The 138,465-nt window shown below is 25.2% G+C and overlaps 27 protein-coding genes and 1 long non-coding RNA gene across 94 annotated transcripts in view; 12 read left to right on the top strand and 16 right to left on the bottom strand.

Moving 5' to 3' along the window:
• The window catches only part of para (sodium voltage-gated channel paralytic), a 55,385-nt gene extending 30,270 nt beyond the window's left edge, over positions 1-25,115 (bottom strand). For 15 of the 23 annotated variants that reach the window (XM_086903111.1, XM_086903107.1, XM_086903116.1 and 12 more), the window contains exons 1-6: positions 23,311-25,115; positions 15,139-15,216; positions 13,880-14,451; positions 10,446-10,623; positions 6,474-6,506; positions 1-9 (exon numbers count right to left, since the gene is read on the bottom strand). The exon at positions 1-9 is cut by the window's left edge and continues 147 nt beyond it. In XM_086903111.1, the coding sequence (XP_086759237.1) occupies positions 1-9; positions 6,474-6,506; positions 10,446-10,592 (189 nt within the window). In that variant the 5' untranslated portion in view covers positions 10,593-10,623; positions 13,880-14,451; positions 15,139-15,216; positions 23,311-25,115. The remainder of the gene's footprint in view (positions 10-6,473; positions 6,507-10,445; positions 10,624-13,879; positions 14,452-15,138; positions 15,217-23,310) is intronic. The other 8 variants (XM_086903146.1, XM_086903172.1, XM_086903216.1 and 5 more) reach the window with 1 other exon arrangement.
• Positions 25,116-25,524: 409 nt separating this feature from the next.
• Positions 25,525-28,120, bottom strand: LOC100867379 (glycosylated lysosomal membrane protein A). Its single transcript, XM_012492234.3, has 7 exons — positions 28,099-28,120; positions 27,850-28,033; positions 27,037-27,294; positions 26,763-26,966; positions 26,448-26,678; positions 26,064-26,356; positions 25,525-25,961 (listed from the first exon to the last, which is right to left on the bottom strand). Exons 2-7 carry the CDS (start codon positions 27,919-27,921, stop codon positions 25,790-25,792), a joined length of 1,230 nt encoding a protein of 409 aa, XP_012347688.3. The 5' UTR covers positions 27,922-28,033; positions 28,099-28,120; the 3' UTR covers positions 25,525-25,789.
• A 7,256-nt stretch (positions 28,121-35,376) lies between these two features.
• Positions 35,377-42,334, top strand: LOC100867498 (uncharacterized). The gene is made up of 4 exons (XM_086903001.1): positions 35,377-35,668; positions 39,330-39,502; positions 39,803-40,328; positions 41,011-42,334. Exons 1-4 carry the CDS (start codon positions 35,651-35,653, stop codon positions 41,332-41,334), a joined length of 1,041 nt encoding a protein of 346 aa, XP_086759127.1. The 5' UTR covers positions 35,377-35,650; the 3' UTR covers positions 41,335-42,334.
• LOC100872790 (proteolipid protein 2) lies at positions 41,549-45,748 on the bottom strand. 2 transcript variants are annotated; one of them, XM_086903063.1, is made up of 5 exons: positions 45,344-45,748; positions 43,871-44,012; positions 43,281-43,451; positions 42,818-42,916; positions 41,549-42,649 (listed from the first exon to the last, which is right to left on the bottom strand). In XM_086903063.1, exons 2-5 carry the CDS (start codon positions 44,003-44,005, stop codon positions 42,515-42,517), a joined length of 540 nt encoding a protein of 179 aa, XP_086759189.1. In that variant the 5' UTR covers positions 44,006-44,012; positions 45,344-45,748; the 3' UTR covers positions 41,549-42,514. The 2 variants fall into 2 exon arrangements, with proteins under 2 accessions (XP_086759189.1, XP_086759196.1); XM_086903070.1 differs by having other exon boundaries at positions 45,120-45,565.
• Positions 45,571-49,147, top strand: msl-3 (male-specific lethal 3). 10 transcript variants are annotated; one of them, XM_086902894.1, is made up of 11 exons: positions 45,571-45,660; positions 46,412-46,519; positions 46,601-46,669; positions 46,732-46,841; positions 46,919-47,102; positions 47,196-47,381; positions 47,489-47,793; positions 47,988-48,197; positions 48,275-48,468; positions 48,561-48,645; positions 48,720-49,147. In XM_086902894.1, the coding sequence occupies exons 2-11, from the start codon at positions 46,418-46,420 to the stop codon at positions 48,808-48,810; spliced, it is 1,536 nt and encodes a 511-aa protein (XP_086759020.1). In that variant the 5' UTR covers positions 45,571-45,660; positions 46,412-46,417; the 3' UTR covers positions 48,811-49,147. The 10 variants fall into 10 exon arrangements, with proteins under 10 accessions (XP_086759020.1, XP_086759039.1, XP_086759028.1 ...); XM_086902913.1 differs by having other exon boundaries at positions 45,591-45,660; positions 48,305-48,468; XM_086902902.1 differs by lacking the exon at positions 45,571-45,660 and adding an exon at positions 45,860-46,109.
• A 443-nt stretch (positions 49,148-49,590) lies between these two features.
• On the top strand, positions 49,591-53,835 carry Fbw5 (F-box and WD repeat domain containing 5). Its single transcript, XM_012492258.2, has 9 exons — positions 49,591-50,194; positions 50,365-50,522; positions 50,613-50,790; positions 50,905-51,097; positions 51,202-51,423; positions 51,528-51,694; positions 51,770-52,097; positions 52,190-52,402; positions 52,475-53,835. The coding sequence occupies exons 1-9, from the start codon at positions 49,906-49,908 to the stop codon at positions 52,740-52,742; spliced, it is 2,016 nt and encodes a 671-aa protein (XP_012347712.2). The 5' UTR covers positions 49,591-49,905; the 3' UTR covers positions 52,743-53,835.
• Positions 53,023-57,551, bottom strand: LOC105736662 (E3 ubiquitin-protein ligase PPP1R11). Of its 2 annotated transcripts, XR_015290685.1 has the most exons (5): positions 56,846-57,551; positions 54,805-54,913; positions 54,547-54,702; positions 54,337-54,443; positions 53,023-54,269 (listed from the first exon to the last, which is right to left on the bottom strand). XR_015290685.1 is itself a non-coding variant. In XM_086903086.1 (4 exons), exons 1-4 carry the CDS (start codon positions 56,921-56,923, stop codon positions 54,418-54,420), a joined length of 369 nt encoding a protein of 122 aa, XP_086759212.1. In that variant the 5' UTR covers positions 56,924-57,527; the 3' UTR covers positions 53,023-54,417. The 2 variants fall into 2 exon arrangements, 1 of the variants encoding a protein (XP_086759212.1); XM_086903086.1 differs by having other exon boundaries at positions 53,023-54,443; positions 56,846-57,527.
• LOC100872669 (succinyl-CoA:glutarate CoA-transferase) lies at positions 54,302-57,381 on the bottom strand. The gene is made up of 4 exons (XM_012492259.3): positions 55,552-57,381; positions 54,805-55,486; positions 54,547-54,702; positions 54,302-54,443 (listed from the first exon to the last, which is right to left on the bottom strand). The coding sequence occupies exons 1-2, from the start codon at positions 56,611-56,613 to the stop codon at positions 55,256-55,258; spliced, it is 1,293 nt and encodes a 430-aa protein (XP_012347713.1). The 5' UTR covers positions 56,614-57,381; the 3' UTR covers positions 54,302-54,443; positions 54,547-54,702; positions 54,805-55,255.
• LOC100867864 (putative RNA-binding protein 18) lies at positions 57,410-59,056 on the top strand. Its single transcript, XM_086903056.1, has 5 exons — positions 57,410-57,551; positions 57,654-57,754; positions 57,878-58,088; positions 58,216-58,292; positions 58,378-59,056. Exons 1-5 carry the CDS (start codon positions 57,546-57,548, stop codon positions 58,592-58,594), a joined length of 612 nt encoding a protein of 203 aa, XP_086759182.1. The 5' UTR covers positions 57,410-57,545; the 3' UTR covers positions 58,595-59,056.
• On the bottom strand, positions 59,045-60,531 carry mRpS25 (mitochondrial ribosomal protein S25). The gene is made up of 4 exons (XM_031919315.2): positions 60,247-60,531; positions 59,914-60,128; positions 59,655-59,761; positions 59,045-59,366 (listed from the first exon to the last, which is right to left on the bottom strand). The coding sequence occupies exons 2-4, from the start codon at positions 60,048-60,050 to the stop codon at positions 59,101-59,103; spliced, it is 510 nt and encodes a 169-aa protein (XP_031775175.2). The 5' UTR covers positions 60,051-60,128; positions 60,247-60,531; the 3' UTR covers positions 59,045-59,100.
• AlaRS (alanine--tRNA ligase, cytoplasmic) lies at positions 60,427-65,643 on the top strand. Of its 3 annotated transcripts, XM_086902871.1 has the most exons (16): positions 60,427-60,562; positions 60,771-60,953; positions 61,026-61,214; positions 61,309-61,454; positions 61,540-61,731; positions 61,794-62,084; positions 62,240-62,349; positions 62,426-62,700; positions 62,779-63,102; positions 63,170-63,206; positions 63,282-63,428; positions 63,502-63,754; positions 63,828-64,092; positions 64,158-64,442; positions 64,560-64,737; positions 64,831-65,643. In XM_086902871.1, the coding sequence occupies exons 2-16, from the start codon at positions 60,810-60,812 to the stop codon at positions 65,496-65,498; spliced, it is 3,504 nt and encodes a 1,167-aa protein (XP_086758997.1). In that variant the 5' UTR covers positions 60,427-60,562; positions 60,771-60,809; the 3' UTR covers positions 65,499-65,643. The 3 variants fall into 3 exon arrangements, with proteins under 3 accessions (XP_086758997.1, XP_003697700.2, XP_086758994.1); XM_003697652.4 differs by having other exon boundaries at positions 63,170-63,428; XM_086902868.1 differs by having other exon boundaries at positions 60,447-60,562; positions 60,766-60,953; positions 63,170-63,428.
• LOC100867982 (mitochondrial ribosome-associated GTPase 2) lies at positions 65,549-73,826 on the bottom strand. Of its 12 annotated transcripts, none has more exons than XM_086902955.1 (7): positions 73,610-73,826; positions 67,047-67,271; positions 66,856-66,975; positions 66,403-66,741; positions 66,165-66,303; positions 65,863-66,095; positions 65,549-65,792 (listed from the first exon to the last, which is right to left on the bottom strand). In XM_086902955.1, the coding sequence occupies exons 2-7, from the start codon at positions 67,269-67,271 to the stop codon at positions 65,628-65,630; spliced, it is 1,221 nt and encodes a 406-aa protein (XP_086759081.1). In that variant the 5' UTR covers positions 73,610-73,826; the 3' UTR covers positions 65,549-65,627. The 12 variants fall into 12 exon arrangements, with proteins under 12 accessions (XP_086759081.1, XP_086759108.1, XP_086759121.1 ...); XM_086902982.1 differs by having other exon boundaries at positions 65,863-65,891; positions 73,610-73,727; XM_086902995.1 differs by lacking the exon at positions 73,610-73,826 and adding an exon at positions 72,755-72,815.
• On the top strand, positions 71,050-78,564 carry Kua (Plasmanylethanolamine desaturase Kua). 6 transcript variants are annotated; one of them, XM_086903039.1, is made up of 6 exons: positions 71,050-71,188; positions 76,034-76,106; positions 76,463-76,685; positions 77,100-77,311; positions 77,509-77,727; positions 77,949-78,564. In XM_086903039.1, exons 3-6 carry the CDS (start codon positions 76,508-76,510, stop codon positions 78,207-78,209), a joined length of 870 nt encoding a protein of 289 aa, XP_086759165.1. In that variant the 5' UTR covers positions 71,050-71,188; positions 76,034-76,106; positions 76,463-76,507; the 3' UTR covers positions 78,210-78,564. The 6 variants fall into 6 exon arrangements, with proteins under 6 accessions (XP_086759165.1, XP_086759154.1, XP_086759145.1 ...); XM_086903028.1 differs by having other exon boundaries at positions 76,034-76,107; positions 76,457-76,685; XM_086903019.1 differs by lacking the exon at positions 71,050-71,188 and adding an exon at positions 73,734-73,850.
• A 4,268-nt stretch (positions 78,565-82,832) lies between these two features.
• On the top strand, positions 82,833-84,635 carry Wdr82 (WD repeat domain 82). The gene has a single exon (XM_012492255.3). The coding sequence runs from the start codon at positions 83,189-83,191 to the stop codon at positions 84,134-84,136; it is 948 nt and encodes a 315-aa protein (XP_012347709.1). The 5' UTR covers positions 82,833-83,188; the 3' UTR covers positions 84,137-84,635.
• A 364-nt stretch (positions 84,636-84,999) lies between these two features.
• LOC100863944 (U6 snRNA-associated Sm-like protein LSm4) lies at positions 85,000-93,064 on the top strand. 2 transcript variants are annotated; one of them, XM_086902838.1, is made up of 6 exons: positions 85,000-85,315; positions 85,382-85,459; positions 92,101-92,142; positions 92,269-92,367; positions 92,450-92,627; positions 92,687-93,064. In XM_086902838.1, exons 2-6 carry the CDS (start codon positions 85,442-85,444, stop codon positions 92,782-92,784), a joined length of 435 nt encoding a protein of 144 aa, XP_086758964.1. In that variant the 5' UTR covers positions 85,000-85,315; positions 85,382-85,441; the 3' UTR covers positions 92,785-93,064. The 2 variants fall into 2 exon arrangements, with proteins under 2 accessions (XP_086758964.1, XP_003697713.1); XM_003697665.4 differs by lacking the exons at positions 85,000-85,315; positions 85,382-85,459 and adding an exon at positions 91,584-92,019.
• On the bottom strand, positions 88,576-91,907 carry AspRS-m (aspartyl-tRNA synthetase, mitochondrial). Of its 3 annotated transcripts, XM_086902766.1 has the most exons (12): positions 91,682-91,874; positions 91,477-91,612; positions 91,110-91,361; positions 90,668-91,036; positions 90,425-90,601; positions 90,143-90,322; positions 89,965-90,072; positions 89,691-89,888; positions 89,553-89,607; positions 89,395-89,465; positions 89,140-89,323; positions 88,576-89,011 (listed from the first exon to the last, which is right to left on the bottom strand). In XM_086902766.1, exons 2-12 carry the CDS (start codon positions 91,546-91,548, stop codon positions 88,851-88,853), a joined length of 1,827 nt encoding a protein of 608 aa, XP_086758892.1. In that variant the 5' UTR covers positions 91,549-91,612; positions 91,682-91,874; the 3' UTR covers positions 88,576-88,850. The 3 variants fall into 3 exon arrangements, with proteins under 3 accessions (XP_086758892.1, XP_086758880.1, XP_031775178.2); XM_086902754.1 differs by having other exon boundaries at positions 89,395-89,607; positions 91,682-91,907; XM_031919318.2 differs by lacking the exon at positions 91,682-91,874 and having other exon boundaries at positions 89,395-89,607; positions 91,477-91,626.
• Positions 92,782-98,423, bottom strand: Hel25E (ATP-dependent RNA helicase 25E). Of its 4 annotated transcripts, none has more exons than XM_086902778.1 (12): positions 98,098-98,352; positions 97,905-98,004; positions 97,259-97,487; positions 96,622-96,842; positions 96,223-96,406; positions 96,028-96,146; positions 94,308-94,439; positions 94,053-94,199; positions 93,738-93,875; positions 93,534-93,651; positions 93,396-93,450; positions 92,782-93,324 (listed from the first exon to the last, which is right to left on the bottom strand). In XM_086902778.1, the coding sequence occupies exons 3-11, from the start codon at positions 97,458-97,460 to the stop codon at positions 93,437-93,439; spliced, it is 1,275 nt and encodes a 424-aa protein (XP_086758904.1). In that variant the 5' UTR covers positions 97,461-97,487; positions 97,905-98,004; positions 98,098-98,352; the 3' UTR covers positions 92,782-93,324; positions 93,396-93,436. The 4 variants fall into 4 exon arrangements, with proteins under 4 accessions (XP_086758904.1, XP_086758914.1, XP_003697706.1 ...); XM_086902788.1 differs by having other exon boundaries at positions 97,967-98,004; XM_003697658.4 differs by lacking the exon at positions 97,905-98,004 and having other exon boundaries at positions 98,329-98,423.
• A 186-nt stretch (positions 98,424-98,609) lies between these two features.
• LOC147658852 (uncharacterized) lies at positions 98,610-100,331 on the top strand. The gene is made up of 2 exons (XR_015290632.1): positions 98,610-99,848; positions 100,112-100,331. It is a non-coding gene; the product is annotated as an uncharacterized LOC147658852 (long non-coding RNA).
• LOC100863354 (E3 ubiquitin-protein ligase MARCHF8) lies at positions 99,021-103,521 on the bottom strand. 3 transcript variants are annotated; one of them, XM_086902820.1, is made up of 7 exons: positions 103,361-103,521; positions 103,234-103,284; positions 100,752-101,050; positions 100,450-100,538; positions 100,089-100,269; positions 99,686-99,951; positions 99,021-99,614 (listed from the first exon to the last, which is right to left on the bottom strand). In XM_086902820.1, exons 3-7 carry the CDS (start codon positions 100,866-100,868, stop codon positions 99,353-99,355), a joined length of 915 nt encoding a protein of 304 aa, XP_086758946.1. In that variant the 5' UTR covers positions 100,869-101,050; positions 103,234-103,284; positions 103,361-103,521; the 3' UTR covers positions 99,021-99,352. The 3 variants fall into 3 exon arrangements, with proteins under 3 accessions (XP_086758946.1, XP_012347710.1, XP_086758943.1); XM_012492256.3 differs by lacking the exons at positions 103,234-103,284; positions 103,361-103,521 and adding an exon at positions 101,528-102,010; XM_086902817.1 differs by lacking the exons at positions 103,234-103,284; positions 103,361-103,521 and adding an exon at positions 101,484-102,001.
• Positions 103,522-103,556: 35 nt separating this feature from the next.
• On the bottom strand, positions 103,557-105,367 carry LOC100864567 (uncharacterized). Its single transcript, XM_003697671.4, has 3 exons — positions 104,721-105,367; positions 104,330-104,556; positions 103,557-104,257 (listed from the first exon to the last, which is right to left on the bottom strand). Exons 2-3 carry the CDS (start codon positions 104,494-104,496, stop codon positions 103,951-103,953), a joined length of 474 nt encoding a protein of 157 aa, XP_003697719.3. The 5' UTR covers positions 104,497-104,556; positions 104,721-105,367; the 3' UTR covers positions 103,557-103,950.
• Positions 105,368-105,513: 146 nt separating this feature from the next.
• cnk (connector enhancer of ksr) lies at positions 105,514-114,106 on the bottom strand. 4 transcript variants are annotated; one of them, XR_015290613.1, is made up of 13 exons: positions 113,697-114,106; positions 112,597-113,186; positions 112,186-112,296; positions 111,856-112,106; positions 109,552-111,767; positions 109,323-109,452; positions 108,753-109,250; positions 108,538-108,681; positions 107,619-108,177; positions 107,456-107,541; positions 106,979-107,380; positions 106,698-106,918; positions 105,942-106,627 (listed from the first exon to the last, which is right to left on the bottom strand). XR_015290613.1 is itself a non-coding variant. In XM_086902741.1 (12 exons), exons 1-12 carry the CDS (start codon positions 113,752-113,754, stop codon positions 106,421-106,423), a joined length of 5,550 nt encoding a protein of 1,849 aa, XP_086758867.1. In that variant the 5' UTR covers positions 113,755-114,106; the 3' UTR covers positions 105,514-106,420. The 4 variants fall into 4 exon arrangements, 2 of the variants coding, with proteins under 2 accessions (XP_086758867.1, XP_086758873.1); XR_015290615.1 differs by having other exon boundaries at positions 106,128-106,603; XM_086902741.1 differs by having other exon boundaries at positions 105,514-106,627; positions 107,456-108,177.
• Positions 114,107-114,262: 156 nt separating this feature from the next.
• Positions 114,263-116,367, bottom strand: Vti1b (Vesicle transport through interaction with t-SNAREs 1b). Of its 2 annotated transcripts, none has more exons than XM_086902849.1 (2): positions 116,117-116,367; positions 114,263-114,868 (listed from the first exon to the last, which is right to left on the bottom strand). In XM_086902849.1, exon 2 carries the CDS (start codon positions 114,771-114,773, stop codon positions 114,426-114,428), a length of 348 nt encoding a protein of 115 aa, XP_086758975.1. In that variant the 5' UTR covers positions 114,774-114,868; positions 116,117-116,367; the 3' UTR covers positions 114,263-114,425. The 2 variants fall into 2 exon arrangements, with proteins under 2 accessions (XP_086758975.1, XP_031775167.1); XM_031919307.2 differs by having other exon boundaries at positions 115,751-116,168.
• Positions 114,822-115,606, bottom strand: LOC147658851 (uncharacterized). The gene is made up of 3 exons (XM_086904976.1): positions 115,341-115,606; positions 114,996-115,202; positions 114,822-114,868 (listed from the first exon to the last, which is right to left on the bottom strand). The coding sequence occupies exons 1-3, from the start codon at positions 115,567-115,569 to the stop codon at positions 114,822-114,824; spliced, it is 483 nt and encodes a 160-aa protein (XP_086761102.1). The 5' UTR covers positions 115,570-115,606.
• Alg2 (alpha-1,3/1,6-mannosyltransferase Alg2) lies at positions 116,095-118,028 on the top strand. Its single transcript, XM_003697663.3, has 2 exons — positions 116,095-116,468; positions 116,546-118,028. Exons 1-2 carry the CDS (start codon positions 116,226-116,228, stop codon positions 117,524-117,526), a joined length of 1,224 nt encoding a protein of 407 aa, XP_003697711.2. The 5' UTR covers positions 116,095-116,225; the 3' UTR covers positions 117,527-118,028.
• On the bottom strand, positions 117,929-120,682 carry Spf45 (splicing factor 45). The gene is made up of 4 exons (XM_003697659.3): positions 119,821-120,682; positions 119,444-119,755; positions 118,903-119,331; positions 117,929-118,571 (listed from the first exon to the last, which is right to left on the bottom strand). The coding sequence occupies exons 1-4, from the start codon at positions 119,935-119,937 to the stop codon at positions 118,284-118,286; spliced, it is 1,146 nt and encodes a 381-aa protein (XP_003697707.1). The 5' UTR covers positions 119,938-120,682; the 3' UTR covers positions 117,929-118,283.
• Positions 120,683-121,613: 931 nt separating this feature from the next.
• On the bottom strand, positions 121,614-122,229 carry LOC105736666 (uncharacterized). Its single transcript, XM_086902739.1, is given in 3 exon segments — positions 121,614-121,960; positions 121,963-121,989; positions 122,064-122,229. Coding segments are annotated over 3 exon segments (540 nt in total).
• Positions 121,701-126,862, top strand: CNBP (CCHC-type zinc finger nucleic acid binding protein). Of its 3 annotated transcripts, none has more exons than XM_003697666.4 (3): positions 121,701-121,847; positions 123,183-123,436; positions 123,626-126,862. In XM_003697666.4, the coding sequence occupies exons 2-3, from the start codon at positions 123,194-123,196 to the stop codon at positions 123,848-123,850; spliced, it is 468 nt and encodes a 155-aa protein (XP_003697714.1). In that variant the 5' UTR covers positions 121,701-121,847; positions 123,183-123,193; the 3' UTR covers positions 123,851-126,862. The 3 variants fall into 3 exon arrangements, with proteins under 3 accessions (XP_003697714.1, XP_012347736.1, XP_003697715.1); XM_012492282.2 differs by lacking the exon at positions 121,701-121,847 and adding an exon at positions 122,095-122,223; XM_003697667.4 differs by lacking the exon at positions 121,701-121,847 and adding an exon at positions 122,116-122,218.
• A 751-nt stretch (positions 126,863-127,613) lies between these two features.
• Positions 127,614-134,762, top strand: BicD (Microtubule-associated protein Bicaudal D). Of its 2 annotated transcripts, XM_086902710.1 has the most exons (8): positions 127,614-128,077; positions 128,383-128,523; positions 128,610-129,446; positions 129,549-129,695; positions 129,999-130,031; positions 131,690-132,119; positions 132,205-132,459; positions 132,997-134,762. In XM_086902710.1, exons 1-8 carry the CDS (start codon positions 127,868-127,870, stop codon positions 133,275-133,277), a joined length of 2,334 nt encoding a protein of 777 aa, XP_086758836.1. In that variant the 5' UTR covers positions 127,614-127,867; the 3' UTR covers positions 133,278-134,762. The 2 variants fall into 2 exon arrangements, with proteins under 2 accessions (XP_086758836.1, XP_086758838.1); XM_086902712.1 differs by lacking the exon at positions 129,999-130,031.
• Positions 134,763-138,465: the final 3,703 nt, after the last annotated feature.

Genomic DNA, 138,465 nt, shown 5'->3' with positions numbered 1-138,465 from the left:
ATATCGAACCTGCGAACGAAACACTTCTAAACACCACTGTCCATCCAATAAATCCCACTCTATCGATCATTACCATAATCTCTCTTTCTTTTTCTTTTTTTCGTGCTAGAAATTATTTACAGCTAAAAAAAAAAAAAAAAAAAAAAGGAACAATCACAATTACCCTCGTCATTTTGCGCGAGGTTAATGTAAAAGTTTGAATTGGAAAAAAAAAAATGGCAAAAAAAAAAAAAAAGAACCAATCAAGAGAAATCAATCAATCGAGAGTGATCGGTGAAACAAATATTTCCAAAATATAATGTTCGATGTATATAACATTTCACAGAGTTATATATAGTGTTGTATTATAAGATTATTATTAAGATTGAAAAACAAAGAGAAAACGTGTGTTTGTACATATTCATTGGAAATATTCATTTTGTATTATTTATACTTGTCCGCTATGAGTGCACCGGTGTTATTCATAACCCGCTTCTAGATCAGCTCTACGCGTTCCTAATCGTTCCACGGCTCGTTGTGCACCGCAAAAAAGAATGTCCCGAGCTTCGTTCGGCAGGCAGTGTTCAGAGATAGTGATTTTCTGATTCGAATTCTTGGGGAACCGCCACCGCGAGATTCGTCGCAAGTTATTATCTCATCATCGATACGAGCAGAATTCTTGATATCTTGATTAAATTAATTTTTGCCATTATTCGTAAAAGTGTCAATCCATCAAAATATTAAATAAATATAATATAATTACGGTATAATTCCAAATTTCCAATCTGTTAAATAATTCAACGAATAAAATATTTATTTATAAAAGAAATATTCAATTCATGTTTAATCGTAGCAAACAATTTATTTTAAACTAACACGCTATTACACGCTATACGAAAAGTTTTTGCCGTGCAATTTCGATCTTTATATTAAAATTTAACAGATAATTGTCATAGTTCGTGTAGTTCGAAAAATATATAAAGTATTTACACTACTGGCGACGAATATTACGGAGATGGTTACGTTTCCAGTTTTATCTTTACACTTATTACGTGTACTTTACCGATAGTACGACTTCGGCCCACATTTCTCTTTCTTTTTTCTTTTTTCTTTTCCTTTTTTTTTTTTTTTTTTTCCCTCCTACTTTGGAAGCATCGGGAACATCTATTCCGTGTCTAGTTCTGAAAAGCAGCTATGGCGACTACCAGTCGTAATAGAAGGCGCTGTATGTACATGTTATATATATATATATATATATATATATATAAATACATATACGAAATTGGTGCTAAAAGCGGGTCGTGAACATACGAACCTGGATAAGGTCCATGTGATCTGCTCGTTTCCGCTCCCTCTCCGCGGAATTTTCTGCCGAGTGATTATTAGAAATTCGAGGTATGCCCACCTGCTTTTCCTTACTCTTTCCTTTCCTTTTTACTCTGCCCTGCCACTTAACCCTATTGTCATTTGGATTTCCTAAAGGATCTCGAGGAAAATGCGAATTTCTTTCTTCTTTTTTGAAATTGGAATAAAAGATGATGACAGACGATTAATTAACGACACGATCGATAAATTCTCTATAATTTGTATACAACATTTTTCCCAGGTGTTAAAAGTTAGCCAGAAATCTTTTGATACCATTACGAGTTATTGTTATCTCTAACTACTTTTTAGAAGAATGTTTCGAAATTAATTGGATCGCGACCTATATCTGGATTATCTGGAAAGGATTTCGTAAAATTCCAATAGATAATAACCGTCCTCTGAAGCTATTATAGATGCACATACATGAACCTACTCCTAATAATCAACTATACACTAAGTTCGTAACTAAAGATCTACTCAAATCTAATTTATACAAACGAGAAGTATCTGTCGATGAATATTCAGGCTGTATCTCACGGGCAGAGAGTAGAACACACGGTGCAAGCAAGACACCGTTCCTCGTCTTTTCTTCCTTTTTTTTTTTTTTATTGCTTGAAAAGTTGAATAGATCTGGAGAAAGCCTCGATGATTTCACGTGATTTATTTGCAATTAAAAATTACTCTGACATATTTATCCGCATTTCTTTAAAGAAAAGATGCTAAGTTATTGGCTACACGGAAGATTGTTTGAAATTCCATGCTATCGATATTTTATATTAATTAATAGAAGAAAATATTCATATACGTATGCATTGTTGTCTTCCTCTTCGAAAAGGAAAGTTTGTTTCAACGAATGGGATTTATCTTAAGCATTCTCGCTTCGAAATCGAGATACAGATTTTGCTTTTTCTTATATCGAAATATTGTGTTCTGAAACGAAATTAGTTTAATCCTTGTTTAATTTGTTTGTTAATTTGTTCGACTTCTCGTTGCAAAAGGATTTCCTTTCGAAGAAAGAACAAAGTGGAAAATAATCATGAGATTTATTTATCTCGAAGGTTGTCACGTTAAAAGCTTCAATCGTTAAAAGCTTGATGATCTTGTTATTCGGCTTTCTTTTTTATCGAAATACCAAATCATTCGAATTTATTTCAATTTTTCGACTTCTCGCGTCTTTATTTAGAAAAAGAATGGAATATCCGTAAAGCGCATTTATCTTTCTTTAAAAAACGAAAAAGAAAAAAAGAAAAGCCTACCATGACAAATTTTATTCAATAAATTGATTCACAAAACGTAACGTAAATTTTAATTTGTCTCGAGATCGAAGAATTGAAAGATCTTTTATTCTATTTTCAAAACACGAGGCCATACGAATTTATCCAAAAATTTATCCAAATATTCTAATTGCTGCAATTTATTCATTCACTTTTAAACGAGATTAAAAAAAAAGATAAATTTTACCATCTATCTATTCTAAATTTCTTTCTCCATAATTTTTCCATTTTCCAAAACAAAAAATTTGATTCAAAAAAATATTCATGCGCTTCAATTATCCTTCTTTCAAAAAAAAAAAAAAAAAATAAAATGAAAAACCGTTAAAAAAACTTTCGACCAATAAATAACCATCGAGTTCATCTCGCAAAAATGTTCAATCTCCGAAATTTCGATCAATTCGTCAAAAAAAAATCTATCCAATATAACAATCACGACAGTCTCTTTCAAGCAATTTCGAATCTCCATTCCCTGAAGCGATAATCCACCTTCTCTAGCGAAGAAGAATTGAGAAAAGTTTTCTCGCGGATGAAATTTCCACGCGATCGATGTTCTTCGATGGAAGAAGAGAGATGATATAGAGAGAGAGAGAGAGAGAGAGAGCATCGCCTCGCCTGAACACTGTATTGCGACGCACCGACGATAAATCAATACGATCCCAGGAGAGCGGCCACGCCATTTGCGATCATGTGCGATTCGCTTTGCGCGCTCGCTTATGCTGCTGCTGCGCGATTTAATGAATTAAAGAAAGAAAAAAAAAAAAGAGGAGTTGAAAAAAAAGAGAGGAAAAAAAAAAAAAGGGTTGTATGTACAAAGAATCTCAGCTCCAAGCATGATGCGGATACGGCATACGATCTATAGAAGCGTTTCCAGGCAGCTGCGAGCTCTATAAACCAGACGTACAGTACTTGACGAAAAACAAGTTGGATCCCTTCTCGCGTTTCATTATTCGAATCTCGTCTCCGAGACGGATTTCCTTGGATTTATCCCGCCTTTAATAATGCATCGAGTTTTGTTTCATTAACGAGTGTATTGAAAACGACGGTGGTTGTATTTTCTAACAATTGCGAATCGGTTTTTTTTTTAACCTTTTTTTAATCATTTAAACGCAGGGATTGAATCTTTTTTTTTTTTTTGGTGTTAATAATGCGTTAATAAAGTGTGTTACGTTGTTATGTTTAATCGATGGGATAATTAAGTTTTTTTAAACAAATTATAAGTAAATATGTTGAAGTTGAATTCTGAATTATCGATTTCCTTGAAAATCTGAAATTCGATAATAAATTCTACTTTATCTAAATCTGTATCGAAATTTTGAATTTGAAAATCTCGTTGAATGTAATTCGATTTTTAATTATCCAATTTTGTTAGATTTTTTATTTAGTAATAGAAATATAAATATAAAATATAAAGTGGCTAGAAATAATCGAATGAATCAATCTCTTTCTTTTATTGGATTATTTTTAGCGTGGAATAATGTTTCGATAAATATCCTTATGTAAAAATTGTTCACGAGGAAATAATTTCTCGATAAGGAGAAACGATTTCGCGGATGTGATCTTGAAAACAGGCCAAAAACTCATGTTGGAATATTCAATCAGTTATCCAGAATTCATTTCATTTTTTCCCATTCTTTTTCTTTCCTTCGTTCCTCGCGATAAAAACTACTCAGTGATTTATACAACACGAAATATATCACCCAAATATCTTATATCTTAATTCGTTCGAAATGTTATTTTACTCAAAAAAAAAAATTCTAAATTGTACGAAAAAATATAACGTAAAGATTGTTAAACAAATCAATTTATCAAAAACGTATCATAACCTAAATTTTTTTAATTTTTCAAGTTAATTAAGAATTTCGATTCCCTAAAAATCCAGTTTTAAATTTCTTATAAACGAAGAAACTTTGATATACCATAATCCTCATCCAACTTGTTTCATCAAGCACCGTGCATATTTATGCACAATTTTTAGCAAAAAGAAGCCTGTTCGAAATAATGCGTGTGTAATATTTCCACCGAACGAACGACTCGTTTCGATCTCGTTCGATCGGTGGTGTTTTTTTCTTTTGTCGAAATATCATCGAAATTTATACATATTTACCTGAACGAAACTTTCATTTTTATCGCGACGCGTTGTAATATTTTTTTTTTATCTCTCTCTCTTTTTTTTTCTCTCCAATAAAATATCGAAATCGGAATTCGAGCAGATTTTTAGCAATATTTGTGTGGAAAATCGAAGCACAGGCAAGGCTCGTTTCGTCTTTGTTGCAAAATCCTTGTTGGCAAGAACAAACTAGCGAAACTAGCGTGTTCTCAATGGCGGTATAATATATATATATATATACATATGTAGAATGGAACAATAAGCGCGTTTTGTTTCATTGATATTTGATGTTGTTGCACAGCACAGTGACACAATTATGATACTTTGTATATATATATATATATATACGTGTGAACGTGACCACGATGTGAACCTCGATAGAGATCTTCTTTTTTTTCCTTTTTTTCGATCGATAGCATTTTTTGTAGCGTGAGTTCAAAACAATGACGTTGTCTTCACTTGTACACAACAATGCAATAAGCGGTTACAAGTATCTACAACTCGATACAACGGTTTGGCCAGATAAAATTCTTGTTATTGAGTGTAGTAAATACGTACGATGAAAGTGATTTTTTTGTCCCCCCACAATTTTTTTTTTTTTAATTTGTCGATTTATTAAAATTGAAAGAAGGATAAATTTAAGATAAGATGAAATTAAAATACGACCGTGATGTATTTTTTCAACTGTGTAAATTTCACAAAAAGGAACAATAGGATAAGAAAAATTCCTCCTGTTGTCAGTGTCTTTTGGTCTGCCAGAAAATTGATACGCACTACTTAACCCTTTGCAATCCGAACGGTATCCGACATTTTATCTCAACCGGTCTCGGTAACCTACTTTCCAAAGATGCTCGTAATTTTAAATACATTTTCATATTTTCGTCTCAATTTTGATAATAACTAAATATATCCTTCACTTGATTTTATTTTATTTCTATTACACATTCTCACTAAAATATTACTTTATAAAAAGGAAATTTTTTAATGATCTTATCTTAAATCTCTGTAATTGTTGATTTTTCAATCGACAATAAATCACTTTCAACGAGTAACTTGTACCAGCGTAAAAAAAAAAAAAAAAAAAAAAAACGCGAAATAACACGCAAAAGCCCTTCCCCCCAAAAAAAAGAATTACATTCCAACAAGTAACATCATCCCCCGTGTTATTAATTAATAAAATTTCAGTCGACGGTTCGTCGCGTAATTAATAATCTTATTGCGGATTTATCGACACGTGGAAACGAGGCAAGCGCAAGGGAATCGATGTGTACACCGTGGTGGCGGCATTGGTGAAAATTAAGTGTCTGTCGGTGGTGGGTGGACGTCGGGTTGCGCATCATCGGGCAAATATGAGTGACAGAGGTGTGTACGATCGATCCGGATGTAACCGATTGCACTTACGAATGTAAGATGGAAATCGCGGTATATACGACGGTCTATTGGTGATGAATATAGGATGCATTTTATGGGCCACGTGTATATGTGTGTGTGTGTGTGTGTGTGTGCGTATATATATATATACATAATATTCGTGTATATGTACAATAACCAATGATCGTAAAATAATTTGGATGACAGAGAGATAGATAGATAGAGAGAGAAAGAGAGAGAGAGAGAGAGAGAGAAGAAAGTAAAGAAAGAGAACAATTGTGTATGCGTGCATTTAGTTGTTCCGTGTGTGTATGTGTTGTGCGTGTGTGAGTACGTGTATGTGTGCGCTTATTACTTAGCGTGACGTAACGTCTTACTTCTTTTTTCTTTTTCTTCCGTCCAAAACCTCCCTGAAATTGGAGAAACGGAGAAACAGTCGTTACACACAGAGAAAAAACACAGAATATACATAGGGTATAAAACAGAGATACAGGTAGAGAAGGGGGGAGGCGGAGGGGCGGGGAGGGGGGGGAGGGAGAACTAAGGGGGAGGAGAGGGTGAAGAATAGAAGAAGAGACAGAAAATTTGCAAAATTCATTAAAAAAAAAACATATACGTATATAGATCTAACTAAAGTATGAGATTAAATTGGTTATCTAATGAATGGTTAATTATGTAAATAGTACATGTATATATATATATATATGTTGGGATTATGTGGATTGATCATTTGTTAAAGCTGGAGATGATTGAGAAGAAGTAGAGAATGAAAGGAACAGAGACAGATAGAGACAAGAGTGGAGTTACAGAGATTGTCAGGAAATAAATTGCGGTTTTTTTCATTATTTAACACAGAATTAAAGATTGATTGTACGTGATAAATTTTGAATTTTGAATTGTGATATATTATTATTTTAAAAACCGTAATATGCTTTGCTGTAACAAATTATTTCTTTCTTAATCACGTTATAAAAAAATATACATATATATATATATATAAATAATTTTTCTATAAAAATAAACGATATCGTATGAATCATGAAAATTATCAGAATTTAAAATTTACCAAAATTAAATTGAAAAATATTATATTATGGGAAAGAAATTATTACAGTTTGTTTTATTTCAATTGAATAAATTAATATTAAGTTACACAATATTTCAAATAATATCATATAAAAAAAAACCACAATTAATTTCTCGACATTCGTACATATTCATATAGAGATAGACAGATAGATAGATAAATAGATATATACATATATTTCACGTTATATAGAATTATATCGATATATATATATATATATGTATATGTATGTATATCACGTTGGCTTTTATATATATATATACGAAACGAAGGATGTTCAAGCGAGAGGATCGCGGGATTAGGCAAGCCAGGAGAGAAAGAAGGATATATAGAGATCGAAGCGTACCAATTGATACCATCTCGCCTCTCTCTTTCCCTCCCTAATATTACTTTACGGGATCAGTTGATATAAAAGAGACAGTGAAAAGAGATTTCGTTAATTAATCGGGAAGACCGAATTTCGTGATCTCGTAAGTAGGTCTCGAACCAGAGATCAATATTATATACTCGCACGAAACATTCATAATTAATTGGAAACAAATATTTTTATCAATTACACGAACGTGAAACGTTTGTTGACATTTTTAAGGTTTTTCCGTTTTTTTTTTCTTTTTTTTTTTTATTATTGATGGAAGAAACTAAGATCTTTTTCTATGATACGCGACAATCGATCATTTTTTCTTTTTTTTTTTGGAATTTCTAATTGCAGTTACTATAACACTGAGCAAACATGAAGGATGTTTCATTAATTTTTTCGTGAAGTATTCTTTTCAAACGATATTGATGATATCGATGTTATGTTTTTGTCTTTTGAATATAAAAAAAAAAAAAAAAAAAAAAGTAGAAGAATAGAAGATAATAAAACGTAGGAGTATATTGAGTGAATGTTTTGGTAATAATTTTTTTTTTAAAAAGAAAATTCACGTTTAAGAAGATAGGCGAGATATAGGTAGATATTATTGACCCATACTACTAGAGCGCGGCGGAGTGAACAGTATAAGGGGAATAAGACGCGCTGAAGAACGGTCATATCCACAAATACATCTCCCTGTACTTTCTTACGCGTGCAGATTTATTTCTAAAACAAAAAAGATCTGTTACATTTACATTTTTACCAAAAAAAAAAAAAAACAAGCAACAAATCTTCGAATTGAAAAGTAAATTTAATTTAATTAATGATTCGTGATATTCATCATTCAACAATGTTATTTCCAATTAACGAATAAAATTGCTAAAGAAAAGAAAAGGAAAAAGAAAAAAGAATAAACAAATCTTCAAATTAAGGAATACATTCACTCAACAATCCCTCAAACAATTAAAATATCGCGGGAAGACAAGAAAAAATTATATATATATATCGAATCGTTGAAAAGAAAAGAACTTCGAAACAAACAAAATCTCTCGAAAGAGAAAAGACAATTAACACCGATATCACAAGTACATCGATGAAAGGATCCATCCTTTTCATAATGAACTTACCAGTGAAAGACTCAGCACAATTAATATTATATATATGTTTTGCGAGGCTACGTAAGTTAAAAGGAAATGTTACAATATAACAGAGGGAGAGAGAGAGAGAACTACGACACAGCAATATTTATGTACGTATATATAGAAAACAGGCACAGATAGTGACACTGCAGACATCGAGCTCGTACGCGAAACATATCTTTGGTAACACAGAAACAATACATTATTCGACGACAATCGTGTTATACATATAATACATATATATATATAATATATATATATATTATATATATATATATATGTATGTAAACAGATATAGACAAAAGTCGTCGAATATGGGAATATAGGCATGTATTTTCAACTACGTTCAGCAATAAATCAAGCAAACAATGAACGCGACGGGTAGCGACAATCGGTTGTTTACAAGAGGGGTTAAGGTAGAAACACCGCAGCTTGACGTATAATCGTATATATATAGTATTATAGTATATAGATAGATAGATATATAGGTAATGATATTGTGAACATGAGGAAACAGATCTCGCAAAATACGGCACTGCAGCTACGCAAAAAAAATGTACGATCAAAAAATATAAAAAAAAAAAAAAAAAGATAAAAAAATATCTCAAAAATACGAACAGTAAATACTGTATAAAACGTCCATTTAGCGTCAGGGATAAAACATCAGTTATATCAGTGTATCTTAAGATCGATTAATATTTATTCGTTGAAAAAAATAACTGTGAATAACTGTTAATTTTATTATTATTTTAATAATTAATCTTCTCGATATCAATTTTTCAATCGAGTTAATTTGATCCGTTTTTCTTTTTCTTTTTCGTTTTTTGGATGAATATCAATCGATTCTTAAGTAAAAAAAAAAAAAAAAAAAAAAATGTAATTACTGGTGTAAAAAAAGTCTATAACGCACTTAATAGCGATGCATGTACGTTTCGAGGTCTCGCTATAGAGATCTGCAAAGTAGAACAACCTGTGTATCGATGTTAATAAGCACGTTACGTAGAACGATCGTGGGTGTCTTCTTGGAACTTGTCTAACTGGAAACGCGAATCACCGGATAACGCGATTCTTTCTTTCTCATTTCTCTTTTTAAATCGACTTTTTAACGATTATCCTACAGGGTATATCGAGGGGTACAGAGATATTTCGTTTACAGTGTCAATGATCGCGTATTTCTTTTTTTTCTTTCTTTCTTTCTTTTCTCAGCTATGTACGTGGAGTAAAACACGTAAAAAAGGACATGTGGTTTTATGGGAGATTTGAGTTGGATCGATTTGCGCGAATAATCGACAAGAACGATTCACGTGGCTCCCAGAGACTTCTCTTCTGACGAATCGTGCCGATCCCTCAGTTGGACATTGTAAATCAAGATTAAACAGTGGCACGAAATTTCCACGAAGTGACATCATCGAAATTGCATTTCTTCGAAATTTATAATCGAAAGGTGTAATCCAATTCGAATGAATCACACGTTGTTGAACAATTGAACAAACTTTTGAAGAAGAACAGAAGAATTGGACGGAACGCATCGTGAAAATCGTTCGTCGATTATATAAATATAATGTAAATAATAAAATATGGAAAATTTATGAATTTTTAATAGATCGTTTCGTCGAATCGAAAATGAAGATTAGAAAAAAAAAAAAAAAAAGAAAAGAAAAGAAAAGAAAAGAAAACGAAACCCGATGGTCAGCCAACAAAGATCCTTTCGAATCGATGATGGCGATCGTTTTCTTTGAACAGGATGGAGGAAACAAGGCCGCGTTCCTACCTCGCCTTCCGCTCTCTTCTTCTCGAGCTCCTTCTGCTTGGCATGTTCCTCGGCGATGCGAGCCTCGATCGCTGCCAGGGACTCCCGCGTGAACGGACGGAACAAACTTCTTTCTTCCTCTGATACAGAGTCAGAATCTTCGGACATTGTCTAAGCTGCACACAGCTGAGCCACCTTCCTGGACAATGATAACCGATCCTATTTTAGTTAATACAAACATATATAAATGTTATTTCGATATTAATAATCCTGATATTAATATATCCTTGAACTCGATTCCTTGAACGTCGAAGGATATGATTCGATATTAATCTTAACTTTGACATTTAAAAGTTGGTATTAAGGATAGCAATGGTTGTTCGATATTCAATTAGTCAGGTAGTAATAATTCTGATGGTTAGTGTTGTAAATGTTCTTAATTTGTGATATTTGATGGTGGTTGGAAGTTTTGAAAAGTGATTTGGTGAAAAGGAAAAATGACAAATAACACGATTACTAATAAAAATGGATGGTACGCTTGTGAATATTTCTTTTTTATCGCGAAGCCAAGAAAATCTCCTAACTTTTAATCAATAATGAAAAATGTATCAAGGTATTTCTTTAAAGTAGTTATATATATATATATATATTCGTGAAACTATAAGCTTATACCCCGAGTCTAAGGAAATTGTAGGCCGAACTTATTTCTATAATGGGATGGCACACTTCGAGACCCCTCTTTCCCAACTCTATGTCTCAGACCACTTAGTAATAAACTTCACGATGTTACGATATCGTAGAATTTCGTGTTAGGATGTCTCAAACGCGAGGAATTGGAAGAAAGTACGTGTAAGCATACCCCTTTATATCTTAAAACGTTTCTTAAAATTTTTTTTTGACTCATCTCCAATGCTTGTCTCCATTTATAAAACTAAATTTTTATTTTCGAGTGTAAAAATCGATTATAAAGTATAATTAATCGATCGCTCGTTACGATTTCGAAAAATTTTTTTTTTGCACGAAATTTTCTCTTGAAAAATTCGTACTCCTCTCTCGCATTTCTTTTTTTCTTTTTAACTTTTGAAATTAAAATTTTTTTAAGAATATTAATCCACTCTCGAGACATATACAGAGAACAATAATTTATCAGTATTAAAGAATCCTGTAAACCGTACTCGACAGATTGAAATATTGCAATATCGATGCACGACAAAGAACTTTAACTTTTTCCAATCTGTCGCGACATCCCGATTTGTCTGGTGCACTTAAAAATTGGAGCACTGCCAACACGAGCTTTATCGTATTGAAACGAGAAGCCCCGATGTAGGATCAGCTCCAACTTAATTATTAAACATTGTGTTATTGAAAAGCCATGAACAATGTAAGGGATAAAACCGCGTTTAAGTCGCAGGAAAGAAGACACTAGTTGAATCTTGATGAACTTTTTTGTGAAATGTGAATTAAGTCGGAAATATGAAGGGTGTAAATCTGTATTCTATCTCTGTAGTTAAAGAATGATTCGTTTCAATGATACATTCGAAAAGATTATAATGATATATATATATGTATTACAAAATTTTATAATTTCATTGTTTGATATTATTTAGATTTTATATTTTTTTTATATTAAATTTGCAAATATAAAAATTATTAAAAAAAAAAAACTAGAAAAGTCATGAAGATATCGTTTCTTTTATATTATGTAAGAGAAGTTTCATTAATTTGTAAGATATTTAAAATTTCTTTGTTGATGTTGATCGAAATTTTCCATAAATAGATACACTAATGCCTAGTTCCTGAGAATGCTTGTAAGCAGAAATAGAAAGTTCATTAAATATGCATGAGATTTATCGAACTTTCAAGCTCATTCAATGTCCTCAAAATCGTGTTAGGACAGATAGTAAAACTAATTATTTATTTTTCTTTTTTTTTATATGTATTTTATATGTATAATACCTTCGTTTAAAGAAATATATATTTATATAAAATATTTTATTATAAAGAAATAAAACAGAATTATATCTTCAAAAAGCTAATTTTTCAAATAATTTTAAATTTTAAATTATAATTTTTATAAATTTTCAATTACACTCTAATAGAAATATTTCTTCTATTATAGTTTCTTTCCATATATATGATATATAGATACTATAGATTGTAGTACTATACCGTTAATGCATAATTATTTTTGGCTGCTATCATGCTGTCCTGTTTTCATTTCTTCCACTCTATCGCTATATTTTTACAGCCAGAGCCAAAGATTTCAGTAACAAGGACTGAATTAATCTATTTCTCCGATTATATCTTTTTCTTATAAAAGAGATGATTCTAAAAGAATAAAAATCTATAAAATTCACCAAAATTCACAAAAATAATAAATTATAAATTTATATATTCACGATTGATTAAATTTTCATATAAAATTGTGAATGATTTATCTACAGAATAAACAGAATAAACAAAAAATCAGAATAAAATTATTGAAACCATTGAGAATTATTGCTTGTTTAAAATTAAATTTTAAAAGAATTCATATGTATAAAAATAAAGTGAGACAAAATGAGTGAAGTATCCTCTTTTCTTTGTGCCATCCTTCTCTCAAAATGATATATAGTTTATGTCGATTCGAAACTGAGAGCACGTACTAAGTATAGCCCTTTGCGATCTACATCAAGTTATAGTCGACATTTTATTCCATTCTATTCCCTTCGCTTGTAATAAATAAAAATGAAATATGATATAATTCCATTTATACTATAAATATAATCTAATTAATTTTTGATTGATTTTTTTTAAATAATAAATTGTATTTTGCATTGTATTTTTTCATTTGAAAAAATAAAGATGACCTTAAAATCTTTAAAATAATTCTACTTCAACATCAAAACATAATTTTACTTTATGAAGTTTTTTTCATCCCATCTTTTAACATTTTAAATTAACGATTAAATCCACCATGAAATACAGTTAAATAATAGCAAACGAGAATAATTTCCTAAAAACAATATTTCAAAGATTACATTCAAATTACAAACAATTTTTAAAAACAATTGTTGGAACGAAAATTTCAAAAAGCTTTTTGTCGAACCTCTCTAAAAGCAAAATTTCAAATCTATTCAAATCGCAAAGTTAGTTTTCGAATCTATCTATCTCTTTGAAATCAAGATTTCAAACACGCATCCTTTGAAAATGTAAATCGACCGGAATGAAACGCCAAACGTAATTTATCCTCAGGCCAGAAAGGGATTAATCGCTTTACAACGAACCACGAACGAGATATCCCGTGACACAACTGTTGTTCGTACAACAGTTCCACAAAGTATCCTGCGAAATTGAATATCAATCATCGAAGAGCTAACACTCTCGTCCATTGCATCTCGTATAAACCATGCTACATTCTTCGAAACATCTTGGTGATCGCGACCTCTCTTACCCTCCTCCGTTCGAATACTCACTTTTGATCGGTGCTAACAGTTCCTGAAGTGTAATGTGCGCGTGTCCCACGATGCGGGGGGGTAATAGAGTGGCTGCTGCGGTGGCTGCGGCTGCGGCTGACGAGGACGAGACCGGTGCTGAGAACCGCGCGACTTGCCGGCTAGTGGCCGGTACCTGGTCGTCGATTCGGGACGCGTCGTGCCGTCGAACCGATTTGACGACGCCGTTACGTACGATCGGACGGATAAATTCGACTCGTGCAGCACGTCGACTGCCGATCTACCGTTTCCCCTCGTTCCCCTCTTATACTTTTCGATCGCCGTGACTCTGCCTCTACCGTTGATACTTTCCCTGTTGATTCCACTACCGCTACTTTTAACGTTGCTCCTTTTCACTTTCACGCTAATACTTCTGCTTCTGATGCTGCTGCTGCTATCGTTGATGATGATGCTGTTGCTGTTGCTGCTGCTGCTGCTGCTGCTGACCTGAATCTCGTTCCGACGAAATGGCGACGAGAAATGACGAACGCGCTGCGGCAGTGCGTGCTATGTCGGGGACCGTCCAACGCGAACCAAGATTTTTCATGTCCGACCTGCGATTCAACAATGATTTCAAGTGTGAAGGTTTCTTATCGAGTTTCAAGGATAGTATTGGTAGGTAAATATGTCATGTTTAGACTAGATTACAATTGATCTTGTAGTTTTCTGGGAAAATCATTGTAAAATGTAATGGAGGTAATTTTTTTTTTTATATATATATTACAAGAATTTTATCGGACAGAGAATTAATATGATCTAATCTTAATTATGATTCGAACGTGGATTTGAATTAAGTTTTTATGTTTTATAATTCTGAGAATTATTAAATTAAAGATATCTGTTGAAATGTTTAAAATATTTTGTAAGATTTTGTAGGGATTTTCGATTTATGGAGATTATGGAGATGTTATAAAAGATATTATGATGCGATGATATACAAAATTTAGGATTTTGTAATATGAAAGAATTATAATTTTAATCGGCGAATGAAAATTATCATAATGTTATAAATTAGTATAAACTACATAATATATTATTCACTGTTGAGTGCAAATAGATTTGTACTACCAGTGAACAATTCAAAAATAAAATCTATAGTTTAATCATTAGAAAATACTCGAATCATAAATTTTTATATACTTTCTTAAAAAATATATATAGAAAATAGTTAATTTTAATAAAATCAGACATTAATTCATTAGTTAAAATTAATCAGATAAATTCACTTATATAATACTCACGTGTGAATGAAGCGACGGGTGCGATCAATCCGTTATTCGATATAACATAGTCTGATCTTCGAGTCGATCGATATTTATCTATAACAAAAATAAAAATCTACATTAGAAACGGTGATCTATCTTTAAAATCCATAAAAAATCAATATATATGTATATACATCTTCAAGAAATCTATATAAATTTACATTTAAAACATATTTTCTCTATGCAACGTATTTAAAAAATATCAAATACTTCCAAAAAAAAAAAATATAACAATATAATATAAATTACTAATAACGCATCTTAAAACGATAATGTGAAAATGAAAATTTTCAAATACAAAACAAATATAATAAATAACAAAAATTCTCAAATATGTTTTTCATCCGTGATAATCCTCTTGTCAAACTAAATAGCATATACTAGAAATAAAATAAAAAAAAAAAATATCGGAAGAGAACACAGCTCGAGGAAATCAGCCTCAAGAATCGTGTATATGAATATATACATATATATATATATGTATACGCGACGTTTTCGGGCGGAATATCTTTTGGCAGCGAGCAGCTCGAGAGTTTTGTCGTTCGTAAAAAAGTGCGGCGTGTTCACGCATATTCACGACAACAAAAATTTATACACGGAGCATGCGATATAGAGGCGACTCGAGGAAGGGTGTCGGTGGTCTTTGACCGAGTTTCGTGCGGTCGATCATATTCCGCCGGAACTCGGTCACGCGCTTATGCATCGGTGTCGTCGCCGCGGCGCCAACGGGCAAACCCGCGCGCTCCCATACGCAAAGCAGGAAAAGTAAGAGTGAACGGTTGATTGCCAGTGTGGTACGGGTATACGCAGGATCAAACCGCGCCGAGTGGCCGGCCGAAGAAGGACGAAGATGCCCGAACCAATTTAAGGACGGCCACGAACTAACGATGTACCAGAAGATCGACTGTGATTCGATTACGCTAATTGCGTCCAATCTTCTTCGTCTAGAAATTAATGAATCTATGGATTATGCGATAATATTAAATTTTTATTTCGAAATGATTAAAATATGTTAAATTCGTCAATTTTTATTCTCACTTCTTACTTCTTTTTGTTCATTATATCGATAATATTTGAACAATATTTTTACAATTTTTAAAATGCAAATATCGAGCACATGGCATTATTTTCTTCATCTAGAGATTATTTATTAATATTTGTTATCAAGTTTATGAATTACGAACAAAGTATTTTCTTTAAGATCGAATTTAATTATTTATATTTAAAAAAAAATAAATAAATTGCAATTTATTACTGATATTTTATAAATGGTACTTTATAAGTAAAAGAAAGTGAATGATGTATGTGCAAAAATTTCATTTTTTTATTTCACACAAAAGTTTGCAATTTCGACTATTTATCTTTTTATCATATTGATTTTTACGATTGTATCAGTTTGACGCCAAGAAATAAATTAAGAGCTTGGAAAAATAAGAGCTGAATGAGGATTGATCTCTTGAGAGATACTAGAATGTACACTCTCATTCAAAAATCATAAGATATTTATTATATTTACGAGAATATAAAATAAGTTATGAAGCAAATATATACTGTTATTTTTTTATAATTAAAATTTACTCTTACATATCAAAAATAATCTAAAATTTAATTAAAAATGAAAATTTTTTAGCAATTTTTTTAATATGAAAAATATGAATATCATTAAGAATGAATATTTCTAGGTTTAATATCAATTTTATTTTAAATGTAAATTATTTTTCACTTTTTCTAATGATAAATAATTATCTTTCTCTTTTCTAATATTTGGCATTGAGAAAGTGACAGTATTTTGAAATAATACGAAAATATCGTGAAAGGTACAATAAATATTATGGAAAAAGATACATAATCCGGCGACATGGAATGCGATGAAGCTCAATTTAATTGCCTATTGCAGCTTTTATTCTGCGGATATATGACTACAATAAAAACGGCAGTCTGCCAACACGCAGGCTAGGAGAGAAACGGGGTCAGGTATGTCTACGGTAAATCAGCCTTCATCGAGGAATCAACAAAAGCATTCGACGTTACAAGAGCTCCCTGTTAAAGAGTCTAAACACTCCGATTTTTTTTTTTTTTTTTTTTTTTGTATGTACGGAGTATGAATTTGCAAGGACGCTTTAGAAATAGCAATTTATAAGAATACCATTGGAAATATTCGGATTACATCGAAACGCCTCTACCTATGAACTGAAAATTACAAAAATCATACCATGATGTATAAAAATCCTTACATCATCTTATAAATTCATTAAAAATAATAACGATAAATATCTTAACTAGTAGAAAATTTTTTATTCTACGAAATTTGTACCTTTAATGTTACTCTCTACATAAGACAATCGAATATTATACAAACATCGTGAGAAAACCGTTCCAGACGGTCTTTTCGAAAGCTCGAATCGTGGATCAATAAGCAGTACCAATGCATATAGCGAAACGAATGCACGATCTACTTCGATGTTGGCATAATTCGAATAAAGGATAGACCTCGCTATAAAATCTCAATCCATACTCTAAAAAACTCGATATGGAAAACTTTTTCATCTCCTATATTTAATCACGGGCGGATTAATTCGCGGTATCCGATAAGTAACGCAGAGGAAGATAATCTGGCAAAAGTTCCGCACGTGAAAAACGTGATACATATCGTGGCAAACACTGCATTCTCTGTAATTGCACGGCTGCCATCTTGATGGAGAGTACGGCGGAGGGTACAGTGGCGCTACCGGAGGAGGAACAACGTAGGAAAACCGTTTTCTCCACGTTGTGGTGTGGCACAGTAGCGACCCAACACCAATGCCGACATTGCGTGACGTCACGAACCAGGCCGGGTACGTTGCGGAAAAACGTTGTCATGACGACGAGTGCTGACGCTACCATCGCCGCACCGCCGTCGTTACCACCACCATCCGGCGATCCCACATCCACACCAATGCCAAGGATTGAAAATAGAGAAGGATAAAGAACTGTTTTTATCCTACGATCTTTTCTTAATCCCTTAATTCAACCGTGTATATCGGTCTCCGATCCGGAAACTGCCGGACATTCGGATGAATCACGAATGTAGGTCGTTTGGTATGGATTGAAAACGATACTGAAGGGAATTGAAAGAAATTGATATAGGGAATATAAAAAGGATCAAAGAGTATAGATGTAAATAAGAAATAAAAATATTTTGATGATTTAAAAATGAAAAATTGAAATTAAAAGTTCGTGTATCAAATGTGAATATGTATGTCGTGAATATGTATATTCGAAAATAGAAATGGGAATAGAAATTAGTTGGTGAAAGAGATATAGTAAGATCGTGATTATTAAGATCTTGAAGAAAATAAAATCTGAGAAAAATAAAGATAGATAAAAACAATAACATGTTCAGAATTGTAAATTAAACTTAAAATTGGATTAAAATTATTTCATTTTTATATGTTTTTATTCCTTATTTACAAGAATATATATAATGCATATATTGTATAGAATATTTATATCAGTATATAGAATATATATTCTATAAAAATTTTATGTATCAATTCAAATAACATTTTATATTTTTAAATTTCGAGATTCTTGAATACGACTATATCAATTGATATCTTTCTTAATTATTTTAATTTATAATTCCACTATATCGATTTTATCTGCTAATTACATAACCATAATTTTTGAAATTTTAAAATTATAAAAATAAAAAATTGTGTGTTATATATTTGCAATATTAAAAAATTGGAAAATTTTAAATATAGAATTTCAACTGGAGATCATTCATGCTAAAATGAAATTTGTTATAATTTTTAAATATGATAAAATATTAAAAAATTACTTGCAATTGAAAAATGTAAAACTATTGAAAGAATAAAAACGTTATTGCAAACGATATATAGAATAAGTTGCAAGAATAGAAGAAAATATAAGTATGATTGCAGTAGTAGAAAATTACTTTGCATCACCAATGGAGAACGACTAATAGATTATTATTGGGTGTGCCTGTTATTTTAGCGTGACATCCAAAAGATTGCTATCGTTTAGATATCACCAAAAGCCAGAATCGATAATCATTAACGCACATGAACAACTAACTTTTTAATCGAAATTAAATTTTTTATATACTTCGAAATTATGAAAATCAAAGAAAAAATTTAATTAATACAGAACTGAAAAAAATAACAAAAATCTAAATATTAATATCTCTAAAAATTTACAAAATTAAAAAATCTATTTAAGAAATATTAATATATAATGTATATAAATATACACATGTATTAATATATTATCGATGATGTTACTTTAGTTTATATTTTTTCAAATAATATATCCAAGAAAATAATATCTGGAGAATTCATGTTTTCATATTTTAATATATGAACTAAACTATTTAAAAAGTAAATAAATCATATCATGATGTTAACTAAAATATTAAGTATATAATGCAAATTGTTGCTCACGGCATCAGCTGCACTGACACGACCCACAAAAGACAAAGTATATCTGAAACTAAAGTATAGTGCAGAACAGGGCCATGCGTTCTTGCGAGGACAATCGATCGATTGCCCCTTTGCCTGCCTGCATGTCTGTCTGACTTTTCTTACGGATTTTCACTTGTCATTACACTTCAGAAACACTAGTCTACAGAGCAAGATGCGATCTTGATCAAGTATTCTTCATTAATCGATAGAACCTTGAACCCTATCATTTTCTCTATATATTTCAACATCTTCCTTCTCTAAAGGAAGTTTGCGAATCCCTTTCTTGTGTTCTTTATCATCTAATATTAGATTGGAAAAAGCAAATCAAATTATTTTTTATTATAGAATCAACGAAAGATAAAATATTCTAAATTTTCATTAACAATATATGTTATATATGATATTATATGTGATATATATTTCTTTAAAAATAATAAATTTCTTTGTAATAGAGAAATAAAGATATTAGGTATTATTCTCGATCGAAATGAAAAGTTCAATAATCGCATTAAGAAGTTATATATTCAGAAGATACATTATTCAATTATCTGTCTGTTTGAAGTTTTAATATGCTATGACTTGAATGCTGTACTATTTTATAGGTTTCATTTTTTAGAATGATTTAACATTAGAATTGTTAAAATTTTCTATTTGTCAATTGAGAATGATATTTATAGTATATCAAATAATTTAAAATATTTAAAAAGTACTTTTTTTAAAATTAATATTTTAAAAAAATATATTTAACAAATAACTAATAATAAAAAATATTAAAATATTATTTGAAAATTATTAAAAGAATGAATGAAAATATGGAAATTCTAAAAATGTTACTAAAAAATATTCAAAATAATGAAAAAATTAGAATATTAAAATCACTATTTATTACATCATTAATTCATATATCATTATATATTATATCATTAATCATTAATATTATATCGTATCACAATTAATTCATATTTAACTCCGTGACATTGAATAATTGCTTTTAATTATATCAAACTTATTAATCCTAAGATTAGTTATAAAAGAATTAGGAAAGAATTAGGATTCCCAGAGATATCCTATATTAATATCATAAATTTCAGAGTGACAGAACATATCAACGTTTTGAGTACAGTTTTGCTTAGAACATTGTGCGAAGCATATCGCACCTGTTGCGTTTGCTCGTTCAACGTTTGCCCTGCAAAATCTCCCTCCTTCTTTTACCGTCACCTTTGTTAATGCGCACGCGCCTAGTTTTATAACGCCGTTGCTTATCATGGCGCATTCGGAATCAAAGAGATAAAAATCATCATCGAAAGAGATTATTTCTGAACCCTCTATTCTAAATTACCCCTACTACGAACAAATTGTAACAAAGATTGCTTTGTATTAAAATATTTTTTATGCAAACATTCTAGTTATAATTCCTACAAATGCAATATCGTAGTTAAGAAAAATCAAGAATTCTTTGATTACAGGATAATAAATTGATTGAAAATAAGAATATTCAACGGATATTTATTAATTCGGACTAATAATTTATTAATTAGGATGATTTAATAGGATTACTAATAATACTACTTTAACAGGATTACTATAATAATACTACTAGGAATAATACTAATTTCATGGTTAGATTTAATTATTAAATCACTAGTAATTTAATGGTTAGATATTGGTAATTTTAGGAGGATTAATTGTTAATTCAATTATCAATTTGTTAGTGGATTAATTAGTTTAATTAATTATAGATTATTAGAAATCTAAGACAAAATAATTTTCTTAGTTAAATATTACATTTAAAAAATTTTAAAATAATAAATTTCTGAAATTTATTATGTTTCCAATATTTGAAATTAAAATCAAAAATCACTAAATCGAAACTTACAACTCTCAAATTCGATTACAATTTCAGAATATTGAATGCTTTGAAATCGCAATTATAAAAAATTACATGCTTTGAAATTGTAATCTTAGGAAAATGTAAACTTGATATATCAAATAGAAATTTTATTCTAGAATTGTTAGTTACAGATCTTATATGGAATCTTATAATCAAAAACTATGAATTACAAGTTATTTTTAATTTTATTTAAAAATAAATGATTTTCCTATATGATTCTATCATGCAAAATAAACAAATGAATAGATTGAAATGGATAGAAAACTGTTGCATGCCAAATGCCAAGTAACGCTTTTACAGGAATTGTATTTAATGAATCGAAATATCAAGGATAAGAGAGGGGACAGAAGGTTTCGAGAGCGCAAGAGAACGTTTAAGTCGAAGAAATCGACTTTGACGTCATGCTTTTCTCGCGCGACGAACGGATGGGAAAATACGCTTCCTTTTAGCCACAGACAATGTAGCTTTGATACGACCTTTGACATTACACGGTTATACTATCGATCTTTTATTTATTAAGCTAAATAGTTCATCAAATTTTAAACGATATAAATATATCATTATCCAAGACACATGTACAGACCATTTGATTTTACATAATATGTATATTCATAACCTAACAAGTAAAAAGTGAACATAAAAATAACCTAAAACTTTTATTTTCGATTTTATCCTTTCATATATTTTCTAATGAAATACAAATGAAAAAATATAGTGGCATTTTGATATACACAACATTTTCAATTCTTGTCAACTGAGAGGTTATGTTCATCGATTGAGAATTCGCGGAAAGTTGGTCATTCTCAAAAGATCGAAGTGAACATGATTCACGCGTTTCTTTCACATCAAGGAAAGTCTCGGTGAGTCTGATGCTCGTGCATGAGGCGGTGATCGATACCATCGCACGACTCTTAAGCGGATCGTGCACGTCGTATTGACCGGCAATTTTCGCGCGGAGGAAGGTCATCACGAGACATACAAGAACACAGAGTGAGCATACAAGGAATACGATATACGATATGTAGTGTGTGCGCCAGGGAATACGACCTTCATCGCCACGAACACAAAGGCAGCTGAAGCTATTTCACGTGCGACTAATCTCAAGAAGAGAGAGCAAAGAAGAAGAGCAAGCGCTTATCGTCATCGCGAGAGTGAACCCCTGACTGATCCCTGACCGAGGCAGTTATCGATCGATATATCGAGAATGGAACAGCAGTCGCGCGTCATGCTATACGTAGATATATGTCATTCGTGTATGCGTGTGTCTTTCTATTGCGTGTGTGTGTATATGTGTGTACCACTATATACGTATATGTCACTTTACAATTCGATTCGTACTATCGTGTCCAACATAATCGAAACTGTATAGTAGCATGGTAATTGATTATATATGTATATGTAGTGAAAGAGAGGAAGAAGATTCACACGTTAAATAAAATATATTTTTCATATCATGACATAAACTGTCCTGATATAAAAAATTTCGTTAGCAATTAAAACACAAAGAAACAATAGATATATAAAAAAAAAACGTTGCAACAAAGATAATTTATGTGATAGACTTGTACGGTAGCGCTGTTAGCGCCTCCTTCAAGAAGCACACGCGGTTTCCAAGTGGTAAAATCAACGAAATATCTTACACGCTGTTTACTCTAATCAACTCATCAACTCACGTGAATCATTCTGATAAATGATTACTATCGAATGAAAATAATTCAATTCGATTCAAATTCACATAAAAATGTATCCAAATAAAATGCATAAACAGTTTAAAATTTTTTTTTCACTTACAGTCGAGGAGTTTCTCCGGTAATGTAGAGATAGTCGTAGCTTGAACGAAAAAAAGCACGACGTAGCGAATTGGAGAAGAGGCACTGCGACGTCGAGGAGGGGCGGGTTCTGAGATACCTCCGCGGGCCTTACTTGTTCAACTTCGGCAAGGGTAGAGCACACTACCAAGCAACGACACTGTAAACTGAACACACACCGTACATCGACAAACTTTTCTGTCTTTTCCGTATACGTGCGTGTGTGTTTATATGTGTCTTTTTCTCTTATTCTCTTCTTTTTCTCTCTTTTTTCCTCCGTTCTTTCCTTTTTTCTGTTTCTTTACGCAACGATTATAGACGATAGACGATGAAACGTATCCTAGTTTCTCGGATATCTTTTTAGACTTTTCAGGAATTCTAACGAATTTCTTCGTTCCTTTCCTAATTTTCGTTCTTCCGCTTCTTCTTCTTCTTCTTTCTTCTTCGTCTCCTTTGTTCTCCTCGCGCCTCCACCTCCTCTTCCGACACCTCTGTTCTTCACCGCAGCGGCAAGGACCCGCCCCGTGTCGCGCTACACAAATGTGTAGTGGATAAAGAGAGCGTAAAACTTGCTCTGCGACAACATTATCTGGCCGGTTATCGGTATCTCGCTGCAGTCGTCATTTCTTCCTTTCCTCCAGTCTCACCGCCCGCGTCGCAACGAAAATTGATCGCGTTGCGCGCGACGGTCCCTTCCTGGGGGACAGACCCGACGCGTTCTACTACTCGCACCGCTGTCACCCCGTAATACAGCTTCGTCTGACTACGATCCTTCCGTCTTTCCTGCCTTCCTGCCGTCCTTCGTACCCTTAGCTTTCCTTACCGAAGGACCGACCAGGTCCTTTCCACTTCCTTTATCTGTCAGTTCCTTCTGGCACATAGACGCGCGCGCGCGCCTTCTCTCTCTTTCTAACACCCGTCCGTCTCTATCGTTACCCCTCCCTCTCTTTCTTTCTTATTCCCCTTCTGTTTCCCTCTATCACTTATACCTCCTACCTAGCACTTTCTCACTCTTTCTTCATCCCTATATATCCCTCCTACTCGTTTATATCTCTTTCTCTCTCTTTCTTTCCGTAGACTCTATCTCGCTCACTTAGTCGCCACTAGCACTGTCTCCCGTTTTGTCGACGTTTTCCTCGTTCGCGTTCTTTCGTTTCGATCTTTGCTTTTTATCCAGCTAATCTGGCCACGGGAATTCACCACCATCCACCAGTTCCCCGTTAACACTGAGTCTGAGTCTCTTAAAACACTCCGTGTCTGACGCACACTTTTATCGGCTGAAAAGCTTCTCTCGAGGACTGTGTCACGATTAGACAAACCCGACGCGGACGTTATTGCACCGCCACGCGCCAATCTCGCGCAGCGGACTCGACAGGAACTAGTTTCGAGGCGCCCCACTATATACCCGCACCATTCGCGACTTGCTACGCGAACCACCCCTCTGTCTGACCACCCACCACGTTCAACTAACCTGCGCGAGAGACTATCGCAACTACAAATCCGTACTCACCCAATGACAATTGCGGTATACGCTTCTTCTGTATGAACCTTTGATTGAGCCCATTTCTCAGCTTCCCTCTCACTTCTCCACCATAACGTTTTCAAACGATCCATGGTAAGAATTATTCAGAAGGGAAATTTGTTTAATCGTAACTTTGATTTGAAATACAGTGAATACGAAGTTAATATCACGATTAGAATTCGTAAATTCGTACGTTCCTTGCTTCCGTACCACGAATGGATCAATGAAAATGTACTCTTCCACTAACAGCACCTTACCCGCCACCCCCGTGATAGCGAGAAACACGGTACCACACCGCACCACCCTTACTATCTTCACCTAAAAACATTCGCCTACCGCCTTTCGGAATAACCGACCGTCTCTGCAAGCTCGCCCGTAAAGCTTTCCTTAAGAAACTATTGGCTAGCGATTGTGCTGCGATCTTACTGTCATCCTGTCATCTGCCGCCATTGAGGTATTGTGTAGATTTCCACCCTTCTACAGCGATGATATATATTGACAAGTTTATTTTTTGATATTCTTTTACATTTTCTTTGTATATTTATATATTTTATATTCTATATATTTTTTGCAAAAATATTGATTTTGAATTCATTAAAATTTTAAATATTAAAGAAAAATCGAAAAATTGTATCATATAAATATGTTTTTGGTTTAAAAAATAATTTTTGAAAATTGTTTTTTTAAAGTTTATTACTTATATATAAATTTGTACAGAATAATTTGTATACATTGCATTAATATATACTTCAAATTGATTTTCATGTATCAATTTGGAAATACGTGTAAAAAATATATGTGCTATATATAAATATAGGAAAATCTTTTTGTAAAATTTATCGGTGGTCTGTCAATAATACAACTAAATGTGCATAGATTTCTAAAACATTTCTTAAACATTGTTCAGTTAGAAACTATGTACGATTTATAAATTATATTTTTACTGACTTAAATACATCTCACCATTTCGTTTCGGTAATTTGGAAATACAAAGATATAAGCCAATTACTAGTAAAATAATTAGCGGAAGGCCAAGACCAATTGAAATAATCATAATTACTAAATAAGAAAATTGTTCATCAGGTGGTGTACCATATCCAATCAAGAATGTCCTGAAAAAAATATTAATTTTAAAAATTATATTGTATATTAAAAAATGAAATGAAATGAAACTATATATTATGAAATGAAAATATGTATTAAAATAAAATTACCATGTAGAATAATACGTTTTTTTATAAAACCCATCTCCTTTTGTGCCTAATGATACAATAATTCTTTGAGTGAGCAAATTGTCAATCTTATCTCCATAATAACAATATAACATGGAATTCATAATAGCACTTGTATGATTAGATACTTTCAATGGTGAATATTGCATTGTTTCTGTAGAATTTGTTGTATCTCGAGATATAGTTGTGTAAGAAACTGGTCTCCATTGCAAATAAGCTCCTTCTGTCTGGTAATTATCCATACTTTTATAAGGTGGTGTTCTGACTTCAACAACCTAAAATAATATTAAAACAATATTAAATTTGTTATTTATTTGTTTTTAATTCACTTATTTCTAATAAAGAATATAAATTATAATACATTACTTCAAATATTCCAGGTGTATGTTCATCATCTAAACTTTTTTTTGGATTAATAAACATAGGAATATCAGGATTGCCTTCACCTGCCACCAATAATTCAATTGCAAATCTACTATTAGTAAAAGTTTTGTTAGTTTCTATATTTTGAAGGATAATATCAATTTGAGTAGAATTCTCAGTATGTAACATATGAGGCATAACTTCTGAATGATCAAGAGAACAAAATCCTATCAACTAAAAAATAAATAAAACAAATTTTAATAATATATATATTCTATATATATTCTATATATATTTATATACAGTACAATATCTTACCGAAAGTTTTACAGTTCCATATCTACTGATATTCATAATACTATCATTGTAATAGTTACCCTCCATATTTAATGTAACAAATTCAGTATTTTGTATTAAAGCTTTTCGATCCCATTGAAAAAACATAGGATGTATAACATTTGTATCTACAATATCAGTAATATTCATCATTGCTGTATCATTTTTATCATTGAATTCTATAATCTGAAAATATTATTCAATGTATTAATAATTGTTATTTAATTATTTATGAAAAGATTTAATATATACTAACCTTATTAAAAATTACTCCAAAAGTATAAATAGGTTCTTCTGTAAATTTTATGGAATTTTTTCTTTTAATAAAAAAATCTTCCCAGTTTATATTTAGTGAAGCTGAAGGTAAAGTAAGGGCTAAGAATACTGATGGATTGCCATCAAAATCCCACAAATAATGTAAAGTATCATTAGGGCCATCAGCTCTTAGATAAACTGTTGTTAAATTTTTGTCTTTACATTTCGTGTCACAGTCATAATTCAGCCATGATCGTAACTAGTGCCAGGCAAATTCTTTTATATAAAAAAATGTAAATATATTGTTTGCAACTCAATAATTAAATAATACATAATTATAATTAATAAATTCTATGAATCATACTTTACATCAATTATAATAGAATCAAATGATATTAATAAAATATTTTTTCACATTATTTCTATGAAAAATATAAAAAATGAAATTGAATCAATTTTTATTATATATATGAATGTCATTATATAAAGAAATTTATTTTTAAATTTCCGTACATTATATCATTACTAATCACTTGATTATTAGAGTTCTCACGTTAATTAATAAGTGGGTTATGGGAACTCGTGTTCCTCATTAAGTAACGTACTGCTCCCAATTACCATCGAATTGTTATTCAACGACCTGAGATATAACAATAATTTCTAAATCGACTCTGCCCGCAAGATAGAACAATCAGTTGATGAATCATATTACGCGCGACCTTTGTTTTACTATTCGAAAAAGATGCTGATTCAAATAAATCAATCAAATCGAATTATTTGTAATAATAATTAATAATAAAAATATATTACTTACAGTTCTTTGTGTACTACATCCAATTTCTATTAATGTAATAAATAAAAACAGTAACACAAAAACATTATTCATACTGTAAGATATATATACGTGTATATATATATATATAACAAATCAGAACATTTACTGACAACCCAACAGCAACTCTACTTATGACGCTACTGACTGTACTGAGGCACGATCGCTGGAATCAAAATGGATCTAAATGTACACTGCTTGCAGCGCCACGTTTGAGTTTGGAGAACTTACAATTTAATTTTCCAGATAATTGAACTGCTGCAAATTTTACAATATATGTATATACAAATTAATTTAAAATCCATGATAAATATTACATAAATATATTAATATATTTCGATAAATTTTCATTTATAAATAATTATATATCTATATAGATATTTTATCACATTTATTTATTACATTCTAGCGGAAAAGAAAATATATTATTTTTATTTTATGCTACACAATGAATATATATAAATATATATGTATATATATATATATATATATATATATATATATATATATATGTAACCTAAATATCTTAATCAATAAAACTTAAATAAGGAAGACAATAAGACTATCTCTTAAATGAAAATCAATGCTATCTCTTAAACACAAAATAAGAAAAACAAACATAGAAATAGATAGATACCTATATAAATCAAAAATAACTATCTAAAATAAAATAAAGTAGATTAAGAATTAAAGACTAGCGTCATTTTTTAAATATTTTGAAAAGATATTTCTCAGTAGCAGTTAAGAGATGGCGCTAAAGGTTAATTCTTATTTACTCTCTATCTTTTTCTTATTATTTTCTTTCTTTGTTTATATAGTTTCATTTATGGCACTCTAGAGATGGCGCTGGTTTGACAATTTTTACTTTATTTCTGTCCTTTTTTTCTATTGTTTATTCTCTTTGTTTACTACACAAAATTTATGCATTCCAAAAAGAACTCCAATTTTAGCATTTTCTTCGTTTAAGCTATTGATTAAAAATTTTAACAGAATTTATTCGATTCAAATTACTACATATCGTAAGTATATACAGTCTTGATCCAATTAAGCAATTGTTTTCAGATTTGAAATTAATTATTTATTGTTTCCTCTTTATTTAAAATCATTTGCAAAATGAAAGATTCGAATGAAATGAGAGATTCATGAGAGCAAGAAATTATAAATATTTATATACATTCAGAATCAAAATAAGAAAATATATCATATTCTATTTTTTTTTTCAAAAAATAATCGCTGTTATTGTAAGTTATTTTATTTTCTATTTTGAGTCTTTTGCTTGAACAAAATTAAGCCGAATAATATATTTGATTTTTGACAATAAGCTTAAGCGAATTTTATGCTTATTTCGGAGCAAAATTGTACTTACTTGAATACTTACGTAAATATATTAACGTATTTCCAGTGAAACATTAAACTGTAATAAAATTTAAATATTCTATGGCTGCATTTCGCGCCGAGAGAAGGAAACTCGTACCCCATTGGCTATTAGATTCCGCCAACGGTGGTGGAGTTACCAATCCTCGACACAGTATTTTGTTTAAAAAATTTAATATTCAAATTAAATAAATATTTCAACAAAAAAATCATTATAAAAATATTAATTATAATATTAATTATAATAATATTTTAAATATTTCAGATCAAATCTGTATGAAATGTATTAACAATTATATATAATGCTAAAAATTAAAAAATATTTTATTATTTCAATCGTAACATATTTAATATTTATTCATAAATAATTATATTAAAATGTTTCGCATTGGCAAACAATAATTGACTTCTTTTCGGGACGCTGTGTACAGTGGAGAAAAGAGAACGTGTAAAAAGAGCATTAACTTGCAGACTACGACCTTGACCGAAGCAGTGTCCGCGCCTGAAGCACATACATATGTACTTACATACGAATGTTCGCATGTACGTCTAGCGTTTCAAGGAACTTTATTCCTTCAGATTCTCACTGGTTACCTCCCTTTGTATGACATTTTTATATAAATATTAAAAATTAAGATACGTTAAGAATTTTATGAATACGATCAAATATAAAAAATTATTTATTTTTAATGTCTATATAATATATCTTTTTAATATATTTTTCAAGTTATTCAATAAAATATTGTTCTAAAAATTCAATTATTCATATTATTTGCAACAGTTGCAGCCAATGCTCTTCAACGATACCATGTTGAAAGTTGTTGGAAGAAATCAGAATTCAGAATATAACCATTCTATATATTGAATAGATAAAAGAGAGGAAAAGCAAAAAGTCCAAACTAGTTTTTTCTCCATATATTTTTTTTCAAAAATATGTAAAAAAGATAAAATTATGTAGAATTATAAAAATATCTATATTCCATTACATCGATGTTATTATAGATTCTTTGGTTATTTCACACAAAATCTATGATCATTAAACCATAAAATATAAAAAACATAGATAGTACAATTACTAGATACGCTTACGATACTATGAAAATGTCAATATTTCAAAAAAAAAAATAAGATTTTGTTCTTCGATTATCTTTATCGGCAAATAACTACGAATTAAAAAATTAATATCCTTTCCAAGAAGAAAACCTTACCTTCAATCAATCAAATCATCGTTGACATTTCTGCGATATCCTCATTATTTATGATCGCCGACAAAACTTTAAATGCACATCACCCGATCAGTTTGTCGGCACGTTCCGTGGCTGTTTCATGGCCGGCGCGTATTTCGATAGCTAAGCCGATGGAAGAATCGCAACGTATATACGAATGAGTTGAGATCGAATTCGAAGGCGAGCGTAATAATTGCAGCCGGCGCGACGGCTGAAGGACCTCCGACTGCACGTATAACTTGCGCTCCGCCGGTTACCGGCTAGTCGACCGAACGAAAAACAGACAAAGAGTCTTCTTGCACCGTGAGTAACGCCGGCTCGCTCGGCCAATCAGAGGAATCGGCTCGATCGCGGCCCGCGTTCAATCGGTCGACGAGGAGCTTGATGACGCTGCTATCGTCGTGTTTGCGAAGCTGGTGCGATGTTAGGTCGAAATCGAGGATGGCAATTTTCTTTGTATCAAAAAAATCTATTTCTATATAGACAAATTAAAAAAATTAAAATTTGTTTTAAATAAATTTGATATGTTTTTAGATACTCGTGAAAATTTGTATATATATTTTAAACAGTTACTTTAATTGAAAAGTTTTATTTCAAATCTTGATGCATTGAATTTCAAAAATACCAAAAACTGAGATATGCATTTATTTTTTTATCTATTAAAATTATCTATTATCTATTTAAATATTTATATGAAATAATATATTTTATTATAAAAATTTTAATTTTAAACCTTATATGGAAAATTAACATCATAATTGATTACGATTAAGTTGAAAAATTTAATTCATTCGAGCTAAAATAATGAATTTTTTTAAATTATTAAATGAAGTATAGATAGAAAAAATATATTTGCTTCTGTTGAATTTTAAACTTTCAAATCAATAAACAAAATACATCATACTTCTATAGTGATTAAACTTTTCTAAATCATTGAACCACCATCTATAATTACTGGTGGTATCCATTTTGTTAGTATGTATACATTTATTGTAGAAATTATAGACAATTAATTGTGAGATGTATGGTATAGTAAAATTGTTCTTTATTTGTATCATATAATCAATCCAACGATATTTCAAATATAAGAATCAATTCAATAGAATTAATAAAATTTATGTAAATATTAGAAGTCAAGGAAAAAAAATGGTAACATATTTAAAGACAATTTGTTGTAATATTATTTGTTTTGTAATTTTGAAAACTCGACAATTAATTTATTCAAAAAAAAGGTAAGATTTTTTTCATCTCTGTTATTATTTTAGACATTCTTCAAACATTCAATTCTAAAATGCAAAAATTGATTATAATCTCTTTCTATGATATTTAAATGGAATAAAAAATCAACCAAATCAATTAATTTGCAAATTTTCATCGAATTATCAAATTATACGTTTTTAAAATAATTTCAATATAATACTTAGAAATAATATCTAGAAATATCTAGAAAATAGTTCAAGATCATCGATATCGAAATAATGTTACGTGTCCTTCGCGCGTACTACATATTTCGAAGATCATGCGTGTCCGTGAGCATACTCGTGTAACACGCGAGTATGCATCGCAGTAGTACCAGCCGATGGTTACACGGCGACTACGTCGCCATGGAAAAAAGGAATAAAGAAGAAAAGAGAAGCGCGCGCAAGGAAGAACCGGTTTCATGGGGGTTTCAGCCTCCATAAAATGATCCGTCTGGCTTGCCGGTTCGACTCCGCTTGCTTCCACTGTGTTCACTTCCCGCGAAAGCGCTTGCTCCGGTGCACCACCTACCTACCTACCTACCTACCCATCTACCTACCTACCTACCTACCTACCTACCTACCTACCTACCTACCTACCTACCTACCTACCTACCTACCTACCTACCTACCTACCTACCTACCTACCTACCTACCTACCTACCTACCTACCTACCTACCTACCTATCTACCTACCTACCTATCTACCTATCTACCCACCTATCTACCTACCTACCTATCTACCTACCTACCTACCTACCTACCTACCTACCTACCTACCTACCTACCTACCTACCTACCTACCTACCTACCTATCTACTTGTTTCACTCTCTCATCCCTTCTTCTTTCTCTTACTCTGTCCAGACCTGCTGACCAATGTAAATAAGTACCTGATTCGACTTGAGGGGTTCGACTCGCGGCATTTCTGACCGAATGGCAACTGGACATTCCTCATGGGGTAAATCGATAGTAAAAAGCAAAATATGACTATTCTTTTTTGACAAATATGTATTATAATTAATTAATAATTATCGAATCTGTGATGAAAGGACATTTATTTTCTTCTTTTTTTATGTTTCTTCATTTATATATATTATTCTTTTATGTTTCTTTTTTTAGGATTTGAAAATAATACATTAAAATTATCTTTTAAGATTTCCTTTTTTTCTTTATTATAAAACGTAATATCGATTTACAGAAATTATTATATGTTTTAATTATTATATTAAATTATATGTTCAAGAATTTTTATAAAAAGAAATTTTTTATAAAAGTTGGATAGAAATGATCATAGAATTACCATTGATCATTTTCTTATTTATTTTCTTAAACAAAAAAATATTCTTTTTTTAAGTCTAATATTAGATAATATTAGACTTGAAAGAATATTATACTTGACCTCTTTCAATTCACATAAACATTATATGTTAGTCTGTTAAGCAATTCAGATTAACTGAAGAATGCAAGATCGGATCTTTAATCTGATGCAAGCAGAACAATTGTAGGCGAATAATATGATGTTCTGTACAAATAGAATTGAAGACGCTTTGAGACGTTTAAAGACGATATATGGGAAAAATATGGGAAATATAATATATATGACCAATTATAATAGAATTATAATTGGAATTCTTTAAATTTAAAATTAATGATAAATTGTATCGTTTGGCCTTGGGAATTGCAAAGAAAAGAATTATGAAGATAAAATATGCTTTATATTATGAAGTACGAAGAAGACACGATAAGAAAACTGGTTTCAGATGGTGGAGAATGTTCTGGTAACATTTGCATTTGGTGCATATTCATATAATTCATAAGTCCATCAATGTTTTAAGAGTCATTATTTTAATGATGTGCAATGGAAAAATATCAAAATGATATTTTGAATCTTTCATAAAATCGAATAATAGTTAATCATCACATTAATCGCACTTTATATTACAATCTTTTTCAATGTTAGAGATATATAAAAATATGTATTATTATTTGTCATAGATTTATCATCATTTATTTTTCAATTAAAATTTTTCTATATTTATAAATATAGAAATAAATAATAAAAAATGATAAAAGAATAAAATAATAAAAGAATAATCATAAAAGATTATTTTATATTTTATATTTCACATTAAATTTTTAAATGGATAAATATTGATCGTGTAAACTACATTTATAAATTACCAAAGAATATAATTATAATTAATATAATATGTTAATTTTATATTTGGTATAATGAAATAGTGAATAAATAAATTAAATATAAGAAATTGGATATAAGTATATAAGTAAAAAAAAATAAATTTCATTTTTAACATTTTTCGAATAAAATAAGTTTTTAATTTTTAAGTTGTTTCTGCCGTAAAAATTCAGATGTACGTTTTTGTTCTGAAGTTACACCCTGCATAGTACTCACGTGCATACACATGAAAATATAATATATAGTAAATTATACCCGGCTACATAATGTCTCAAGGTATTGTACATAGATATATATATATATATATACACCTACATTGCCATCGTATTACGAGGATTAGTGCAATGGCTTTAGCCCCGACATTGACCTTGAATCCGAGCCTCAAGCACTATCTCCCCGTAGAAATTCTTCTAGGTAACGATGGTACCAACTATTCTCCTTCGACATTAACGAAAGAAAACACGGTCAAAGAGTTTCTGTACTATTCTGAACATCAACTGAGTTCATCAACTTTTTTCCTTCGAATTAATGTTAATTGTTATGTATCGTATAAATGATTCGGATAATATTAAAAACATTGAAATGAAAATCGAAAAAGTTTCCACAATGTGAAAATTTGATTTCACTGAGCAATATCATTAATAATGAAATACTTGATATATTTATGTTATGTTACATTAAACATTCTCTGTTCTAGAAAAATTTCAGATTTAATATTTATGTAAGAAATTCGAAATATTGATAAAATCAAATATTAAAAAGATCGATCCGAAAATTATCTGATTATTATTATGGAAATATTATTAATTTGAAAAAAAATAATTTAATTTCATGATTAAAAAAAAAAGATACATGTAATATTTAGATAACTTGTAGCATTAATATGTAACACTAGTATCTATTTTTAATATCGTATTTACTAGAAATTTAGCTGTATCTGCAATATATATTAGAACCACTCTCACTGAACACATGTAATTCCTTTTGCGAATAGTTAAGTTTGTTATTTGCGCCGATTTGCTGAATATAATTTCTGAATTAATGAAAACTTAAATGAATTACGAATATGATACATATTTAATTGTTTTATACTAATCTAAATATGATACATAATTCGATCAACTTTCAAAGAAACTTAATTATACATTATAAAGCAGAAATATTGTCAATATTTATAATAACAATGATAATCGTAATAACTACTAAGAGTAAAAGTGTTAAATTCATCAATATTATTATTATATAATATTTAATATTTAATATTATATTATAATATATATATATATGATATTATATTAATAATATATGATAAATCAATCGATATAGCACAATAACGCAATATTATCCAATTATGTCAATATGATACAATAACAATTATTAATATTACGCGGTAGCAGAGTCATAACAATACCAATAAAATCTTACAAAACTACTGATTAATAAATCAATGATTCAAATTTGTGAATCGAGAAGATGATTGTCCATAACATCGAAGCACTAATTTTTATATTACTGGTGAGACAAATTAAAGAACTGTGTTTATCGATGCCGAAACGTTTCACGATCTCGTATTCCTTCTGACCGATGGAAAGTTGGCCTGCATGTTGCTCGTACCACAGGAATTTAAACGGGGATATAAGTATAAGAACAGGGAGACGGGGAGTCGTTCGCGGTAGTGTGAGGCATAAACGCGCCGGCACCACACCCAGCGTGACCACCATTGCGACACAAGACACGGGACATTGCCATGCGCGTCGCGGTGATCGTGAGTAGCCAAATTCACTTTTTTTCTTCTTTGTTCCTTTTTTATATCCATTAAAAATTCAACTTTTTATCTTCCGCCCTCTGGATTGTCCGCCATTTTGTCGATTCAATCTGTAATTTCTTTTTCACTATCAATTATAATGATAATCTTTTTCTGTTGTGTTAAAAATGAGAAATATATTATTATTAAATATTATTCAATCAATATAAGGTTATGATAAAAAGATTCGAATCATTTCTTTATATTTTGTTTCTGTTACCGTTTATTGCTTATTTTGAATAAGTTTTTTATCATTTTAGTTACAAGTAAGAGAAAAGTATGATTAGTTCTATAATAAAATTGAAACAAGTATGGTGAAACCGTCGAAAGTTTTATTTTTTAATATATAGATATGTATTTAGTTTGAAGAGATAATTCATAATAACTTGAGATATGATATTCAATGGACCGTAATGAAATTAAAATATTTGTATCCTTTCACTAATGATAGAGGATTGGAAATAGAGGTTTGAATTTGAACACGGTCCAATTCCATCCTGTTTCCTGTTCCATTAGAACTGACGCTCACGAAGCGCGAACTTTAAAAATGTTTCGAATGAATTTGAATTAGAAAGTGATTTATTAAATCGATAAATTAATTGCTATATTTTACAAGTGTATTGTAAATGTAAAATCTTTAGATAAGTAAAATATTTATTATTTTTTAAATATAATAATAATTTTAAATAAATATTTAAGTTATTTTTAATTTTTAATTATTTAAAAAAATGAAGATATAAAAATTAAATAAAATTATTTTCGATATATAGACAAGAATTTAAAAAAATATAGCAAAAATTTTGAGATGAAAGAAAAAAAATTAAAAAATGAAAATTTACAAAAATTAAAATAATGAAGATTCTTCATGCAACAAAATATTTTGTATAGTTACTATATGACTTACTGACATTTTATCTTATTATTTCATCATTATATTTACATCAAAATCATCAGGAGAAGGACAAAAAGTAAGGAAGAAATAGTGCGTAGCATGAAAGTCGAAGTAGACAGACAGGTTCTTAGACAATGTGTAAAAAATATATCAACTTACATATAAAGTTTCCTTTATACTTGACATTCCTTTCGTTTAGCTCTGCCAATCCACGTTCTTTGTACATTTGAGCCAGAAAGCTTTCTGTTTCGACCGGTTATGCTTTATAATCATCAAATATTATGTAAGGAGCTCAAGTCAATATATTCTCTATAATTTTACTATTTTTGCTTTTTTCTTCTAATAATTTTTATTATCATTTTCATTAACATAAATTAAAAAACTTTGTTGTTTATACAATCGAAGGAAAATATGTTTTTTTATATTTTATCTTATTTTTTTTTTTATTTAACCAATTTATCTTGTACAAAATTATTTTTCATTTTATATTAAAATTTCTAGACATTCAATTATCAAAACAAAACAATTACCAAGAAAATGCCCAGATTTAAAAATAAAAAAATGTAAAATAAAAAATATTTAATCCTTCGATCAATACATTCATGAGTTCAATTTCAATCGAATAATTTGAAGAATCTCACGCGTGCCTTTCCAAAACGTGATATCCATTGTAAAATCAAAAACAAAAGTCGATCGAAAACAACGAATAAGGAATGAGATGGGTAACTGTTCAAAGAAAGAAAGTGAAAGTAACTGTATGGGGGAGTGAATGAACGAACAAGCTATAGATCTGTATAAGAAAACGAGAATTGGGGGAAGAGAAATTATAGCAAAATCTTGAACGCATTTCTTAACAATGTTCGGCCACGAGGGACGAAAATTAACGGGCTTCCCGCGCAACCAAGCCGAGTGAAAGTGTCTGACAAGAAAGTTGAATAGATTTTTCGCAGTATATTCCCTAGAAATATCTAGTAGGTGCGTGGTCACCAGTTTGGAACGAAGTATAATCCCGTAAGAAACAAATTCGCGTCCACTCGATTCGCCTGTCTCTCCCTTCTCCCTTCTCTCCATCATCTCTTTCTTTCTCTTTCTCTCTCTCTTTTTTTCTCTCTTTCTCTGGCAATACCAGTGCATTCCTGCGAACTAAAAGAACTACAGAGGAGGATATGGCGATCCAGCTCGATGCCTCAACTTCTCCAACACGATTGTCGCAACGTGTATACTTCCTTTTTTCTTTTATACCATTTTTATAAAGCATTGTAATATTTACGCGAATTTTTCATGGAATTTACTGTTTTGAACCTTTAATATGGAGAATCATTTCAATTACATAAATGATTTGATTTTTGCAAAATTTTAATAAGCTTATGATAAAAAGATTGATCATTGAATTTTTTTGAAATTTTATTGATTTATTTTTAGATCTTTAATAAATTCATTTAATTCATTAAATTTATACTTAGATAACAAATTTTTTTTAAATATTTAATTTTTCTTTTTTCGGTATTTCATCAATTTATAATATTTATAATATTATGCAATTGAAAATTTAATAATACGATATTTCAAATTTTATAAAAAAGATTTCTAGAAGCAAATTTATAAATACATAAAAATTACCGAAATCTTAATTCCTATTGATCTATCAAAAATCTAACCAATTGCAATTCTCCAACATAATTTGCTCTTACTATATCACTTTTACTTCCTGTAATTATTGACACGCTATCAACAGATTATTAAGAATTCCATTACTTATAATTATATTTCTCTCTTTCATATACCAGATATATTTATCAATTCTCTTGTCCTAATTATATTTATTATTATATAATACAATATTATTCTTTCTTACAAAATCAAAATTTTCTAAAACCTTAAAACCTTAGTTTTAAATAATTCTTATGGAATCGAGAGTTACGATAACATGAGATGGTATTTCATATTCTTATATAAGAGAAATTATACGAAGGAATAAGTCTGTTAATATAAGTTCTCGCGACATAGCTGGAAGGGAGTTGCGATCAAACTATCGAATCACTGCATTTATTGGTATGATCGTAATTCGATTGTTCTTACTTTTCCATTTGCATTCATTCGATATAACAGGTTTCCATCGAAGGATTCGTTTGAAACCGGTCCTGCATTTCTAGTTTACACGTTTTCTGAAAGCATTTCTATATATGTTTAATAATTAAGAGCATTATTAATCACAAAATTCATACGATACCAGAGAGAAAAGAGAAAGCGTTTCGATTTCGAGAAGTCGCGACGCATAATACTTGCATATATGTAATGCATCTTGTGTGGTACACACGTAACTTGTTGCTTGACATTTAAGTCATCAAAGCAACGAAGAAAAAGAAGCGAAGAAAAAATATATAGAAGATTCGTATATGAAACGTATAATTCAAATTATATTTATCAAGAAGGCTTCTGCAATATTTTAGATTGAAAAATGCATAGATTAGTTCATCATTTATCGATCTCATATATTGATTATTGTGATTGCTGTTGCACTGATTTCATTCGCCTTTCTTCAGATTTATGTATAATTTTTGATAATTTTATCTTTTACATTTATTATTACAATTCAGTTTTAAAAGCCCTTGATGTAGATAAATTTTTTTCTACATAAAAATTTGTATTAATCAATATTTTTATGAATATAATTAATATTTTTGTTTTAAATTTCGAATATATATAATAAAAAATATATTTATTTTGCAGTTGTTGGCATGCGTCACTGCGCTTGTTTCAGCTCAATTTAACCAAGATGATAATGTATCACAAAAAGGAGGGTCATCTTTACGATCAACTCGTTTTCAGAGATTGCCATCTGTTCGACCAGCAGTTCCAACTGCACTTGCAAATCAACGAATTCGTCGACCAATTACATTTAGGTAAAATTAATAATGAGATTAATATATATATATATATATATATATATATATATATATATATATATATATATATAAATTTCAAGGAATTTTGGTTAAATTCTTGAAAAAATATCAATCAATATTAATTTTTATAACAGCCAAGTAGATATTAACACTATGAATGATACAATTTATTTTATTAAAAATATAAATGTAAAAATAAATGCATAAATTTAGATTTATGAACATTCAATATTTTCCAAATCTTAATTTGTTTAACATTGCAGTAACTAATAATAACTATTTTTTATCTATCTATAGATCTAGAATCGAAGATTCAATTGGAACAGGACCAGGCTCCTTTACTCCAATTAAGTCATTGAAACCAAATTTACCCACTGGATCAGCATCACTTCCTCCACAAATTAAACCAGTGAACGAAGAACCAGATGAAGGAATTCGAATTCACGAATCACCGCGAGAACATGATAATCAGGATGATGATGTCAATATAAGTGACGAGCCGTTGGATAGTCAAGAAGAAAGTGAAGAAAACATACCACGTACCGTTACAAATCTTGGTTCTATATCAAAAACTTCCGCTAATGTTGTCCCAACAGCTCAATCGGGACAATATCGTCCTCTTCCGGGAACAGGAAGTCCAACCACCAGAGGAAGCGCATTTCCAACAGCGCCATCAGCACCAGTTCAATATCGATCGACATCAAAACCAAACAAATCAAGAAAACCGATAGAAGAACCATTTAAGCAACAAGTTAAACCGCCTACAAAACCAGTGAAATCATCTCAATCTTATGACACTCGTGGAAAGAAGCCTGTTGCACAGGTTAGTGTGCAAACCTGATAACATTGTTTAAGTTTCAATATTTAAAGGATTTTCTTTATTTTAATGGGATTAATTTAATTAAAGAAAAATAATTTATAAAAAAGTAATTGAAATCTTCTATCATTTACAATCTTATATACATATAAATCTTATATTAATATCATGAAATATTTAAAGCTTTTTTTCATTCTTATTATATAAAAAACCATATATGTATATTGTTCATTTATATGTATATATTTCATTTTAATAATCGTCTATCATTAGCATTTAATTTGAATAATTAAAAAGTTTAAAAGAATGAAAAATTATTAGAAATAATTATAATTAAATATGAAATTATAAAAACATAAATAAAAATACATTGAGTACAATAAAAAGATATTATTTTTATGTAGTAAAAACAATTTAAACTTTCAACAATCATATTTCTCTATATAGTTTTTAGTAATTTCTCTATATAGTTTTCTAATATAATCTCTCTAATATAATTTTCTAAAAGGAGAGAATGATCCTTATCATTCTTTTATAATCTTCTTTTATAATTTATCATTCTTTTATATCAAAATAAAATGAAATTGATTTAAAATGATTGATTATTATTTATGAAAATAAAAAATTCATCAATTAATTTAATTAAGTTAAAATTTATATTTAAAAATATTTTAATATTTTGTAATAGATTATAAGACGATATCGTAACGATAATTCGGATGGCTCTATCACATGGGGTTTTGAAAACGACGATGGATCATATAAAGAAGAAATAATCGGTATTGATTGTATCACCAGAGGTAAATACGGTTATATTGATCCAGATGGCATTCGTCGAGAATATACGTATGAAACTGGAATCAAATGCGATGAAGAACAACGAGAAGAAGAAGAAAATGGATTTGTGGATTATCAAGAAAATAAATTAGTACTTCCTGATGGTAAAACTATAGATCTATCGAGCATGGGTAAGAAACAAGCTCGTAGACCTCGTTTTCTTCAAAGAAATTAATAATATTTCAATAATTTTTTTTTGTCTTCATTTAAAATATTGAATTACATAAAAATCGATAAAAAATTTTCTTGTGATTATACATTTGTTGAAAAAAAAAGTAGAGTTTTATTAAATAAAACATATAATATAAAATAATAAGTTAAGCTATTAAGTTAGCAATATTATATATTATAATTAACAATTATATTTTATGAAAATAATGACGGTCTAATTTTCAGAAGATATTAAATAATTTATTTTTTTAAATATCAAGTTAATACACATTTTATCATTATCATCAATTACTTTTATTCTGAAATTTATAATTAGAATTATTTAGTATATAATTATATCATGTACATATAATATATACGTTTAGGTACTTGTATTGAACTTGTCGAATAAAAATGACAAAAATATTTTTAACATACTGCGTAATATCATGAACAAATTTACAAATGTTATAAACAATCTTACTCATATTTAATAATATATAATTTTGTATAAAACATACATATATATAATAAGTAAAAATGGCAAAATTAACTTGATTTGTTATATAATACATTCTATTATGATCTTTATATGAATAATTACAAATAAATTAAGAGAACTATCTGTCCATGTCTCATTCTAATCAGGAATGCAATAAAATTGCCATTGTATAAAATGAAAAAATTAAATACAAAATGAATACAAATATATTAATTGATTTTGCATATAGTGTGAACACAATACTTAAATATATATTTCTTGTATATGTATACAAATATATGTATATACTATCTGTTAAAAATATTATTTTAATATTAACAGATTTTAAAAATTAAATACATATATAATATATTATCATTATTAATATTATTAATATGAAAAATTCCGAAATACGCATTATATTATAATTGTATATATATAATTTTTTTTATAGTACAAAGATATAAAATTATAGAATATTGCTTCTCTTTCATGAAATTACATAATATGTGTATACACAAATATATAAGTTTTATAGATAAAAGATAATGAAATTTTCAAATCTATTGTATCCTGTTCTTGTTTGATAATCTTTTGCATTAAAGCATTAAAATGAGAAAAATTTGAAAGTAAATTTATCAAATTTTCTCTATAAAAGCAATGATATGTTTTACAACTGGTCTTTGTGTAGTTCATCAAAAAAATCATATATTTTATGATAAAATTAGTACGCAGGACTTGTCACTGTAGACACTTGTTTCGGTGTGTGCTGTCCCTGTGCTAATGCACCATTTTTTATTGCTTGGAACTTAAGCCAGGCATCATAACCATAAACTACCATAGCACAATATCCGAAAAACTATAAAAATATATAAAAATGTTAAAAATATAAAAAAACATTAAACAATTTAAACAAACAATTCATTAAATTATAATTTATCTAAACTTAATTAATCGTTCAAGGTCACTTCAATTACAAACTATTTAATTTAATTTTTAATTTTCAATATTGATTGAAAAGACTTACTGCTGCTACTCCGTAAGCTTCTATATATTTGGCATAATCAACTGCAAGAGAAGCAGCCAGCAAATAGAAAGCAGTCCAAATTATACAAAATAAAAATTCCTATAAATAAAAATGTAATATGACGTTATTTTATAAATATTATATGATATTATTTTTAAAACATTCTTAATTAATATTATTTTATACAATACAACAAATAAAATTTCATACAAAAATTAATAAATAAAAAACAAAAAATAAACAAAATTATAACATTAAAATGATTAAAATAATTGATATATCATATAGTATATTAAAATATAAAGTATCCTAATTATTTATTATAATATCAATTTTTTTTTCCTCGGGTAAAAACCACTATTAACTTTTTAAGAGATATCAGTTCAAAAATTATTACTATTTGCCAAAAATCTTATATTATTATAATTATATATAAAAAATTATTTTTATTTTTTTAACTTACAATTTTTAACCAAGGAATTTTCGAGAATTTTTCTACAATATGAAACAAATAAAAAACAAGTAATATTCCTGTGAACCAAAAACCTCCCATAGCCACAGTATTAAACCATTCTCCGCGGCTAGCATGATAAGACGATACCGTAATACATATAAATCCCAAAAGATTTAGAACCTATAAAAAAAAGCATATAATTAATAATTAATAATAATATAATTAATAATTATATTTTTTTATTTTTAATGAAATTAAATTAGATATTGTTAAAAAATTAAAAATTAGACTACATACTGTAGAAATTTTATTTTATATTTTCACTGTATTAACATCTGTAATATAATTTCATAATACTAATTTCATATATATAATATAGATAATTCATATAGATATATATATTATTTTATAATAATGATAAACATACATGTGATATATAAAATCAAGACGAGTGTCAAAAAAACAAATGTTCGTCTTTTTAATGTCCATCATAGCATTATATTATAAGCAAAAGCAGCCTATAAGCTTTATAAGTCTTATACATTTTCTTAGAAAGTAATTCTAGATCTTACAATATAATGCTACAACCGTTAACTTACTACTTGAACGATTTTAAGAATTCCAGGCAATGTTCTTATATAAGACGAATCGAATCGAATATTTGGTTGTGTTGTAGTCGTACTCGTCGTTACAGTGGTAGTTGTAGTGTGTTGTGCTGGAAATCCTTGATCCATCGTAATTCTGAAAAAAATTACATAATATTATTAAAAATTTTGCAAATACAAATCTTTTATTAATTAATAAAAATTAAGTCATGTGAATTCTAAATGTAAAATAATAAATTTCAAAAATTAAAATATATTTTTAAATTATATAAATATAAATATATCAATATATATATATATATATATTGCTAAATATAGTATATATACATATATACATTTATTTTTTATCACATTTTTTATAAAATAAATGCCATACAAAAAATATAAATATATTTAATCACATCTATTATATTTTGTGGTATTAACATAGAACCCAATAATTATATAAATTTCTATTATTTTTTCTTATAAAAGAAATTCAATTTGTAATATTGTAATAAATATTGTTTTTTATGTATAAAATTTATTAATTTATTAATTTAATTTAATTTAATTTTTAATTTAAAAAAAAATAAATAAAAACACAAAAATAAATGAGGGAAGCCTGATGGATAAATTATAAATTATCATGCAGTTGAAAAAGGCGTAAACTTCCATCGTAAATAAAGATAAACATTGTATTAGATTTGATTCTGAATTGAAACTATTTAATAAAATTATCACATTTCAATAACATACTAAAACAATTATTCAATATCAGCATGAAGTCATCTCAACTGAAAATAGCAAATGACAAGATTTCTATGTTATGAACAATATACGAGAAATATATCAGAAAATGAATCTGTCTCTATTCATAAATAAATTGACTATAAGTACAATTTATATACATTTGTGGGCGGTGGATTTGATTTAGCACGATATCGGTCAAATCTAGTAAAGAATGCGATAATTAAAAAACATAATAATTAAAAAACATATAACATATAATAAAATTAAAAAAAATTGAAAAAAATAAAATATGTAATATATTTACATATTTTAATAAATATTTAAAAATATTTTTTTTCATAAAAAAAACAATATTTTAAATATTACAACAATAATAATGTTTATTTCAATCTGAATTATTAAATTAGCAAACAAAAATGTATAATTTTTTTTTCATAATAATAAATTTCATTAATTCTATGTATTTCTGTCAATAATAAATAATCTTCGCTAATTCCTCACGCTCTCTTACATTAATATAAAATAGCGGGAAGAAAATCATTTAGTATTTTTAATTATATTTTTATAAATATAATTAAAACACTATTATTGTAACACTATTGTTTCACTGTTATGATTTTCTTATTTTACTTATTTTTCTATTTTTGGTTATTTATTCTTAGGAGATCATAAAATGAATTTCCAGATATTATTTCCATGTCATACATATATATATATATATGATGTACAATCTACCTGATTTGACAGATTGATCTCTACACTCAATTATTATTAAATTTCCTTTATTTATTGCATATAAATTTAAACTTTTTTGTCCTTGAAACACTAGAAAATAAAAATCTTGAGATCTTTTTCACCAAATCCGAATACATGTATAAATAACAAAAAAAAATAACACGCAACACGTTTCAAGCAAACAATATTAACGAATGGATCTATGAAACTGGTAGGTGTGTATATACAATTTGTACAATTTTGCCCCACTTTATATTCACTTAAAGTTCCCTCTAGTAGAAAAATTTATAAGTAAGTAATAATCAACTAATAAGACGGTAAGTATTAATTTGATCGATAAATGAACTTTATTATACAAATATAAATTTTATCTACTGTAAGTACAGTATATATCGATATAGAAGTAATTTTTAATAAATGTTAATTATTAATTTTTATAATTTTTCGTTTTTATACATATGGAAAAAAATTAAATTATTAATTTGTCAAATATAATATAAATTTATTATATTACAGAATAATTTTATAAATTCATATTTATTGAAAATTATAAACTTAAAAAGAAAATATGTTAATTATTAATTAATGTAAAATAAAATAAAAAAATATGATATGGATATTTATGGCGAGTTTTCATGGAATATTAATATATAAACTTTTCATTTATAAATGTGTATATTATATTATTATTATTAATACAAATCAAAGAACATATTTTGAATGGTGCTTTATATTTATTATTGATATAAATAGTTTATCAAATGAGGTTAGTTGTATCTGGTGTGTATAAACTAATTCAATTCAGTAAACGATTCTGAAACCGGGAGACTTAAATTTCTGGTCATACAATATTATTAACGCATTATATAGGAATTTAATATATTCAATGATTATTAATAAATTTAAATAAAAAGTTTTGAGAGATTATGTAGAACTTTTCGTTATAATTATTGATTATTTTTTATTTAAATACAATGTAAGGTTATGTTAATCTAAACAATTTTGTTATCCCGTTATTCCACGATCATTTATGAAATAAATTCGTGATTTTGCTCTAATATTTAATAGTAAGGAATGGTTTCTACTCGAGGACCAAAATTTAAATTTTGTGATGGTGAAAAAGTTCTTTGTTATGAACCTGATCCTACAAAAGCAAAAGTATTATATGACTCAAAGGTATATTATAAAAAATAAAAAATATAATATAAAAGACAAATAAAATTTTCATTCTTTATTATTACATATATATCATTATAGGTACTTGATGTTATAGTTAATAAAGATCAAAGAGGACGTAAAGCTGTTGAATATTTAATACATTTCCAGGTAAATAATAAGTGTTATCTTGTTTTTGACATTGATGTTTAATAAAATACATATAATGATAGGGATGGAATTCTTCATGGGATCGTTGTGTAACAGAAGAATATGTATTAAAAGATACGGAAGAAAATCGTCAACTTCAACGAGATTTAGCACAAAAAGCACAGTTACAATTGTATGTATATAAAATAAAATTTAATATAAGAAATAATTTAATATAAAAAAATTTCATTTAATAAAAATAATAAACAGGGGAGCATATTTATATCGGAGAGAACGTAAGAAAAGAAGTCATAAATTATCTGAACGTTTAAACGAAACTGAAAATCAAGAACCGAGAAGAAGAGCAAGAAGTGGTGGTAGTAGAGCAACATCAGCAACAACTGGATCATCAGAAGATGGTAGTTCAGGACAGCATGCTGATTATGATACTGAAGTATTATTTCTATTGTATATATATTTTATATATATTAATATATAATAAATTTATTTATATTTAATCAAAATATTTGTCATTTTGTTATTAAAGGAAGTTATTACTGAAGAAGATACAGAAAGTAGTTCAGATTATGTTGGTGAAACAAGTGATGACGAAGATAGTGGTGGTGGTAGTCAATCTGGTGCCAGTATAAAGCCAGGAATTGATCTTGATATAGGTACTACTTTAAGAAGAATTTTGGACCAAGATTATGATCTTATAACTAATAAAACTAAGGTATTATTATCATTTTTTAAAATTATAGTATACACAATTATAATCAAAAAAGTATCTAAAATTATAATTTAAAATTTGAAAGTAATAAAAATTAATATGGATTTTAGCTAGCAGTTCTTCCTGCACAACCTACTGTTGCAAATATCTTAGAATCGTGGGTTCAACACTTTACGACAACACAATTAACAAACATTCCTGAAAAACCGCAAAGAAACAAAGCAAATAATACAATAGAAAAAACAATTAACGAAATAAACATATGTAGAGAAGTCGCTGATGGATTGCGTATATATTTCGATTTTACGTTACATGATCTTCTTTTATATAGACAAGAACAAGAACAATATTGTAATTTAAAATCTTCTTTTTTATATGGTGAACATCCAACTCTTGTCAAAGAAGAACCAATTGAGTAAATTTTAATACTTATTATTTATTTATTGAAAATTTTTAATTTTATAATTAAATGTTTTATGTATTTTATAATTTAAAATATTTTTAGAATAAAATAAAATGTTTACTTATAAGTTTATTAAAATAAATTAATTAATACAGTTAATAGTTTGTTTTTATATTTTAATTATTAATGTAATTGTAATTTTTAAGGAATTCAGAAGTATTAGTTAAAGAAGAATATGAAGATACTGAGTATGCTCATTTACCACCTTTTCAAGAACATGATCAAGAAATAGATACTTCGAAAACAATAACAAATTCAAAGCGAAGATTGAGATCATACAGAGTGAGTTCTATTGATGAAAATAGGCAATTGAGATCATATGAAGAAATTAAACAAGATACAGGAAATTTATCAAGGTGAATTAAATTTTTAATGCAGCAAATCATTTTAACATTATTAATAATTATAAAATTGATAAGATTTTTTTTTTTAGTATTGCAAGTACAAGTTCTCGTTGTTCTAGCCCACGTGGTGTAACATTGAGAATACCTGTTGTTACATCTGCGCAAGTCAACGCTTTACTTCAACAATCAAACAAATGGAGATTAATGCCAGAATCATCAAAATCAGAAGGTCCTCCAAATCCTTCTACCTATTATGGTGCCATTCATTTAACGCGATTATTTGGTATGTAAAAATAAATTATTATCAAATATTTTAACAAATGTATTATTATTAAATATTTATAATTGTAAATAAAATCATATAATTTCTATTAGTTAAATTACCAGACTTGCTGCAGTTAACGGATATACCACATAAAAAATTGAAGGTTCTTTTAAAATATTTGGATATGTTTCTTAGGTAATATTTTTTTTTTATTTTTTAAATATTTTTTGTTTTTTTTTTTGTAACTAATAAAAATTAAATTTTTATAGTTATTTAGAAATGCATAGAGAGTGGTTTGGTGAACAATTTTATATGCAAATGGAAAATCAACTAATTTCTCAAGCAAGTAATTCTACATAAATTGCATTCTTTCTCTATATCCATTTACAGATACAATGTGTATACATCGTGTGGATATTACATGAGATTTATAGCAAGGATATATACTTGTGAATTCGATATAAGTGATGAACTTTTTTGTATCAATTATGAAAATACTTTTTTACATGCCTTCCGTAATGAAATTTTCCTTATAAATATTATATTATACTGTTATGTTTATGACATAAAAAAGACTGTGTGAAGTAAATGTGGTAAAAGTGCAAACAAATAAAAAGAAATATAAAGATTAGAGATATACATAAAACAAAAAATTATATAATTTTTTTTTAATAAAATATTTTTGATAAAATGTCAATGTGTGATTTAAATGATTTAAGAAATATTTATTATCTCATTTATCATTATTTACATAAATATATATAATATTTATATATCATTAATATTAATTAATATAAAAGATTATAATATGAATATAATTTATGAATAATTTAATTTAATAGCAAATTTTAATATAAATTTAATATAAATGTAATTTTTTTTTCACGAATCGTGCTTTATATAAGAATAAAATTGCCTTTTTTTTATTTTAGTTAATGAATTCAATGAAAATATGAGTTACAATTATAATTAATTATATTTATTTATGCCTAGTATAGAAAGTAGTACTTTTATATATATATTTGCGTATGCTTTGTGCGTGTGCGCGCGCGTGCGTGTATGTGTATGACAATAAATATAAATATATATATATATATATATATAAATTGCAAATGGTGCGCACGCATACATGATATCTACATTGGTATGTGTACAAAATATAGATCTTTGTAGCTTTTAAAAAGAAAACAACTACGGAATCTATTACTATTTTTGGCAATACAAATTATCTTATCTATCGTTAGTCGTAGAATGTTAGATGCAATCAAAGAGTTTAATTTTATAGACGATTGCAACGCTTTTTAATTGTGCCAGTTTATATTGCATTTATTATTTGCAAATGTCCGGCGATTAATCATTTTCGATCTCGGTCTCGTACGTTCTCAAAAGTGCTTATATTACAACAGCGTTACTGAAGTATCAGCTGTTCTAGTAAATAAAGAACGGCATTTCGATATGGACATCGTTGAAAATGTTACGAAAAATCAAGAAAACAGTAAAGAAAATACACGTATGTCAGGAGAAAAGAGCAATTGTTTATTTGAGATATGTGAAGGGAATGAAAATTGGTATTATATGCCGGATTCCATTCTTTTGAATATTTTTCAATATTTAACGCCAAAGGAGTTGACAATTGCAGGAGAAGTATGTAAATCATGGTATAGAGTATCGCATGATGAATTTCTTTGGAAAGATCTGTTCTATCAAACATACAAAATAGACCCGGACATCGGCATTATGCCAGGTTAACTTTATATATTTATAAATATTCAACATTGCAAAGAGAACACAATCTTCATATCATTAAAAATAAAACTAATACGCACTATGCATGTAATTAAAAATCACTATTGATATTAATATCCATTTATATTTTTTTTATTTTATATTTAATTATATGTTACTATATTTTAGGAAAAACTTCATGGTTAGGCGAATTTAAACGTTTAACATATCATACACCACTTTTAGAAACAGAAGTACTTAAAGAACATTCCCATCAAGTTTTACATGTTAGTTTTTCACACAATGGAAAAATGTTTGCTACTTGTTCAAAAGATGGATATATTTTTGTGAGTTATTTCTATTTTATAATTATTTAATTTTTATTATTTTATGTTTAATAATACTAATTAATTTATAATTTATGAAATTTATTATAGGTTTGGGAAAGTCAATATCCTGTTAGTATAAAATATCTTCATGATATGAAAACATTTAGTTGGAAATATACACAATTTTCACAATTTAATTCTTCTGATACTTTACTACTTGTTTCTGGTGTACATTTTGGAACTCCTCTTAGTACTTCGGGTGAAATAGCAGTATTTAGATTAGCACGTAAGAATATATGAATGAATTTAATTAATATTTTATATATTTTAATTAAACATTTTAAAATTAATAATAAAAAGAATGTATTATCAGTTGTTATTTAATTTCTTTTTGTTACAGCTGGATTTGATCTTCAATGTAGAGTAATAAATAAACCTTATGATATATTTGGTACATGGTATAGTGAACATTACCTTATAAGTGGAAATTTATGTTGGTTAGCACACTTAGTTAGTACTAGTCTCTTATGGCTTAATAAAGCAAATCAAGAGACATCTAGTGAACATGTACCTATTATGACACAGTTATTTAGGTATTTTATGTGACAAGTAATTTTTAATATCATAAAAACAATTTTGCATTCATAAATATATTAATAATATTAATAATTAAATATGATTATTTTGTATATTTTAGATTTTACAATGGTAATGCATCATCACTTCGAGCAATAATGATAGCTAACTGTTTGACATCTGAACAAAATGAATCTGAGGAACAACAAAATCAACCTTCATCTTCTAATATTAAAGAAGAAAAAGGAAATCCACCAAGTCATAAAGATATTTCATCTGCATCTTCTAATGACACTTTACAAGAAGAACCTGTTGTTCTTCGTCATGCATCATCCAGATTACAGTAAGTTAATTAAGCAAAATACATTTCCTATTTATATATATTTTATTCAATTTAAAATATTATTGAAAACAATTGATATAATTAACTCAAGCATATACAAATAGATATAGTACATTGGAAGGTGGATTTATGAATTGGAAGAAACTTGGTGATGGTTTTGAATATGCTAATCCTATACAATATAATCAGGAATATAGACAAGTAGAAATGGAAAAAAAAGTGCAAGAAAATGACAAAAAAAATGAGAATTCTTTGTGGAATAAATCTGGAAGTAAGTGAAATTTATTATAATTTATTATAATTATTATTATATTCTTACTGTACAAATATAAAATTTTAAATGCAGAATCATCAGATATAAAAGAAAGTGAAGATGAATTATCAAATAATTGTGAAAAATATCTTATTTTTACAACTGGATCAAAAACTTATACACCGCATCAGGTGGGTTTCAAGAGAATAAAAAATGTAAAATTCCCTGCACGATTAGATCCAGGGCCATCATTGCGTGAAAGAATAGAACAAAGAGAAAGAGAACGAGAAAGACAAAATTCTTATGCATTTATTACTAATTGGTTGGATTATGAATCTGTAGCTGATCAATTTGATAAAGTAGATCACTTAATTGATTTGCATGGACATATTATAGGGATGGGACTATCTCCAGACCATAGGTTGGTCATATTTTTTTTATACTATAAATATAAATTTATATTTTTACTTTTTATTATAAACAATATATATATATATATATGTTTATTATTAGATATTTGTATGTAAATACAAGACCATGGCCCCGAGGTTACGTTATTACAAATCCATTACAACCTCCGCCGATAGCTCAAGAAATTGATATACATGTTATTGATTTAGTAACATTAAAGCAAGTTGGTACCATGCTAAGAGCTCATAAGGCATATACACCAAATAATGAATGCTTCTTTATTTTTCTTGATGTATGCAATGAATATGTAGCCAGGTAAATTTAATCAATTAATTTTATATAAATAATTGTCTCATTTTAATTTTCTAAGATTAAAATTATTATCAGTGGAGCTGAAGACAAACATGGTTATCTTTGGGACAGACATTATGGAGTATGTTTAGCTAAATTTCCTCATTCTGATGTTGTTAATTCTGTTGCTTTCAATCCATGTGATCCTGAAATGTTAGTCACAACTAGTGATGACTTTACTGTTAAAGTTTGGCGTAGTCGAGCTGTAGTTCGTTCATTAGGATTAAATGAAGATTCCTTCCGTAGAGGTATGGAAGTACGTAATAGGCGAAAATTTCGAAAAAGTAGTTGTAATATTGATTGACTAAAGACTATTAAATTTCCAATTTAAATTTCTATTTAAAATCTTGAAAAATATATTAAATTACTTTACTTAACCTTCTATTTAAATGTGTAATATATTAATATATGAATTCATAAATTCTATTTTTAATTAAATAGAATTTAATAATAGAATATATATGGTTATACATTTATAAATATAATCTATAGATATTTATAATTATCTATAGATATTAATAATTAACACAAATGTTACATATATTTTATTTATAGAGTACTATCCTTAAGTAAAAAAAGAATGATTCTGCTGTATAATGATATTTATTAGAATTTGAATATTTATATAATTTTTTTATAATTCAAAAATTTTCACATAATTTTATTCATTTTTTTGTCATTTTACATGTACTTAAAGATAAATTATTTTCTTTCGAAAATAAGTTGTACATTTTTAAATATTTAAGAATAAATCTCTTCTAAATTTTTATAACAAATTTAATTGACAATATTTTATGTTTAGATAATAAGATAATATTTTCTGACTGATATTTTTAAATTAATTTAAAATAAGTTTTGATGGTACACAAATGTTTAATATATATAATTAGCAATTGCTGAAATAATTCTCATTAAAATAAAAATGTAAAATTAAAATAATGTTTTATAATTTTATTCAAATAAAAAAAGAAGACAAAAAATTAAAAATTTTTAATTATTCTATATATGTATATACAAATAATGTATCATCAGAACTATATAAATAATTATTTGTAATTAATATATTTTGAATAAGAAAATTTACTTTCAATTAAAATGAAATATAATATTTTAAACAAAGATTATCATTTGAAAAAAAATTATATTAATAAAAATATTATATAAGAAAAAAAAAGCTAATTAAAAAAAGAATTATTTTCTATGTTACAAATTTTAACATATATAATTACTTAAATATTATAATTATTATAAATATTATATTATAACAAGAGATATATATGTAATAAAAGATAATTAAGAATCGTTAAAATGAATCGTTAAGAAATTTATATTTAAAGTTATATGTAATTATTTCGTTAAGAGTTTTAAATTTATAATAAACTTTAATACTTACAATATTTTTGTAATTTGTTTTAGAATAATTATTAAAAAGCTATAAGATAATATACATGTTTTTATACTTTGTGATATAGGAACTATAATTAATTCTATAAAACTATATATTAATTCTATTTCAATGAAAAAATGTATATATTTTTATTTTTAAATTATTTAAAAATCATTAGCTATCATTAATAAATTTTTGACTATATATTATATAAATATTGAATCATGTAACATCAATTAATGATATAATGAATAAAAATCTATTTTCTTTTTTCCTTTACTTTCAATAATAATATACTTTAATCACTTATTAATAATATAAGTATTACAAGTGTAACTTGCAATATTTATTAAAAAATATGAATGTTAATAGTAGTAGTAATAATAATAATAATAATAATAATAAAATTATGCTAAAAATTGATTTCTTAATATTTCAAATTTCCTACAAAATACATATTAATATATTATTATATCTAATTTCATAAGAAATTATATTTAAAATCACATACCTAATTTTCACATTTCTTTTCTACAGCATTGATTCAAATTTTTTTTTCCATTTAAAGATATTATTTATATTATTAACATATTTATGTAGATACATTTACCATTGATTCTATAAAAAATATATAAAAAATTTTAAATAAAATTTTTAAACTTTTTTTATATTATTTAATTTATATATGCATTTTTGATATAATTTTATTCAATAAAATTACCTGGAACTGGAGATATTTCTTCTTTAGATGTTTCTGCATTACGTTGTAGAATTTTTTTATGAGCATCTTTATGACCATGACAATGTTCACATTCATCATCGCTATCTTCAGAACTACTTTCACAAAAACTTCTTGGTTTTTCATAAATACAACAACCTGTAATAACATATAAATTATACATTTGTACATAAATATAATTATTTTTTGTTTGTATTTTGTATATTATGCTATGATAAATTGAATGAAATAAATATTTACATTTAGATTTCTTTTTATTCATATGTTCATTATCTACAGTACCCTGAGTCCACTGAACCTTTTTATTTGATCTTGGTTTTCTAAGACATAATCGAACAGTAGGTACATCCTAAAAAAATAAAACTACGTAAAATATTTTCTTTTATATTTATACGATATTTATATGATATACATGATAAATTGTAAATTTATAATAAAAATGTAGATAAATATATTTCAGAAGATTACTTGTTTTAAATGAATATATTTCTTTATGTTAAAAAGTTAATATATAGTTACATTAAAAATATATAATAATATTAAAGTTTATATTTAAAAATTCAAAAATTATTATATTATTATGTTATTATATTATATTATTATTATATTATATATTATATTATTAAATTATTATATTAAATATTAGAATTTAAAATTTTTTTTATATCTCCTTTAAATAATAGCCACTTTTTTATTGCACAATCTTGACTTTTTTTAAAGCTTCTATTTTATCATCGGTATAGTTTAAAATATTTTTTAATATTTCTGTAGTATGTTGACCCATTACAGGAGGTGCAAATCGAACTTTATTTGTAGAATAACTATAAGTTACAGCAGGACCAACAACTTTAATTCTTTTTCCTGTAGAATGTTCCATTTCTTGTACTATTTTCATATAGTTTATATGAGGATCTTCAAAAACCTACAAAAATTTTTGTATAAAGACTATTTTTAAACCATTTAACATTAATATTTATAATTTTGTACCTGTTTTATTGTATTTATTGGACCATATGGGAATGAAGCACCTTCAAAAACAATTGTCCATTCTTTATTAGTTTTTGTTTCAAATCTTTTTCTGAGAATAGATAATAATTCATCTCTATTTTCCACTCTAGTCTTGTTATTTTTGTATTTATCTATTTTAGATAATTCTGTTAAATGCATTCTTTTAAGTAAATCTAAAAATTGTGCATCACTTCCAGTTCCTACTGTCATATAACCATCTTTTGTATGAAAAGCTTCATAAGGTACAATACTTTCATGTTCTGAACCCCAACGTACTGCTTCTTTATTAGCATTTAAATAATTTGATCCTATATTTATTAAACTAGCAACTTGTGTTGCTAATAAATTACATTGAATCCATTGTCCTTTCTTAGTTGTCATTCTTTGATATAATGCAGCTAATATAGCACCATGAGCATATAAACCTGTTGCTAAATCAGTTACTGCAATTCCAACTTTACATGGTGGACCATTTTTTGAACCCGTTATATGTAACAAACCTCCTATAGAAGCAGCAATCACATCATATCCTGGTCTATTTGCATAAGGTCCTTTATATCCATAACCAGTCAAAGAACAATATATTAGATGAGGTGCTATTTTCGAAATATCTTCATATCCTAAACCCATTTTTTTCAATTTCCCTGGTACATAATTTTCTACTAATACATCAGATTTTTTTGCTAACTCATAAATTATATCTTTGCCTTTCTTTAAATCGATACATATACTTTTTTTATTTCTATTAACACTAAGAAAATAAGTTGCTTCTTCAGTTCCTTGTAAAAATGGTGGACCCCATTTTCGTGCTTCATCCCCACTATCTGGTTTTTCAATTTTTAAGATCTCAGCACCAAGATCTCCAAGAATCATGGTACAATAAGGTCCGGCAATAATTCGAGTTAAATCCAAAACACGAATTCCGGATAAAGGTGATTTATCATCTTTGATATTTGTACATGTATATTTTCGATTTTTTGTAGTATATATGTTTAATAAATGTTTTGTCCTTATCCATTTTGAAACAAATAATGTGTACATTGTATATTTTTGATAAAGAACAGTTGTTTTTATAAAAAATATTTATTATTCACAATTATAAATATAAATATCATTTCACTAAATTAATAACTAAAATCACCATAAAATTACACAATGATATTATTAGAATAACACTTTACACTATTAACACTCGTGTTATATCTTTTATATCATAAAAAATATAAATTATTATGTCAAAATAATGACGCAATCATGATAAAACTAAGCATACCTGAGATGCAGAATCTGTAACATCTGTTTCTGTTTGTATTTGAGTAGCTGATTGCTCAGATGTTACCGATCTCTCCATTTGGAATATATTTTCCACAAAATGCAAAATAAATAAACAATTTAATGTGATTCAATATTGCGGTTATTTCTTACTGTCATCATTCGCAATTGATGAAAAAGACGCCATGTTTAAAATTAGTAAAGAACTGTTTACTCTTTGTATTATATTAGAAAAATGTTTTTTAATTCATATATCATAAACAATATTATCATTATTGCATATATAAATTTATATTACATTTTATTTATATTTATTCATTCATAAAATTATGATTCAAAACATTGAAGATGATCTTAAATATTATATTAAATTCAGAAGTATAACAAAATAATTTACTATGATAAAATATTTATTATTAAATTTAATTCGTTTTAAATATGTATTATAAATATCAACATATATTCGTTTAATATATTTAAATTATTTTTAATAATAGATATGTCACTTGTAATTATTGTCCGTAAAGACGAACAATTTGCTAAACTGCCGTAAAGTGAATTCTGTATTTCAATGCATTTGTACGATTTCGTATAAATATTTAAGGCCTAATGCTCAGTTTTACACAAAAATATATTTCAAAGTTAATACGGGCAATTAAGGTCTTTTTGATTAATTTAATATCTTTTTAGACTCTATAACTATGGAGGTAAAATTTAATTTTAATCAAAAGAGGTTATATGATTATTTAAATTTCATTAAATAATTTTAGTATATATTATGAGTTTAATAATTTTTCTTAATTTTTTAGCCAATTACTAAAGTTCCTTTGCCATTAGAACCCATAAAATCAAATCAGGTAGAAGACAGAAGATTGTGGGTAGGCAATTTAGATTTAAGAATTAATGAGTAAGTATTTATTTCAAATTAATGATTAAATTATACTAATATAATTCTTTAGTATTAGAAAACCACATAATTTCTTTGTGTAATAAAAAAATCTGAAAAAACTAACTCTTTATCTGTTAACTGGTACCAACTCCTAAAACTCGTCCAAAAACATGGAACAATTGAAAAGTTCGACCTTCTATTTCATCGATCAGGCCCACAAGCTGGTCAACCTAGAGGTTATGCATTTGTTACATATAAAACTATTCAAGATGCTAAAACAGCTAAAGATGCTTTACATAATTTAAAAGTGGGAGCAAAAAACATTATTGTCAGATGGGCTCATAGTGTAACAGAGGTAATAATTAAAATAATATTAAATATTAATATTTTTTTTTGTTAAATTCTTTGAATATATTAATTAAACAAAAGTTTGTTTATTATATTTAATTTTTAAATTAGTAAATTAATTTATTTTATTTAAGTCTGATATGGATAAGCCAAAGCCAAAAATAGATATACCTGCTCTAGCTGGAGCTAAAAAAGAAGATAAAAGAATCAGGTAAATTTTAATTTATAAATATATAATAATAAAAATAATTTTGAATAACTATTATTAAATATTATTATAATATAATTTTTAATAGTCGTGAAACAGCAATTCAAGCTATAGAAGCAAAATTGAAATTAATGAAAGAATCAGAAGAAGAATTTGAATTAAATAAACCTTTAAATGGATCACCAATAATACATTTATATCAAAAACCAGAAAATCCAAAACCGTCCACATCAACTCGTTATCATAATCGAAGTAATTATTATCATAATAATAAGCCATACAATCGTCATAAACCAAGAAGATAATTTAAAAATTGTTTTTTTTTTTTAATTTATAGTGTTACAATTAAAAGTAATCATTTCATTTATCAATGTTTGTTCCATGACTATAGTTGGAATATTTATATTATTTATATATTCTATTTAAGTAATATCTCTGTATTATGTCAATTTTTTTATTATAAAATCTTATTTTTTAGTTAGTTTTTTAAGTCTCGTTTTCTACTGTCAACATGATTCCTAAGGTGCAATTGCATATTGGATACACAAGTATCTTAATTCACTAACAACATAATATTTAATATGTACATTAATGTACATGTATTTTCATAATCTATAATATCTTTTTATAATAAATAAATATATACTTTAATATATATTTTATTGTAATGTAAAATATGATAATTTTTTATTTAAAATTAAATATCTAAAAATAAAAAGATATTAATATAAAATTTAAATAAAAGTGATATTAAATTTTCGCTATAATTAGTTTTATTTTAATTATAATACAATTACATAAACAAACAAAATTATGGTTCTTTTAAACTTTTTTTATTTTTTCCACGCATGTGATATGGTAAGGGTACTATAGCAGGACATGGTATTTGACCAGATATTACACACATGCAACTTCTAGGACAACCAACACCAAAATTAGCAGAATTATCTTTTTTTTCTCGCATTTCATTTTCTTGCTGCAAAATATGCTTTGTTTTACCAATTACATTTTGAAGATGAAATAATATGTCTTCTTTAGATTTACTATCTAAATCAATTAACATAGTATTTCCATTTTCTGTAAAAAATTGAAAAAGTATTCTTTTTGATATATTATTTTAAAAATTATTATTAATTATTAATATTATCTCATAATATATTATATTTTTTATATGAATATATACATATAATTTTATAATGCATAGATTTAAAAAACATTGAAAATCTTAAACTCAAAATCATATGAATAAAAATAGAATTATTCAAGATTGTATAAAGAAAGACAAAAATTAAATTTTTTAATTATTATATAAAAAAAATATATGATATGTAATAATTTATTTCAAAAAGAAAAAAAATTACATACCATAATAACATTTAATAAAAGGTGTTGGTGTCATATTTTTGAAAGTGATAATTTGCACATTTGGATTTTTATATTGAATTTGTGGTAAATTCCAAAATATGAAATCCCTAAATAAAAAATCATTTATTAATTATAAATATATATTATATATATATTGATTATATTTTTAAGTATATTTTAATAAAATGTATTTTATATGTGTAAAATATAAAAAATCAAATAAAACATAATTTCATAAAAATAATATAAAATAAATAACCTGGCGCCTTTATGATGTTCTCCATATGTATTATAATTAATAGAAAATATTTGTATTTCATCTTTTAAAATCAATTTACCAGCTTTTAGATAATTTAATGTTCTTCGTATTGGTGCTTGACCGATCATAAATGGCATTTTGATTGTTTTTTAAATTAAAAATTGTTTGAAACAATATGATTCTTTGTTACTTTATATGCACATATACTTAATGATCTATAAAATAAAATATTTTTAACGATAAATATTAATTATTTTATTAAATGATTCATTTTTAATTTAAATATTAATATTAAATATTTTTAATAAGAAAAATATTTTTAATTTTACCTACATTAATATTTAATTATTAATGAAGTTAATAATTTTTATTATTCTAATAATAATATTTTCTAATTTCATATTTAAATCAAGTTTACATATATTATAATATATAAATATCTTTAAAAATATTTTTGGTTATGTTAATATTTAAGTAACATTTGTTACGCCACCGTTAATTCAGTCAAAGAACTGAAATTACGGTGTATGTGCGACCGGTGTATATATCACATGTTCCAGATATTTTCTTCCTTTCTCTTTTGAAATATTTTATCATTAGTTGTCCAGCTGCTTTAATATAAATTGAGTAATTATTAATAATAATTAAAGTGAGTTATTATTTAATATTTATTTATACATCATAATTTTATAATTATAATAATATTGTAATATAAATAATAATTTTAAAAATTAAATATATAATTTTTTAATTACTTGTTATTTGAATATTTTGTTTACTTTTAATTTATTAACCATATGTTATTTTGTAGTTATTTTGTAAAAATTTTATTATATATTGCTTAATTTTAAGAATAGAATAAGCAAGAAGAGGAAAAATAAGAAGAATAGATCAATATGACTATAATGATGACTGCCAAACAAATTCGGCAAGCTTATATAGATTTTTTTAAAAATAAAGGCCATGAATATGTGCATTCTAGTTCTACAATACCACATGATGATCCAACTTTATTATTTACAAATGCTGGAATGAATCAAGTATTAATAAAATTGTTATTGTTTTTAATTATATAAAATGTAATTTTTATTCATTATTTTTATTTGTTTTAGTTTAAACCAATATTTTTAGGAATAGTGGATCCTAATAGTGATATGGCAAAATTAGTGAGAGCTGTTAATAGTCAAAAATGTATTAGAGCTGGAGGAAAACATAATGATTTAGATGATGTTGGAAAAGATGTTTATCATCATACTTTTTTTGAAATGATGGGCAATTGGTCTTTTGGAGATTATTTTAAAGTAATATATTAATCATATAATGCATAATTTATTTCAAAACTATTATTCTATATTTACAAACTATTATTTAATTTTTATATTTACAATTCTATAGAAAGAGATTTGTACCTGGGCTTGGGAATTTTTAACTGTTAAATTAAAATTATCATCAGATCGATTATATGTAACTTATTTTGGAGGAGATGAAAAGAATAATTTAAAACCTGATGAAGAATGCAAACAAATTTGGCTTTCTTTAGGGTATATTTTATGTTTTATTTATACATATTGCTGTATTTAATTTTTATTATATTTATTAAGATCATTATAAATAATTTTTTCTTAGTTTATCTCCTACACATATATTGCCAGGAAATATGAAAGATAATTTCTGGGAAATGGGTGAAACAGGTCCATGTGGACCTTCTAGTGAAATCCATTACGATCGCATTGGCAATAGAGAAGCAGCTCATTTAGTAAATCAAGATGATCCAGATGTTCTAGAAATTTGGAATCTTGTATTTATACAATTTAATAGGTTAGTAATTTTTATAATATATAAAATAAATTCTAATTTTTTAATGTTACACATTATTTTAGAGAAAATAATGGAAATTTGAAATTATTACCAAAAAAACACATTGATTGTGGTTTAGGTTTAGAAAGATTAGTATCAATTATACAGAATAAATCTGCAAATTATGATACTGATTTATTTATGCCACTTTTTGATGCAATACAAAAAGGTACAAGAGCACCATCTTATCAAGGGAAGGTTGGTAAGGAAGACAAAGATGGGATAGATATGGCATATAGAGTTTTGGCTGATCATGCAAGAACTATTACAATTGCTCTTGCAGATGGGGGTATACCTGACAATACTGGTAGAGGGTAAATTTATTATATTTATCTATTCATTTTTTCTAATCTATATATTATTAATCTATATACATATATTATTATATTAACTAAATTTTAATCAATTTATTATTTAATTATTATTATTATAATTTATTATTTATTATTTAATATTAATAAAATTTTAGATATGTATTAAGAAGGATTTTGAGACGTGCTGTACGTTATGCAATTGAAAAATTAAATGCTAAACCTGGATTTTTTGGATCATTGGTGAATGTTGTTGTAGATCTTCTTGGTAAATTTTATTTTAATTTTTAAGTATTATTTCTGAAATAATTATTTATTAAAAATTTTTTATTATGAAAATTTAGGTGATGTTTTCCCAGAAGTAACAAAAGATCCACAACATATAATTGATATTATTAATGAAGAAGAAACTCAATTTCTTAAAACTTTATCACGTGGTCGTAATTTATTAAATCGTACTATAGTAAAATTAGAATCATCAAATGTTCTTCCGGGTGATGTTGCATGGCGTTTGTATGATACGTATGGTTTTCCTTTTGATTTAACACAACTTATGGCTGAAGAAAAGGGTTTAAAAGTAGATATAATTGGCTATGAAGAAGCAAAAAAACAAGCACAGGTATTATAAGAAATATTTTATAACATAAAATTAAAAATTTAATTTTTATAAAATCATAAAAATTATTTAATATCTCAGCTTATTTCTCAAAATAAAAGTGGTGAAGTAGATGATCAAATTAATTTGGATGTTCATGCAATTACTGAATTACAAAATAAAAAAATTAAACCTACAAATGATATACCAAAATATGATTATAAAGTTATAAATAATAAAATATGTGAAGAGTATGAATTTGCTCCATGTTTTAGTACTGTAATTGCTCTTAGACGTGCTAAAACTTTTGTCAATGAAGTATCATCAGGAGAAGAAGTTGGAATTTTGTTAGATCAAACTAATTTTTATGCAGAACAAGGTGGACAAATGTATGATGAAGGATTCTTAACTAAAATCGATGATGAAGTAAATAAATAACATTCTCATAAATTTACAATTACTTAAACACAAATAATAATGTTTATTTTTCAAGGATACTGAAGTTCATATAAAAAATGTTCAAGTCAGAGGTGGTTATGTTTTACATATTGGAATTGTCAGTCAAGGAAAATTGAAAAAAAATGATAAAGTATTTTCTAACATAGATACTACACGAAGAAGACTTTTGATGAGCAATCATACTGCAACTCATGCTCTTAATTATGCTCTCCGTGAAATATTAGGTACAGAAGTGGATCAGAAAGGTTCTTTAGTTGCACCTGATCGCTTACGTTTTGATTTCACAAATAAAGGTTTGTCAAAAAATAATTATAAAAATATATTTAAAAATATTTCGAAATCTATATTTTAAATATGTTTTTATAGGAGCGATGACTACAGAACAAATAAGAAAGGTAGAAGAAATAACGAATAGTATAATAAATGAAAATAGAATGGTTTATGCTAAAGAATGTAATTTAGGACTAGCAAAAACAATTCAAGGTTTACGTGCTATGTTTGAAGAAACTTATCCTGATCCTGTAAGAGTTGTTAGTATAGGTATACCAGTTGAAGATTTAGAAAAAAATCCTTTAAGTTCTGGCGCATTAAAAACTAGTGTAGAATTTTGTGGTGGAACGTAAATATTTTAATTTATTTAGTAACGAATAATGCAATCTATAAACATTTTTTAATATCAATTTTTTTTATAGACATTTACATTATACAGGACATATTAGAAATTTTATTATAGTTAGTGAAGAAGCTATCGCTAAAGGTATTAGACGTATAGTAGCTCTAACAGGTCCTGAAGCAGTGAAAGCTCAAAAAAAGACATCAATGTTACAAAACTATTTAGATGAACTTCAAATAACTATTGAAGCTGATAAAGATAATATAAATACAAAAGAACATGTAAAAAAAATAGTTGAATTAACAGATGATGTTTCACATGCTATTATTTCAAGTTGGAAAAAGGTATATCTTATTCATGTACATATTTGATGTATATATATTACATTAAAAATATTATTCAAATATAGGATAAAATACGTAAAATGTTAAAAGATTTAAAAAAAATACTTGATGATAAAGAGCGTGCAATCAAAACTGCGATAGCCAATATAGTTTTAGATAATATTCAACAAATAATTCAACAAAATATTGGATGTTTGGTATTAGTTGAAGTATTACAAGCATATAGTAATACAAAAGCTTTAGACTCTGCTCTTAAAAAAATAAGAACTATATCACCAGAAACAAGTGCATTACTCATAAGTATCGATCCTGATGCGAAAAAGATTTTTGCACTTAGTTCAGTCTCTAAGGTAAGATGAAATGTATGTAATCAAACTATTTAATATAAATAAACTAATAAACTAGTAATAAACTATTTAAATAAAAATGAAAATAATATTTTTATCGTTATATTTTATATATAATAGTCTGCTATAAGTAAAGGATTAAAAGCAAATGAATGGATTCAAGAAATTGTTCCATTTATGGAAGGGAAAGGAGGTGGAAAATCTGAATCTGCTCAGGCTTCGGGTACCAATATATCATGTATAACAAAATTAATATATACAGCTAAAAATTTTGCTAATTCAAAGCTTGGACTAGCAGGTAGAAATTAATCTATTATATATAAATATAAATATTATAATGAAAAACTATCTTTCTAATATATATCTAAAATAATCTAAAATATATTTTCAGAAAATATAAATGAAGATCATGATCAATTGAAAGGTGATGAGAAATTTATATATTTTAAAACTCTAAAAGACAAATTAATACTTTCTGGTAATAGTGGAAGTATTAAATATTATCGTATCCAAATAGTTGCTAAATATAACAATATAGAATTAATTACAATGCCACATAAAAATAATATATTCAAAGGTATCAAATTACAAGGAAATGATTTTGAATTATTTGATAGTAATGCAATTGCTTTTTATTTATCAACTGATCAATTCAAATGTTCAAACAATTCTTTTACATTTAGTGAAGTTTTACAATGGTTAAGTTATGCAGATAATCACATTTTACCAGCAGTACTTGGATGGGTTGTGCCATATCTTTCAAAAAATATTCCAAACAATATCAAAACAAATATTAAGACATCTAAAGAAGATGTTCTTTCTTCTTTACAGAAATTAAATAATATATTATTGACAAAAACTTATTTAGTTGGAGAAAGAATTAGTCTTGCAGATATTACTGTTTTTACTACTTTAATGCCGTTATATGAATATGTATTAGATTCAGAATATAGAAAGCAATTTACGAATTTAAATAGATGGTTTTTTACTATTTTAAATCAGTCTCAAGTAACTAGTGTGATAAAAAAATTTAACATATGTGAAAAAGTTAAATATTAAATATTGTTCGTATATGTGAAAAAGTTAAATATTAAATATTGTTCGTATAATTAACTTTTATAAATGTTTTTTATTGAAAAATTATTATAAATATATAATATAATTAATATATATGTATATATATATATATTATGTAAAATCTTCATATTGCAGTGTGTTCTTTTCATTTTTTTTTCCTTCTTTGTCATATAGTATTCTTATCTCCTTTAATAAAATAGATATATTTGTACCCATTTTAGCAGAAATTGGAATAATTGGTAAATGAATTTTTTGCTTTAGTATTTCTAATTTTTTCTATAAATATATAATTCATTATATCAGCATTTAATTTTTAAGCAATATTAATTAGTGAAAATTATTTTACCATTGTTCCTGGCAAATCCATTTTATTTGCTGCAATAAGAAGTAATCTTTTGTTCAATTGTACATTAAATTCTGTGATTTCATATTTTAAAATTTCAAAATCTCTCCATGGTTCATCAGACGTAATATCAAGAATAAATAATAAAATTTTACAACGTTCTACATGTTTAAGAAATTGTATACCGAGACCTTTATTTTTATGAGAATCAGGTATAAGACCCGGCAAATCAGCAACTTAAAAATTAATAAATTTATTAAAAATTAAATAAAATATTAACTAATAGATTATAGCACATTATTAACCTGCAATTTGTTCATAATCATCATATAATACCATTCCCAGGTGAGGTTTTAATGTCGTAAACGGATATGCTGCAACTTTTGGTCTAGCTCTAGATATTGTTCTTAATAATGTACTTTTACCTGCATTTGGAAATCCAATCTGATAAAAAAGATTAATATAATAATATTGTTAATTTTTAATTAAATTTGTAAAAATCAATAAGAATATTAATATAGTTTTTCTAGTTAGATTACTCACTAATCCTACATGTGCCATACTACTTATTTCTAATACATATTGAAAATCTTCTCCTTTTGCACCATATTCACTTATACGTGGTATTTGATATACATCTGATTTAAAAAATGCATTTCCATGACCACCAGCACCACCTCGAGCAGCAATAAACATCATTCCTTTTTGATTTAAATCAGCTATTATGTGTCCCTCTATATTACGTACTATAGTACCTATAGGAACATGTATTACAGTATGTTCTGCATTTTTTCCAAAGCAGCTTTTATTATGACCATTTTCACCATTTTCAGCTTTGAGAACACTAGTTAAATGAGAAAGATCTCTAACATCAAATGCTGCCTGTAAATTTTTAACATATAATATAGAAGCTAAATATAATATAATATACATAATTTACATAAAAATGTAATGCTATTTAATTTTGATTTTTTTAAACAAATTGTTTATTTTTACCTGAAAAATGATATGCCCACCATTTCCACCATCTCCACCATCTGGTCCAGCATTTTCATTTGCCCACAATTGCAAAAATGATATATTTCCATCTCCACCTTTTCCACCAATTGTTCTTACCTAAATTTTGATATAAATAAATATTTCTAGATATTAGATAAAAAATTAAAAAAAATTATTTAAATTCATACTTTCTTCAAATCAACAATATTCCTTTCTGTATCGTTATTTGCTTTTGGTTTTATTGTATATAAAGGTTTGGAAATATTTTCTTGTTCTTTAAATTCTTTACAAAATGATTTAAATATATTTTTGTTTATATTCTTATATTTTTGAATATTTATTATGATATTATACATATTTTGTTTCCAAGAATTATATATAATTACATTCTTTATTTGATGAATACAATACATCTGAAAATAATGTTAAAACATAAAAAATTTTTAAATAGAAATAAATAATAGTTTATTAAATTATAAATTATATTGAACTGTACTTTTTTTAATATAATATGTAACATTATTATCTTGAGACTGATACATTTAAATTATTTTCCAAAATATCTGCTATTAAATTTTCATGTATATTAATAACTCTTTTTCTATACAATGGTAAACAATTAGATCTATAACTTATTCTATAAGTTCTCTTTTCTATTTTTTCTGAAGGTGCATAAGATCTTATAAAAGCAACATTATTTATAATACATCCTGCATGGTTATATAATAACACATAAAATTTAATAGAATCAAATTTTTCATTAATGACAAAAGTTATATCAAATGTATATGTGTGAGTATCTATATTGATGCTATTTATGTTTGTTATAATGTCATTTATATCTGTTATATTATTTACAATGTCATTTATATCTGTCCATGAAAAATTATCATTACTGTATGATAGAATATTTATTTTTTTTTTTGGAGCAATATTATTAAGATTTGGTGATTCAGATTTTATAAATATATGAGTTAAAGCTCCAACAGAGTGAAACTGCTTATTTAAACTACGATATCCAGTTACTATATAATTTTGGAAATATAACCATATAAATGGTTCAATTGCTGTTAATATAAAATTTCCATGTGCTGCCATTTCTGTAATCTTCCACGAATCATCCCAACGTCTTCGTGGATTGTCAATAGATGTACCACCTTGACCTTTGCACAAAGTAACTAATACTTGACCATTACTTTTTAATGATTCTGATATACTTATAAAAAATTGTTTTAATAGTTCTCTATTTTTTTCTATTCGCATTTTACCACCAATATGAGGAAAATTAAAAATAATTTTGTCAAATAATTCTGTTTTTAATATTGGATGTTCTTTTAAATTTGTTGCATCAACTCCTAATAATACACGAATACCTGAAAAGAAAAGCATAGAATTCTTTATAAACTTAATTATTAAAAAAGAATTATCAAATAAAAATTTTAATTTCTTATTAAAATACTACCATAATTTTTTAAATATTCTATGTTTTTCTTTCCAAAATCTTGATCAACAGTAGTTTCATAACATGTTGCAGTAATATCAATCTTTAAATTGAGATTAAATAATGCCAGAGAAAATGAAAAATTACCCTCTCCAACTAAAAGTACGCGATCACCTTCATTGAATATAGAAATTTTCATTTCAATAAATGCAATTCAAATGCTTCAAATTATTATTATTTAATTATTATTATTAAAATAATAAATTTATGTTAAAATACTATTATATGCGTAATTAATCTTTAAATATTAATCTTAATAAGTATTAAATAACTAACCTTAAAATAAACATAATATATAAATGCACGTTGTGTATTTCGAACACGTACTTAAATTATCAACAAGTACAAATTACCATAAAAATTTAGCATTATAATAATATAAGGATATATATTATTAAAAAAAAATTTTGAAATTCAATCAAATGTTTTTTAAAACTCTATTTTATTCAATATTCTATTTTATTTATATGATTAGATATTTTTATACATAATATTTATAGAAAAATATTAAAGATATTACTCCATAATTTTTTAAATAAAATAAAATTATTAAAAATTAATTACGTTCGTATCTTTGTTTTCATTAATTTGTAAATTTTCTCATGTTTTGAGACTATGAAAATAATTGTGTATATAAAAAAATTTTTTTTTCATTTTACGAAAAAAGATAAAATATATGTATATATCAGATATTAATAATTTAACAATATAGAATTTATAAAAAACATATTATATATAAAATAATTATTTTACAGATTATTTACATTATATTAATTTAAAATAAAACATTTTAATGAAAATCAATGAAATCTTAATTTTTAATATTTGTATTTATATATATATTATTTATATAATTCTTTTTTTTTAATTTTAAGAGATTAATCTATATATACATATAGAATTTTCATAAAACGGTTAATAGTACAATTATTAAAAGGAATGATTTTACATGAAAAAATAAATCAAAAATATAATATAAAATTTGAAACTTCATTTTCAAATAAAGCAGGTTTCAAAATTTTTTAAATACAAATAAATAATTCCTGATATGAATGAATTTATAATGATGGTAACATATAAAGCAAATTACTATTTGATAATAAATTATTGATAAAAAAATAAGAAAAAAAATATATAACAAAATTTTATCGCTTGAGTCTTTGTTTTTACGAAAATTGAAATTAAATATATCAATATTATATATATTATATATTTATAAAAATATATATATATACATATATATATGTATACATGTTATTTTATAATTGAATATAGTTAAGTAATAATATAATTGTCAAATTTTCATTTGTGTAATCAATTCAATTTTCGAAAACTAAGATATATATTTATATGAAAAAAATTTATTAATATATTTTTATTTTTCTGTCGATAATTTTTTTTATTTATTATTTATTTATTCATTATCAAATAATAAATTTTAGTTATACTTAAAAATTTTTCAAACTTAATATATTTAAAAAAGAAGCTCAAAAAATTTTTATAATATATTATTAATTTATTTTTTCATCTGAGAACTTGCTTCATATTATCATATGAAATATTCTTATATAAATACGTATGTATAATTTTTAAAAAATATTTTTAAGTTTATTTTTTGATTAAAAATTTTTATGCTTTTTTAATATTCTTAAATTTATTTACTTCAAATTATAAAAAGAGATTTAAAACAAAAAAAAAACATATATTATAGTCATATATTTCTCTATCTTAATAATTCCAATTAAAAAGAAAAAATAATTAATAAAATATAATTGCAGAAACAAAAAATCTGATATTTATTATTTTTAGTTTAGTAATAAAATATATTTTTTAATATAAATTAATGTTATTAAATATTATTATTAATTATTAAAGAATATCACAAAGACGTCTTATAAACATTTTAATGTATAATATATAATATATATATTAAAAATGTCTTATAAATCATGAAATTTAAAAAAAATTAAATCCTTGATGTTTATGCATGATATTTATATATATACATTTATATATAAATATATATTAGACATTGTGCCAATTTATAACGGAAGTAATTTAAAATAAACTTAGTGTTTTTGCTGATATCTTCTTTGGCTTATAAGCGGAAGTTTATGACATAATACTACAATGAATGAATGAAACTATTTTTATCCGATAGTTCGATGAGTCAATTATAAATTTAGTATCAGGAATTTAGTATCATGTATGATTTTTATTTTACATATATTGAATATTTGCGCAATGTTAAATTTCTTAACAACAAAATCAGGCGTTTATTGAAATGAATTAAACTATTTCTTATTGCGTAATTAATCATTATTTATTTAATATAATATAATATTTATATTATATTACATATAATACTTTCTAATAAGTTTATAAATAAATAATTTGTAATATATAAAAAAACTTATTATTGCATATATTAATTTAACATTCTATTGAATTTGTAAATATTTAATATACATATTATATAAATATTTATATAAATAAATAAATTAATTATTCATATATTCATATATATATTTGAAATTAATATTTGGAAAAATTGAAATTGGGTTAGGTGTACATCTTTTTCGTGATTTGTAGTATTGTCTTTTTTATATCTTGAATATATCGCAATACGCAAGTCCATGAATAACCGATATCTATTCAATCCGCAGCAAAATATTAACTTGTGGTTTTTCATCATGGTGCACTTTGTATTTAATACTATCATTTTAATACATCTACGTGTTATATTGTTATATTTACAAAGATATGCGTAATTTTTCAAATTTAAGAAAGATCTAAACTGATTACTGAGAATATTATTAAATTCTAACAGTAAGTTAAAAAATATATTATATATTGAATTATTGTTTATAAGATTATGTGAATAGCATTATCTATCAAAAGTATTATTATTTTATTACATTATAATTATAGAGGAAATAATATTTTTGCACATTTTTTTAATTAATAGACAAAATATATCAAATATATATAATAAAATTTAATTGATATAATATTAAAAATCATTTTAAGTCTGTACAAAGTTTAACTACAATAAAAAATAAAATGTTAAATTGAAAAAAAATGTAACTTTAAAAAAATTGTATAATTTTAACTAGCAGCAATATATATTATTTTTTAATATAAATAATATATAAATATTTGAAATTAAAAAAAATTAAAAAGTAAACCAATAAACATTTATTATATATTTTTGAATAGTTAAATATTGTTAACCGAAATATAAAATGAAAAGAAAATAATTTCAAAAGTTAATGCAATTATAAAAACTTAAATTAGAAAAATTAAATCAAATTAAATTATATAAAAACATCCTTATTGTTTAGAGTTAATTATACCTATGTATAAAATTATTTTTGTGAAAAATAATTTATATTACTTTCATTCAATCTTTTAAATCAATACTATTATATCATTATACTTCTATTATTATTATATTAATTTAATTTTCAACTTCTAAATATTAATAAAAATATCTTTATTTCATTTTCTATATATCGAATAATATTTGAATAATAATTTATCTATTTATGTGTTTGCACGCAATCATTAAAAATGTATTGTTATCTCATATTCACATCACATTCACATTTGCAGACATCCAATGATTTAATATTTATTATTATATAAATCGCACAATACAAATTACAAATAATATTTATTGAAAACTTTTTACATTTTTATTTTCTTTAATAGATTTAATTAAAAAACAAATATATATATATATATATATATATATATATTTTTATTTTTAATCGATTCCTTTTCATGCATAGTACTTAACATGCTTATCACAGTTAAGAATTTATGTCACTCGAAGTTTCGCACTTCTGAGTTTATTTTGGTATTATTGTAACTTGGCAACTAAACTGGTTGTACAAGGCTAAAAGAAGAACACAACCTCAAACAGATAAATTACGAAAAATTTTATTACATATTATAAAATAGTGCCGATTATAAAAAAACTAATGAAAACATTAAAAATTGTGTTAACAATTGTTTTTTTATAACAATCAGTTAACAATTTATATTTAAATTTCTATGGTAAGTATACGATCTAATGTTTTTATTTAATTATAGAAATATATTTAATAATAGATATATATGTAAATAAATCATGAATTTAATATTTAATTTTTCGTATTAATGACGGGAGATAATCGATTACTTTCAATAATGAATCGATAATTTCTCATCAAGCTAAGTTAATATCTATTTAAGAAATTCAGGATTAAAAATACTATTATAATTGTTGTTATATATAATAATATGCTATCGTGTTTCTCATTATTTATTACGTGATCATAACCCGCTACATATATATATATGGAATATAACTTATAAAAAACTTAGAATCTAGCCATTCGGTCGATTTACCTTTAAATAAAGTATGAGTGTTCTATGAAACGTCGTGTATTCCGTCGTCGTATTCCAAAGGACTTTAAGGTCATATTAGATTTAAAACTTATATTTACTATTGAAGGATATACTTACAGTTTATAGGTTCTTCACCTTCATTTATATAATATATCACATAGATATATGATTATAAATTCATTTATATTATAGTTATACAAATTATAATTTAAATCATAATTAATAGATTTTATTTTTTATATATTTTTTTATAAAACATATTACAATTCAAAATTAAAATTAAAATATTTAATTGCAATATTTAATTTATAGATAATCATATTACGATAATTTAAAAACATAAGTTATACCTTTCATATTGATAATTATATTTGGTTGTATAAATTTGAATCCACAACTATACAACATTTAACAACGTAAGAACGTTGCAAGATACACATGCACAAATAATTATGACATATCATATACATATTTAATCAATGACGTTTATATATATTCTATGCATTTTGCAGCATATTATATTCATATACATATATATTTTATATACATGCCATATTGTAAATAATTATTAAATAAATCTCTCTAGATATATATAATTAAATAATCAAAATAATACTAATACTAAATGATAAATTAAAATTATTATTAAAAGAAAATCATAAAAAATATAATTACATAATAAAATCACAAAAAATAATTTTTACATATAAAAATAAAAATCATAAAATGCATTATTAATTAAATATAAATAATAATATGATTATAAATTGCAAGAAATATAATGATCTTAATAAATGGAATCGTATGCAATTTCAAATAATGAAGTGAATGAAAGTACAATCGTAATTATTCTACCTCAACTGAACGGAATTCTTCTTATGTCTAGAAGTGGTGACATCAGGGAGGGTAACCGCATGACGGCGCCACGAGAGCGTCGCGACGCGAGCTATGGTCGTCAGGCGGCGCCGGTCGTTCGTCACGAAACGAGGCGGGGTTGCAGAAGTTCTCGTATGAAAGAAAGAAAGAGGCAGCCAATTCTCGTGATGTGAATTCGAGCAAAAGAGAAAGAACTGAGGAGAATCGTGAACAGAACGGTGTAAGACATACGGCGAAACTAGCGCCTCTGTTTGTACGCTCTCTTTGTTACTTTTGTATCTATCGGTTTATGAAAAAGAGACACGGTTCTCGGAATTAAATGCCAAGTCGTGACAACGTATCTCCTCGATCCTTTCGTTAACTACTCCCATCTTTTTTTTCTTTTTCTTTATATACTCTTTCTCTTTTTATTCTGTTCAATTTTATATTCTTACATTAGTGTTTGTCATTCAAAATTCACAAAATCCAAATCTGTTACTATCAGTTTTCTGTGGTGATATCATAGTGTAGCAAGATCCAATTGACAAAAAAGAAGAAAATTTGTGCATGAAACGATATAAATGTATATGAACATCATGTGTGCTTTTCTTATACATATATGTATTACATCGGTACGAGGTACGATAGTGTCTCGTCGTAGATCTCTTTTAATCCTATCAGTGACTAATTAAACGTGGAAATTCAGCAACTTTATGGCTGGACAATGCGTCGACCAGGATAACAACGGAATATAAAAATATCAAGAAATCCTTGAAGTTCTATAAGGATTTTCTATTCTCGTCTTTGTTTCTCTCGTCTTTCTTATGGGTATGCCCTACCTGATGTTTAATTCGATAAAATTTCATTAAATGGATTTTTAACATTTCTTAAAATTTAATTTATGATATTAAGTTTTGATATCTGTATCTATATAATTCGTGTCTTGATTACAAATATACACGTGTTATGCGCGTGTAGTATACGCATAGAATGCAAATTTGTTCGTATGCGTCACCATGTATGCCGGTTAAGAAAATTTATATATTCATAATTTGCTAGAAAAAAATTAATTAAAAATTAGATACTAACAAATTTTTTATTTACAAAAATTTATATAATGAAGCATATAATTATATATGTTGTCATATTGTTTTATTATTATTTCAATTCCATTAGTTGTTATAAGTAATAGATTTTATAAATCTAAATAAATATATAAGAAATAGATGCAATAAAATTCAATTATACAATTTTTCGTTATAATAACAATAATAAATTATTAAATAATAATATATTATAAATATATTTTAAATAATTATATTAATAATAACAGATAATTTTTATATATATACAATTTTATATAAATACAATTTTTTAAATTTTCAAATTTGTTTTTAATATTAAATAATATTCTGTATAAGAATAAATTAATAAATTAATAATGTTACATAAATGCAAATAATTTTTCATTAACATTTATAACATTTATGTATAATGTTATAATGTTAAGAGAAAAAAATAAATTTGATTTATTTATTACAATTATTAAAAGTTTATGTAAAAGCGAAATTAACCTATTTAATTATTGTTTTCACATAGATTCCAATTATATATTATTATTCTTTAATTTGACTTTTTATAAATTGTTATATTTTCGATTTTTCAATAATATCAAATAATTTTTTTTTATGAAACAAAAAAAAATATCAATTATTATTATTTGATATTAAAGATATAAATATATTAGAAATATACACATTTATATTATGGTCACTAAGATAATATATATAATATAATCAATATTATATTATTATTAAAGTTTAATTATAATAATTATTATTACTATTAATTTTCAATTATAATTAAAAACAAATAATGAGTTTTTAAATTAAAATAAATTAGAATTAGAGTGAATTGAAAACTTAATATTTTAATAGATTGCTCATAATAATAAATTTACTTTATATAATAATAAGTAACTTATAAACAAGCTGTTAATAATACACAAGCTATATATTATTTTAATATTATCATACTTATTATTATTATCATTGTCGTTATTGTTATTATTATTATTATAAAAAATTTAACATTTTAAATACTGGATAATTCTAAGAATGATAAAATTTGTTATATAAGATGATTTATCAGATAAATCAAGATTGATATTTGACCATTATTTTTAACATTTTATCATAATGTTTGATTTTGAACTTATCATTGAAAACATTCTTCGAATTATATCTCTTCAAAAATTACGATATTAACATTTTTTACAATTTTAAAATTATAATCGTATAAATAAAATAGATAATATTAATATATAATTTTAGGATTTAAATTATATCATAAATTTTTTCAATTATATATTTTTAATTATATGAATTATTTATTATATTAATGCAATGTTTTTATCTTTTATAGCACAAATTTCGTCGAACGAAGTTTCAGAAGAATTCAAAACGAAAACAGGACAAACGCACAGCAACAAAAAATTGTAAGTCTAATGAATAAATAGTGTAATGACTAGAATAGGAAGAATTATACAAAAAGCTCATGGATCAAATGATAGATAATGAAAAAATAAATCAAATAATGCATAAAGATCATTTCTGCACATCAAATTCAAAAGATCGTCCATATTTTATAACTTTATACTCAATAGAGTATAAATCATTTATAAAAATATATAAAGATATACAACTGTCTTTTTCATAATTGATAAAAAGAAGCTTCACAATGTTAAACAGCAGACAATCGCTACAAAACGAGATTGACTTATAAAAAAAAAAAGAAATAAAAATTTGGATTATTTGATGAATATTTAAAATAATTACTATAATTATGGATGAGATAAAAGTGGCGAACTTGGGCCAAGCGGCATCAGCCGCATGCTCGATGGCTACAAATTTCTTGGCGCCAGTGAAGACCGAACGGCAGATCTACGAGAATTCGATGCTCGAGGACGATCCCAATGCCAATTCGGTGGTATCAACTTCACAAGAAGACAGAACCGTACCGAGATGGGGTCCCAATCACAAGGGTGCTCAAGAATTGGCAAATCTTTATAGCACTGGTAATAATTTTAATCCTTTATTTTTTTATATTGAAGTATTTTTAGTATTTTAATATTAAATGTTTATTAATATTTATAATTTTTTCAAATATATATATAATATTATATATTAATTTATATTTAATGAAATATCACTTAATAATTTTATTATATTTAATATAAAGTCTACAAAAATATACAAATGATACATGTACTTATCACATGTATGTTTTCTAATTCTAATACTTGCCAAAATACTAACTATACATCGATCGCACCTTGGAATTTTCGGCTATGAACAAAAATAAAGAACGATCTAACAATATATATCTTTATATCTATACATTATTCATAAAATTATTATTATGGTTTTTATAATTAAAATATAATTATAAATTTTAATATGATTAATTTTATTATATATTTTTATTACAGGAAAAAGAACACAAGAATGCATTTGTGTTGGCATCTGCATTACACTCATTATAATTAATTCAATATTTATTCTTGTCAGATTAAGATTAGAAAATTTGAGCTCAATAGCAATAGCAGCATTTTGTGGCATTGTTACTGCAGATTTTGGATCTGGATTAGTTCATTGGGCTGCCGATACATGGGGTTCTGTAGAACTTCCAATTCTTGGAAAGGTAAATTATAAAAAATCATTAAATAAGAACGTATATATTTGTACTTTAAATTATAGGTAATATTATTTTGTAATATGAACTTCGTTAAATATTGTTTCATATCTAAGCAAAAAAAAAAAAAAAAAAAGAAAAGCATTTAAGATTTATATATTTTGTATTATAAAATGTTAAATATCAATGTATGTGTATATTTTTAGAATTTTTTAAGACCATTTCGAGAACATCACATTGATCCAACAAGTATAACGAGACATGATTTTATAGAAACTAATGGTGATAATTTCATGGTCACAATTCCATTCCTTTATAAATTAACATGGGATTTCTTAACTCTCCCAGAATCAGAGATACAACAAAAATTTATGTGGACTTGTTATTGGTTTCTACTTGCAATTTTTGTAGCAATGACTAATCAGGTAATTAAAATAAATATTAATAATAATTTGTTGATGTTATCTTTTTTTAAAATTATTATTTAAATAATTATTTATTAAAATATTTATTTGAAAACAAAAATATAATCCTTATATTTTTCATGTTATAAATGCATATATATAAGTCTATAAATTTTTTTCACTTTATTAGATTTAGTATTAACAAAATAATATAGTAGCAATAACATAAAAGATTTTTCCAGATACACAAATGGTCTCATACATATTTTGGATTACCTTCCTGGGTTGTTTGGTTACAAGAACATAGAATTATATTACCTAGAAAACATCATCGTGTACATCATGTTGCACCACATGAAACTTACTTTTGCATTACTACTGGATGGTTAAATTGGCCACTAGAACAACTTCGTTTTTGGTATATCTTAGAAATTATAATCGAAAAAGCCACTGGCTGTAAACCCAGAGCAGATGATTTAAAATGGGCACAAAAACGGTCTTGAGAATTAATGTATTTTATTATTTTATGCATTTTTATGGATAAAAAGAAAATTTAACAAGAAATGAAATTTTCCATGAATTTATAATTTCATGGACTAATATAGAAAGAAATTTCAAATAGAACATGCTAAAAGGAAAGTTAAATCTATATTGTAATTTTTTTCTTATATTTAGCACTACGAGGCCTTTCCTACAAAATAGGTAGCGTAATTAAAGACATTTAGTATTACTTAAACATGCTTTTGAAGTTTACACATTTATAATATATATATATATATTTATATTTATATATATATATATATGCAATAATATAAATATGTATATACATTACATAAAAGAAATGTGAGCATGAAATCACATTTGTGTAACTATGAATAATTGGCCTGATGAATTAAGCAATTACACGTTTATGCACCGCACAATCATTACACAAGTTATAAGCACAAATTTTAAGCAAAAAGAAAGAATATTAATTTAAAATTTTATATAATAATTTATGAAGTATTATAAAGCTATAATCAAAGTACTGCAGTACATTGTGGACAAGAAATATCGCGTATTATATTTAAATTTTAAATAGCTATAAAATAAAACTAAATGTAAAAATAAAGTGCATTCATACATGTATATTAACTGTAATGTACATGTATACATATATATATATATACATATATGCATATTATATGTATTTTTTGTATACGTAATATTTATATATTTATGAATTTAAATTTATTGCTTATATTTGTCGCGTATCTAAACAGTGTAATTTTTAAAAAAAGATATAATTTAAATTAATTAATATTCTAATTTGTATCAGCCTAAACTGCTGTTTAAGTATATATCATCAATTTCCCTGAACCTCTGAAAATTTTTGAACAAATTTAATAAAAGAAAATTAATTCATAACAAGATATTTTATCGGAAATTATATAATATAATATCAATTTAATTGTTATTTATTTACAATAGATGGATTCTAAAATATTTTAACATTTTTCCTCTTCAGAAAAACAAAAAATTAGTTATCGTACATTAATAAATCTATACATTTTTTATATATTTTTACATAGATCATCAGTAAGCATGAATTTATAATCATTAAAATTGGCAATTCAAATTTAATCTTAATTTAAAAAATTAGATTATATTGTCACAATCTGAGCTAAGATTTACATAACAGTATTACAAAACAATATTATATAAATGGCATAAAAAAAAATAATATATTATTTATAAATAGAATCTCATCTTTGTTTGATATCATTTAGTATCTTTATTTAATAATAATAAAATAAAAACAATATTCTTTTTTATTAATCACATTTCTTAGTTCAGTGACATAATAATTTAATAAATACAAAGGTTGTATAAGGTGCTATGTATAAATATAAGTACAAATTTTAGGTTCAGGGACCAATAAAAGAGCTAATTGCTCTATGCAGCAGTCTTCTAAATAATTGGTTTGATTTGGATAAAGTATACTGATTAGAAATATAGCAGTATTTTTACAAATGCTATTAAAATTCCTGCTTGATTTTTATACATGCCTTTTTATTGGCTACTTTTTTAAATGGCTTTGTAATTTTCAGTATACTTTATGCAGAGCTTTACCACGATATATGTTCCTTACAAGCAAATCATTAGTAATGTCTTTTCACGAAAATATTAATTAAAAGACATTACAATTATTATAAATATCGTAATTGTTATTGTTGTTGTTATTGTTATAAAAAGTATTAACTTTTAACAAATTTGTCATATAGCAATGCGTGCCAGAACTGAAGCTTTCTTTTGATATAGATCTATTTAATAATTAACTAATAACTATACAAAGCAAAATGAAACACAAAAATTATATTTTTGGCTAATTTAATTTTCTATACAATATATTGATGTCACTATTATTACTGCAAACTTTGATTACCTTTTGCAATATATAATTTTTTAAAAATAAATTATGAAACAAAATATGAAAATAGAACTATATATTGTGTCATTCTTATATAAAAATAAGGAAAAATAAGAAATTCATTTCTATATTAAAAAAAGGTATATGTGTGATTTCAATGTTAATTTAAAATCAAAATTTTTATTATTCATTACAACGAAAACAAAAAAGACGAAATATAAAATTATACGATAAAGGCAGCATAGATGTATGATATTATATAATTAATTTATTAATTTAATTATCGATATTTAAACACGAAATATTTTGATTAAAATAAAGTGTTTCGTTTTCACATTCCATAAGTTTAATTATGTGAAAAAAATATTTATTAGATTAATTTTCAATGGATTGTAGATATTTATTTATATGATATTTAATGATGGATGATACCAAAAAAATTTGTTAATTTATTATATTATATTATAATTCATTTGATTGACTAATAGATTTATACAATTCTAATGACAGTCAATATAATAGCAGCCTTATAAGATAAAAAACAAGGAAAATTTTATTAAACAATAATCTTAAGCTTTAATATTCTGAGGCTACATTCTATTTTAGAAAGTATACAATATAAAAAAATTTATGCAAAATAAAATGAATTAAAAGCTATAGAAAATTTAAATATATTATAAGAACTAGTATTAATAATTTTGACTTTTCAGCAAAGCACACTTAGATGTAAATACATATATGTTTTTAGCTTAAATTTATAAAAGAAAAATATAAACTGCATAGTTCAAACAAAAAAGAAATAAAGGCTGTAAATATATTGAATTTGATACATAAAAAACATTTATATCTAGCTCTAATTGCAAAAATGCATACCTATTTTCATATGATTATAAATTAAACTTTTAATGTAATTATATTATACCATTATTAGACACAATTTTTTTCATTAAGTTTTATAATGTTTTTAATAAGTAATTTTCAATGACGAATAACAAACTGTAATTTCAAAAAGTATGTACATACAAATATGTTTTGCTTAATTTGATGTAGCAAAATCTGCATTTAAAATTTATATACTAAAAATATATCATATAATAAATGAAATTGTTCTATTATTTTTATAAATTAATTATATGTTATTAATTTTTATAAATTAGAAAAATATAAAATAGCATATTTTTATATTTTTAATTTTCTATATTGCCAATTTCAAAAAATATAAAGTACTTTGATAAATATAAATGTATATATGTAATATGTTCTGATATTACAATTATACATGAAATATAATCACAACAATAGATTTTATTCAAAATTTTTTGTTATTTATAAGAACATAAATAATTATAACTCAAAAAACAAATTAAAATTAATTGTCTAGATAAATTAATATCATAATATTATAAAAATTTTCTTTTTAATGAGATAATAATTTAACTGTACAAAAATCATAATCAAATGAAACAATATTAACTTACAATTTGAAGTAATAATAAAATTGTTAAATTATTAATTAAAATAATTTCTTTGATACTGTTAAAATAATAATCTCTAATAATTTTATAAAAATGTAAATTAATATTTTACACTAATATAAAAAAATATGTATTCCGTCTATAATTTTGTAAAAAAAATTAACACTTTTCTTCTTTATATTAATATTGAAACATAAAGAAAGAAAATAAAAATATTATTATATAATATTAAAAAAACATGTCTTTAATAAAAATTGTTTTATGATAATACAAATTTTATATGATTATAATGTAGCGGAACTGCACACGAAAATTTAACATTCATTAATATGTAAAAAATTTTGTAATATTAATGTATCATTCTATAAAATCTTAAGTTGCAAAAAAATAAATAAATATAGTTGTTTAATAAATAACATATAAAACATTATTTTTTAATTTATAAAAAATTATTAATTACATTTAATAAATTTTTAAATTTATAGGAATACAGGTGTACCAATCGTAAATATATTTTATATTTGGTATCTATATATTTGGTATAAATATATATTTTCAATGTATTATTTAAATAAAAGAATAAAAAAATTATTATATAATGTGTAAAAATAAATATAATAAAAATTTAATAATATTTAATCTTTATATGAAAGTCTAATAATTAATTATTTCATTTTAATCATCAATTATTTTTTTATATAAATTATAAATTATTATATTAATTATTATTATATTATAATTAATATCAAGTATTGTAAAAACTAAAATAAATAAATTTAACAAATATATTTTATATATTTTAATATTCTATTATGGATAATATTTTTTATTATAAAAATATATATTTGTAATATTCATATAAATAATGATATATTATTTTTATATCCAATAAAATGCAATAAAATACAATATATCTATAATATTGTAATAATATTATATAATAATAAATTTTTATTCAAAAAGACAGTCATAATTTAAATATCAAATTCAAAATTTCAATTAATAATATTAAAAATATTGTGTTCAAAAAATTACAATTCATTAATTAATAAGAAATTTATATAAATTTAAAATTGTAATTTCTTTTGATAAAATCAGCTTCTTCGAATGCGATGTTATATTGACGTCAGCGGAGATCGATAGCTCTACTCACGGTATGAATCTACAATATCTTGAAAACGTTCACGGTAATTTGTCATCCATTTCTCTAAACAGTTGGCAGAATTTGTGCGTGTGGTGTGTGCTAGTCTGCCGACGGCGTCCGTTCATAGAAAAGAGAGAAGACATAAGAGCCTTTTGTCAAATTAAAGTAATTTAGTTGAGAAAAAATTTTAATAGTTAGAGAAAAGAGATATCAAGATAGTTAAGGGTAACAAAGTGGTAGTTCAGCTGCGTTTTGGATTTTCTGACCTCTTGAACTCCCCGCGGGTTTTTTCTTTCCCGCGAGGTGAATAACAGTGGTACATAGCCAAACCCCTGACCCCTCTGAAGCTTCGCGCCTCGGCGCCTAGGCTATATCAAAAGGAAGGAGAAAGAAATTGCGGAAGCGGGGAGGTTAAGAGGACGGCACGAAAGGGACAACGCGCCGTCCATCACCATGAAGCTCGTTGACCACGTGGTGAGGAGCTTCAAGGTGGCCAAAGTTTTTCGTGAAAATTCTGATCGAATAAATAGTATCGACTTTTCACCAAATGGGGATACTTTGATCTCTTGTTCAGAAGATGACCAGATCGTGATATATGACTGTGAAAAAGGCACTCAGGTGCGTACAGTCAATTCTAAGAAATATGGTGTAGATTTAATCCATTTTACACATGCAAAGAACACTGCAATACACAGCAGTACCAAAATTGATGATACTATTCGCTATTTGAGTCTTCATGATAACAAATATATAAGATATTTCCCAGGTCATAGCAAGAAAGTTGTATCATTATGCATTAGTCCTATAGAAGATACATTTCTTTCTGGTTCTTTAGATAAATCATTAAGATTATGGGATTTACGTTCACCTAATTGCCATGGTGTTATGAATGTTTCTGGACGTCCAGTTGCTGCATATGATCCTGAAGGTCTTATTTTTGCAGCAGGTGTCAATTCAGAATTTTTAAAGCTATATGATTTACGCAGTTTTGATAAGGGGCCATTTGTTACATTTAAATTATCTCAAGAAAAAGAGTGTGATTGGACAGGACTAAAATTCAGTAGAGATGGTAAAACTATTTTGATTTCTACAAATGGTAGTACAATTCGTTTGATTGATGCATTTCATGGTACACCATTACAAACATTTGCTGGCTATTTAAACAATAAGGGAATTGCAATTGAAGCCAGTTTTAGTCCTGATTCACAGTTTGTATTTAGCGGATCTACAGATGGCAGAGTACATGTATGGAATGCAGAAACTGGATACAAAGTTTGTGTGCTTAATGGAGATCATCCAGCACCAGTTCAGTGTATTCAATTTAATCCTAAATATATGATGTTAGCATCTGCCTGTACTAATATGGCATTTTGGTTACCTACTGTTGATGAAAGTGCATAAAATCAATGCATCAGACTTTGGGCAATGCTCACAAGAATTTATCTAATTTTGTGCAAGATAGAACTGAAAATGACATCGGTTCAAGAAAGAAATGACAACCAAGAACTCTTGGGTATTTTAAATGAGCAGAAATTGCATTTACATTATATTCAAAGTTAACTAACCGACGTATGAGACGCCGGTGTTGGAACAAACCCAAGAAAGAGAAATATGCCTATAATATCCAGGAGATAGATCGGCCCGCTTGGCTTATTCGCTTGCTTCGAGTATGTCATATACTGTTTATGTATTTTGCCATCTTCATCATCATCGTCATATACTCTGTGGCGCGATGAACGTGACCATAAAATATCTTGTCAATATTTAAAACTATCTCTTTTTTCTCAAAGTATATAAATATTGTTAGTTTTGGATATATCATCTTGTGTACATAATTTCTTCTTGTGTACCTGTATGTAGCATAATGATGCAGAATTATCCATAAATTACAAAATCTAAATTATATATTATCAGTTATTGAAATTTACATAATCAATATTAACATTTTATTATGTGTTATTGATTATGTGTTTGATAATACTTTAACAAATCTATTAACTTAAATAATCAGATTGTTTTGATTTATTGTTCAACAAAAAATTAACATATAGTATATATTAATAGAAAATCATAAACTTATTTATATATTTTTTAATTGAACAATTTTTTCATTGAATTTATTCATTTGATAAGTTTATAAAGCACAAAGAAAGAAAAAATATATAATATTGTTGTATTAATATTTAGAAAAAGAATTAAATTCTATATGTACACATGAAATTTTACAATATTCAGAAATATATGCATCACGTACATTTGATTCTATAGTAATCGGTTTATAAAGACAAAAATGGCAGTCGCTGATATCGCGCATGGAGAAATTATGATCATATTACATTAATACATATCTTAACAAATTAGTTTCATTAATTAAATTCCTCAGTGGCCGTCCGAAATCAGGGATATTTTTTGTAACCTATTATGAACGGGCGTTCACTTGAAATTCAATATCGTTGCGCGCAAGAATGATAGATATCGAGCTTATTTATTATGCGCAATAAACGTGTGAAACGTTTTAAATAGACACTTTGTTGACGGCAGTAATATATCTCATGTTTCTACGACTTCCATGCGATAAAGGTATAATAATTCAGAAAATATACTGCCAACGTTGGCACTTATGTTATTGTATATGTATTATTCTAGATATGGTATCGGTTTTAATCTACATGCGTGGAACCGGCGGGCCGGGTGAAAAAACATTCGATGATAGTAGGAAGTGCAGTTAAGTCTAATCATTTCAAGTAGTTTGGTAAATTTTGACGTTTATATCAATGCGATACATCTTACTATAAGCCAACAGGTGCATTGGAAAGGACAGGCAGAAACACAAAAAATTGGACAATCCATCTTTTTTATACTATGTAATTGTATTAATTGTAATTAAATAATTGTTTTGTTTTATTGTATATGTAAATTTATATATGATGGATTATCGAATTTATATTATTTACTTAAGTTAAAAAATCTGGATATTGTAAGAACACGTCAAAAAAATATTTCACAAAATTGTGTAATTTATACTATATATTTACATAATGCTGTGTATATTCTGTCTGTTCGATTATATAGCCCTGCCTTCATCATACGTGTATATATCATTATATTCACAGTGTCCTCTAGAGTTTCTAGACGTTTTCCTTAACATACCTTATGCAAGAGTAGATGGTTATACTATTCTATACGAAAAATGCGCATATATGCGTAACACGTATGATTGTGTTGCATATTTGTGAATTGTCTATTGATTCTACAATGGTGTATGAATGTATGTATGAATGTCTCTTTGTATGTATTGTATTCGCTTGTATACTTCGAGTTTGGCGAGCTCTTGAATGCATTACGTATACGTCAATGCTTGAGAGTTCGTTTCATTATGTAAAATAGTATTTTTCTAAATGGCGAAACAGTGTACGCGTGCAAAGATTGCGATTTATGTTAGACAAAGGGAAAGGATACGATTGTTATTTAAAAATGTGTCCTGTGTAATTAAAAAAAAGAAATGTTAAAAAAAAAATATGTTGATTTCATGAAATGGATTAAAGTTCACTGGGTACCGAAGAATAAACTCAACGAAATCAAATCTTGAAAGTATCGTGATCAATCCACGTATATAGATTAAACACTTTCATACTGCCAACTATAATTGAGTAAATATTCAAGCCAAGAATATCTCGAATATGAATTTCTATAATTCGTGCAACATGCGAAACACTGTGTTCCCAATCGGAAAAAAACGACAACCTGTATATATTCTAACAAGTTATGACGGAATATCATTTGATCGATAATTAATATTCTTCCGTGACCGAAAATCGATTATTGATCAATCAGATTTTGGAATGATTATAATTTCACACAATTGTTTTCATATTTAAAATGATTAGGAGCGTAAATAAATAATTCTTTTCTATTGAAAATTTTAAAACTCCTTATAACATTTTATATATAAAACAATATGTTTTTTTTAACATCAATTTTTGTTTATTGTTTGTACATTTACATTTTATTATCCATAACAGAGATATATAATCTATAAAAAAAAGATATTATTTGAGTGAAAAATTGTTTACAATCTATTCATTTAGTTTAATTTTTAATCACATTCATTTATTTAAGTAGAAGACAAAAAATATGTCTAAATATCTCATTTATGTCTATATATCTCATTTACGCTCCTATCATAGCCGTCGATTTATGTGACTACTTAACATAGGGATTTAAAATTGAGTTAAGATTAAATGTATATTGTATCGAAATTAAATGAATCTTAATTAACACAATTGGAAAAGCGATTTATTAAAATGCATGAAACAAAAAAAATAAACAAAAACTAAACATGGTTCATGAAACAATTTGTCTAATTGTACTAGAAACATTTATCTAAAAAGTTCTCTTTGAATAAATTTAAATTTTCCTACGTTAAGTTATCGTACGAAATAATCGTCGTTATGTTTTATAGACGAAACGTAGTCACGTTTAATACTAATTTTTAATTAAATTTTACATTATTCTGCGCAAAAACTAAGTCGATTAATTAACACCTGTTATACGTAATACATTATAGATTTTTAGAGAACTAGGAACATACAAAAACAAATGTGTCATTATATAAATATAAATTTCAGTTGAAAGACTGCAATTTCTTCCAATAATAATTTAGAGTACGCACATTTTTATTGTTATTTATATGTTTATATTTTATCACAACTCAATTGCATTGTAAGACATTCATTTTTTTTTTAATTATTATAAACAATTGAATGAGAAATGATATTAAAATATTCTTGAAACATGTAATTTCAAGTTACAGGATTTTGAACGTGTGTACTCATAATTTATTTTTTCATTATAAGCTATGTAATTTTAATCATGTTTTGTGCATAATAGATGAGAAATGAATAAGATATATGATTATGCAATTAAATATTCCTTAATGAATAAAACTTTTCACATTATATTTTATGAAAATTATAATAAGAATTCGATTTTTAAGAAGATAAGAAAGTTTTCTGATCGCATTTATCTATGTTCCAGTTCACTAATTATAAATCAAAATAATATGGAAAGATTTTTTCCCACATTAAATGTAATAACATATCAGCATTAGAAAATTTTAATTAAATCTTCTTAAACATATTCGTAAAAAAATTCTTTGATAATAATGTTTCGATTTAATCATTCATTGCGCAGATAATTTTTTATTTTCCTTAAAAACTATTTGAATAGAACACATGAAATTTTACTAAAAAAAAAAATTCTAATAAAACACTTTTTTTGTACATTAAAATTTGGTCTTATCATTTTATTTCTATACTTGTTTCAATTAATTATTTTTAAAACACAAATTTAATCCTAATAAAAAAATAATTTGTATTTCTTTTATGTATACATTATATATTTTTTTATTTACGTCTGATCATGTTTATATTGTTTTATAAAATCATAAGTACGATAATGTTGAATAGCGATTTTAATTACTAAAATTATGTAACACGTGTATTAATATAATCACATTTATGCAGTAAATTGATGGAATTTCTAGTAATTAAAGTTGTGCAAATATTATTAATTATAGTATATATGTAATTCCCTTTTTCATGCAATAAATTTATCATTTATGGTACATAATTGGTCATACATTTTGTTCAGATGTAATAATTATGAAAATGCATTATTAGTTTTTATATTTTTGGATGTTACATTAATAATATTTTTATTATTTTGAAGTTATGTTTCATGATATTATTATTTGTTTATTGGGATATAAATGAATATGAATAATATAATAATTTATAAATATAATAAATTATAAAATGAATTTAAATAAAATATATAAGTACTTAAAAATTATATATATTTTATAATTATATTTATAACAGAATGACATAAAATTAATATTATAAAATAATATATAAATATTTTTCATTCATATTATAATCATTATAAATTTTGCTGTAAATATAAATTATTAGATTAATGAAAATAACTGATGATTTTCATAAAATATACAAAAATTATAAAAAAAATTTTTAAAAAGAACGTAACTAATTAATTTTTAAAATTATTTTTATAATATAATAACAAATATAAACGATATTTCTTGACTCTTGTTTTATTCATTTATCGTTCGTATGTGATACAATTGTTTTTCTTCTTCAGAAATGGAAACTGGTGCTCCTGACATTAAATCTCGTCCTGTCATAGTTTTTGGAAATGCTATAACATTTTTTATATTTTGTTCGTTACATAATAAAGATATTAAACGATCCAATCCTAAAAAATAATTTAATAAAAATATTTGTTTATTATTATATCATATTTATTATATTATGATATATTTATTATATTATATTATCATATTATATTATTGATTATTGATATTTAAACTAAGAATAAATTACCTATAGCAATTCCACCATGAGGTGGAGCACCAGATTCTAAAGCATTAAGAATGTGCATTAAGGATGATTCATTTATTTTTAACATTTTTAATATTTGTTTTTGTAATTTTGATTTATGAATTCGAATTGATCCTCCTGCAATCTCAAAACCATTCATAACCAAATCATAATGCAATCCTCTAACCTATAAATAAATAAATAATCATTTCATTTATTAAAATATTATTAAATTTATTAATTAATTAATAAAAATACCTTCAATGGATTCTTTACAAGATCTTCTATATCATCTGAATGAGGTTGTGTAAAGGGATGATGCATAGTTTCTAATAAATTTGTTTTAGTATTAAATGAAAATAAAGGAAAATCAGTGATCCATAATAATTCATTTGTAATAGTACGAATTTTTTCACCTTTATTTTCCAAAAAATTTGTAAACTCAAGACGTATTTTTCCTAATAATGATTGCTGTAATTTTAAATATGATGGTAATATAATTATATATATAATTATTGAATATTAAAAAATATAATTAATAAATTAATACTTACTGTATTAACTTTTTCTCCATAAGCTAAAAACAAAACATCTCCTTCTTTCAAATTTAGCTGCTGTTGTATATTTTCTTTAATAATACTTGTTATAAAGGATGATTTATTAGGTATTTTTGTTTGGATTAATTTCACAAAAGGAAAATAATTGCTTTGTAGTTTAAATATAGCATCTTTAACAGATTTTGTAAGAAAATTCTAAAATATATAAAATTTGTTATAAATATAAAAAAATTAGAAAATGAGAAAATTGTAAATATATATATAAACATACATATTTCTCAGAAAAAACTAAAGCATAAATTTCAAATTTGTCACTCTGTTCCATTTTAAAATCTTGTATTAATGCTGAATAATCAATTGATTCTGTCAATCTATAAAGCTAAAATATTAATAATATTATTTATAACATTATTTTAAAAATATTAATGAAAGCTATATTTACATCTTACTTGTTGTGGTATGCGTAAGTCTGGTTTATCTGTACCATATAATTCCATTGCATTGTCATATTTCATACGTTTAAAAGGAATAGTTAATTCATTTGATTCTTCAGGCCAAGAATATATTAATAAATTTTCAATTAATTCCATTATTCCTTCACAATCAACAAATGACATTTCTATATCTAGCTATAAAATATATTTGTAAACAGTGATTTATTATAAATAATTATAATTATATATAAATGTACACATATGTACACATAATTATTTTCAAGTAATAAATTATACCTGTGTAAATTCAAGTTGTCTATCATGTCTAGGTTGTTCATTTCTATAACATCTGGCTAATTGAAAATATCTATCAAAACCACCCACCATTAATAATTGTTTAAATTGTTGAGGACTTTGTACTAATGAATAAAATTGTCCTGGTATCTTTGTTGGGACTATAAATTCTTGTGCACCCTAAATTTAAAGATAAGTTTAAAAATCTTAAAAAAAAGATGATCAATGTTATTTTAATATACATACTTCAGGAGTATTTTTAAATAATGTTGGAGTTTCAATATCTACAAAATTACATTGTTTAATTAAATATTCTCTCATTTTCATAACTATTTTTGAACGTAATCTCAAATTTTTTTGTAATTGAGGATATCTTAAAGATATATATCTATATTTCATTTGTGTACTTTCCTTTGCTTTGTTATAATCTCTAATAATAAATGGAAGATTTGAGTTTGCCATGTTTAATACTTTTATAGATTTTATTTCTACCTCAATATCTCCAGTTTTCATGAATTTATTCTCTTGACCCTGTGGCCTTTTTATCACTTTACCTTCTATACTTAATACGCTTTCAAAAGTCAATTTTTTAACTATTTCTTGTAAATCTTTTTTCTAAAATAAGAGATAGTTTTTATTTCAATATATTCAAAATTTTCAATTAAATTTATACATTTTTTTAACTCACATGTTCTGGTATAATGAATTGCGTAGAACCATAAGAATCTCTTAATATTAAGAATTTATTAATTCGAGAAAATTCCAACCAACCATATAAATGAACATTTTCTCCTATATTTTGAATTGTTAATTCACCACATGTATGAGTTCTTGAAACGAATTTATTAACTGGTTGTACATCTTTTTTTATTATCTTTTGTTTTTTATAAGCTAAGTCATGTGTATAAATTATTATTGTTAAAGGATATTTTGTTATAAACTAAAATAATAAATTTTTATTTTTATTTTATTGTTATTATTATTTATTATTAAAATATAAAATATTTTAAATCTTATATTTATTAATAATAGTTAATAAATATTCGTCTACTTACTTTGTGATTATTTAAATTATTTATAAATAATAATGATGTTTTATGTAATGATTTTATGTAATTATGAAACATTTTTACAACAAATAAAATTTATATATTATAATGAAAAGTATTTCATATATATTATATTTTACATCTAGAAACTTTTTTATGATTAATATTATTATTATATTTATACATACATACATACAAATATCATACTTACAATACAAATTTTATATTTAAGAAATTATTTAAAAACTATTGAATGTATTTCTTAAAAATATGTTGATTTTTCAATAACAAATATAATTACACAATAATTAAATAATTCTATTTTTTAAGTTTTATAAATATATATCATTAAATAAGATTTTTTATTTCTGATTATTTTATTTAATTTTAATATATAAATATATATATATAAATACTGAATATATTAACAGTTAATTAATAAGTAACTAAAATTTAGTTGGCTATTCTGATTATAATATAAATATACATTTCGATCTGTTTGTTTTGATGTCGATAGTATTTGAATACACGTTAAAGTGGTGAAAAATGGTATATTTAAAAAAAATAATAATAATAAATAAATATTAAAGTTTAATTATTTTTATTTATTTTATATATATTTTTTTCCAGTTACCTTTATCATTATTAAGAACAGCTCAAAATCATCCTATGGTAAGTTTCAAATTTATATTTTAAGACGAAAAAGTTTTATACGAATTATATATACTATAGTTAAATGATATTAAGATTCTTTTTTAATTAATAATAATAATTCTTTTTTAACATTATATTTTTTAGCTAGTTGAACTTAAGAATGGTGAAACATATAATGGACATTTAGTTAGTTGTGATAGTTGGATGAATATAAATCTCAGAGAGGTTATATGTACATCTAGGGTATAGTAATAATGCTCATATTCAAATTAATATATTTCATAAATTAGTCTTTATAGTATAATGTATATTATATATTATTTAGGATGGTGATAAATTTTGGAGAATGCCTGAATGTTATATTCGAGGTAGTACAATTAAATATTTACGAATTCCTGATGAAGTTATAGATATGGTAAAAGAAGATGTACAAATGAAATCAAGGGGACGTGGAGAAATGAAAGGAAGAGGACAAAGTCAACGAGGTCGTGGTAGTGGCAGAGGTATAATAATATATAATAACATATATTTTACTTTTATAATAAAAAATATTTTTTTATAGGTACTTTTGGTCGTGGTGGAAGAGGTCCTGCAGCTCTTGGTCGTGGCGGGGGTAATCAAGGAGGAAATAAGTCTCAAAATAAAGCAAGAACAAAATAAAGTTATATAATTTTATTTCGTGTAGTTAAATTAATAATTCCCATTTTATCTTTTTTTTGAAAATATATTCGCAACATAATATTCATATAAAACAAAACTATTTCTTTTATTTTATAAGAAATTTCATTTGAGATTGAAATATATTACAACTGTTTTATTCTTTGTAGTTAATTTATACTTAACTAGTAAAATTAACATGATATCAAATTTAATATCAAAATTTGTAAAAGGCAAGAAATATTTATTTCATTTACATGAAATAGAAGACACGTAAAATGTATTCTCTTTTATTTATTTATACACGCAATTCTGATTCGCTAAACGTAGAATAAAAGTTAAATAGTATTATACAATGATAACATGAATTATTTATTTATTTTTAAAAGAATAATAGTTTGGCTATAATGAATTTGATTACGTCACTTGTTTGTAAGTTTGTCATATCGATGAAAGGAAAATTGTAAATCGATACAAAATATGTCTTATATTTAACGGATACACAATGATAAGTGTATAGGATAACTTTTAAGTTTTCTGTGCCTGCAATAAAAAGATATATAAATATTAAGACATATTTTAATAAAATCGTGCAATTATCTATATATACTTACTTTATTAAATCTCAAATTTATTTTTTTGGAAATGGAATTGTTTATCGTCCTTCAACTGTAATAAAAAAAAAATTAATTTTTCTTAACATTTTTAATTATAAAAATAATTATAACTACAAAATCCAAAAATAAACTTACTATATGAAGCTAAATCTATTTCATCTGGTAATTCCGTAATGTTAACATCAAATCGTTCTTGAACATCATTTAATATCTTAGCATCACTTTCATCACTTACTAATGTAATAGCAAGACCCTAAAATATGATAAATATAAAAATAATATATATGTATATAAATAATTATTTAATAATATTTAATTAAATATTAAATAAATATTAACCTTGGTACCAAAACGACCGGCTCTAGCTACTCGATGTAAGTATGTGTCTGAATCTTCTGGCATATCATAATTAAATACTATGTTTACACGCTCAATATCCATACCACGTCCAAATAAATTTGTAGCTACAAGAATTCGCTAAAATAATAAGTACTTGTTTATAATTATTTAGAATAATGTATTATACATATAAATAATGTATTATAATAATATTAAATAATAATAATAATAATAATAATAAATAATGTATTATACATATAAGTTATATTAAATGTTATGTATTAAATATATATAAATTTATAATTTGATACTTACTTTTTGGAAATCTTTAAATTGCTGATACCTTGATAACCGTTCTTCTTGAGTCATACCTCTATGTATACCAATTGCAGGAAAATTTTGTTCTGTTAATAATTGTGCCAAGGCCATGCACCTTTGTACAGATTTTACAAAGATAACAACCTATAGAATAATTTAAAATAAAAATAAAAATTATAGTGATTTAATATATGATAAAAATTTTGAACTTAAATTAGAACAATATAATTTAATTGATTTCTGCAGACAAACCTGATTAAATTCAAGTACATCAAGTAATTCAAATAGCTTCTTATTCTTTTCATTTTCTTTAAGTTTCACATAATGTTGTTGTAGACCATGCAACGTGAGTTTCGCTTCATCATCCACATAGACTTCCATGGGCTGCGCAAAGAATGTTTTTTATAAGATTATCTATTTTATTCTAAAGATAATCATACCTTGATAATTTTTATATTCAATATATTTTCGTAGATGTGACACATGAAAAAATACTTCAATATTTATTGAAGTTGCAAATATGATGAAATTTATGAATGAAATTAATTATTAAATGTAAAAAAAATAATTAAAAATAAATTTGAAACGTAAAATGAAAAATTACAAACGAAAATTTAAGAAATGAAACAAATGATATGAAAATGTAGAGTATTTTTTATATAAATGTCCCAATTTCTCCCGCTTCCTTGATAATGGTAATTATATATTAAGTGACTATAAACAAAATGCATTTAGATGATTTCGAGAACTTTCCGCTTGAGCTCTCATTTTTTGCACTTATTTGTCGATCGGATTAGTCATACTGGTTACATACGGTCCGGCGACTTCCATCTCTGGGTAGTGCCAACAACGAAAACTCAGCAGTCACCCCAACAGAACTAAGAAGGCGCACCCATGAATGTTCTGTGTCACACATCCGCTGGCCACTCGATGCCAAATCTCTTCTCCCAAATTCTAGTACATTCAGAATATATGCCCAGAATTGGCCTTGATTATTGTTGGTATGCTCATATATCACAAAATTTAATGGCCTCTGGGATATACTTTAACATCGCGATTTAAATAGCTTATAATTCGTGATACACAAACTGATTTATATTTAGTTTTTATATAGGTAGGCACGACCAAACTATATATTAACACTTCCATTTTCACTCCTATGAATTGATTACTGACCTCCATTAGCATTTTTTGTAAAATATCAAAATATTGTTGTTTCAATTATAGATAAGACGAACGCGAATAAATTCTAGACATATGCCACATAATTACAGTATTGTCATCCTAGCTAACCCCAGTTTCCCATACATCCTCTTGCATCTTCTTTCTTGCGCACTTCTGTCTTCAGGTTGTCTTGAAATCTTCTTGGCCCCCCACCCAATTGGAAATTGCTTTCAATGCTGCTCTAAGTCATTTAAAAATCTACCCTTCCCTTTCACCTGACTGAATCATTTACCCATAGAAATGGTAGAAATATTTTCCACCCAACCCATCCCGATATATATGAATGTTTTCCAACATTTGTATAACATTATACCGAACATCATTTTAACTTTGGTAATATTAATATGCAGCAGACAATTTAAAAAATGTTAACATCGAAGATCGGAACTAAATAAAATATTTTAAAGCATCCTCAACGCCATCTTGATTAATTCAAGAATTTTAAATGAAGATATCGTTCCTTTTACGAGCAGATATTGTCATCCAGTAAATGGAGAAAAACTTTGGAGCAGCAACTCGTTACATTTGAGTTGTAGAACTTGATTTCAATCGAAGACATCGAGGGGCTTTTTCGTTATTGAATTCTGTGTCACTCCTTCAAAGTGTTGTTTGTTTAACTAGCCTAACCCGCGGGTGCGCCGTCAACGATATTTATAGTATGGTCTGAGCTTTGTCCTGGGTATGAATACAGGGCCAACGAAGTAGGAGCAATCGAAGATCGAAGTGAAGAGGAAGATTTGTTAATTACATCTTGCATGAATTTTTTGCAGACAGGACGTATCTCCTTGGACAATGTAGCGCTGAACATCATGACTTGTTTGCCGTGTGGAGTGCTTCTAAATATTTCCTGTACGTCCCTACGCATGTCTAGAAATAAATTTAAATTATATATTTAACATTACACAATATATAAACATATCAAAAGAAATTTCGTTTTAAATACCTAATAATTCGAGCATTTTGTCACATTCATCGAGAATAAAGTGCTTCAAATGTTTCAAATTTAATTTTTTATTTCGAACAAGAGCAAGGATGCGACCTGGAGTACCAACAACAATGTGAGGACATGTATTCTTCAGGACTTCTTCATCTTTCTGAATTGGCAAACCACCAAAAAATACTCCAACCTAATAATATAAACATATTCTTTAATATATTAACTAATATTTAATACTAAATTTCTCATATAAAACTAAGTTGTATTATATATAAGAATCTTCATCAGTGGTAGGTAGTGGTATCAAAAGATGTCACCATTATTTACTCAGATATTTGCAATTCATCATATGAAGATTTTGTATCAATTATAATTATAAATAATAAATTATATTCATAATCTTACCTTTACATGAGGCATATATTTACTAAATCTTTCATATTCTTTGCTTATTTGAAAAGCGAGTTCTCGTGTGTGGCACATGACAAGAACATAAACTTGGTTTTCAGTTAATTCTAATTGCTGTAATGTTGCTAGTACAAATACAGCAGTTTTTCCCATACCAGATTTTGCTTGACATAATATATCCATGCCAAGAACTGCTTGAGGAATACATTCATGTTGAACTGTAAATAATATTCATGAAAAATTTCTATTTTTTTAAAATGAGAAAAATATAAATTTTATATAATAAATAATCAGTTTATATAAACATATCATTCATGTACAATCTGTTGTCCCTATCAATTATCATCATTTACATACTACAGAGTCCAAAAGTTTGCTTCTAGAAGAAATATATGATTGATTATTTTTAATCAAAGAAATATATACATAAAATTATATCTATCCATCTATCTATAAATAAGATTATATAATATCATATATTTAAATGATTAAGAAGAAAAATCATTCTTATATCATTCTAGTGATAAAATCCTGAACTCTGTGATAAATAAATATCTATTTTAATATGAACTTCAATAAATTAAACATTTAATATTTTTATATTAAATAATAATGATATAAATAAGTAACAAACCTTCAGATGGATGTTCAAAACCACAATCAATAATTGCGCGTAATATTTCAGGTTTAAGAAGAAAATCTCTAAATCCACTACTATGAATGGATACATATGTGCCTTTAACTTCTTTTTTAGCAGGTGTATCCCTACTTCCATCAACTAATTGTTCAGTCTGTTCTTCATCCTCATAATCCAAAAGATCATCGTTATCTGCCATATCTTTTATATATCTGATAAATTATTGCTGAAATTTGAAAAATATCATATATATGCATTACACTCGTAATAAATTTAACTTTGTATATATTTCAAATATGTAATAATTTAATAAATATTACATATTGAATACATTAAATGATATTAAATTTATATAATTTTTCATAATTTATAAATTATTTAAAAGTTGTTTATTTAAAATAATAGTATAAATATATATTAAAATAAATATATTTATTAAATATATTTAAAATAATAGTATAAACATATATTATTATATTTTATTTTTTATATAATAAATTTTTTTCCTAAATTTATTCAATTAAAAAGAAATTTGATTCAAAATTTGAATATATTATTTATGTATTATACATTATTTGAAATATTATAATTCAAATATATACATTCTCCTATTTTTCTTATTAAGTAAATATTCAATTTTTACATTATGAAAAAATCAAATCTACAAAAACTTGTCTCTAACAATAAAAATTACAGAAACTATACACTTAATGTAACCGCCATTTTAGTGACGCCACCGTTTTCTAAAAAAAAAAAATGAATTATATAAAATAAATAGAACAAATAAAATTTAATTTTCTTACAAAACATTCATTTTAAGATATAGATGTACACACGTGTATATTCATTTAAAATTACATAATCTATCTTCCATTCATGTATTTAATATATATGATTACAAGATAAACACTTGTGCATCATTTAATTTTCCATCATATAACATAACCAATAATAAAACTATTATACACTAGTAAAATTGACAATATTCTTAATACAGTTAAATACATTTTATAAATGGATTGATTATTAATAGATAATTAAATATGGATTACAAATATTCATCTTACCTCCGGATACAGATTTAACAAACTGACGCTCACTGTTACTATAGTCGATGCATTCGTGTAACTTCTTGTAACTATTTCCGGAAAACTAGTGCCACCTATAAACTTATATTTTATAAACTTAATCAAAATATATATTAAAAATATTCGAAATAATACATTTTTTACACAAAAAAATGAAATAAAAAAAATTGTGCTATAATTTTATTTATATATTATTTTTTAATATAATATTTAAAGTTTTAAATATAAATATTGTAATACAATTACTTGTGAACAACTTCATACTTGCAATAAAAATGGCCGGATATACGTACTATATAATATCTAAATATTTTTTTTTAAAAACAAATAATATTAATTTATTAATATCTTTTATAATTATGTATTATATATCAAAATTAAGTAATATATCAAAATAAGTATTATATATTAAAATTTATCGAATGTTCAAAATTAATTAATTGGTTCTAGGAATTTAAAGATAATTTTAAAAGTTCATTTAATTAATGTAAATTAATATATTTATTATTTTACCGTAGTAAATATCATTATTTGTTTTGATAATAATCAATTTAAATTTTTGTAATAGAGAATATTATATTGATTTCACATTATGTTAATGAAGAACATAAACTTTGTAAATGAAAACTTTACTAAAAATGAATGTAGATTTTTATTACAAAAATTAAAAGTGCTCTTTAAATATGGTAAATTTTATTTAATAACATCACAGATACAATAATTATGTACACATTTGTTGGAGAAAATGTTTAGCCTACTGGTTAAACACTTTCAACTATTCCATTGTCAATGTAAGCACTGAAGTACTAGGTTCCAGATAGAGGTGCTCCATAAGGGCGGACATTTGACAGTTTCGAAATAGAAACTTCGATTTTCAAAATCGTATTGTAGTCTAGAATTATAACTTTATTCTAGACACATTTGCATTATATGTATATATATATTTTTTTTTTTGCTAATCATTAATATACAATTAGCAGCCATTTGTATTATACCAATTGTATTATAAGTTGTCTTCAGACGAGGATAATTTATCAAATACATAAAGTTTCAATTGAGCGTCGTGCCTTTGTGGAGGCGCGGCAGAATCCGGTTTTACCATCTGCGAGGCACATGGAGGATCTATGTTACAGGGTAATAAGGAATGATTGAGCTCAGGCATAGAGGCAGTTGGATCTTTTAGAGGCAATGTTACTTCTCTCAAAGAGTCTGTAGGTGAGGGAGGAAGCACCACTTTTTCAGGAGCATTTTGAATAAATATTACTCTAGAAAATATATAATTGAAATTTATAAAATTTATAATTAAATAAAAATAATTAATGTTAATGTTATATACCTGTTAAATGCTCGCCACTTTCTGCATAATGTAATATATACTTTGCACTGAATATACATAAAAACTAAACCACCTGTAGAACCAATTACAACAACTATTAATTTAGTCCAGAAAGACCAATCTACATATCCACGTCGAGCTTCTTCCACAGATCGTTCAACGAGTACGTATAAAGACCAAGCCACACAAAGTGCAGCTACTGCATGAAAAGCAACTGCACACCATAATTTACGAACTTCTAGGGCAGACATTTCAAGTTTTTCCCACTAAAAATTATTAATTATTATTATCTATATTTCTTAAAATTAATCATATTGATAAATGGTAAATTATGTTTTATTTTTAAGAAAATATATACAAAATATATAAAGAATATATAAAGAATAATACAAAGAAATAATACCTCACAAAATGGTTTTGTTTTAGCATGCATAATAAATGTGAATTTACATAATTCACAAGCACGTGTGTCTGAAGCTTTTATCCATTGTTGAAGGCAAGCTTGATGTACATAGCGTAAACTGCCACTGCAATAACAAGGTGCTAAAAGTGGAGCACCTTCTTCACCTTCACAATGACATATTCTATGATAAGAAAAAAGATATCTGTATATTATTATGTAAATAAATTAAATATTATTTTAAAATTATTATTTTAATGCTATAATGTATTATTTAAAAAAAATATATTTTTTTATTAGTATTAATTAATTAAACATAATTTATAATAAACTTTAATATAATAAACTTGAATTTTACATTTACCTGCAAATATCATTGCTTGAAGACAATGTGCTTACTGATGAATGATAATGATCTGGTATAATTGTAACTACTGTTGGATATGTTGATTCCTAAAAACAATAAATATTCTATTAAATATAAAACAAAAATTAATTTAAGATTACAAAAACCATTTTTTTCTAATTTTATTAAAAGAAATAATTTATTAATTTCATAATTATTTTAAAAATATTATATATAATAATAATAAGAAATTTAATGTTTTAGATATAAAAGATATAAGATAGAAAATATAAAATAAAAAAAAATATATTTAAAATTACTTTTGATGTCCATTCTGGTAAACCTTCACCACCAGCAGGGCTATTGTTATTGGAAGAACCAAGTGACAGAGGTGGTTGCCGGTCAGGCGGATTAACATTGATCTGATGAACCGGCATCACTCTCTGACCTCAGCAAAGATGTGATCAGTGATAAACAACATTAAACAAACACATCTTAACGAGTGTTCGATAATAATTTTCCATTAGTATCATGTTTAAGTGTAAATTAATAGTTAATTACATAGAAAGTTTTTTATGCCATGACGTTTAATATTTAACTTCAATATGCATTTAAAAACCTGAAATTATATTTATTATAATTTAAAAAAATAATATATAAAACTCAAATATTTGTAATTCTTTTTTCCTTAAAAATATTTACTTTAATATTTAATATAAATTATTTTAATAATTAGTTTGTATGAAAAAATAATATAATTATGTGTTACACTTGATTTTTAATAGAATTTATATATAGATTATATCGAATGATAAATATATCGAATATAAATAACACAAGTATTTATTAATTAATTGTTTAATAAAACATTAAATATTTATTTATTATTAACACTAATTAACAAAGATGAAAAAAATCAAAGAATTTGACTAAATCAAACGATAAATTCTGATTTTTTTCATATTTAAATGTTTAATATTTAGCAATAAAAAAGCGATATGTTTATACACAAAACATTGATAATGAGAAAATCAATTATCAAAAAGTATTACATTATGTATATTTTCCCAAAATCACTATCAAACGTAACACTTACAACGGAAAGTATTCGACAAAAAGAAAACAAAGCATTGGCGTCATATACATTTTTTCATTTCCGTGGAAATTACACTAGCAATAAAATATGTGTTTAATAACAATAATTGGCTAAACAAATATATTATTCACTTTAATTTTAAACGATTATATGATTTTTAATAAATTAAATTTTAATAACTGTCTTAATGTTTTATAAAGCACAAAATTAAGTCGATTTTGACACTTCGTTTTGAGTCAATGACACACTATCGAAAACTCATATTCACTGTAGTAAATTGATTAAAATACACAGTTTAAGGTTTAAATTATTTAAAAGTTGTTTATAATTTATCACGTTTTAGATGCGCATGATGAACCATATTAGTTTTCAAAAGTATCATAAATATCGACTTCATTATAAAGTTTAATTCTTTTTCCATAAAACTGTATATCTTATTTCCTTGAGACACCGCCATAATGTAGATGTAGGCGTGGCGTATATATAATTTTGACCAATCCATTGTTCAGAAATGACATTGAATATTATTACACCAATAAATGATTTAAATTCAAATTTAGGATATATAAAAAATAAGGATCAGCAAAATATAAAATAGACATATATTATAATTGCATTAAACAATTTATTTTATTTTTCTTATTACACAACATACATAGTTAATATAGCTATAATATTTCATGTTAATATATATTTAATAAAAAAAAGATTCAGATTAAACATTTTCATTAGCTTAAGATTTTAAGTTTGTAATAATTACTATATTTATTACTATACTATACTATATAATTAAAAAATTATTAAATATCTTCTGAATTATTATATTTTCATTGATAATTTCATTTATATAATTATATCATTTCCATAAAATTCTCCAATAAAAATACAATCCAAAATATTTTGTTCTTCATATCTAGAATATGCATTATTATTATAACTGAGATTATCTATATAACTTGGTAAAATATTTTAATTTTAAGATTTTTCATATTTTGAATATTTTTATTGATAATATTAATTTTATAAAAATTGTTGGACAAATGTATTAAATGTGTCGATTGATTATATTTTTATAAATTCTTATTTTTTAATATGTTTCCTTTAATATTTACTGTTTTTAACAAATTTTCATTTTTAATATTTATATTATCTTCTGGTTAAATATTATATAAAAATTCTTGTTTATTTCTAAATTCAAAATAATTATATTCTCTTCTTTTATTTTTTTTTAAAATTTTTTAAAAAAATATTAATAGATATATTACATTATCTTCCACTTATATTATATAATGTATGATTTTTGATATTATTTGTGGATTTTATGTATTTTTATGAAATTTACAATTTAAATTAAGATTATTTATATTATCTTTTTCATTATCTTTTAATTCATTATCAAATTTGTTTAAAGAGATTACAAATAATGGTTATTCTATGTAGTTTTCATCTATATATTAAAAAACACTTTTAGATCGGCTATGATAATTATTCATGATATTATTCATTATATGATATTATTTTTATGAAATATATAAATGTTATCTTTTTGAGAATTTATCTTTCTTTATATTTTTACTGATAAGAATTTTATTATCTTTTTGAGAATTTATCTTTTTTTATATTTTTACTGATAAGAATTTTAGGTTCTAGAAAAAAAAACAATGATCTAATATTTCTTTTGATTTATCTAGAATAAAAAAACTTACCAAAATTTCGAGTTGATTTGTTTTTAAATAATTTTCCAGCTAAAAAACCAGCTATAAAATAAATAATATTATCAAGAAGTATATAATATAAAAAATATAATTATTAACTGATTGAAATAATATTCACCTGCCATTCCAATTATAGTTCCTCCAAGTATGATATATGATTTTCTTGTAATAGTTTTTTTTTAAATTTTGAAATTTTAATTATATTAATAATAATATATCAAATCATTTAATAATTGTTAATTTGTCTAATTCAGTTAGATATAAAAGATATAATATTCTATTATGTTAAATATATAAAAGACATTTCAAGGTGATTTAAGATAAAATATAAACACTGAATGTATTTGTTGAATATAAAATACATTGAAGCAGATATACTTATAGTTTTATAAATAATTGTAATTATTTAAATTTCTTAACTTTTATATTATTTATCTTAAATTTATAAATTTAAGATATTGCAATAAACTAAATTACTATAGTAAATATATATAATAAATCAAAATATGTTCTTTATATAACTAAATATAATTATATTTATATGGAATAGTTAAAATTTTATAACAATAGAATTATTATTGAATGTTAATATTAATATTACTAATTTATTTTTTTATTTGGATTAAATATATATAATCAGATCAAATTATATTTGTTCATTATATCATACATGTAAAAATGAAAGTAAATAAATATGACAAACAAAAACTATAGTAAATGTATACGAGTACAAGATTGTTGTTTAATAATTTTTTGACAAATTGGACATTTTTTAGCTCTACGTAAAGCTAGGTTTAAACATTGTGTGCAAAATATATGTCCACAAGGAGTACATGTTGGTTTCATTTTAGAAGATAACTGTTCATAACAAATTGGACAAGTCAAAACAATTGAATTTCCTTCATTAGAATCATCAACATAACATATCAATTCATTTTTCTCTGTAGTATTAATATTGTCTAAATCTATAATTTCCATTGTTTGTACTTCTTTATATGTATTCTCATGTATTTCTCTAAAATAATTTTTAATCTTAAATAAATTTATTGAAATATTTTTAAAATTATAATAATATAACAATACATACATAACAGAATCTTGAAGCTGTGTTAATTTTGGTTTGCGTTTTCGTGGTTTAGTTGTATTATTATCAGATATATTTCTATTTCGTAGAACATTTCTATTTCGTAATCTTAAAGATTTATCAATTGGCGAATCTACTGTTAAATCAATATAATCAATTGGATCTGACATATTTTCAATTTTCTCCTTTTATTGTTATTTGTAAAATATATGTATTCATAAGCACATATACTATAATACAAATAATACAAAAATTAAAAATTTTTAAATTTAAATCGTATTAAATATTCTTATCATGTTTATAAATATTTAAATAATAAATAATTTAAAGTAAATAATTTAAAATAATATTAATTAAAATCATTAAAAGTTATATTTTTATCTAATTGTATTACCTTAACTTTCTTGAAATAATATCAGACGTTTTGAATTAATAAAGAAAATACTTTTAGACAGTAGCTTACAAATTGATTCCAGAAATTTACCAGTTCCTATAATATAGACAGTTACAGACTCAAAAAGTTTTTCGATAGTTTATCGATACATTCTTCCTATCGATAACTCGATTTTTATTCATATTTATTTATATTATTCGAATTTCAGATAATCGAATATATAAAGTTTAAAATAAAAAAAAAGAAAAAACTAAAAAATCAACTACTTATTTATATAAATAATTATTTATATAAATATATACATTGGAAAAATATATATAAATATATTTCAATTTTGATGGTACTTCTGGGAAAAAGACGGATTTTCATCTATACAAAAATTTGGCGCTGTAGTGTTTCTAACCTTTATGTTGTCGAGAGAACATATTCATTAAAAATATTATTATACATGATTTAACAACAAATATAAAATAAAATAAAAATATATAAAATAATTTATTCTATTTAATATTATCATATAATAATTATTTTATATTACTGTATGTATTTTGTATTTTATCACTGTATGCATTTTATGATATAGTCAGGTTTATATATTAAAATTAAATAAAAAAAAATTTTTTTATACTCTTCGTGTATATACACACACGCGTGCATATACGTACGCATGTATACACAAAATATATGATTTGAAACTTAAATTTTAATATTATAATGATTTTTAAAAAATTGAGCATAAAGTATAATAAAATTATTTTGAATTATTTAATATTAATAGTTAGAATAATATTAATATAGTTAAAATACGTTTTTAATTGTATACAGAAATGATATAAAAGTGACATGATTTTATATAATATTATATTATATATAAATGTACAAATACTTAATATATATATATATATAAACTGACTTAATATATATATAAAAGTATTTATAAAATATATAAAAAAAGATAATACAATTTTGTTATATTATTTGCATAAAATTTAATAAAATTCAAAAGCACTTCTATTTTTATATATATGTAAAATAATATATATAGAAATATATATATAAATATATATAAACATTTGTTTTTATATAAAATTAAAAAATTTGTTATTGTAAATATTTTACAAATTAAAAAATATTAATATTTAATTTTCTATTGAATTTTTTATCAATTAATCTATTATTATTATTTTATTATAATCTTTTATATAGAAAGTTATATAATAATATTTTATATTTAAATTTATTTATTTTTTAATTATTGGATTTTATAATTCACATAAATATATACATATAAATATAAATATAGTTAAAATATTTTTGAAGAATATAATAGTTTCAACTTATTAATTTATCAACAATTATAAATAATAATAATAAAATTGAATTTCTTTTAATTTAATTTAATTCAAATTGTGTTTATATTATTTATTAAACAAATTTTAATCATTTTTAATTGATTATTATTTTGTTGCATTAACGAGTAAATGATTTACAATTTTAAGTTATATAAAAACATGATTTGATAATTTATCAGATGCTTATAAAATGGACGGTTAAATTTTATATAATACTTGAAAAAATATTAATATATTTTAAATGTTTTATATAAAATATTTATAAAATATCTGGTTAGATATAAATGATAAAGGAAATATTATCTTTGGTTATTATTATATAGAGTATGAACTAAATTGTATCATTGGTTAATGAATGTTTCGATTGCTTTTATTACGATTACGTAATAATGATGCATCCAAAAGAGAATAAGTACCAGGTTCAAACACTGGCGGATATTCAAGACCAGGATAGTCAGGCGGTGGTGACGTAGGTGGTGGTATATAAGGTAACGTCGGTGGTATTAATGAGTTTCTACCTATACATTCTTTCTGAAAAGATTGAGTTGCATTATCCTAAAAATAAATATTTGTATTTTATCATATTGTTATATTTAATATAATATTTACTTATTGAATTACATACTTTTGATATTAAATTTGTAGTACATAATGAAGATGTGTCTGAACTCCAATCATTAACTGAACTAACTGAGCTAAAACTTTGATTGAGATGAGGATTATTTCCATTGAAAGGATTAACTAACTCACTGAGTCCATTATCATTAGGATTCTGATGATTTGTTGATCGACTTGATTGATTATAACATTTTTCTCTAAATAAAGCTCTATGTAATTTTGGTGATCCTATAAATAATATATATTATAATTTTTATAATTGAAATTTATAATATATTATTTATTTACCTAATAAGGTTTTTTGTGTTTCCTTAGGTAAATCAAGTGTAGATGGTTTTTGCTGATATTTATTACTAAATAAATTTTTCAAACGATTTGTTTTTTGAACTTGTTCACTTTTATCTAAGTGCATTTCAAATGCAGCAGTCATTCCTTCTTGTTCGAATGGAGAACTTGGTATAGGAGGAGGTTGATACTGAGCTACATTTTTTAGACGAATTTTGTCATAATTAATATTCTTTTTATCAACTCGTCGTAAAGAGTCTAACCAATGCTTATCTGAAGAAATATGATCACGTCGAATTGTTAGGTTGAAACTTCCTTTGCGACTAACAGATATATTTTTTTTTCCACGTTGTAAAGTTTGATAAAAAGCATGAAACATAAAATCATTATTAGATTCAGATGAATCTGAAAAAAAAAATAATAATTATGTCAATCTTATGATATATATAAAGTAATTATTATATAAGCAATAAAATTTACCATTATTTTGAACGAGTGATTTTGATATTGGTTTTACATCTTCTGATAAATTGTTGATATTTTTTGGCAAATAATAATCATACGATCTAGAAATATCATGATTACTTGAAGATTGTGCTTGATTTATATAAATATTAGTATTATATTCGCAAGTCAAGCTCACTTGTTTTTTAGATCTATCGATAGTATCTGGTTTATTATGATTCAAAGATGTTACTTGTCGTTCATCTGTAATAGTTTTACAATGGATTGAATTACATGATTTCATTTGTTGAAAATTTAATCCATCTGATAATTTTTTTTTGCCAATATAACAAAATTCATTTGATTTTTTATGAATTGGTTTTGATAATTCTTCTTTATATTCGCTTTTTTTTGAATCTAAATCTCCGCTAAATTGTCGCATTGTGTGAATATTGTCCATATTTCGTGAATAATCATACAAAACAGTATTCATCATTACTTCATCATTATTTTTATTTCGAATATGAACATCATTATCTTCATCAGCAACAATTTTACTTTGTTCAATAATTGTTTCATTGTCATGAAAATTTCTATGTTGAATATGAACATGATCATTAATTAAAGGTGTCATTCGTGGTGATGCAGCTCTTGTTCTAGCAATTTGTCTTTGATCTTCTTGTGGTAGCAACATAAATTCTTCTAATGTAATGATACCTTGTACATCTTCTGGTCTTCTATTTTTGTTATTGAGACACCTGAATATTAAATACTGCATAATTTACTTTATCAAATTCAATGTGATAAAATATATATAAATATATATATAAATTAATTAAGGATAGTGTATAGGAAAATAGTTAAAATAAGGAAAACATGCACAAAATATATACATATAAAATAAATTCAATCAACATCTTTCTTTATTTAATTATTTTATTATAGAATAAAATATCACAATATTTTCAATTGTTATTATCTTTTAGTTAAAAATTCATTTCTATATGTTCATAAAAATAAATGAATATAATAATTTAATTAAATTTTTAAAATTTATATATCACTTTAAACACATAAAAATTAGTATTAGTTTTAGAGCATGCAATACAAACTGTTACCTGTCTGTGGTACGTCTGTAATCATTCATATCTTGAATATTATTTGATATATCAGTTGTACTATGAGATGCATATAATCCATAAAATGTACTTCCTGCTATTGTCATTTGTAAATCTGGCGAATTTGGAACAGAATCTTGTTTTCTAAAAAAAAAAAAAATTCATATTTTATTAAATAATTATTTTAAGTAAAATATTTCATTAAACGATCTTACTTATTAGACATAGATGTAGGAAGAACTCTTCTATAACTTCTAAATTGCGCAGTTGGAACAGGTACATTGTGATTTCTTGTACCAAGAAATTTCAAGTATTTTCTATCTAAACTAGCACCATTGATTTCATGATCCTTGTACATAGAACAATCTTTACGAACAACTTTTTTTAACGATCCAAATGGTTTTTCGAAATTCGGTTTATATTCCGTAATGTGAACATTTTTAACTTTACTTTTTTGTTCACAGTCGCTTTCATCTGTTTCGCTGAAAAGAGCACTACTTCTACTGTGACCATCTGCACCTAAAGTTGCTTTATTAATTGCATCTACCCATAAGGCAAGAAAGTCTTCAGTATCTGCAGCAAAATAAAATACTGTTCCTGTATGATAAACTTTAAATGCATATTTTCTTGATTTTACTTCAGCAGCTCGTGATACAGTAAATCCGGTTAAAGCTATGAGACAGTCTGCTTTTATACTGTTTCGTGCCTTAAACCTATATTAAAAATGAAATGAAATAAATATTTGTAAAAAAAAATTTATAAATTCAAAAATTTATTTAACAAACCTATATAATGAAGAACATTTTAAAACAAACCAAGCTTTTGCCCAAGCACCACCTGCACCTCTTGTACGATATGTTAACCACCCTTCTAAATCACCTGTGCCTATATCTTTAACAGAAATATTTCTTTTCCCTAATTAAAAAATGATATAAAAATTAATAAATATTTAAAAATTAATGTACATTAATATATATTATACATTTATTAAATATGTAATTATGAATTAATTACTTGCAAATAACATGCTTCGTTTCCTATTACTTCTTGGACTATTACTTGAAGATTTACTTAAACTTCCATGTAATCCAATACTTCTGGCCACCATCATAGCTTTATTAACTACACCTTTTTCAGAACTTTTTTCTTTTTCAGATATTTTAGATTTATGATCTAAAAATTGCTTTGAAGAACATGAACCATCTGGTGAATCCATATTTTGAGAGTAACACTCAGCATTATTATAATACTCCATTGTTGAATTAGTGTATATAGATTTCTCAATAATAGGTTCATACTTATCACAGATAAATTTAGTTTCTTTTACTTGCTTATCATTGTATTCTAAATATGTAGAATCCAAATTAGTTCTAAGTTCATTATCTGAAGCATCATCAATAAATTCTAATTTTTCTGTAAAATTATTACAAGCATCAAAATAATTTTGTCTATCTTGATGATCTAACAAATTATTTTTGATATGATTTTCCATAAAATATTCTGCATTTCTTAAATCTTTTTTAGCATTAAAATTTTCTGATATATATTTTTCATAATTTTCACATATCTTTGAAGTATTAGTTATAGATGTATCCATTGCTAATTTTGAATAATATTTACGTGGTGGCGGATCTGGAGGTATTAAATGAGATCTAGTTTCTAATTTCTTGTTACATTCACTTTTTAGTTCTACACAAGATTGTATTGCATTTTCTTGACTAATTAAATTTTCAGCTTTTACATTATCATTTTGTATTTTTTGATAAAAATGAATATGAGGAATGTTTTGAGTAACATTATTATAAATTTTTGTATTATCTTCTGTAGTATTCAGGTCATTATTTGTACATATTTGTCCACGAACTTGAATATTTTCTTTTAGCAATGTATTAGATTTTCTTTCCACTAATTTCATATGTTCTATTGAAGTACATTTATTTGGTCCATTAAACATCTGATGAATTTTTCCAAATTTATTTAAATTTGAATTACTATTTTGATTACTATTTTCTATAAAACTATTTATTGATTCTACTTTATCTTCGCTTTTATGATTTAAACTTGAATTATTTGCAAAAATTTCAGTATTATATATTATTGACATGTTTCCTGCTTCAACAGTCAAATTCTTTGTAATATTTTTTTTATCATATTTATTTATTTCAGTGTTAATATATTCATTATTGCTTTGGTTATTTTCTATACTGATTTCGTGATTTGTAATTATTTTATATATAGGAATTGAATATTCAGATGATTTTTCAGAACATTCTTTTTCTTCATTATCTTGCATAATATATTTATTATTATTTTTTTGAACAATATTATCATCAAAATTTATTTGAATACTTTGTTTTTGATCACCAATATCTTCTAATTTTTGTTGATCTTCAAAATTTGAAGAAGACAATTGTACATCAGTCTTATTTAATTCATTGCTTACATTATTTGTAGATAACTCTAATGCATAAAATAATTTTTGCTTTCTATCTTCTATATTGTCAACATCCATTGAATCATATGCTGGCGTACTATAACTTTTATCTAATTTTCCTCTCTCTTTACCACTACTTATATTAAGTTCTTTACTGCTTACTGTATTTTTACTATTACTATGTTTATCCCTAATAAAATTGTTGCATTCATCTAAAGGCACATTTATATCACTCAAGTTATTATTATTGGTAACATTAACAGGTGTTTGAGAAACTTGTCTGGATATATTTATATCACTACATAATTCTTCTTGAATAATTTTACATGTATCTTTTTTTTCATGAATTAAATTGATAGTATTACCTATTTGAGAAACATCATGTTTTATAGATTTGTCTTGAAACTGTATTTTCTTATCATCATTTTGTCCCTCATTTTTCTTTTTTCTTTTGCTTTGTTCTATATTTATACACGTTTGTGATCGTATAGTTGATGGTACATTATCTAAACCATGAGCACAAGATGCTGCTTTGTCCCGTAATTGAGAACTTGTATTATGTTCTTGTTTCAATTCTTTCCAAAATTGTTCTATATCAATTCCATGTTTAGTAGTAGGACTAGCACCAGTTATAGTAGCTCGTCTTTGAACTGAATTTCTTGGTTTTGTAGAATATAATCGAATAGATAAAGGTGGTTCTGTTTCACTATCTGAATCACTGCTATCTATAATCATGGTATCTAAAATATTAACAGTATCTAAAATACTTGTAGGTTCTGGCCTGGAATTCTTTGGCCTAAAAAAATTAAAAAATTTATATTATATTAAAAATTGAATTTCATATTTTTATAAAAATATAAATATATACAAATATAAATACACACCTTGGTAATGGCATTGTAAAATCTGGTATAGTTAATAATTCTGGTCTTGGTGAAGGAAGATTGTGTTGCCATCGTGTAGTATAAGATGTTTTTTTATTGCTTGGAAGTCGATATGGTTTTATGTAAATTTGACCATATACTTTTGTGTGTCTTGGTCTACGTTTCAATGTTAATAATACTTCTGCTGGACTTTCGCGAAATAATTCTAAAAGATTTTTTCGTTCCCAACCAACTACAGTCTGATAATTTACCTGAAATATATTTGAATTAAATTACATATTTAAGTTACTTAAAAAAAAAAAAAATTTAATTGAGAAAAAGAAAAATCACTTGAACAATTTCATCTCCTTCTTCCATTTTACCACACTGATGTGCAGCTGATCCAAATTTAATTTCAGCAATTTGATGAGCTCCATGAAAAGATGGCAAAATATAAAATCCCTATAAAATAATTTTCAATTTTGATTTTTTACAATTATTATAAAAATTATGATTTTTACAATATCTTTACTGCATGATACAAAACATTTATCTAAATAGGAAGTTAAGCTATGTTGAATGGTTATAGTTTTATCAATAAAGGATGTAGCAGATAATTTTTTCCATAATGATTATAATATATGTTATTCTATGATTTATGTTAAATATTTTATGTATATTATTTATTGTATTATTAATTATAAATATATCTAAAAATAAAAAATAAAATAGAAAAAAAAATTAATTTTATGTTAAACTTACTAAATCATCTCCTGGCTTTTTTTTTAATGTTGCTAGATCTAAACTAGCAGGTTGTAATATCATAGGATCAGAAATTTCTTGTATTATATAATCTGCCAATTTTGCTAATTGTCCACAAGTTGTTCTAATTTCTTCTATTGGTTTTTCTGCAAATCTATCTCTTTGTGCACATGTGGCCATTTCCAAAGCTAGTTTCATTAATTCAACTTTCTTTTCATTATATTCCAATTGTCCACTAAAGGGAGGTCGATCAAGCCATCTTATTAATGGTTTTACAGCCATTATAACTGATGCTACATCTGATAATGTTTGAGTTGTAACAGGTTTAGAATCTGTTTGGCGAGATAATTCATTTTGTAAACTATGTGCTTGACAAGACAATCGCAATGCCAATAGTTGAAGATTTTCACGATCAAGTTCATAATGAAAATTTCTTAAATATTCTACAGCTTCAAGAATAATTTCTTGATGACCAAGTTTTAATACTCCAAGATGTTCTAGATCTTCAGGTCTCAAACTTAATAATTGTTGTCCACTAACACAATGATTTGTAAAGCTATGCACATACGGAAGAACAGAATTATCTAAACCTAAAATCATTTTTTAAAAAGATTAAAAAAAATATGAAACAATATCTTAATTAATAACAAATAAATTTAAATAAAATTATAAAAAAAAATTTATATTTTTATCTTTAATAATTATTCATTTGATAATTGTATAAATAATTGTATAATTTTGTTCTTTTATATTTTATTTACTTTGAAATTAATAATAATTAAAAATTCATAAATATTAATGTAGATTTAGAAATTATAGAATATTTAAATAATATTATTATAGTTATGAAATACTTTTAGGAAAGATTGAATGTTATTGAAGATTCTTTTCATAAAAATGTACAAAATTATGAGAATAAATAAATTAACTATTTTATACATAAACGAAAATAATTGATTAAAAAGAAAGAGACAAAAAAGATGCGGGCGTATACGTTTCACACGCAATTTTCGATCCGTTACATTTGCAAATAATAAATTTCATTTGTTTTTGAAAATATATCAATATTCTGATTCCAAAGAAAATTCGATTTTTCACACCTTTCAACCATTCGCACACTTGCTCAGTTTTCCATTCAGCGACATTAACATACGCCATGACCTGATCATATACTAATTCACAAAATGCGCTAAAGATTCTTTTCTTTAGTCGTTCTAATTTTCTCTACTGCCCCGTCGATAACTGTTAACTAAGTATTTGATTCAACATTAACTATGCACTACATGATAGTTCAAGATAATTGTGCTATGCTACGCTTTGATCGTTTATGTGCTGACAACATTAAAAATAAATGTCAACATTCTCTGAAAATTTATTTATTCGATAAAAGTAAAAGTAATGGTCTTCTATTATTTTTAGTGTATTAATATATATTTTAACAAAACATTATAATATAATAAAAGTGAGAGATGATTATTTTATATATATTGATAATATATGATCGTTATTATATATAGTTGGTAGTTCTTATTTAATATCATACATAAGAATAAAATATTTTTTTACCAATTTATCATATTAATATCATATTTTATACCAATTTATATTGTTTTTATTATTTTATAAATAATTTATCGAAATATATAGATTAAAATACAAAATTAAATGAAATTTATATGTATTCTTATTTATTTATTCATATACATATTTTTTTTACAATATTAATAATTCATTACATATTACATAGGATTTAAATAAAAATAAGTATTTATAGAATATTTATACTGTATATAAAATATAAAGTATATATTATTTTTACATATATATATTTACAATATTTTTATATATTTTTTATATATAATAGCACCAAGTATGGCTATTTCTAATAATATAATTAAGATTAATACAAATTTATTTAATAAAACTCTACGTCTCATAATATTTAATATTCTTCTTGTTTTATCTAATTCTTCATCTGTTTGTGATAATCTTCTTTCTGTTCGTAATAATTGTTCTCCTTGTCTACTCAATTCAGAAATTACCTCAGTTCCTATTTGTTCACTTTCAATAGCAACTGCTTGAGATCTGCTAATAGATTGTGAAGATCGTTCCAATATTGCATTTCCTTCTAATAATGTTTGTCTATGTTCTTCTTCCCAATTAACTCCAAAATTCATTGTGATAATTATTTATAAATATGTTTATAATGAGAAAACAAAAGTTTTTTAAATTGTAAAATCCATCATAATATCCATAAATTCACTTTGATCAACTGAAATCATATAAGTATAATTTGTAAAGTTATTTATAATATAAAATGCATAAAATAAATATTATAATATTAAATGAAAATTTTATATTATATAATATAATATAAAATATATATAATATAAAATAAAAGATTTTTTTACTAGAACCATCTTGATTCAAATCAAATTCTTTTATCATAAGTTCCATTTCTTCATTAATTAGATTACATTTAAGTTTTTGATTAAATTTCTGTAAATCTTCCAATGTTATTTTATTGATTGAAGATTTGTTTATAAATAACTTAAAAACATATTTAATTTCATCTATAGGATTCCGTTTAATTAACATTTCTGTTACTGAATAAATATTAAAATTTGAATAAGACAAGATATTACAAAAAATTTTAAATATTATTATATTAAATACATTAATTTTTTTAAAAATATAATAAATAAAACATTATTTCATTAAATTTAATATTTTTTGTTACATACCGACATAATAAAAATCATTAAAACAAATTTTATTATAACCACGCTTGTCATACATTCGTATTATGGTTAAAATATAAGATTTTTTTACTGAGAAACCTAAAGCTTTCAATGCAACTTTCATTTCATGATAATCTAAATAACCATCAATATCACTATCCATTAAACAAAATAATTCTTTTAAGCGTTTTTTTGTATTTTCCATAAGAATATTCTTTGTGACATTTGACATAATTAATAGTAAATATTTAAATATTACTAAAATTGAATTGTTGTTTATCTCTTATTTATTTTACAAAAGATTGCCAAAATTTTGATTTTCTTTTGTTATCAATAAATTACTTTAGCTAAAATATACTTGCTGAATATGATTTTTATATATCTTTATAATATCTGTTTTATACAATACTTACTTATTTATTTATATATAACTTTATAAAATATTCAACTAATTTTTTTTTATGATTTGTATGATTCTATGATGAAGCAACATATTTAGATTCTTTCGAAAATAAATTTTAACGAACTGAAAGTATCTTCTCTTTGTTCCGTTGTTCAATTGAAAATAAATGTCTGATTATCGATTACTTTAATGCTCATTTTCCACGTCACAAAAACGAAGATATGACATCAAAAATGTATAATAAAAAAAATAAATAAAATAAGGCGACGCGAAAATGAGCATTATAACAATCGATAATCAAACGATATTCATTTTTAAGTTTATAACAAAAATCTGATTAGAAAAAACTCTACTAGATATTATTATTGTTACTTACTTTTACTACGCTATTGACCAGTGATATCGTAGATCGTGATATTGTAATTCGTAACATTTTAATTCATTATTGATAATTGTCATTTATTGATGTTATTAAATTAATAAGAATGACACGAATTACATTTCTTCATCCGGATCTTGGTATCGGAGGAGCAGAAAGATTAGTAATAGATGCTGCATTAGCTTTAAAGAAAGGAGGATATGAGGTTAATTTTGTGACAACTCATCACGATCCTGAACATTGTTTCTCTGAAACAAAAGATGGAACAATTCCTGTTACAGTTGTGGGAAATTGGTTGCCTAGACATATTTTTGGTAGATTTTTCGCACTTTTTGCTTATATTCGTATGGTGAGTTTATTTGTTAAATTTTGACATGTGTTATAATTTATTTTCATATTATTTATATTGTATTATATTTTTTCTAGATATATGCGGCTAGTTATATCATTTTTTGTGAACATCGACCAGATATTGTATTCTGTGATTTAGTTTCTGTATGCATCCCTATTCTTCGATTACGAATTCCATACATAATTTTTTATTGTCATTATCCAGATCAGTTGCTTTCACAATCAGAAGGAATTAGTAAACAATTATATCGTGCACCTCTTAATTATTTAGAAGAATTAACAACTGGAATGGCACATAAAATATTTGTAAATAGCATATATACACTTTCTGTGTTTAAACATACTTTTAAAAAATTATGTATTGAACCTGAAGTTTTATATCCTTCTATTAACACTGACTTTTTTGATAAAACTCGAATAATATCCTTAGAAAGAATATTTGATAAAAAATTACCATCAGATAGTATTATATTATTGTCTATTAACAGATATGAACGTAAAAAAAATTTAGAACTAACAATAGAAGCATTGGCAGAACTTCAAAAATATTTGACAGAAGAAGAATATAAAAAAGTATATTTAATTATAGCTGGTGGATATGATAAAAGAGTTGAAGAAAATGTAGAATATTACTTGGAATTAATAGGACTTGTTGATGAATTACATGTAACAGAAAAAGTAATATTTCTTCGATCTCCTTCAGATGTTGATAAAATATCTATTTTATATCATTGTAAAATTATATTATATACACCTCCAAATGAACATTTTGGTATTGTACCACTTGAAGCAATGTATATGAGTAAACCAGTAATTGCACATAATTCTGGTGGGCCGAAAGAATCTATAATTTCTGGAGTTACTGGATTTTTAGTTGATTTATCCAGTGATGCATTTGCTTCAAAAATAGCTTATTTAATTAAAAACCCAGAATATATTCAAGAATTTGGAAATGCAGGTAAAGATAGATTTATAAAAACTTTTAGTTTTGCTGCATTTAATGCTCAATTAAATGAAGCAATTGAAGATTTAATAAGCAGTAAAAAAATAAAGTAATAATTATTGGATTTTTATATGTTATAAAAAAAATTTGAATTACAATTTTATTATATATTTTATATAAACTGTGATAAGAAAATATTAATAAAAATTAAAAATCGAATTTTATAAACTCCAATTTGTTAACAAGATACATTCATTACATCAATTGCAATATTTTTTTAAGTATTAAATTTTTAATATGTAATTTATATAAATAAATTGCAATATAATTATAATTTATTTTAATTATTTAAAATTATTTAAAATTTAAATTATTTATATATTATAATTATATTTATTAGCATAATCATTATTTCATTTTTATCTCATATTTATCTCATTACAAAAAAAAAATCATATTCTTTTATATTTTTTACTTTTTGTTACTTTTTTTTATTACTGAAATTAATATTAGTATTTTATAAGATTATAAATTTTTACTTATTTATTACTTATATTGTGCATACAATTTATATTAAAATTAGAAGAACAATATATCAATACTTTATATATGAAAGATTTAAATTATTATTACACCCTATTTAACTAATAAAGTTATAGATTGAAATATTTTTCAATGTGTTGAATATTATGCAAATATTTTTATATTCTTTATTCTCTCTTTATATTAAATAATTAGAATTCATCATATATTTAATATACTTATAATAAAATTACAATATAATATTTTTAACAAAATAATCAACACATTGATTCCATATTGTTGTATTTGTTAAGATGCATTTATTAAATGAAATTATTAAATAAGAAATTAATCCATTAATTGTAAACTATCAAGTTTTTCACTGGAATAAAAACCTGCTTTGACTTGTCTTCCACCAAAAAAGCGTCCATTTAAATCAACTACAGCTTTAATAGCACTTTCTATTCTTTTAAATTCCACAAAGATTCTAACAGCTTCTTCTGGAGCAGCTTCTGTTACTTCATGAATAATGACACGCGCAACATCACCGTATTTTGTATTACATTCATCTTTAACTTCAGGTTCAAGGTCATCATCCACTTCTCCAGGACCAACCATGTTACGCAATAATACAACCTAATTAATAATAATTTTGAATATATTTTAATATATTTTTTAATGAAAAATTTCCAATATATATATATTTTATATATATTTTATATATTATATAAAATATATATAAAAATATATTTTATGAAATATTATTTTCATTTCCATTAAATATAATTGTAATGAATATCTAATATGTAATAAATTGTTATTATATTTAACTATTGTTATCTCTAATATAATTAATATTTATTACATGATTATAAACTTTATTATGATTATTCTTATAAAATAAATTATATTATGTGCTGTAAATTTAAATTTCAAATATTATTAAAATATTAAATCTTTCTCTTACCTTACTTGGACATTTCATTATTTCTGTAATACTAGGTTCTTCTGAAGGTTGTGGAGGAATAATTTGCTGTTGTGGGGGTGGAGAGGCAGCAACAGGTGGTGGTGGTGGCATAAGTTGTTCTCTTTCTCCAACAATTCTTCCACCTCGTTTACTGGTTTTTTCTACTTGTAAAGCAACAGACATTCCTTGTTCTTTCTTACCAAGTCCTTGTCCTTCTTTGAAACCATATTTGGCCATTATTTTTGCTGCTACTGATGATGTAGCATATCCCATGCTAGTTGGAGGTCTTGGTGCTGGAGGTGGAAGATCAGAAGATTCTTGTAAAGAAGGTGGTGGAGCTATAGCTGCTCCTCCTGCAATTCCTCTTGATGTAGGAGTTCTCTCCTCGTCTCTTTCAGGAGGAATCATTGTACTATTTCCAGAAGAAGTCTAAAGCAAATATTTTTATTAATCATTATAAAGTTAAATTATACATTTTTGAATAAAATATTTTTAATTTAAATATATATATATAATATAAAAGAATTATAATGGATATTACCTGTGTATCTTCAAAACGTGAACTGTCTCGTCTGCGTTTACGCATTTCAGTCTCTTGATCATGTTCTCTATCACGTAAATCTCTTAATTCTTTAACAACTTTATCATATTCATTAGGCCACATAGGATCATATTCATTTATTACATTCCAATCAAATTCACCACCTACTCCAATACTACTAACAGTACCAGATGAAAGTGGATTATTATGTGGACCATCGTCATCTCTATCTGCGTTTCTATTAGCTTTTGATTTTAAGTCTATTACAGGTGCTAGCACTGCTGTTGCCTTTCTATATTGTTCACGTTTCGGCTAAATATAATAAAATATAATAATAATTTACAATTAAATATTATAAAAAATTGTGAAGAACATACCTGTGTAGTCGCGGCTTTTTTTAATTGTAATTGAGATTGTAATAACTTAATACTGGATGACCATCCAGCTACTTTTTCTGACGTTCGATGTTTATCAAAATCATCGTAAAGAGACATTGTGTTTAATTTTTATATTTCATAAATATACCTATTTATTAAAACATGCTACACTTAACCTCAAATTATTATGTATTACTAAAATACTACTAGAATTATATATTAAAAATTTAATTTGAAGATTTAAAATGAATATTATTTAATTCTATGATTAAGGTTGAAAATATAATTTGTTTAATTATTAATTTTTAGAAATTCAAACTATTCAAATATTTTAACGTTTCACGTAGTGTATATGCTTATTTGTTTCAATACTATACAAATATTTTTCAATATATATGTAATTACATAATTTTTAAAAAAAAATATGTGATTTTTAAAAAAAATAATTTTTAAAGAGTGATATCATTTTATATGTTTTATGTCAATTGAAAATTGTTAAAGGCTAATATTCATAGCATATTTTTCATGCAATTGTTTATATTAGAAATATATATGTAGAATTAAAAATATCTAACTTCAAGTTCTAATAATTTCAAGGCACAATTAATAAAGAATGAAAATGAAACAAAATTATAAAAATTATAGGTTATATTAATAAACAGAAAATTTTAAATTTAAAAAACATATGAAAAAAAAATTTATATATGCATTATATTAATAATAATTATTGATAATTATATTGTATTTAGCTGAAAAATAAATTATTTTAAATAGTATTTCTAAATTAATTTTTTTAAAATATATAATAGGTATTATTAACATTATTATTATCATGTTATATATATCAAAGTAATATTAAACTAAATATTACAATAATTACATTAATTTGATAACTGAGAAACGATTACATAAAATATTATTAATTATTAATTATTAAACATAATATTCATAATTTATATATAAATAAATTGATAACATTAGTATATATAATAGAAAATATAATTTATTTTTAATATTTTTTAATATTTTTATTTTTAATTATTTTTTATTAATTATTAATTATTTCTATATTTTTTTAAATACTTTTAATATTTTTGTTCTATAATAAATTTATACATATATATAAAAAAAAATCAAGATAATATATTTTTTATTTATAATTAACAATTATCGATGAAAAATTTTTTATCATTTTTTAATAATCATTATATAAAATAATATTTACGTTATTAATCTTTAAATACCTAAAATTTATTTTCTTGTTCATATATATATATATATAAATATATATATGAGATTTATAAATTACACTTTCCAATAAGCGACAAATACATTTATTAATATAATGATTATATACATGAAATATTAAGCTAAATCTAAATTATTATTTGTTTTTATTATAAAGCGTTCCTTTTTATATAATATACTAATGATAATATATCATAATTACAATTCTATTTTTATAATCGATTTTATTTCATCATTTTTTAATACGATGTAGAGGTTCGCATTTTACACGAATTTTTTTCAAATTAAATTTCAATGCATTCTAAGTGCAGTATGATTGGTTGAAATGAGTTATCAAAACAGATTCGATGATATTGAACCAATAGCTGTCGACGTTGATCATCAATATTCTCAAAATAATATTGTTTTCTCTCATTTCAGCATTAATCAATATATCAATAAAACCATGATATTTTAATAAATAATTAATATATTATATAAAATATAAAAAGATAGAATTTCATTAGAAAAAATTAATAGTTTTCGATTTAAATCGGTTAGTCGATTCAATAGCCGCAGAAGGGGAGGTGGCGTTCATTATTGCAACGGAGTTTGGCGGGCAACATAACGGCGATTGGTTGGTCTTCTTTTTCGTAGTCAATGGTCGCCGCAGTCATTCGGCTGAGTATCGGTTCGAGTTTTCCCAGGAAAACAGTACTTCCCGCGGACCTATTGTCCCTGACGTGTCGGCAAAGCCAACGAAAGGAGGATTTATTGTGCGTTTCCATCAAGCACCAGAGGTAAGTCGCTATGTCGTCTTTAAAGAATGTTCCTGTATGTCGCGATAGCGAGTCCGCGGTTCTTTCTGTGCGATTCCACACGTGGTCCTCGACTTCGTTGGTTTAATTTTTTATTCTGCAGTAAATGAAGATTTTATTTCATCTGCCTGTATCACGGAGGAAATTTATTTTTACCATTCAATACGATAGTTTTTGTGTTTTATCGTATATGTATACCTCGCCCCTCGACAATCTTTTCTTTAGCGAGGCAAAAAAAGCGCAGTACGGCGTCAGTCTTGGATGCCATCTTCGCGCCGTGGCGTACTTGCGTACCACCACTGCAAAGTGGGGGCAAGAGAGCCACGTTGTACGATAGACGGCGATTTCTAAGGGTTTTGTACATAATGATTTGAATATTACTTTTCTAGTAAAATGTTGATGTGTTGCTAGTATTTTTGAAATAGAAACAACTTTCATGTGCACGATGCTTTTCTCAAACACGTGTATTCTACATACTCCTAGTAGAAATGGATTGGATACATGATGCCATTTTATATATATTGTTATTTAAAATAGTTTATTATATTCTATAATATATTTTACTAATTGCATATTTTGCAGTTTTGTTGTAGTTTACAGATCTAAAATAAAAAATGTATATTTTCAAATTTTTTCATTTTTTTAATTTTTTTTTTTTTTTCATAACTTTCTTTCAAATTTTTTCAATCACAATATTTCGTTTTCCAAATTTCATTTTTTGTTTTATTTTAAGTAATATTTAGAAGTTATTATTATTCATTGTTAAATATGTACTTGTGAATTGTAAATATCATTTTATTATTTTATTATTTAATACTATGAAGTTTTAATGAAGTTTTAGAGTATTCAAATATTTCAGATCTAGAATATTATATTTTAATTTGTTATTTATAACAATATTTTAGCATGCATTATTTTATATATTATAATTTATATATTATTTAACTTGTAATATTAAAAGTGAAAATATTGTATATTAAAAGTGAAAATATTACTGATATATAGCCTCGAAGATGCTGCATTAATTTTATAATTAGCAATTTATAAAATCTTCTTTTTTTTTATTCTGTTTTTATAATTTTTTCATAATATAAAAATATTAAAATTATGCCAGTTTATTTTACATTCAATTATATTTATATATTTATAAATGTAAAAAACAGAATAGTAAGAAAACACAAATTCTAATTTTTTTTTTATTTATGATTATGAGTTTAAATTGAATTTATTAATATAATTTAAAAACTTTCAATATCAAAAATATGCATGTCTTTATATTATAAAGTATGTATAATATGTTGATTATTTTTGTTGTAGATTTATAAAAAATGAGTTCAAGTGCGTGTTATAAATGTAACCGGATGGGTCACTATGCACGGGAGTGTCCACAAGGTGGTGGAGGTGGTGGTAGAGGCGATCGTGGCCGTGACCGAGAAGGTGGTTTTGCGCGTGGTCGCGACAAGTGCTATAAGTGTAACCAATTTGGACACTTTGCACGAGAATGTAAAGAAGATCAAGATCTTTGCTATCGTTGCCAAGGTGTAGGGCACATTGCAAAAGACTGTCAACAGGTTATTATAATTCTAATGCATAATCTAACATATATATTAAATTTTAAATTTTAATATATTTAACATATTTATGCTTTATCAAAGTTTGATATAATTTTTTTTATTTTATATTTTATATTAATATATTGCAAAGTTTTGTGCAATATATTGATAATAAAATAATGTCATGACCTAGAGTGTTTTTAACAGGGGCCTGAGATGAGCTGTTATAACTGTAACAAGACTGGTCATATGGCACGTAGCTGTCCAGAAGGTGGTAATGATTCTGGACGTTTTGGAATGCAAAGTTGCTACAATTGTAATAAAACAGGTCATTTTGCTCGAAATTGCACTGAAGTCGGAGGAAAGGCATGCTATACTTGTGGCAAGACTGGTCATTTAAGCCGTGAATGTGATCAGGACGACAGAAAGTAGGAGATAACCGGAATCCGTGCCGCTCGCTTAACGATAAGCCGTTTACCGTCGCGCGCGCTACTACCGGGGATTGTAGCTAGGTAGGGATGTGCGAACGTATGTCTCGTTGATGCGTATAATTGCTAAAAATGCGTTTTGTCATAGTCGTTCGAATTTCCATCTCTCCCCCATATCCAACTCTCGGAAAACCATTTTACTCCTAGTTTCCCTTCCCTTCTACATGTCGTTGTTCTCTTCGCAAGGGTTTTTTCTTATGATGTCTTTGTTTTTTTTTTTTTTAATTGCTGTTACATTACACTATACATGCGTGCGCGCGCACAAAGTACATTTACACATAGGACACATCCAGCATTACACACTATACGATGTAATAATATTATAAACATTCAATTGAATTAGAGTAGAGACATGAATCCTCTGTCCCCTGACCTTCAAACTATCTCGTACATGTATTGTTTTGTGATGCAAGATGTATGGATTATTACTATATTTCATAAAAAAATTTTACAAATGTAACATTTATAACATATTTTGTCAGCTTTGACTAATGGAATTTGAGATATTTGTTAATAATTTATATTCAAATAAAATTATCAATCCATTAAATTATGAATGGATAGTTGTTTGATAAAAGAAAGGGATATAATAATGAATATGAAAAAAGATCATAATGAATTTAATTTATATTCCTTTCTCACATCCACGCATCTTGTATCCGGTCCTCCCTCTCGAACTCTCTAGCAACTCGAGATAAAAAAAGTTCAGAAGTAATGGGAAAGGAAATGAACATGCCGGCCCTGAATACATATAAGTAAGGTTTAGTAACGCCAATTTTTAATGTGTAAGGATGTAATGAGGATTTTTTATTTTATAACTAAATCTAATTTCAAATTAACAAAAACTGCACAATTGTAAGATTGTCAATATTTGCGAATTTATATACAATTATACTTGGAATATTATTAATTAGATTTTCATAAACTAGAGAAAAATATGCATGTTTCGTATATCAGGTTCTTTAAGTAAAAATGAATACCAATATGATCGTCAACGATCACTATGACGTATATATGTATATATACATATAAACACAGAGATCTATAAGTTTGAATATTTTATATGTACGATCATAATTGTTATATCACGGATCACCATTGTTCATATTGTCAATGATTGTTACGAATTTTCAAAATGCACTTTGCCTTACTATATCCTTACATATGGTGAAATATTTCGTTACTAGGTATATGTATATATATATATGCGCATATGTGTATACATATATACATACATATATGCAGGAGCTGTATTTTGTACTGTAAAAAGCTAGATATACTCTGGTCGTTGCTGGTGACTAATTCCAATGATTCTCTTATTTATACATCACAAAAAAGAACAAATTATATTTTCATGTATAAAGTACTACATTAATCTTTTTTATAAGTTGTAGAACGAAATTTTTAGATACGATTTGTCTAGTAATTTTTCTCTTATCAAGCACATTTGCTATAGATCATGAGGCAATGAAAAAAAAAGAAAATATGTTACGAATTTGAAAATATTTCTTTATGAACGTGGTACTAGCAGGCTATTATGTTATTACAAGTACAAAGATATGCAAGATTTTTTCTAAAAAAAGAAAAATGGAAAAAGAATGTGATGAATGAAAATGTCTAATGATAAGCAAAATAGACTGCAATTAAATTTGAACGGTAATACCGTTTATAAATGCGAGCAGTGATGTTAGGGCATATAAATTGATTAAATCCCTGATATTTTGATTGAAAATTCGTTCTACTGAACGAACAATTCAATTTAAATTAAGATCGTTCACGGATCTATGTTCAGTCTAGGTAGATTTGACATGAACATGTTGTGCACATGTCTATTCATGTACTTATACAACTTTTCAAGAATGTTTTTTTTTTTTTTGAAATTAAGTGATAAGTGACCATGCATGGTCATGTGCATTACATGTATACAGGAAAACTGATGATGTTTTTACCAGCAGCGACAATGTGTATTAATGTTCAGAAGCCAGGCGTGCCTGACTCGGTGGAACTGATGAAAAGCGCCTTGAGCGTTATATATCGTGTAGTAAAGGTGTCCTGTAACATTTTATACATTTAATTGTTCGGGACTTAAACCGATCTCATACATGATTTTGGTAGTAGTAATCAGTGCGCTAGTGCGTCTGACGAGATTTGGAGGATCAAAAAATTGTATTTCGCTAATGGATCGTAACCTTTGGTGCTCTCATTGCATACATGAGATGTAAAAAAAAAACCGAGTAAAATTCGTGTATGAAAGTAATTTTGTTCTTCGTTTCTGTAATCAATATGTTGTATGACTTCAACATTTATGGACACGGATAAATGATATATATCGTATAAGAAAAAAAAAAAAAAAAAACAAAAAAGAGACAAAAAAACTATCGATGTCTTACTATGTAGGATATCGGTGAAAGAAAAAACATACCTTGAAGATATACGATTTAGGTGTGAGGTTCATTGGTGGCACCGGAGGTTCAGATGAGCATTAAAAACGAGTGCAAATAGGGCACCTGCGCTTTTGTCTCTGCTACAAGACTTACGTATGAATATTGTAAAGAATACGACTGTTACAGTGTATGAACTAATTCGATCCGTGTACGGCCGATCACGGCTCGACTTATATTAATCTATTAATACTTAAAGGAAGAAGATGAAGAAGAGGATGAAGAGGAAGAAAAAAAAAAGAAAATAAGCTACAAAGTAATAAAGGATTGCGGAGTATTTGAAGTTATGTTTTTAAACTGAATTTTTGAAATAGAATGTGTACGGAGAGGCAAAGACGAGATCTTGTTTTTCTTTTTTATTCCCCATATAAAGCTTATCAGATGATTCTAATCATCTATTATATTGTTGCACCTATGACTAAGGAAGTGTAGTACAATATACGAATATACTTCATGTACTATTTATGTTTCAGTTGAAAGAGGAGATCACTTATTAATAAAATGTAAATCTATAATTTCTTTTTTAGTTTGTTAATCCTTTGCATATATTATAGTATTTTTTTTTAAATATTTGATAAGTTTTCATAATTTTAATTAATATCTAACTGATATATAACTAATAATATAATAATAAAAAATAGTTATCAGTTTATTTTATAGATATTATTGTGGAATTATTTCAATATTTTTTTAATATTTTTGTAAAAATGTTAGTTTGGGTTTTATTCGTTTCATATCATACTTTATAATAATATAATAATTTCATATCCAAGTGCTTAATAAAACTTACTTCATGTAGTTATACAAGAAATGATACACAGTAATAGTTCTTTTTAAGAAAAAAAACTGAATTACAAAAAGATAAATGATTGATAACAACTGTAACTATTAGATCATATACATTTTTTAAATTATTTTTTCAAATAATTATAATTATAAATATTATTAATATCCTTTAAAATAATTTTTAACTATCTATAATAATATTTAAGTTTTTATATCTATGAAGATGTGAAGATATCTTTTTGAAAAATGAATATTTGAAATTAAATTTATATATTATATATTATTATTTGATTTAAATAAGTTTTACTTATTTAATTTAATTTATTATTATTTTTTTAAGTTATTTAACAAAATGAATATATGCTATGGATTGTTTAAAAAATTATTTAATAAGTAACTAAAAAGTTACAATGTCATGTTACTATTATAACAGAACGGAACGATGGAATAACGAAACGAGAATCTAGGAACATGGAACATGTGTAGGAATATGTATCCGGTTTGTGTGAGTTTCCCGTGCCCTCTCACCTTAATCTCACGTCTGTCAAACGGTCGTGAATTTTCAGAAGATGTGAGACTTCGGGAAGTGGGCACACCAAGAAGATTGCATCACGAATTCGCATGATGCCTTGACGTTCAAAATATATTACGACCTCCGATGCTCCGATTTATTTGTGGTAACGACGAGAAGGAATCTGTCGGTAAAGGGAGCGAAATAATCAGTTCATATAGCAATGGCCACGACAGAAGGAGTCACGATAGAGGAGCTCAGGATTGAAATTGAGAGACTTTCACGCGAATTAGATTTAGCTTCTACAGAAAAAATTCAATCTGCTCAATACGGTCTTGCTTTGCTCGAAGAGAAATCTGCCTTACAACAAAGATGCAACGATCTCGAGGCCCTCTACGAAAACACGAAACACGAGTTGGAAATCACGCAAGAGGTTAGTTCAAATAGTTTTTATATTTTAATATACATAAATTATCTAGTAGTTTTTATAATGATTAATAATATATGTAATTTTTAATTCTTTAGCATAAAAATTTATTATTTTTAAAAATTATAAATATATCAGATTATAATTATAAACATTAATTATTGTATATTCTAATAAGACAAATAAAATTATATTCTATTTTTTAGATTGCTTATTAATATCAAATAAAACTGAATTATTACTATAATCAAAATATTTCGATTTTTAAATAGTATTGTTTCTTATATGAATGATTTTTTATATTTTTTTAGGCTTTAGCAAAATTTCAGACTACTACAAAATTAACTACAAAAAGTGGTATTGAACAAGAAGAAACTCTTCTTAATGAAAGTGCTGCAAGGGAAACATCTCTTCAGACACAAATTATTGAATTAGAAAATGAAACAAAACAAGTATGTGAAAAAATAGTTTTTGAAAAAATATAAAAATAATAATTTTATTATGTTATATAATTTTTATTTAATGTTGTTTCATTTAGTTACGTCATGAATTAGAACGTGTTCAAGCAGAACGTGATCATGCATTACAAGAACGAGAGGAAGTTGGAAAAGATCATCAACAAGCAGAAACAGAAAGAAAATCTTTACGTACTATGTTACGTGAATGTAGATTTCGTGAAGCTCGACTTTTACAAGATTATTCAGAATTAGAAGATGAAAATATTTCATTACAAAAACAAGTATCTGGTTTACGATCCAGTCAAGTAGAATTTGAAGGTGCTAAACACGAAATAAGGAGATTAACAGAAGAGGTGGAACTTTTAAATAGTCAAGTTGAAGAATTAACAAATTTAAAAAAAATTGCTGAAAAGCAAATGGAAGAAGCACTTGAATCCTTACAAGCTGAGCGGGAAGCAAAGTATGCTCTTAAAAAAGAATTGGATCAAAGAATTAATAGCGAATCAATTTATAATCTTAGTAATCTTGCACTTTCAATTCGAGGAATTACGGAAGATCAAACTATATGTAGTGATGGAGAAGATGATTCTCCTGCATTACGTAGAATTGAAGCAGATTTAAAAACTCAAGAACCAGGTACTTCTGCTACTGATAAACAAGTTGATTTATTCTCTGAGATTCATTTAAATGAACTAAAGAAATTAGAAAAACAATTAGAATTAGCAGAATCTGAAAAAGCTCATCTTACGCAAAATTTACGAGAATCGCAATATGCGGTTGAAAAAAGTCAAAATGAATTACAGTCCTTTGTTGCACGTATAGTGCAATTAGCAGCTCATGTGCAATCATTGCATCATCTTCACTCAAAGTTACCTGAGAAACAAACTGAAGAACCAACATTAGATAAATTGAATCAGGTATATGTGAAATATACTAAAATAAATAATTTTTTTATAATATTTATAATACTTTTTTATAATATTTTGTATTTATATGTATTAATTGTCTTTATATTTTAGGCAATTATGCAATATCATCAATGGAGTACTATGTCAGCACGTGAAGTGAATCAACTTCAAAAGGATTTAGCTGAATTAGAAAATGGTTTAACTATATCTGATTCAACTCAACAACTACGAACAGAATTAACAAATCTTAGAAACAAGGTATATGATTATTTATTATTTTTTTCATTTTTTATTTCATTCTCTTTACTTTTGCCTTCTTATTATCGTAAATTCATTTTTTTTTTATTTTTGTATGATATTTTTTGTTTTATAAATTTATAAACAGCAACATTGTGGCAAATATTATGAAGAATGGAAATGTAAGTCAATAATATAATAAAATTTTATTGATAGAAGATTCAATAAATAAAAATAAACAAATAACAAGAATAACTGTGACTCTGGCATAATAATATTTGATATTCAAAATTTAGACTTTGAATAGAAATTATGGCATTTCAGATCCCTGAGTCAGAGAAGACCCTTCGAGAAAAGGTTGGAACGTGTGATCCCTTTGACGTATTTACCAATTATTATAATAACAACTTGTCTTTTGCTCCTTTAATGATCCGTACAAGTTGCTTTTCAATGTCCTAACAACTCATTGTTGCTTTTGATGATTTCATATTCTTAACTATAAATAGTATCATGGCTATTGATGATTATGTCATATCATAAATTATTAAGCTCTTTTATGAAAATCATCAAAAATTTTATATGCATTATCTTATTTTCATAAACGAGTTGACATTATCTATTTGAATGTTCTGTTATCGAATGCTCGAATAAATGTACGGATCTCAATCGCTATGCACTGTGGCTTTAAAATAGAATGTGCTTAGGAACAAAAATTCAATAAATATTCTCCCTCTATTCGTTTCTACTTGCATCTAACGTAGCATGAGTCAGATTCACAGAGCGATTTGCACGTTCAAACAGACATTCTATATATGATTTTGATATAGTCTTACTAAAATTATTTCAATTGTCAAATGTCGTTTTTTTAAAATATAAAAAATTTGATTTTATAATCAAGATTTTAATCAATTAATTTTAATCAAGAAACGTATTATATTATGTTTCTTATTTTTCTCAACAGACCGCAGAAACATAATTTCTGAGAAATTAAAATAAAAATATTATATTATATGAAGTTTAGTTATAATATTTTTCTAAATATTTAATATAATATAAAAAATATAATCAAAAATATATATAAAACATAAATATAATTTCTGAGAAACTAATTTCTGAGAAACTAAAATAAAAATATTATATTATATGAAGTTTAGTTATAATATTTTTCTAAATATTTAATACAGTATAAGAAATATAATCAAAAATATAATAAAAATATATATGTAATAATAAATTTTAAAATTTAAAATATAAAATATAAAATATATAAAATAAATAAAATAATAAAATAATAAAATAATATATAATAAATTATATATATAAAATATATAAAATATATAAAATATAAAATACAAAATGTCAATAATATTTTTATAATTCTAATTATTTTGAAATAATTAATTATCATATTTTGAAAATAATTAATTTATATTATTTAATTAATTTATATTATTATTTAATATTATTATTATTATATATATTATTATATTATTATTATTATTATAATATTAATATTATCATTAATTTCTTAAAATATTTCTTGCACATTATATAATATAAATATAAATAGTTATATGATATAAGTTTTAAATCAGAGTGAGATGGAATTTATTATATTGTAAATTTTGAGAATTTTGTTGAATATCAACCATTGAATTATTAATTTTTTTATATTACATTATATTATATTTTAACATGTTTAGTTACTTATTTTTTTTTTATAAATCTTTCATCTTGATGTATATTTTATATTGTGTTTTATATATATATATATATATATATATATATATATATATATATATATTTGCTCAAAAAACAACTTTATTTACTATTTTTATTATAAACTAAACTTTATACAATATTTTTTTCTTATTTTAAGTTGTAGATTATATTTTAGTAGTTTGTTGAAAAAAAAATTTTATATAAATTTATAGTAAATATGTAACAAATAATAGAAATAATTAATTTCCAAAAATAAAATTAATATGAATATAAAATTATTTATTATATTTCAGCTTTTAGATACAGAACAAAGAAGCATACAACTTGAATCCGACATTTCTATCCTTTCAAAACTTGCAGTAGAAGCCGGTGGTTTTCTGGATTCTGCACAAAATGATTTGCAAAATATCTCTGATGAACTTGCACAACTTTATCATCATGTTTGTACAGTTAACGGAGAAATTCCTTCAAGGGTAGTCCTCGATCATGAAAAGATTGTTCCCGAAAAGGAGGAAGAAAATGGAAAAATAGAATGGTGTCGGACTTTATTTAAAACCGACATCCAAATTAAAGATTTAGAAAGTTTGAGTAAAGCAAAAGAAATTGCGAAACATATAGAAACCGCGATAGATCAAATAAAACATCTTCGAAATGCTGTAGAGCATACAATTGAACTTTCTAAAGTTAAAGGAATGCAATCGAATGTCTGCAACGTTTGTGAAGGTAAGTTGCATAATTTTTTTCCTTGTAACAATTTTTTACTTGTAACAATTTCTCTTCTCATTAATACGATTATTACAAATTACAGGATCAGTAAATGAAAATAAGGTGGAAGTAGCAGATTTGCAAGAACAAGTAATTAGATTGAAAGCCTTGCTCTCAGCTAAACGCGAGCAAATTGCAACTTTAAGAACAGTGCTTAAATCGAATAAAAATACTGCGGAAGTAGCACTTACAAACTTGAAGAGCAAATATGAAAACGAAAAAAGCATTGTTAATGAAACTATGTTAAAATTAAGAAATGAACTTAGGATGTTAAAAGAAAATGCTGCAACATTTTCAAGTAAGTGATTGAAAAGTTTATTCAAATTTTTAACAATATGTTTATAATAGTAATATATTAAGATGATACTTAAAAGTATAGTTAATATATCCCTTTTTTCTGTTTTTGTTACTAACATTTTTATATTAACTTATTAACTAATATTATTAAAACTAATTATTATCAGCATTTATGTATATTTTATTGCTTATAATGAGTTGTATTACATTTGATTTTGCAATTGCATTAGGAATTTGTTATCAACAATATTGCTTCATTTCATAATAAAATATATTAACATATGTAAATAATACATACTATCATATTTATTATATTTAATAACAGAGCGATATATCTATAAAAATAGTTTTCTTTCTGCGCTTTTTTTTTTACTGAAATTATTTTTATAAACATATGATATATTCTTTATATTCTTTTTTAGAAAAAATTTTTCTTTTTATATGACTAATATATTTCTTAATTTTCTATCATGTTTCTGATATTTCTTTTCATGAGCTTCTTTCTATTTGGTGTTAATACCTGCTAACCACTTCTCAGGTTTACGTGCGATGTTTGCTGCACGTTGTGAAGAATACGTAACACAAGTTGATGAGCTGCAACGTCAATTAGCCGCAGCAGAAGATGATAGAAAAACATTAAACTCATTATTAAGATTAGCGGTACAACAAAAACTTGTTTTAACTATGAAATTGGAAGAGCTAGAGGTCGATAGAGAATTACGAAATACTCGAAGACATGCTACTAGTACAAGTGGCCGAGGTAGAATGCGAATGTCGCAACAGACAAACCGTCCTCATTTAGGCAGAGAATTTTTCTAGAAAATGATGAAGATGTGGAGCAAATTATTCTGAGAAAAACCAGAATTTTAAATATTTTAATCTATTACTATTCATTATTGAATTATATTGCTACAAAAAATTAATTATATCTTTTGAAAATGCTTTTTATAAGAATGACAAAAATGCTTTAGCATTATATTTTCATCCGTTAATTTGTTATCAACAAAAAATAAACTCATGATATAATATGTTTTTATATTATATCATGAGTTTATTTTTTCACAATTTGACTTTATTTGATAAAGTTGAAAGCTGAAGTTGATGAAAAATTATTCTCGTTATGAAGAACAATTTTTATAAATGTGCGTTACAAATGACAAAAAGCAGAACATTTGAAAAATTCTGAAATGTTCATATGTTCTTATATCGATATTGCTCCATATCGTAGAAATTCATAGAAAACTCTGCCTTCTGTTACCAATATTGTTAGTAAAGATGTCTAACAAACATAGAATGTGTTTTTGTTATGCAAAATTTTTATTTCATGCGACATTGTTGCAAAGTTGCTAAAATTTTCTATGTTTGAAGATTTATTCACAAAGAATCTATCAAAGATTCTCATATAGCACGCTTATTGATATTTAATAAAATTGATTTTTATAATCGATTATTTTCTTTTATAAGAAAATATATCTGAATTGTAAATGTGTTTATTTTTACATTTTATAACAATCGTATATTTTCCTTTTGTAGCTAGATTTATTTTCGGTATGATTGAGTATTATTATTATATCGTAAATAATTTCGCATGAATAATTTATATAGTTACATAGTAATTATGATGACATACCAATTTTGTTGTATTAATGAGATGCATGATAAAATGAACATGTATTGTTTTTAGGTAGACAAACGAAAGGAAAAACGAGAACTTTACATTGCATACCATAGAGACAATATTACTATGCGCGATTGTAGCATTTATAATCAAAGTAGAACAAAAAACATAATAGATATATAGAATTGAGAAAAAAGACGTATAAAATAGCAAAATAACAGAATTAGGGACCCATTTTCCAAGTAGTCTCTGGATTATCAATCTGGTTTGATTGTGATAAAAAAATATTTTATTGTTTGCACAAAAATATTATTTTATTTTATTTATCATTTTTCTTTAAGTCATTGTTTTTTAATGTCTCTGGTACAATGGCATTTTAACTCGTTTTTGCTAGATTATTATACAATAATTATGATTTTAGTACTTTTCAAGAAAACATTTTTTATAGTATTTTATAAAACTTGGCCTAAGTAGGCTTTGAATCAATTTTATGTAATTTGGCAGCTCCTTTATATCTATTAGTGATATTATTGTATTCACTTTAGATTTATTTAGTAATTGTTGTTAATTTATATTTATTTATATATTTTAACCGTTCATTTTTTAAGTTATAATTGTGCTTTTTAATATTGATCAATGCATAATAATTGTTTTTAGTAATAAACGTTTTTTTAATATTCAATACAGCTATTGTGTAAGACAACAAATTAATTATTAACTATAATTTGGGATTTTATGTATTTATGAATATATATATTGCTCTTTCTATTTTTTAAATTTCATATATATTTTTAGCCATCTTGCATAATCTAATTAATATTAATAACGAAATTTTATAACTTATTTAGGTTTTTTTGTATGCATAATAATAACAAATTAAGAATTACAAATATATTTTTTTAATTGCAAATTAAATAATCGTTCTATTCGATGTTAAATTTAAGAATTGTATATATATATATATATATATATATATATATATATATATATATATATATGATTTTTGTTGCACAAATAATTTTTCATATATATATATGATTTAATATTTGTTATATTTTATTTTACTTAATAATATTATTAATTAATAACTTTTTGTGCAAGAAGGCTTTAATGATTTATATATTTGTTAATGCAAAATTGGATTATAGTAACTTTCAACATATATATGTGTGTATATATATATACACACATATATTATATTCCTTATATTTCATTTACGAGTGCAAAATAAAAAAAGATAAAAAAATAGAAGAGCATATATAAAATACTGTGAAGATTAATTTCAAAACGAAATTTTAATTTTCAAAAAAAAATATTTTATTGGTATCTAATGTCTCTACGAGATTTAGTATCTCCACAATTGAATCGAAATTTTAATCAACTGTTGAAGTTCGCGCGAGCATGTATTTTCGTATATGCGTGTATTTTCGTAGAGATATGATACATTATGCAGGATATTTAAATGCAATTTTATACAATTTTATAATTTTTTAGCAAAATATAAATGATTTGCTTAAAATTTTTTATATTTTAATTTTATAAAGAAAAGAAAATATTTATTATATACATTTATATTTTTACATTTTTATTACATTTAATATTTATTTTAAATCATTATAAAATTTTAATATATCCTGCATATGTAATATTATACGTTTATTGTAAACTGTCTTTAATCAAATTTGTTATTAGCATTATTACTAGTATTATCTTTATTATTATTATTATTATTATTATTATTATTATTATTATTATTATTATTATTATTATTTATCATTATTACTACTACTACTACTATTACTATCACTACTACTATTACTACTGCTACTACTACTACTACTACTACTACTACTACTACAACTACTACTACTACTACTACTACTACTACTACTACTACTACTACTACTACTACTACTATTACTACTACTACTACTACTACTACTACTATTACTACTACTACTGTTACTACTACTATTATTATTATTACTATTATTATTATCAATATTACAATTTTATATTGATTATTGCGATATTGCTGCCAGCTTCGTCGCGAAATCCAAATGAGTACCTAAAGATAATTTATCCATCGTTCATTGATTATCAGTCAATTGTCACTATTATATTTATATCATATGATTATTGTATTGCCTGTGTCTATAATTTTAACCCAAAAAAGAGAAATCTTTATTTATGTTTTGTTTCAATTAGTTAATATTAGCTAACAATCAATGAAATAAAATTTAAACATTATCTTTTTGTTTTATATCATTTTCCCATTACTATTACTATAATTGTATATTTTTTAATTTTTTGTATTAATAGTGCAATGGAAATTATTTTAAATTTATTTCTTTTTTCTTTTATTTAAAATTGTTTCATTAAAATTGAACTTTGTGCGATAGACACAGGTACATAGTTCTAATTTGTGTCCATAAACCGAGCCAGCCTCAAGCCACCGTCCCTTCCCTTCTTTTTACACCATTGCCAGGAATGAACCAAAAAAAAAAAAAAAAAAAAAAATATCCTTTTGTTTCATAATTATTCTTACTATTATTAGTTATTATATTCTCCTTCCGATTTCGTCCTTAACATAAATTCGTCCTCGATTTTTCGCCTTGCCGTCCGCGTTGTCCAAAGGCGATTCGGGATTGTTTGTAACAAAAAAAAAAAAAAAAAAAAAAAAAAAAAAAGGAATACAAGAATACATCTTTTATTAAACATTGTATAATATTAACCCTTTGTGGAGCGAACATTGCGCATAAAACATTGTTATTTCGTCATAATAAGTTAATTTGTATGTTATAAATTTTGTATGTTATAAAAATAATGTAACAAGTATCTAAATATCCAAATATTTAAATGTCTGAGTGTTCGATTATTAAAGTATTCAGAACAGGTATTTGAGATTAATATTGGATAGAATATTGATATCAATAGTAGTAATTTAATATAAGATAGATATTGATATAGTTTCATTATTGATATTAACAAATATATTTTATTTCATGCATAATATAAATTACATTCGAACACATTATTAATGTTGTATTATTTAAAGGAAATGATGCCTCAAAGGGTTAAACTTCAAATTCTGTAATACAATTCGAAACTTGATCGTTTAAATAATGATGGATAAATGTTCTTGACATAAAAAAAAAAGAAAAAAGAAAATGGAGAGAGGAAGAGAGAGAAAGAGAGAGAGAGAGAGAGAGAAAAGAAGAATATAAAAGTAAAGATCTTGCAAATAGAAAGAATGAAATTCGATCGCCAAAGCGCAAAGCTGTAAATAACTTTTGCCAAAGACATTCTGTCCTTCCGAAGGATTTTATTATCCTTCATGCACATACTTGACGTCCTTCAAAAAGTTCCTTCGTGTTATATTATACATATCGGCAAAGCTCTTTGCAGATATTATCCCGTTGAAATTTCCGAAGAAAGTATCCGTAGAAACATGTTTTTTTCATCATCAAATCGAAAAATACGATTGATTGTACTGTTGTTTTCAAAAAAGAAAAAAAAGTTTATCAAAGATCTGAATGAATATCTTCCTTTCGTCCGTACGAGAGATAGAAAGAGAGAAAGCGAGAGAAAGAGAGAGAGAGAGAGAGAGAGAGAGGAAAATTACGTCCCTTAAAATTAATACCGTTTTATGAAATGATCTTATATTCGACAATAACGGTATTCGAATGTTGTTTTAATGATTTATTTAAAAAAAAATTGTTTCGAAAATTTGTACCGAAGAGAAACTTCGACAAATAAATATACATTTCTTTCTATCTATCCTTCATCGAGCTTATATACGGTTAAGGGAGAGAGAAGAACAGATGATCGAAATGTCGTTTATTATTATCGTGAAAAAATGGAAAAGAAAAAGAGAGACGAAAAATAGAGAAAAATTAAAACTGTTATATTTTTACATTCGCGAAAATGTTGGTCGAAAACGATTTAATATAAATTTAAAGAGAGAAAGAGAAAAAGAGAGAGAGAGAGAGAGAGAGAAACGAAAAAAAGAACGAAAGTTCGTTAAGAGAATTATTGAAGAACAATAAATATCAAAATCTGCCTGCTCGTGGTTCGAGTGGGAAAAATTGGAAGAACGACTATCAGGCAGATTTGCTCAAGGCTTCCATAAAAAGCTCCGATTGCGTCCCAATTTTTGGCTAATCCTCCTGGCGATGGTGTATTTCGCTTTAGATCGTGATTACATGAATATTAGAAAATAATGATAATAATAATAAAAAAAAAAAAAAAAAAGAAAAGAAAAGAAAAAAAAAAAGGAACGCTCGAGTGTCGAGTAAGACTATAGCTGTAATGGCGTAATATCTAAGCGATTTAACCGACTGTTCGTAATCTGTGCTGGAATTATTGTCGATCGGTGATTAATAATAC

Source organism: Apis florea, unplaced genomic scaffold (genome assembly GCF_048593485.1).
Source record: "Apis florea isolate Af1SG1 unplaced genomic scaffold, ASM4859348v1 contig_1615_pilon, whole genome shotgun sequence".
NCBI lineage: Eukaryota > Metazoa > Arthropoda > Insecta > Hymenoptera > Apidae > Apis > Apis florea.
Note: the sequence above shows the minus strand (reverse complement) of the source record. Positions and strands in the feature narration are given on the sequence as shown.

Excerpts from the sequence above, each read along its gene's own strand:
- Alg2 (XM_003697663.3), top strand. The coding sequence starts at position 116,226 with ATGACACGAATTACATTTCTTCATCCGGATCTTGGTATCGGAGGAGCA. Across the intron at positions 116,469-116,545 it reads TTTTTGCTTATATTCGTATG|ATATATGCGGCTAGTTATAT; the intron begins GTGAGTTTATTT and ends TATTTTTTCTAG.
- CNBP (XM_003697666.4), top strand. The coding sequence starts at position 123,194 with ATGAGTTCAAGTGCGTGTTATAAATGTAACCGGATGGGTCACTATGCA. Across the intron at positions 123,437-123,625 it reads TTGCAAAAGACTGTCAACAG|GGGCCTGAGATGAGCTGTTA; the intron begins GTTATTATAATT and ends TGTTTTTAACAG.
- Hel25E (XM_003697658.4), bottom strand. The coding sequence starts at position 97,460 with ATGGCAGATAACGATGATCTTTTGGATTATGAGGATGAAGAACAGACT. Across the intron at positions 94,200-94,307 it reads ATGTACTTGAATTTAATCAG|GTTGTTATCTTTGTAAAATC; the intron begins GTTTGTCTGCAG and ends ATTATTCTATAG. Across the intron at positions 93,876-94,052 it reads AATTTAAAGATTTCCAAAAA|CGAATTCTTGTAGCTACAAA; the intron begins GTAAGTATCAAA and ends TTATTATTTTAG.
- msl-3 (XM_086902894.1), top strand. The coding sequence starts at position 46,418 with ATGGTTTCTACTCGAGGACCAAAATTTAAATTTTGTGATGGTGAAAAA. Across the intron at positions 46,520-46,600 it reads AAGTATTATATGACTCAAAG|GTACTTGATGTTATAGTTAA; the intron begins GTATATTATAAA and ends ATATCATTATAG. Across the intron at positions 48,646-48,719 it reads TATTTGGATATGTTTCTTAG|TTATTTAGAAATGCATAGAG; the intron begins GTAATATTTTTT and ends AAATTTTTATAG.
- LOC100863354 (XM_086902820.1), bottom strand. The coding sequence starts at position 100,868 with ATGCCGGTTCATCAGATCAATGTTAATCCGCCTGACCGGCAACCACCT. Across the intron at positions 100,270-100,449 it reads TCAAGCAATGATATTTGCAG|AATATGTCATTGTGAAGGTG; the intron begins GTAAATGTAAAA and ends TTCTTATCATAG. Across the intron at positions 99,615-99,685 it reads AAGTGGCGAGCATTTAACAG|AGTAATATTTATTCAAAATG; the intron begins GTATATAACATT and ends TATATTTTCTAG.
- LOC100863944 (XM_086902838.1), top strand. Across the intron at positions 92,143-92,268 it reads CAGCTCAAAATCATCCTATG|CTAGTTGAACTTAAGAATGG; the intron begins GTAAGTTTCAAA and ends TATATTTTTTAG. Across the intron at positions 92,368-92,449 it reads AGGTTATATGTACATCTAGG|GATGGTGATAAATTTTGGAG; the intron begins GTATAGTAATAA and ends TATATTATTTAG.
- AlaRS (XM_003697652.4), top strand. The coding sequence starts at position 60,810 with ATGACTATAATGATGACTGCCAAACAAATTCGGCAAGCTTATATAGAT. Across the intron at positions 60,954-61,025 it reads CAAATGCTGGAATGAATCAA|TTTAAACCAATATTTTTAGG; the intron begins GTATTAATAAAA and ends TATTTGTTTTAG. Across the intron at positions 62,350-62,425 it reads TGTTGTTGTAGATCTTCTTG|GTGATGTTTTCCCAGAAGTA; the intron begins GTAAATTTTATT and ends ATGAAAATTTAG.
- LOC100872790 (XM_086903063.1), bottom strand. The coding sequence starts at position 44,005 with ATGGATCAAGGATTTCCAGCACAACACACTACAACTACCACTGTAACG. Across the intron at positions 43,452-43,870 it reads TTCTTAAAATCGTTCAAGTA|GTTCTAAATCTTTTGGGATT; the intron begins GTAAGTTAACGG and ends TTTTTTTTATAG. Across the intron at positions 42,650-42,817 it reads AAGCTTACGGAGTAGCAGCA|TTTTTCGGATATTGTGCTAT; the intron begins GTAAGTCTTTTC and ends ATATTTTTATAG.
- LOC100872669 (XM_012492259.3), bottom strand. The coding sequence starts at position 56,613 with ATGTACACATTATTTGTTTCAAAATGGATAAGGACAAAACATTTATTA. Across the intron at positions 55,487-55,551 it reads CAATAAATACAATAAAACAG|GTTTTTGAAGATCCTCATAT; the intron begins GTACAAAATTAT and ends AAATTTTTGTAG.
- LOC100867982 (XM_086902945.1), bottom strand. The coding sequence starts at position 67,378 with ATGTTACATATTATATTAAAAAAA. Across the intron at positions 66,976-67,046 it reads ATATTGTTGATTTGAAGAAA|GTAAGAACAATTGGTGGAAA; the intron begins GTATGAATTTAA and ends ATCAAAATTTAG. Across the intron at positions 66,304-66,402 it reads GTATGGCACATGTAGGATTA|ATTGGATTTCCAAATGCAGG; the intron begins GTGAGTAATCTA and ends CTTTTTTATCAG.
- Wdr82 (XM_012492255.3), top strand. The coding sequence starts at position 83,189 with ATGAAGCTCGTTGACCACGTGGTGAGGAGCTTCAAGGTGGCCAAAGTT.
- Fbw5 (XM_012492258.2), top strand. The coding sequence starts at position 49,906 with ATGGACATCGTTGAAAATGTTACGAAAAATCAAGAAAACAGTAAAGAA. Across the intron at positions 50,791-50,904 it reads AGCAGTATTTAGATTAGCAC|CTGGATTTGATCTTCAATGT; the intron begins GTAAGAATATAT and ends TTTTTGTTACAG. Across the intron at positions 51,098-51,201 it reads ATTATGACACAGTTATTTAG|ATTTTACAATGGTAATGCAT; the intron begins GTATTTTATGTG and ends TGTATATTTTAG.
- cnk (XM_086902741.1), bottom strand. The coding sequence starts at position 113,754 with ATGGCGTATGTTAATGTCGCTGAATGGAAAACTGAGCAAGTGTGCGAA. Across the intron at positions 106,919-106,978 it reads AACACAAAAAACCTTATTAG|GATCACCAAAATTACATAGA; the intron begins GTAAATAAATAA and ends TATTATTTATAG. Across the intron at positions 106,628-106,697 it reads CTACAAATTTAATATCAAAA|GATAATGCAACTCAATCTTT; the intron begins GTATGTAATTCA and ends ATTTATTTTTAG.
- Vti1b (XM_086902849.1), bottom strand. The coding sequence starts at position 114,773 with ATGAATTTTGGAGTTAATTGGGAAGAAGAACATAGACAAACATTATTA.
- LOC100867379 (XM_012492234.3), bottom strand. The coding sequence starts at position 27,921 with ATGAATAATGTTTTTGTGTTACTGTTTTTATTTATTACATTAATAGAA. Across the intron at positions 27,295-27,849 it reads GATGTAGTACACAAAGAACT|TTACGATCATGGCTGAATTA; the intron begins GTAAGTAATATA and ends GCCTGGCACTAG. Across the intron at positions 26,679-26,762 it reads ATGGAACTGTAAAACTTTCG|TTGATAGGATTTTGTTCTCT; the intron begins GTAAGATATTGT and ends TTTATTTTTTAG.
- LOC100867864 (XM_086903056.1), top strand. Across the intron at positions 57,755-57,877 it reads GATTTAAGAATTAATGAGTA|CCAACTCCTAAAACTCGTCC; the intron begins AGTATTTATTTC and ends TGTTAACTGGTA. Across the intron at positions 58,089-58,215 it reads GGGCTCATAGTGTAACAGAG|TCTGATATGGATAAGCCAAA; the intron begins GTAATAATTAAA and ends ATTTTATTTAAG.
- LOC147658851 (XM_086904976.1), bottom strand. The coding sequence starts at position 115,569 with ATGTCAAATGTCACAAAGAATATTCTTATGGAAAATACAAAAAAACGC. Across the intron at positions 115,203-115,340 it reads TAATGATTTTTATTATGTCG|TAACAGAAATGTTAATTAAA; the intron begins GTATGTAACAAA and ends ATATTTATTCAG. Across the intron at positions 114,869-114,995 it reads TGGTTCTAGTAAAAAAATCT|TTGATCAAAGTGAATTTATG; the intron begins TTTATTTTATAT and ends ATATGATTTCAG.
- mRpS25 (XM_031919315.2), bottom strand. The coding sequence starts at position 60,050 with ATGCCATTTATGATCGGTCAAGCACCAATACGAAGAACATTAAATTAT. Across the intron at positions 59,762-59,913 it reads GAACATCATAAAGGCGCCAG|GGATTTCATATTTTGGAATT; the intron begins GTTATTTATTTT and ends TTTTTTATTTAG. Across the intron at positions 59,367-59,654 it reads TTTTATTAAATGTTATTATG|AAAATGGAAATACTATGTTA; the intron begins GTATGTAATTTT and ends AATTTTTTACAG.
- LOC100867498 (XM_086903001.1), top strand. Across the intron at positions 39,503-39,802 it reads CGTCGACCAATTACATTTAG|ATCTAGAATCGAAGATTCAA; the intron begins GTAAAATTAATA and ends ATCTATCTATAG. Across the intron at positions 40,329-41,010 it reads GAAAGAAGCCTGTTGCACAG|ATTATAAGACGATATCGTAA; the intron begins GTTAGTGTGCAA and ends ATTTTGTAATAG.
- BicD (XM_086902710.1), top strand. The coding sequence starts at position 127,868 with ATGGCCACGACAGAAGGAGTCACGATAGAGGAGCTCAGGATTGAAATT. Across the intron at positions 129,696-129,998 it reads TAACAAATCTTAGAAACAAG|ATCCCTGAGTCAGAGAAGAC; the intron begins GTATATGATTAT and ends ATGGCATTTCAG. Across the intron at positions 130,032-131,689 it reads AGAAGACCCTTCGAGAAAAG|CTTTTAGATACAGAACAAAG; the intron begins GTTGGAACGTGT and ends ATTATATTTCAG.
- LOC105736662 (XM_086903086.1), bottom strand. The coding sequence starts at position 56,923 with ATGGAGAGATCGGTAACATCTGAGCAATCAGCTACTCAAATACAAACA. Across the intron at positions 54,914-56,845 it reads TTACAGATTCTGCATCTCAG|GATGTACCTACTGTTCGATT; the intron begins GTATGCTTAGTT and ends TTATTTTTTTAG. Across the intron at positions 54,444-54,546 it reads AGAAATATCTCCAGTTCCAG|AATCAATGGTAAATGTATCT; the intron begins GTAATTTTATTG and ends TATTTTTTATAG.
- Kua (XM_086903011.1), top strand. Across the intron at positions 76,108-76,456 it reads CGCACAGCAACAAAAAATTG|GATGAGATAAAAGTGGCGAA; the intron begins TAAGTCTAATGA and ends ACTATAATTATG. Across the intron at positions 77,312-77,508 it reads AACTTCCAATTCTTGGAAAG|AATTTTTTAAGACCATTTCG; the intron begins GTAAATTATAAA and ends GTATATTTTTAG.
- Spf45 (XM_003697659.3), bottom strand. The coding sequence starts at position 119,937 with ATGTCTCTTTACGATGATTTTGATAAACATCGAACGTCAGAAAAAGTA. Across the intron at positions 119,756-119,820 it reads AAAAAGCCGCGACTACACAG|CCGAAACGTGAACAATATAG; the intron begins GTATGTTCTTCA and ends TATTATATTTAG. Across the intron at positions 119,332-119,443 it reads CACGTTTTGAAGATACACAG|ACTTCTTCTGGAAATAGTAC; the intron begins GTAATATCCATT and ends TATTTGCTTTAG.
- AspRS-m (XM_086902754.1), bottom strand. The coding sequence starts at position 91,548 with ATGTTTCATAATTACATAAAATCATTACATAAAACATCATTATTATTT. Across the intron at positions 90,602-90,667 it reads TATTTAAAAATACTCCTGAA|GGTGCACAAGAATTTATAGT; the intron begins GTATGTATATTA and ends CTTTAAATTTAG. Across the intron at positions 89,608-89,690 it reads ATGGAGAAAAAGTTAATACA|CAATCATTATTAGGAAAAAT; the intron begins GTAAGTATTAAT and ends TTAAAATTACAG.
- LOC100864567 (XM_003697671.4), bottom strand. The coding sequence starts at position 104,496 with ATGTCAGATCCAATTGATTATATTGATTTAACAGTAGATTCGCCAATT. Across the intron at positions 104,258-104,329 it reads CAGCTTCAAGATTCTGTTAT|AGAAATACATGAGAATACAT; the intron begins GTATGTATTGTT and ends AAATTATTTTAG.